The sequence below is a fragment of the Balaenoptera acutorostrata genome, chromosome 3 (assembly GCF_949987535.1).
Source record: "Balaenoptera acutorostrata chromosome 3, mBalAcu1.1, whole genome shotgun sequence".
NCBI lineage: Eukaryota > Metazoa > Chordata > Mammalia > Artiodactyla > Balaenopteridae > Balaenoptera > Balaenoptera acutorostrata.
In genome coordinates, this window is record NC_080066.1 from 106,929,772 (window position 1) to 107,063,743 (window position 133,972).

The following is a 133,972-nucleotide window of genomic DNA, read 5'->3' on the forward strand; positions in this document are numbered from 1 at the left end:
TAACACAGATAAGCTCTTAAGGAGCTTACATTTTTGAGAAAAGAGACAGAATTTAATAAATAAACAAACACGCTGATGTTAAACAATAAGTACTAGGTAGGATACAAAATAAAATAGGGTGATATACTTGAGTCTGGAGGCGGCAAACTAATCGGATTGATGGACAGGGAAGAGCTCTATGGGGAGATGACATGTGAGGTGAGACCTGAATGAGGGGGGCAGCCATGCCACATGGAGGAAGGGTCTTCCTCCAGAAGGAAGGGCAGATGCCAAGTCTTAGGTAGAAGGTTGGTGAGTTTGAGAAGCAGAAGGACGGTGGGGCTGAGGCAGCAGGGCCAGGGGCGTGTGGTGGAGTTGAGGTTGGAGAGGGCTGCAGGGCCAGATAGATGAGGGTAGGACTTTGCATTGATCCAAGGGTGATGGGAAAGCACTGGAAGTGTAGCCATAACATAAGCTGCTCCATTTTGAGCAGCAGAGATTTAAAAATTTACATGCATCTTCCCTTCCTACTGACCCTGGTGTGTCTTAGAGCTATTTGGAGAATGACTAGCTGACTAGGGGACAATTAATCTTGCTTGCTTAAGAATTCCAGGGACTGGCCTTAAAGCTATGGGAGCAGACCAACCCTAGAGTAGAAGATCAAGATGGTGCTGACCAGAACACCACACAACCAGTTTATTATTTATTATTATTATTGGAGCTGACTGTGCTCTTCTGCACATAGCCCCCCCTCCTGTACACCCCTGAAACTCCCCTTTAAAACCTTTGTCCCCTAACCAGCAATTTGGAGGTTGGTTTTGGGACATTAGTCCACCATCTTCCCAGGTTGCTGGCCTCCTGAATAAAGCAGCCGTACCCTTCCCAACGACGCTTGTCTCTTGTATATTGGCTTTCCAAGCAGCAAACAGCTGAACTTGGGTTCCGTACCAGCCTCGTCCGGTTTTAAGCAGGAGAGTACCAGGATTTAATTTACAGCTTAGAAAGCTCACTGGCTGTGTAGAAACTGGATTATTCAGGAACAAGAGTGGAAACACACCGGGAGGCTATGGCAGTTCCATAGGGAGAGAGCACAGTGACAGTGCAAGTGGAGAGAATGACAGATTCAGATATATTTTGGACATAGAACTGATAAGAAATACTGGTGGAGTGAATCTTGGAGGAGAGAAGAGGGAGGAATCAAGGGTGACTTGTAGGTTTTTGGCTGGAACAACTGGGTGGTTATAGTAACAATGAGATGGGAAAAACTAGGGGAAGAAGAGTTTGGGGATGGAATTAAGAGCTCTGTGGGGTCACTTTCAGTCTGAGATAAAATACAGGCTGTGGAGCCAGACTGCCCAGGTTCTACTCCTATTCTAGAGTGCTAAATGATTTTGATGGGTTCTCTAGCCCCTTGCCTCAGATTCTTCATCTGTAGAGGGGAAATTATAATACAGTGACCTTATGAGGTCGTTGTGAAGATGACAGGTGTTATTATATATAAATAGATTAGTGCCAAATTCTTCTTCACTCAGCAAGTATTTAGTGAGCATTTCTATGCACTAAATTCTGAGCATACAACAGAGACCAAATAAGACAAAAACCACTGCTCTTGTGGAGTTTATATTCCACTTGGGGGAGGGGGGACACAATGAATAAATGCACTGTTAAAATATTGAATATGTTGGATGTGGATAAGTGTTATGCAGAAAAATAAAGCAGGGAAAAGTGGTCATGAGGAGAGGAGTGGGTTGCAATTTAAAATAGGGTGGCCAGAAAAGGCCGCATTAAGACAGTGATATTCGAGGATAGACTTCAAAGGAGGGGAGAGTGCCTGCCACATGGATATCAGAAGAAGAGTGTGCCAGGCAGGGGAAACTGTTAGTCCAAAGGCCAGGAGGTCAAGGCTTTGAGAAACACCAAGAAAGTGAAGCAGCCATGGCTGTTATTCTGCGAGAAGTGAGGAGCCACTGGGGAGTGTGAGCAGATTGGTAACATGATCTGACTGACATTTAAAAGCATCCCTCTGGGGCTTCCCTGGTGGTGCAGTGGTTAAGAATCCACCTGCCAGTGCAGGGGACAGGGGTTCGAGCCCTGGTCCGGGAAGATCCCACATGCCGCAGAGCAACTAAGCCCGTGCGCCACAACTACTGAGCCTGTGCTGTAGAGCCTGCGAGCCACGACTACTGAGCCTCCGAGCCACAACTACTGGAGCCCATGCGCCTAGAGCCCGTGCTCCGCAACAAGAGAAGCCACCGCAATGAAAAGCCCGCGCACCGCAACGAAGAGTAGCCCCCGCTCACCGCAACTAGAGAAAGCCCGCGCGCAGCAACGAAGACCCAACACGGCCAAAAAATAAATAAATAAATAAATAAATAAATAAAATCTATTAAAAAAAATTTTTTTAAATAAAAAATAAATAAATAAATAAAAGCATCCCTCTGGCTGCCAAGTTGAGAATAGACAGGGCAGGGCAAAGGCTAGTGAGAGGACTGGGGCTTCAATCCAAGTGAGGGAGGATGGTGGCTTGGACTAGGATGGAGCAGTACTGGGAGAGAGAATTAGATAATAAATGATACAAAAAATTTAATGTATAGAACACCACATGGTAACATGTACTATGGAGAAAAAGAAAGAACAAGGGGAGATAGGAAACATGGAAGGTGCTGCAATTTTAAAATGGGATGGAAGAGAAGACCTTAAGATGGTGGCACTTTAGCAAGTCTTGGAGGAGAAGAGGGAGTGAGCCATGGGGCCATGTGGGGAAGAAGCCCTCAGGCAGAGCGCAGCCCTGCAGAGCCCCTGGAGCGGGAGTGTGCCTGGCGCTGTCCAGGTAGGAAGGGGCCGGCGAGCTGGATGGACTGAGCCGGGGGAGGGGAAGGGGAGGGAGGGCGGAGTCACAGAGCACTGCAAGGACTTTGACTTTGGGGGAAGCCAGTGGAAGGTTTTGAGCAGAGGGTTGACACGATCTTGTTCACCTGCTCGTTCCGGCTGCTGTGTGAAGAACAGGGTACCAAAGGGCAAGAGTGGAAATGGGGAAATGATTAGGAAGGGGGTGCAACAGTCCGGCTGAGAGATGAAGGCAGCTCGGGCAGGATGGTAGTTGTAGAGGAGATAAGGAGTGGTCAGATTCTAGACACCTATGAATGGGAGGTAGAACCAGCAAGATTTGCTGACAGATTGAATGTGGGATGTGAGAGAAAGAAAGGAGTCAAGGGTGACTCCAAGAGTTTGGGCCCAAGAAACTGGAAAGATGGAGGTGCCACTTACTGATGTAGGGGAAGGTGTAGGAGGATATATGCTGGAGGGAGGTCAGGAGTTTGACCTTGGATGTGTTACACTTGGAGTGTCTTTGAGACATCCACATTGGACATCCACATTGTAGAGATATTGAGAAGGCAGTAAATATACATATTTGGGGTTCAAGGAAAATACACAATTTTGGGAGCCAGCGGTCCTTAAAACCTCGAGTCTGGCAGAGCTCACCTTGACAGAGTGGAGCTGGATGAGAGAGAGCCTGGGGCGGAGGCCTGAGTCACCCCCACACTGGAGTCTGAGCCGAGGCGTAGGCACCAGCTGAGGAAACTGAGGACAGCCAGAGATCCAGGAGGACCAGGAGGGCGGCCTGGAAGCCTAGCCTACCATCCAGTCTCTAAACACGATGCTTTCAAAGACTATTTAATGCTGTAGGAAAATGCTCACCACAGGTCATTTGGCCGGGGCGGGGAAGCAGCATATGAAACACAATGTTAACAGTTACTTTCTGTACATGGCGGGGCTTGAGGATTATTGTTATTTTCTGCTTTATAATTTTCTGTATCTTCTTAATGCTCAACCCTGAACACATATTACTTTTGTAAAAATTCTTAGACAAGGATATTTGAAGATCAATATTGGAAAGTGGCTTCTGCTGCTCAGAGAGAACTCCAGCCTATTTCTACCTCAAACATGTGCCTACAGAAGGGACTTTAGGTTCTTCTTTCCCACAGGGGGTGCTGTGGAAGGGGCAGTGCCACTGAGCCCAGGGAGCTTCCGAGGGCTTTGGTCAGCGGGTGAAGACTGGGCAGGTAAGCGCTGGAGGCTGTCCTGACGCCAAGCGGCCCCATCTCAAGAGCTGCTGAGTGGTACCACTGCTGACCTGCCAGCCATGCTTCTCAGACCTAGGGGCGTCAGAAAAGCCAAGGGCATCCCCAGGATAGGCCATGGGGCTCCTTGGCTCGGCATAGACTGACAGATGGACAGAACGGCAGCTTCATTAAAAAACAGTTTATTAGCATCTGTGCAAATGAGATCGGTTCTTCCCCAGATGCCCCGGTCTCCCCACCTGAGGCCCTGGGGAACTGCTCTGCAGCGGGCCTCTATCTTGAGGCAGTGCCCTTGCTCATCTGACTCCACTCCCACTGCTCCTGGCCCAGGGCTAAGCCCCACCTCAAGATGCCATGGGGATGGTCTCCCCTGAGCAACCGTTGCCTCTAGTATCTGAGGAGTCCCTGCCACCAGCGGCCGGGGCCACATCCACCTGGATGACCCCATGCACCTGGGAGAGCTGTGGGCTGTCCAAGCTGGCGATGAGCTGGCGGGATCCTGATCTCACAGGCACGAACGTCTGGCGCAGTGTCACTCTCTTGTCGCCCCCAATGTCCCTGTGGGAAGAGACAGGATCATAGGCCTGGGGTGACCGAGGGTGGAGTGGGGAGGAAGGGCTGATGGGGCAGGCAGGAAGGAAGAGCAGCAGGTGGAGCCCTTCAGGCATTTCTGGGCTCAGCTGGAATCTCCACACCCAAGACCTAACCTACTGACTGGAACAAAGCCTGAACCCCAAGGCCACCTCTGCAAGGCTAGATCAGTGGCCGCCCACCCAGCTGCTGGAGCTGGAAATCTCCTCAGCATCCACGACTCCTCCCTCCCTGCTCTCACAAACATCTGGACAAAGACCGAGGCACTGCCTCCCCTCCTCTCCATGGCCAATGCTCCTGCCCCAACCAGGTCAGCCCCAATCCCCGCAGGGTTTCCAAGAACAAGGAAACTTCAAAGGGAGACTTTGGGGCTCAACACAGTATTGCCAAATACTTTCAGGTTTGCCAAGGAAGAAGGTGGAAGAAAATTAATCATCCTCTGCTACGATCATATTTCAGGATGTTATTAAAAAAAAAAAAAAGAACAGACAATTGGCATCTTTAAATTAAATTGACACACATTCGTGTGTGTGAGTGAGAGAGAGAAACACACATGCTGGTGTGCACACACACACTGCAGTGTCTTTATTTTCTTCCTTCCCATGGACCTCTGGTCCCAGACCACCCCTCTGGGAATCACAATTTCACCAGCCTTCTAACTGGCCTTCTTGCCTCCCATCTCATTTTCCATTCTATTCTCCAAGCACTCAGAGGTGAACTGAGCCCTTCACCGGCTTGGCTTCCTCGGTACTTATGAGATAGATGAAACTGTAGCTCCCTAACCTGACACACAGGCTCACTCTGAGTCACCCTGCCTGCCTGTGCCACCTCATCATCCCCCCATTCCTCCTGCCCACCAGCCCCACTGAGCTCCTCCCCTTCCCTGAACTCACCTCTGTCTCATGCTTTGCCCCCAGGCTGCCTCCAGACCCAGCTCACACCTCCTCCTCAGTGAGGGCTCCCTGGAGCACCTCCTGCCCTCAGGAAAATGAATCTCACCCTTCTCTGAGCTCCCCCAGCAATCTGCACGTGTGCTTACGCACTGACTGTGACTGCATTTATATCGCACCTTCTCACGCCTGTTAGCATCTGTCCTTTCCTGCCTCTGCCTTAAACCTTTACCTCTGGCCCCTGCTCAACCTGAGCCTGCCTTGAGGACCGTCTCTGGAGCCAGACTCTGTGCAAACACCACAGTCCTCCAAGGGAATGAGCCAACACCCCAACATTGAGGATGAGCTCTCCTTGGGGCAAAACAGCTTGGAGCCTGCTTCCAAGGGGCGTTCCTGGACCACTCTGTACTCCTTCTTCTACCATTGTTAACTGTGTGGTTTAGAACAAGGTACCAGTCATCCTCACTTTCTGGTGTAAAATGGAAGCGAATGTAAAATGAGGGGGTGGGATCAGATCGTCTTGAAGGTGCCTCCAAGCTCTATGAAGGTGGGAAGCAGGGGAGACAGGGAGATAGATATCTATAGCCTACCTGTTAGGTTATAGACTTAATTTCTAGACTTCCTATCATAATATACAACTTGAAAATAAGTCTAGAGACTTCCCTGGTGGCGCAGTGGTTAAGAATCCGCCTGCCAATGCAGGGGACATGGGTTCGAGCCCTGGTCTGGAAAGATCCCACAGGCCGCCGAGCAACTAAGCCCGTGCACCACAACTACTGAGCCTGCACTCTAGAGCCTGCGAACCACAACTACTGAGTCTGTGTGCCACAACTACTGAGGCCCGTGAGCCTAGAGCCTGTGCTCTGCAACAAGAGAAGCCACCGCAATGAGAAGCCCACGCACCGCAACGAAGAGTGGCCCCCGCTTGCCGCAACTAGAGAAAGCCCGCATGCAGCAACGAAGACCCAACGCAGCCAAAGATAAATATATAAATAAACAAATTTATTAAAAAGAAAAAGAAAGAAAGAAATTAAGTCTATAACTTAGCAGGTAGGCTATACTCTGCCTGGTTATGAATCTGCGCTTTTAATTTGTGCTCACTTTTCCATCGATGCAGGTTAAAGGTTGTTTAGGTTCAGATCAGCCTTTAAAAGTCTATTTAACCCATATTATAATTGAACTGTACTATTTCAGAGCCTAGCCTTTAATTGTAACATTATTTCCAAGAGAAATTGCTCTCCAGATTCCAGCTAGGGATGTCAAGATCTCTTCCTACCCTGGTCTTAAGAGTCAGGCGAGACCTTGGCTGCACCCCAGTTTGCGAGTTTAAGCTGAGCACGTCAGCTGCTAAAGTTGGAATGTGCCCATAAATGAGTGCAGGTAATAAAACCAACTCCCTGGCAGGACATCAGAACTTAGACATCCAAATTAGCATTGCCCTTCAATTATGTACTGGTTCAACCCTGTTGAACATTTGAAAAAACTCCTCTCAGATTTTCCTTCACAGCCATTTAAAACCACACACACATCACACACACCCACTTGGGCACGCACGCACGCACACCCAGACAAGTCACTGCCCCTCCTTTACAGCCAAGCTTCAGTTCTGATTGAAAAGGGCGTTATGACCCACCTTGTTCACTTACCTTATTAATTAGTCTTAATTCTAAATGACTTGAGGCTGTTTCCCCAAAGTCAAATCCACTCCCTTAGAAGACCACCCTAAGGACATTCTAGAGAATATGATTCAGGCTCTGGGGGAAATTCCTGAGAAGGATTTGGAGCAGACTTCCAGCTTCCCCTGGTGACTGCTTTGGTGGTGACAATAGCCATCTGAAGGAGTAAGTTCTGGAATGTTTATTAAGGGGCCGCTCAGCAGGCCGGGTGGCACAACTTATGCCATAATGGGGCTCCACACCACAGCCTTGGATGCGCAGATGAGAGTGAAGTGATGCCCGTTTTGGAATCCAATATATCCGAGCCAGGAGCTCAGGGCTCTCAGCTGTCCTGGTGGCCCTGGCCTGGGCTCACAGCAGCTGAGGAGCCAAGGGATGTCCAAGGAGGACCTGCCTTGAGAAACTACCATCTAACCCTCTCACGTACTGGTGGGAAGACTGGGACCTTTAAGTGGGGGGGAGACTCACACAAGCCCCACAGCTGAAGAGAGGACCTGGGTCTCCATCACTCAGTGCAGCGGTCCTTCCCTTATTCCCAGGCAGGGGCAAGAATCAAAGATCTGGTGGGGCTGCTGAGGGAAGCCCCGCTCTGGGGGATCCCTCAGAACAGGCGAACCTCCCTCTGTCAGCTGCAGGTGAGAGACACCAGCAGGTGAGCTGTCTGGGAGTTCCAAGCTCCACTCTCTAAGCTGCCAGAGACCCTTTTAGGGCGACAGAAGGAGAGCACTCGTTTGTGATGTGTCCCATCACCCAGGGGGCCGGGCTGGGGCAGAGATCAGAACAGCAACCATTTCAGCTTTGGCCTGTTGGCGAAAGTGGCAGCCACCACCGGGCAGAGCCTGCTGTGTGTGGGGAGAGGGACGGGCAGGGCGGGCAGGGACCCTCTGCTTCCTCACCCAGCACCCCCGAGCGCATGCTGTCCCTTTCCCTTGGGCGCTCTCTGTCGAATGAGGAAAATTCCTGCCCCTGTCCCCAGAAGGCTGAGCTTAAAGGTCAGCCTCTGGCCTTCTCTGCTGTTCCTGCGTGCATGGGTCTGCGTCAGAGATGGCAGCACAGGCCCAGGAACACGACTGTGGGCACCGGCCTGGCCCAGAGCCTCATGTGGCTCGGAATCAGGCCCCGGCAGGCTGGGTGAGGGCCCCGAGGCACAGGGCTCTCGCCTTCGGAACTGCTGCTCGGCCCTCATGCCACCACGCCAGCAACAAGCTTGAGAGCCTGTGCTCTCACCAAAGCGGGAGGGGCCGAGCCTGCCCCTTAGGAGCTGTGAGACCCTGTGAGATGCGGCCACTAGCTGCCCCATCTGTAAAGCGGGGACAGCTACCAACAGAACACTAATGTCGTGCCGAGCACCATGCTGAGTGCTTTACGGGCAGCGTCGCCTCTGATCCTCAGAGCCAGGCTGATCGTTATCCCTACTTTACAGGTGAGAAAACTGAGGCGCAGAGGAGATCAGTCACTTGCCCTGGGGCACACGGCCCAGGTGATGATCTCTAATGTACTTTAAGGGGTTTTTGTGGTCTCCAGATGAACTTATATTCCTGAAAGTGCCTGCTCAACTCCTGAGTGCTGGGCGACAGTAGTGACGAGTTGCTAGTGATTCCTATGTGAGTTTTCAGCTCCCTAAAGAGCCGGTGAGGCAGGGTGGGGACACCACGGAGCACTGCCCACAGCAGGCCTTTTAAGTGCTGGGTGGGCTGAACTGAGTCAGGAGGTGCTGCTGGCTGGCCCCAAGCGGCAGACCTTACCGTCCTGACCGAGAGAGGAAGCAAAGCTGGGACCCACGCCGCCAGGAGGCAGGCAAGGGCAGCGGCAGGGGAAGGAGGAGGGGCCGGACTCACCCAGCATTGAGGGCCTTGGGTCTCTGCAGCCCGGAACCCTCGAGCCGGAAGACAACGTTGGTGAGGGTGACAGGCAGGGGGTTCTGGAAGACAATCTGGACCTCGCACTCCTGGCCAACCACGGCTGCTCGCAGTAACTGAGAGAAAAAGAGGCCCCCGTCAGAGCCCCTGGCCAAACTCACGGGACCAGACGCTCCCCCAGAGAGGGAGAGCTCCTTAGAATCAAGACCTCCCTCAACCCACGTTTCTGCCCCCAAGAGAGGGCTCTCCCAAAGCCAGACAGGAAACTCCAACCCACTCTCCAGCTGCAGCCACCACAGAATCAGGGAAATGAGATCTGATTTTCCAGAGGAGGAAACCGAAGCCCAAGAGCCCAGAGCTGGTCCCTGACCTCCTCCTGCCACAGCTCCTGGCCCAGTGCCCCCTCCCCTCGCCCTCCGATTTCCCCCTGCCCCAGCCAGCTGCTCTACCGTGAGGGAGAGGTCCGGGGTGCGCAGACGGAAGGTGTGCTGCTTGGCCAGCACCTGCGTGTTCTCCTTGACGTGGCCCGAGACGTTGAGCAGCATGGTCCCCTGGTCCACAAGGTGGACCCGGTACTCCTTGTAGGCCACGGGCATGGCCGTGCGCTCCGCTGTGGGGAGGAGGCATGGTGTCACTGAGGCCAGCTTCCCCAGACTCGGCATCCTGGGGTCTCCATGTCCCCAGCCCCGGGGTGCCCAGCCGTGGGGCGGGGGGGAGGGGGGAGGGCTGGGGAAGGAGCACTTACAGGCCCCTGGCGCCAGCACCACTTCCTTCTTGCACTCCTTGAAGACAGACCCAGAGACGCCGGTATAGAAGGTAACAGAGAGGTAGAGGTGCAGCTTCACAGTCCGGGGGCTGCTGCTGCAGTTGGTCAGCACCACACAGACGGTCAGGTCCTGCCCCATCACTGCGTCCTGCGCCTCCACCTGCAGGGCCACATCCTCAGCCGAGTCCCGGGTGGCGTACACGTTGGGTTTGCTGCCGTGGGCGGCTGCGGTCTCCACTGCCTTCCGCTCTTCTTCTGAGCCTGGGGGTTGAGGGTCAACGGTGAGCTTACCACTGCCGCTGGCGTTGGCGAGTGCTTGGTGGGAACCCTTGGCGTGGACGGAGCTGGCCAGGTTGGGGGGCTGGTACCTTCCGGGTGCTTATAGATGTGGGAGACCTCTTCCCGCATGTTGGAGCCAACGGCCTTCGTGACGACGAGCGAGCCGATGGCTTTCTCCTCCACGTACACGACCTTGAAGCTGCCGTCACCTTGCCGCTGCCAGTAGATCTTGTCACTGTTCACCTGTATGGGGCGTGTGTGGGGTGTGAGCCGGGAGTGAGTGAGCCAGAAGGTCTGAGGGTGGGCCTGACCCCCAGCTGCCTTCCCTGGATCCTAGGAGCTGCATGGAGGGCTAGATCCAAAGGTTGGGAGCTTCCTGGAAGAGCCAAACCGGGAGACTTTCCAAGCTGAGCCAGACAAGGCCAGAGATGGGGGAAGAAACTGGTCTGGGAGGCTCCTTACAGTGTATTCAACATTAATAACAGTAATTCCTTACGCTCGTTCGCTGACTCTGTGACTTACAGAGCAGCTTCATACCCATTATTTCTTTTGATCCTGAGCACAGGAAGCATGGCAGCCATTATTATCCCCCTTTTAACAGTTGGGGAAACTAAGACTCATAGAATGAGTAACTTGCTCAAGGTCACACAGCTAGTCGGTCGGTGATGAGGTCAGGACCAGAGAACCCAGGGCCAACGCCAGTGCCCTGGTCTCCCCAGGCTGCCCACAAAGGCACCGGGCACACAGGTCTCACCTCAGCAAAAATGAAGGGCGTGTCATACTTCATGTAGACCAGGCCGTTCTTGATGGACTGCACAGAGCACGGGCCACAGCAGAAGATGCCTAGGGGAGTGAGGGTAGCATGGGGGTGAGAGATCCAAGGAGGCCGAGGGGGAACCCCCCCCCAGACCCTGGGCCCACCCATCCAGGCCCAGCGCCCACTGCCTTGGGTCAGCTCCCACCGGTCCAACTCAGGGAGGTTAAACAAAAGAGCACACATGTTCTATTTGGCCTCAGTAATTGGTGGGGCATAGGGGGACACGGACAGCCGTGGAGACAGGCCTGCCTTGCTAACCAAATTGCTGGCATACTTCCTCTACCGGCTGAAGCTTCATGTCAGCTGTCTGTAACCCCCTGAGGTCAAGAGCCATCCTACATCAGGACAAACCCAGAGCCCACCGTGGCTCTGCTTGCCGGCTGGGAGAGCAATGACATCACAGTCACCATTCCAGAAAGATCCAGAACAACTCTTCAGCTCTGCAGCCTACTGTGTCCTCTCTGTGGGGAGGTGAGAGGGGAGCTGGTGGGAAACAGAGTCTGTCCTCAGTGTGCTCAGGAGGGTTTTCTGGAAGAGATGGGTTGATAGGGAGGAGGCTTGGCAGGAGAGGACACAGAACAGGAAGTGAGGGCCATCCAACAGGAGAGAATCTTAGAAAACATCTCACATGATGGCCTCCTTTTACACATGGGGAGACAGGCTCAGTGAGGCAAAGTAGATGCCAGGATCTCCCAAGACAGTTGGATACAGAGAGAAGGAAGGAGTTAATACTTAACTGAGTAGCTACTAAGCTCCAGCCATGCTGCTAGTCTACTATGACTTCTCATTAGATCCTCCCAACCACCCTGTATGGCATATATCATCCACACATTACAAACAAGAACACCAAAGCCCGAAGGTGAAAGGAACTTGCCCAAGATGACGTATCTAAGAAGTGATCAAGCTAGAATCAAGCCCAGGTCTGGCTGGCCTCAGAGCCCCTGGCTGCCGCCCAGCCCACCATTTCCCAGAGTGGGGACCAGAACTCAGATCTCCCGGTGTCCTGCAGGCTGTTCCAGCGTCGCAGGCATCACTGGGGTTGCACAACTCAGGGGGCACCGTTCACAGAGATGACTGACGGGGAGGGGTCTGGCCAGAGACCAGAGGAGGAATGTAGGCTAGGGGAAGGCTATCTGACCCAGGGTGAGGAAGGGAGAGGTGGCAGGGGTTGGGGGGAGAGGCAACCGGAGGGGCAGGTGGGGCTGCCTGGGGCCAGAGTATTAAGGTGGGAAGGGTGTGCGGGCCCTGTCTGAGAACAGCACGGGAGGTCTAATTTTTGCAGAAACGTGCGTTGTGGAAAAGAGACTAGTAGGTTATGTCGTCAGTGATTACTTCTTAGGCTGGACTGGGTTACAGAAGCTGTTTTCTCCTTTGAACCTATCTGAACCCTGATTTTTTCATACTGTACGTATAACTCAGTGGAGCAGTGGAACAGATACGAGAGGAACTTGGTAAAAGCGAGAATATGTGTCGAAAGAGAGGAAGTCGGGGGCTGGGTCTGCTCTGCTGCTGACCTAACGCTCTGTGCCCTAGAGGAACTCCCAAACCCATCTGATCTGCAACATCACCAGGAGAACTTTCAAAAACACAGATTCCAGGCTTCCCTGGCAGCGCAGTGGTTGAGAGTCTGCCTGCCAATGCAGGGGACACGGGTTCGAGCCCTGGTCTGGGAAGATCCCACATGCCGCGGAGCAACTAGGCCCGTGAGCCACAACTACTGAGCCTGCGCGTCTGGAGCCTGTGCTCCCAACAAGAGAGGCCCGTGCACAGCGATGAAGAGTGGCCCCCACTTGCCGCAACTAGAGAAAGCCCTCACACAGAAACGAAGACCCAACACAGCCATAAGTAAATAAGTAAATAAATAAATAAATAAAAATACAGATTCCTAGAGTCTATTCCCTGAAGGTCCAACGTATCAGGTCTGGAGTAGGATACAGAAATTTCCTTGAAACAAAACGAAACAAACCACCTGAGAGAGGATAGGGAATTGTATACTTTATGCTATACAATTCTATCCTTTTTTTTTTCCTTCCAAGTATGTTTTACTTAAAATAATGACTTTTTAAACTTTAAAAGAATATATATAAATAAAAGGGTCCTTCAATTAATTACCTCCAGAATATGTAAATAAAAAAGCAAGTGGGAATAGTGGATTTGTCAGGGGAGGGAAACCTCTCACGGAATTCTCTTGAATCCTTGGACTTTTGAGCCACCTGAGTGTAATAATCATTACAAATAAATAAAATTTAGGCAAATAGTTACGCAGAAAGGTAAAAACAAATGAAGGGCCACATGGTGATTTGCCCTGATGAGTCTGAAGAACTGCGGGGTTACAGAACCCGGCTCGAAGGCCCCATCCGGGACGCTGTAGTTTGGTACCCTGGCTGGGGAGAGAGGGAGGGGCCCCAAGTGGGGTTCAGGAGCTAGCCAGGGCCCTGCCTCACCACTGCTGGTCTCCTGGGGTGTGGAGTCCACAACCTGCCATCCATCGAAGCCTGAGGGCAGATCCGGCCTCTTCATCCAACAGTCGTTCCACACGTGGAAGTTCCTGGATGGACGCAGCCGGAGGGCTCCGTGAGCTGCCCACCCCCCCAGGGCCTCCCCAGCATACCCCGGCACCCAGGCCTCGGGTCACCAGTCCTCAGCAGGGAAGGGCAGGCCAACCCCAGCCTCACCAGATGGAATCATGGTTCAGGTGCTCGAGTGGCTTCATGTTCTCGTCAAAGTAGATGTCCATGGTGAGGGACGTGTCTGTGTCATGCGCGGAATTGAAGTTGGTGATGGTACGGGTGGCCAGGCCCAGGCAGCGCAGCACTGTGTGGAAACCAGGGTTGGGGTTCAGGGCCCGCGGCCAGGGCAGGGGTGGGGGGGGCAGGTGAGGCACGAGGTCAGGAGTAGCAAGGGGACAAGGGCAACTGGGTCAGGGGTTGCTAGGGTCAGGAGGGCACTGAGCCAGGGAGTGTTGGGGGTTAGGGGAATCCAGGCCACCGGCCTCGCCTTGTCCCTAACTGTCCCTTCTCCCTCCTCTCCTCTAGGCCCCTCTCGGTTGTTAACACTAATTAATGATAATTAAGGCCAGCCTACCAGCCACCCCGCCTGTTCCTACACCACAGCCACAGCTGGGCTGGGATCGTGAAGGCGGAGCCTGGCTTCCCTCCCTCCTTCGTGTAGGGCCCAGGCCACTCCTGTCCCGTCCCTCCACTACCTGTAGTGGTCACACCGGCGAAAACCCAGCACTGGCCGTAAGGGACAGGGCGGCCAGTGCGTAGGTAGCTGAGTAGAATCTCCACGCTGCCCACCCACGCTGATGGATTCGTGCCGCAGGAATAATTTCCAGACCAGTTCCCAATCAGGATGCCACTGTCATCCAAGGAATTCACCTGCCCAGGACAGGATGGAATGAGGCAGAGTTGGGGGAGAGGCTCAGGGCCTGCCGTGTGGCCCCCGGCCCAGCCTCTGACCCTGCAACCATCCCTCACCCCTAAAGGCTTCAGGGTCCAGTAGCAGCCTGAGCCCCTCTCAGCACTCCCAGAGCTCTCTGCCCACTCCACCCCCATCCTGGTCTGACACAGGAATGTGAAGGCTGGGTGTGCCAAGTTTGGGGTTTGGCCCTACATTACACAAGAGCTGGAATGCGAGCCAGGAAGGGGAGGGTTGGGGGGCAGGCGAGGGAGGGAAGAGGAGTGAGACCACTTCCCACAGTACCCTTTGCAAGAGCAGGGACAGAATCAGGAAGGGTAAGAGTGTGGGGTGGAGCAGGGGAGGCAGCAGGCAGACACACAGTAGGGCTCAGAGACGCGAGTGTGCTCACCATGGCAGAGACGACCCGGCAGACATTGATGGGGTCCCTGCGGCCTCCATGTGGCATGCCCCGCCGGTCCAGGATGTACAGGCAGGCGTCCAGCACCCCGTGGTCAAACTGGAGGGAGGAAGGGCAGAGGTGACCCCTAGGCCAGCACCTGCTCCCCTACCCCGCCCCACCTGCCTCTAGTGCCCCTGAGTGCACGAGGCCCCAGCCAGCCGTACCTGGCCGTAGTTCCAGGTCCGCTCGCCAACCTGTGCTTCGGTCCCATAGTAAATTCTCCCAGACTCGTTAAGCACGTACTCCTGCCGCCAGTCCTCACGGTCCACATACACGATGTCCTCTGTGTTCCCAAAGCATATATGCCTGGTCCCCTCCAGCCCTCTCCCTGGGTCCCACCTGCCCCTGGGCTGATTCTGCAGGACTCATGACTGCAGAGGAAGAGCAGGAACGCCTCTAGCCTGACAGCACTGCTCCCAGGACGGATGCAGTGAGCATGACAGAGATAATGAGAGGTGGGTGGCTGTAACCCGGGCCCTTCCCCAGGAGAGGTGACGCTGTGTGACCTTGGGCTGGTCACCTCTCTAGGTCCTGGATCTAGGTCCCCTCACCTGGACAATGGGAGGCTGGCTTCTCCTAGGGCTAGGTACCCAGGCACGTAGCCAGATCCTAGGAAAGGAAGCCCTGACCTGCCCTCCCCTCCAGTCCATGCCTTGCTTCTGACTCCAGCAGGCTCACCTGGGCACCAGGGATTGAAGAGGATGTAGATCTCATTGCAGGGGTCAAAGGGCAACTGGAACTCGCCAGCTCCTGAGTGTGTGCGGACCGTGAACTGAAACTTGCCGATGATGGCATTGGGGCAGGTGTGGACGCGTAGGTTCAGATTATTCCCGCTGGACTTGGTCACCTGGGCGTTCCAGCCTCCACTGCCCCTCTGGCCCACTGGGATGATCACGTGGGTGCCCTTGCCCACCTCAGGGTTGTTTCCTGGAGTGGGGGAAGCATTGATTAGCTGCTTCAGCCTATCTGAAGTGGGGGGGGGGATGGTACATTGGACTTCTCCCAGCCCCACCCAGAAAGTGTATGAGCCAGTGAGTGTGTCCCTGAGTTGGACCATCGCCTGGGTCAATCTGAGAGCAGCTCTGTCCCCACCCAGGGTTTGCCCACATGTCAGGGCAGAGATCCAGTCCAACATCCCAAACCTGTTCCCTCGACACTTAACTCAGAGGTGACTAGAAGAGACCAGGTCACTGTCACACTCTCCCTGCCAGACTGTTCCAGCACCTGGGCTGGAGGAGCAGAGCCACCCTGTCTGGGTCCAGTTGCCCCTGCCCCGTGTGAAAGGGCAGTTCATATCCTGAAGGTCAACCCTGCCTGCTCCCTGGGGCTGCAGCTTCCAGAGCCCAGGGCATCCTTGCTGGAGGTGGTGGGGGTACCTGGGAAATTACAGGCTGGGGTGGGCAAGGCTAGGCCCTAATCAAAGGGTACAAGGGGTCGCCGGCCCCCTGCGGCAGCATAAGCACCAGCCTAGGCAGTCAGTAGCCACCAAGCAATGCAATGCGGGAGGCACCTGCCCTGGGCCATGGGGACAGAGAGACCGAGAGACACAGTGGGACAGAGCGTAGAGCCACACCCTGAGGAAGGAGGGCAGACCCAGAAAGAAAGACACACAGAGGCAGCAACACTGAAGGGGATGCTGTACCAAGCACCTGAAGAAAAAGAATTTTGAGACAGATACCCCTGGAGGCTTGAAGAGGGTGAGCTTAGGAAAACAGGGACACCAAGACCCTCCCTGAGGTACCCCTGGGGACATACTTACATGCTTGCACCTGCCTTATCTGGCAGGGGCGAGGAGTGGGGTGAGTGAGGAGCCTAAAGATGCCCCTTTGACCCTAATACGAGGGCGGGGAGCCCTGCTAGGCAGCCCCCTACCCCCACTCCACCCTGCCCGGGACCTTCACCCCTCCCACTGCGCGCTCCACTGACCGATGGACAGCTCCAGGGTGACATGATCGGACGACTCATAGGGACGAGACAGGAAGAGGACCATGTCGAAAGGCTGCCCACGGCGGATAATCAGCTCATTGTACTCGAACTCGTTCGTGTGGTGCTCTTGGCGATTCCGGTCCGAGGGTGAACTCAGCAGATCCACACCAGTCACCACCAGCATTCCCTCTGCAAGGCCAGAGCTCAGGTTCAGTGAAGCCCCGTGGGGAGTCCGGCCCTGCATCATTAGCCTCCCAGGCCCCCAGAGACGCCAGAATGAGTCTCAGGCCCATTAAAGCATTTTGGCTCTCAGATAACGAGGACAGGTGGGCCTCACCTTGGATGGTGCCGTCTCTAGCTGCGGTCGCAGTGCTGGGCTGGGGGTCGGGTCTTCGAACCCCGGAGCTGGGCCCTCGATCCCTGAAGTTAGACCCTAGGTCTCTGCGGGACTCAGGCCTCCGGTCATCATCTATCGCATTCTGGCACGAGCAACAGCCACAGAAGTGAGTCCAGAAGGAGCTGCCCCCTTGGCCAGCATGTCTGTCTGGCTCTGGCTCCGTCTCTGGAGAAGGTGTCACGGGGGGCTGCCAGGTGTTCGCGCCCCAGCGGCCCACATCCGAACGAGGATTGCCCGTCGTCATGCCTGTGTGGACAACGCAGGGAGGCTCTGATCACTCACACAGACCTCCTTTACCCCTACAGGACGCCCCAGTCAGCTCACCCAGAAACCCTCCATCCAGAGAGCTGATTCAGTCCCAGCCAGATGACTGAGGTGATCTGATCTCGACCCTGAGATTCCCTCAGACCCACCCAGAGACCTTCCCCAAAGACTCCTTTCAGACTCATCTAGAGAAACTTCCCACATTACAGAGACGAGTCTTTCCCCTCTCACCCGCACACGGACATCCACCAAGCCAGGTGCCCGATCCAGAAAGCAGCTCACGGACGCCTCCCAGGAAATGACACTTGTCACACCCTCAAGGTGCAGCAGCACAGACCATCCCGGGCCTGCTCCCTCCACCTGCCAGCTCCTCAGTCTGGAGGTCCAGAGCTGCCTGCCTCAAGGACCCATTTCTTAGGCGGAATCCCCCACCCAAGCCTCCTTGCATTACACAGGCAAGTGACATTCACGACTTGGGCTCCTGACATTCCCCACCGCGGGTCAAACACCCACGCGGAGCTGCCCGGAGGGGCGGGGCGGGGGCAGAGGTGCCCCGAGCCGGGCTTCCCAGGTGCAGAGTCTCGGTGTGTGGGGAGCAGCCTCACTGGGACAGGCTCGGGCCGGCTCGCACCCCACCTGGCCGGGGCCTCACCTGATGAAGGTGCTGCCATCTCTGGGTGGAACAGGTCGGGACTGATGGGACTGGACTGACAGCCGCCGCACGAATGGAAAGCTTGGGGAGGGCGGGTAAGTGGTTTATGAGGGGGGAGGGTGGGGCCAGGCTTCGGGGAAGAAGGGGGAGGGAGGTTGCTCCATCCTCGAGGGAGGAAGCCCAGCCTCTGGGGGCTGTTTCCGAGGTAGGGGTGGGAAATGAGGCTAGGCCGCACCCTCTTTCCCCTTCAAGGAACCAGGAACGACTGGAGGCAGGGTTGGGCCCGGGCTGGGGAGGGGGCGGGGGCGGGGTCTGTCAGGGCTGAAGTTGGAAGGCTTTGATGAGATCACCCCGTCCGAGGGATGCTGACTCCTGCCAGACTGGGTGCATCAGAAGCACCTTCTCCTCGGTGGAGGAGGTTGCGACAAGTGTCATTTCCTGGGAGGGGTCCTCGAGCAGCTTTCTGGATGGGGAACCTGGCTTGGTGGATGTCCATGTGTGGGTGAGGGGGAAAGAATCGTCCCTGTAATGTGGGAAGTTTCTCTAGCGCGATGGGGGCAGGGAGGGTCCACCCACACCTCTATCCAGCAGACTCGCTCTTCCCAAGCTCAGGCTGCCCGCCTCTGACCCTGTGAAACTGCCCACCGGCCTGGCTCTGGGACTCGTCCTGCCCAGGGAGGTCCCAACATCCCAAGCTGGTACACACTGGTGACATCAGCAGCCAGGCCCTCCGACTGGCTCCACCAGCCAGCCCCCACCATCCATCTGTCTGTCCCTCCTTCTTCCTCTAGCTAGGCCACAGCCCCCAGCATGAGTGAGCTGCCCCCTGATTCCTGTGTCCCTCCAGGTTGAGGACTAGGGGGGTCAGAGTAGAAGCAATCTCTGTTTTCTAACCGCCACCCCCCACCCCCCAAACCTAGGGGTCTGGAGGAGGCTGAGGTCTTTGCTCTGAGGCTCAGGTGGGAATGAAGGCCCCCTTCCCCAGGCTGCAGAGTACCCCCTTCTCTCACTGAGATGAAAGTCTGGTGAGCTGGAGGCCAGAGCTCTCCAACCTGGAATTCTTCCTGGGAATCCTGACCAACCGGCTCCAGGCACCTGCCCCAACTTCACCCTGACACTGGGAGAAATGCCAGGGAGGCCACCAAGAGAACCCCAAGGCAAAGAAGAGGTCAGACATCTTCCGGAAGGCTGGGACCCTGTTCCTGGGGTCTCTTCCCTCCATCCCACTGTTGTCCCAGCTCTGTCCATGGGACACTGAACAGAAGACAGTGAAAACAGGGTGGGCAAGGGGACACAAGGAAGCTGACTGGAGGAGATGCTGAGTTCGGTGAGGCATCAGGCAGGGAGGTGGCTTGGGGAGTTGGGACACAGGCTCCAGGACCGGGCACAGAGCCCTCCACATCCCCGTGACCTTTTCCTGTGCAGGTCTAAGTCCCCAAATCCTCCAGCACACTCAGAGGATGCACTGGTGGAAATCAAAATTCCAGGCAGGTGTGAGCCAGGTCAGCCAAAGGGCTTCATGGAGGGGCTGCCTGTGTATCACTATGGATATGGGAGGGGCAGGGCCCTGAGAGTCCGGTTGTGTGTGAGCACATGTGGGTCCAGGTAGATTCTCAGGGAACCAGGAAAATGCCTTGTCACATTCTCTCCCTCTTGTTTCAATCTTTCTCTTTCCCCACCCAGCCAGGTTTGACTCAGTGCCCTCATCCCTGAGTTGCTCCCCTTTCCTCCCTCCAGGGAGGCTCAAGTGCCTCAGGTCTTTCAGTCAGGACAAGGTATGTGTATGTGTGTTGGAGGGGGGACCATGGGAAAAGACACCGTCTCGGTACCTCGGGAGCTGGGGCCAGGCTCTGCCCAATCCAGAAGCAAGAACATGAATCTGGAATCCCAGACCAAGTTGCAGAGACAGCTCTGGCTCCAGCACTTGAGCTCAGCAACCTTGGGTGCATCTTAACAGCAGTTTCCTCATCAGTACTATGGGCCTAATCGTCTCAGCCCTGAGAGCTTGTGAGGACCAAATGGGATCAAGGATTTCCAAGGGCTCTTTATCCAGAGCATGCTACTCGTGGGGACTGACAGTGTTGCTGTAAGAGAGGGAAGCCAGGGTGCCCTGGCCTACTCCTCCTGGGAAGAGCTTTCTCAGCTGTGGTGAAGGAGAGCCAGGGCAGACAGGGCATCTAGAAGGGGCACAGGTCACGGCAGAAAGTTCTACGAGCCCTTTCAGTTAGAGAGACTTCCAGCTGCTTTGTGGTCCAGCCCCAACCAGAACCTGAACTCAAATCTGATTCCAGCCTGGAACTTAGACCCAGCCCAGCCCCAAACCAGAATGTAGATTCAAATCCAGCCGTTGCCCTGATTCTGCCCCAGATACTGAGGCTTTGGTTCTCCATGACAGGGAACAGCAGGACTGAGCATAAAACGAAAGTAGAGGGGGTGAACTGACATACCCTCACTCTCTCCCTTTCCTTTCCAGGATAGGTAGCGGTAGTAATGATGGTGGCGGCGGCGGCGGCTTAGCAGCCTTTGGGGGCCTCTTCATTGTTTATTCAGTTCCAATAAGTTAAAGGGCAGGGGGCGGGGGCAGAGTCTCTTAGGTGAGGCTGCTGCGAACTGAAGGCAGCAGCTCGGCCAGATGCTCCGAGATGCCCACTGCTTGGCACAGGGGGTTGCCCTGCAGGTTGAGGAGGACCAGCCTGGGGCAGGAGGCAAGAGGCTGGAGCACTGCAGGCTGCTGGAGGCCTTGGGCAGGAGTCAAGGAAAGCTCGGCAGGTTCCTCCAGATCCACCTGCTCCTGTGCACCCATCGCTGCTTTCCCTCAAGAACAGGGACTGCTGCCTAGCAGCCTGCTTGGTGGGCACCTTGTCCGCTTCCCCGGAGGGCATAAGGCTCTAGACTGCAAACACCAGCCCCCGGGGGCCAGGCAGGAAGCACAGGAGGCTGACTGGATACAGTCCCAGAAGGAGTGGTGGAGACTATGGCCAAGGTGAAAGCTAGCCCCGGATGCAGAGGCACCCATGATCCACCAATGGCCAAGGGTTGCCAAGTGGAAATGCACGCTAAAGGTTGCTTTAACTTCCATTTTTTAAAGAAGAATCAGGATTCTAGATTTTTTTTAAATATGAAACTTCCTGATTTTAAAAACATGATGCGCTACCCAAGAATATCTGTAGGCTGCTGGTTTGTGAACTCTGGCTTGAGGAAGTCACTTACTTCCATCCTGCAAAACTCTACCAGTACAAGTCAATGATAGCCTCATACAGCGCCAGGCTGCCCTCTCTCCTCAGCTTAGACAGCCAGAGCCCCCTCTCCACGTCCAGGGGCACAGCACTCTGCTTGCTGTCTGTCCCTTCCTGGTGTGGCACCTCGCACTACCTGCTGTCTGAAAGGCACCCAGAAGGAAGGATACGGTTGTTGCACAGAAAGAGCTCCTGCAGCCGGGGCAGGTTAGTGACACCGTCCAGGGACTCGATAGTGTTGTCATTGGCCTGCAGCACCTGGGGAGCAGGGAGGGCAGGGAAGACAAGGCAGGGAAGGCAGCTGTCAGCCTGGGATTGGTACAAGCAACTGGAGAGCCCAGGGTGATCAGCTTACAGTGCATGGAAGGGCTCCTGGGGTCAGGCTGGGTGACAGAGGAGAAGGCAGGGGTCATCTGTGGGGTCTGGGAGGACCTGGGCATCTCTTTGTAGGGTGGGCAGACTCCTGAGGTGGAGGAAGGGGAAAAGGACCAGCCAGGACAGTGACAGAGGAGTGAGTGCTTTACCTCGAGGCAGCGCAGGGCAGCCAGGGCAGGGGGCAGGGCTCGGAGACGATTGTGCGACAGGTCGAGGTGAGTGATCAGGAGCAGCTGCTCCAGGTGGCAGAGCACCGTCAGATCCTGAGAAGGGGGGATGAGATACCCAGCGAGACCTGGGGGAAGGTCCTCAGCCATCGTTTGTCAGGCACTTGCCCTGTGTGCCCCACACAGGCCCTTGGGGACCCCAGCTGAGGAGAAGAGGGAGCAGGTGGGACGCTCACCTCACCACCCCTGGCAGTACATGCTCCATGTCAAGGACATGGGAGAGACCTGAGCCCTGGGGCTGGGGTGGCCAGTGGAGTGGTGGGAGTGGGGCAGGTACGGGGGATGGAGCAGGGCGCTGGGATAAACACAGACACCGGTGGGAGCGGGCCTGGTGAGTCTGGGATCGGCTGGTGGGAGCGAAGGTGGGCAGCGGTGACGTGTTGGGGAGACTGACTGGGAAGGACTACAGAGGAAAAAGAGAGTCTGGAGGGTTTGTCAGAAAGCTCTGGAAACTATTCAGGTTTTAGGTGTCGGGGACTGCTCCAGGGAGAGAAGCATGGGAATGAGCTGAGGAAGAAATGTCCAGAAAGGCACGTGCGACTGAAGGAAAGCTGGGGGCATGGTGAGTGTCTCGGCTGAGGCCCGGGGAGCGGATACAAAAGCCGGCCAGGTCATGAGGAAGAGGGAGGCCAGCTAGCGGGGCGAAGGCCGGGAAGGCACGTGTGCAGTCCCTACCTTGTGACCAAGATGCAGAACGCGCACCTCCGCGTACTCCATCTTGAGCACGCTGTTCTCCAGCAGGAACTTGCTTCGCAGGTCGTCCAGGTACGCGGCCCGCATAGGGTCCACGGCCTGGCAGGGAGAAGGCACAGAGAATGCATGTCAGTGGCCCTCCTCCTGCCCGCTGGGCCTCCCCCTCGCCGGTTCCCGTGGACCCGACTTGCCTTGAGGGTCTGGAAGTATTGCAGCGTCTCCTTCTCATACTGCAGGGGGTCCAGCGCCCGCATCAGCAAGATGATGGTGAGCAGGCACCCTGGGGAGAGGGCGGGGAAGAGGATGGTCTCTCCTGGATCCTCCTCTGCTCCCATCCTCTGGAGACCCTTCCCGCTCTCCCCAAGGGCCCCCCCCCCCCCCACGAAAGGGGTCTCCTCAGGGGAGCGGGAGCTCAGGGAATCGGGCCTCACATTTATTCTCAGGCTCCAGCTCCTGCAGCTCCTTACAGGATTCAAGCTCGGACTGTAGCACCGTGGACTTCTCCACCGACAGCTCACACCTGAGGGTGGGCAGGGTGGGGGAGGGGATGATGCCCCAGCCCTGGGGTACTAGTCAGCCCCAGTATCCAGTCTGAGATCATCTGCTTAAGCCCCCAGCCTCCTGCCCAGCTGCCTGATGCCCAGAGTCCAGAGCCCCGATCCTCGTCTGCGTGCTGCCCTGTCATCATCACCTAAAGAGCTGTTCATCCGTGGCGGAGTCCCGGCACCAGCCCTCTTGGCGGCCTGTGAGAAAGAGCAGGTGGTCGGAGGGGACACCCATGACGGGAAGAGAGGGATGAGGGCTGCTGCCAAGGGGGGAGGTGCGGGCTGTGTCACCTTTCAAGAGCACACACTCCTTCTGGGCATCGCCTGCTGTCCAAATGACACGAAATGTATGTTGGGGCAACTGGTCGTTGAGAGAGGTGGCGGGCAGGTCACAGAGCTGGGAGCATGGGGTTAAGAAAAAGCCCGGCTGCACCACTTTCCTGACAGTCCCAGCCCAGCCCTACCCCAGCCTCCACTCTGCCCACCAATCCTGGGATACCCAGACGTGGCTAGGCCGGTTCCTGCCATCTGGGGTCCTCCACGCCACGGCCAGGGGTGACTCGTCCACCATGAGCAGCAAGGTCTCCGTCCTGGAGCCCACCTGGCACGGGGGACAAAGAGAGACCCGTCACTCCAACAGCACCAGGCCCACGATCCACGATGCTCTCCGGCAAAAGCTGCAGGACTCACTAGGAGGGGCCGGGAGAAGGAGACAGTCAGACAGGCCTCATCCCGGCTCACGTGCAGGCAGCGCAGGGCATCCTGGGGATCCGCTGGGGGAAGACACAGCCTCAGGTCTCCTTAAATATTCTTCCATTTCTTCTAAGCCCTAATCACCCAGCTTCTTCCCCCACTGCTCACCTCGTCCCAGGAGCCAACGATGGTAGAACCAGGCACTCTGATCATTGGGGTCAGTGAAGAAGGCGTTCTGCACCAGCTCCAGCTCTGCAGGAGCCAAGGAGGCATGGGGTTGTGGTTAGGACCCTGCTTGGCTCCTGGCCGTCTCAACATCCCGCCCTCACCTTGGAGTTCCTCCAGCCTGCAGTTTCACCTATAGGCTGGCCTTGCCCAGGGGCTGCACATTTCAGTTTTATCTCCCCCATTGGACACTTGGGCTCCCTGCAGCCAGGGACTGGATCTTATGCACCACCAGAGCCAGGCAAGTTCCCGAGCGGCAGGTTCAGGAACAGGCCTAGGCATCAGGGTTGGAAGGGTGGCACTGCAGAGTCCTCCCCAGCACCCCCTGACTCTGCTTACCTTTGAGCAGCACATCCTCAGGGAGGCGCCCCTGGGGTCCAGAGTCTGGCTGGGGATGCAGCTGGGGCAAGAGGCAGGAGCGGTAATGCCAGGAGGAATAGTTGGAGAAGTTTCGGGTGATGAGGCTGTCAGTGAACGCTAACTCCTCTGCAGGGGGCACAGCTGCCTGTGCAGCCACAAACCGCCGGTAGTCCCAGCAGTGAACTGGGGGGAAGGGCAGACAGCACATCTCAGAAGCAGGGCAAGAAAATCTCCCCGGCTGGTACCCCTGGAGTTCCCTCGGAGATCCTGAGAAACACCTCTCTGCTCTCCATGGAGGATACATTTGGCTCCATCATCCCTTCTGCCATCAGCTCAGTGGGCCCATCCTGGTCATCCCTCCCCACTCTGGGCCTTACTGAGGCCCTAGTACCAGAATGTGGGGCAGGTGAGGGCTGTAGGGACAGAATCTGCAGGCACGTACAGTTCCGCTCATCAACCTCGAGGAAGCGAGCACACAACTCCAGCTCCCGGGCCCAGTTGGGCTCTGGCAGGCGGCCCAGCAGCCAGCAGCGGTGGTGCCAGGTACCGTAAGACTTGGGGTTCACCCTCAGACAGCTCTCCAGGAAGCCCAGTTCTGCCTTCACCAGAGTGGCCAACTCCTCGGGGGACCTGCACCCAGAGGGGAATGGGGGTCAGGGCCCTCCAACACCCAATCTCAGCTCACCCCTGTCTTTCTGCACCCAGCCCTCCACTGCCCTCTGCCTATGCCCCTGGCTGCCCCACTCTTCCTCCAGCCCTGGACCCAGGCAGGGCAGGGGCAGAGCCAGGGCCATCTTCCCGGGGCTCTGAACCCCTACGCACTTCTGGACCTCCAGCCGCTGGAGCACCTCTCGGCGACAATTCCAGAGGGTGGCAAAGTCAGGGTTGGCTCCCAGAATCTGGCTTGTCAGTTCCAGCACTGATTCATCCAGCTCTCCAGCCTGGCGCTGAGAAGGTAGATAGCAGGGTCAGAGAGATCATATCTTTCTCCTGCTACACGGCTAATAACATAAATACAACTACCGACTGTTCTGTGAATGCCATACTATACTATAGGTACTATATAAAGCACTCTATGGGTTTACATGTATTCTCTCATTTAATTTTCACAACAGCCTTATGCAGTAAGTGCAATTGTTAGGCCCATTTTACAGATGGGCAAACTGAGGTCCAAAGAGATTCAGTAACTTGCCCAAGGACACACAGCTAGTACCTGATAGAACGCAGATATGGATCCAAGCAGCCTGACTCTAAGGCGCAGTTCTTGGCCTCAGTGCTATACATACTAAGGGAGCCACTGCGGGAGGGGACTACCTCTGAGGGCCCCACCTTCTGGAAGACAGTCTGGGTGGCTGACTGGTATAGCTTCAGCTTCTGTTCCCGCTCTAGCCTTTTGGCTTCCTCTTGCTCTTCCGATGTCTTCACCTTCAGGCGCCCGTGCTACAGGGATGGGCGGGTTGCAAGAGTGCAGGCTGCCTTGCAGGGGCATACCCACCGGAACCCCCACTGCGGAGCCCCAGGTTTATATCGGGCAACGGAGGCAAGGCCCCACGCGGGGCAGGGGCAAGGGCAAGGGCGTGGGCATGCGGAGGTGAGGGGCTGGGCTCAGGGTTCTCACCATGGTGCTGGCTCAGATTCAGGGCAGGGAGGGGTCAAGTGGTGCCCGTGAAACCTGGGGAAAGACGTGTCAATCATGGGAGCCCCGCCCCTGGTAGCCCCACCCCTAGATGTCCCCAGGAAGCCGCGGGCGAGCCGGGGCGGAGACCCCTGGGGTGTTAAGGGGTTCTGGGACAGGCACTGCACGTCCAGAAGGCACCCACCCGGAATGGGACTTGCACACGTGCAGCCCTGTCCACAGCCCGATCCGCCGGAGCCGGGCCCGAGCTGGGGCACTTAGGTGATGGGGACTACTCCGCGCCCAGAGGCTGTCGCTACCCGCCCGCCCCACGGCTCCCAAGCACTGCTGGCCCCCGCCGGCGGACCCACCTGTGCTGGGAGGAGGCGTGCGGGACGCGGAGCTGCGGCGCCCACCACCGAGCCCGAGCGCTAGCGCTAGCTAGAGCGGCGTCACGCCCCGGCTCTCCGAGACGCAGCGCCCTCTGCAGGCCTGGGGAGGGGCTCGCGGCAGAGCGGGCGGGCTCCGGAGGCGCCTGCGCAGGATCTCTGCGAGCCCTGTCCGGGAACGCCGAGTCCCTGTTAGCCCTCTGGTGTGTAAGAGTGTGCGGGCGTGACTGTGGCGCGCGCGGGAAAGCAGCGCGGGGTGCAATTCCAGCCACCTACTCAAACGGCGTTTCATTTGAAAAGGTTTCCCCAACAGCCGGAAGCCCACCCTCTCAGCGCTCCACTAACCTCTCTCTGGCCGCACTCGCCACCTCTTAGTTGCAAAATCTAACTGATGGAGTTTCCTCTCCTTACCTCCACTGACCTCTGCAGCATTTGACGCTGCTGACTTCCCTAGACTTGACACCCTGTCCTGGCTTCTCCTGCACTTTTGCCCCTCTCTTCTCATCTGTTCACCGTCTCTTCCCCTAAATGTTGGTGATATCCAGGGCCCTTTCCTCACTCCTTTCCACTTCACACACTGCTTCCTTGGGAGAATGTTCACAAATCCAAGCCTTAAACTGCTTGGAGTTGGAGCTCTCCAGAGCTCTGTCCTGGGCCCACAGATCTTCTGGCCCACACTTTGTCTGGGTGACTTCATCCACACTCATGGTTTTAATTGCCATCTGTAAGCTGATGACACTTAAATTTATATCTCCAGCCCAGATGTCTTGCAAGCTTTTATAATGGAAAAAAATGTACACACACACAGGAGACACAAACATTTTTTTATAGAATATTTATTTAGTTAGGCTGCAGAGGGTCTTAGTTGTGGCACGCTGGATCTTTGTTGCAGCATGTGGGATTTTTTGTTGGGGCATGAGGGCTGTTAGTTGTGGCATGTGGGATCTAGCTCCTCCCTCCAGGGATTGAACCCCTGGCCCCCTGCATTGGGGGCACAGAGTCTTACCCACTGGACCACCAGGGAAGTCGCAGACACACACATATTCATAAGCCTATTAGGTATCACCTGGGTATCCCAGAGACACCTCGAACTCCAAAAGTCAAAAGGTATCATTGTCTCCCCTCCTTCCAGCATAAACTTTGGCCTTTATGTTTCCTATTTTAGTGGATGGCCTCCCCACTTTTCCTTGATATCTCTTAAATACCCTCTCCATTCCCACTGCACTAAGAATTTAAGTTCATTTATTCCTGGGATTGTTGGAAGTCTTTTCAATGTCCCCTCATCTCCACCCTGTCCCCTCTTTTATCAGTTCACCTCTGTGCTGCTGAATCAATCTTTCTGAAATGCAGATTTGATCATGTTGTTTCTCTGCCCAAAACCCTTCCATGGCTCCTGACATCTTTTCAGGAAAGACTTTGAATCTCTCAGGTCAGCACATCAGACCTTTTGGCATTTGGACGCTGCTTACCCCTATGGCCTCATGTCCTGCCTGTTCCTGTTAAAAACTTCATCACAGCTGGTAGGATGACTTGCAGTTTCCCAAGCACATTAACCTGTTCCCGCTTCCTTACTCTCCTTCCTCCACACCTCTTCCTTTGCCAGAATAACTCCTGTTCATCTTTAAAACTTAACTCGTGTCACCTCCAGGAAGCTCTCTAAAATGCCCCAGTCTGTCAGTGATAGCACTTACCCTCCTGTGCCTACGGTGAGTCTTGGTTTGTATGCTAACATCGCCTAGGAGATTCAGAGTTCCTGGAGGACAGGAACAATATATTTTTTTAAAATTTTGTTTATTTATGTATATATGTATGTATGTATGTATGCATTGGCTGCGTCGGGTCTTCCTTGCTGCGCGCGGGCTTTCTCTAGTTGTGGCGAGCGGGGGCTACTCTTCGTTGTGGTGCGCAGGCTTCCCATTGCGGTGGCTTCTTTTGTTGCGGAGCACGCGCTCTAGGCGCGCAGGCTTCAGTAGTTGTGGCTCGCGGGCTCAGTAGTTGTGGCTCGCGGGCTCTAGAGCGCAGGCTCAGTAGTTGTGGCGCACGGGCTTAGTTGCTCCACGGCATGTGGGATCTTCCCGGACCAGGGCTCGAACCCGTGTCTCCTGCATTGGCAGGCGGATTCTTAACCACTGCGCCATCAGGGAAGCCCAGGAACAATATATATATTTTTGGTCTTGCTTCTCCAATACTTGGCCCTGGTTCTCAGTAGTTATTGGGTAGTTATTTGAATGAATACAACACCGCATAGTGAGGGCTGGCTTGGCTGGGCCTAACGGTGAGGGCTGTTGGCATTCAGGGATGGGAGAGATTGTGAGGCCTGGACCAGCCTAGGAAGGTTTCCTGATGGAACCTTCATGGGTTCAAAGTGGTCACTGAGTGTGTATGTGTGAGTATGCTGTATTTGTGAGAAGTGTGTGTCCATGTAGCATGTGTATGTTTATAACACACATCTGGGTAAGAAAATATGGCTTTAAATTTTTTACATTTCTTCCACACCTTTTTCAGGCCCTGGAAATGTGTGTAAAGTGCCCACTCTATATTCTGTCCTTTCTGAGGCCCTGTAACAAGTTACAGGGGAAAAGAGACACTTGTCCTGGCCTCCTGTACTTCCTCACTGTCCCAGTGAGGAAAGAGTTACACCATTTGATGGCTGTCTTTGTGCCAGTCACTGTGTCAAGAGCTTTGCACACACACAGGATCACATGTGGGAAGCAGTGTGCAGAGTGGTTAAGAACGTGGACTCTGGGACTTCCCTGGTGGCGCAGTGGTTGAGAATCTGCCTGCCAATGCAGGGGACATGGGTTCGAGCCCTGGTCCGGGAAGATCCCACATGCCGTGGAGCAACTAAGCCCGTGCGCCACAACTACTGAGCCTGCATGCTGCAACTACTGAAGCCCATGTGCCTAGAGCCTGTGCTCCGCAACAAGAGAAGCCACCACAATTAGAAGCCCGCGCACCGCAACGAAGAGTAGCCCTCGCTCGCTGCAACTAGAGAAAGCCCACGCACAGCAACGAAGACCCAACAGGTCCAAAAATAAACAAATTAAATAAATAAATTTTTAAAAAAAGAACGTGGACTCTGGGGTCTGACTGCCTGGGTGCAAATCCTGGCTTTGCCACTTATTAGATATGTGACCTGGGCAAGGCACTTAACCTCTGTGTTGACTTTCTTCTGTGTCTCAACTCCTTCAGCAGTAGCATAGGAAAAATAATGTTACCTACCTGCTAGGGTTGAAGTAAAGATAAAATGTAAAAGTCTATGTAAAGTGTTTAGGACAGTGCCTGCTCTGAGTAAGGGCTCAGTGGATAGTTATAGTAGTAATTTTCTAATTTTCATGACAAATATGCCAGGAAATAGAGGCTCAGAAAGAAAGGCTGAGTAACTTGCTAAGTGCTACCCATGTAGTAAGTGGTCAAGTGGGCATGGGTTTGATCTAGCCCAGACCTCTCTCTACCTCACCAACTGCTTTTTTTGTTTGTTTAGTTGGGTTTTTTTGGTCACCACCTGTTCTTGCTTCCTGCTCTATAACCACTCACATGTACAGCCAGATACCTGGGAACACAGGTGCCCACAGATGCAGATCTGCCAGATACAGTCTTACATCATAGTCACTAAGGGTGGAGGAAGGCTGAAGTAGGCACGAAATACTTTTTAGTGATTAGTAATCCTGAAACTGGGAAGTCTGAGTCAAGCAGGTTTAAGGGATGAAGCGAGTCTCAAAATCTGCCTCCAAGAAGGTGGGGCCTGGGTTTGGAAAGAGGACAGGAAGGGCATTTCAGGCTTTTGTTGTGACAGACTTAGCTGGCAGGCAGTCAGGCAGGCAGAAGCTGAACCAGGCGCATTTGGAGATACGAGCAATGGAAACAAGACAAGCCTCTTGCTTTAAGGCAAAAGGAGGTGTCAGGAGTTATATTTGGCCTCCTGTGTGGGATAAGTGGGAACCATGCTGGTGTCTGAGGGCCACAATCTGAATGACATTTGAGGAAGGGATTTTACTGCCTTCTATGTAGAGAAAAGAACAAGTAATAACTGAGTACCGACTGAGCCTCAGACATCCTATTTGATGTTCTCACTACCTATGTGAAGTAGGTATTATGATTTTACAGTGAGGACCAATGCATACAGTGGGTTCACAGAGGTTAAGTCGCTTGCCCAAGGTCACACAGCTGGGAGGAAACCAAGTCCCCCTAAAACCGAGTTCCCTTACCAAGTTTATGATTAATCTATCGAAAATTTTATTCCCTTTTTGGTCCCCTCTGACCTCGATCCTGTGCTAATTGAACACTAATCAACCAGAGTCAGATGACTAAAGTTGCTGTTGTCGATAACAGAAGATGTCAGCGTGGGCACGGGTAGTAATTCTACCCAGCAGAAAATGGGGATCCCAGGAGGCAGAGATGAGGGACCCACAAACAAGCTCTGGTAGAGGCATGGTGAGGGCAGGACTGGGGATGTGGGGTGAAGAATCCTCAATGGGGGAGTGAAGGAAAAAACAGACTATGAAGAGAGGTTCTGTGACCTTGAAGCCAATATTAATAATGACTAAATTCTTTACAGCCATGATAAGAAGAAACTGAAATTCTGCCCAAGGTCACACAGCTTGCAAGTGGTAAGAGCCTGGTCTCACACTGGGAGGCAGGGTGCCCTTCAGAGGACAACTAAATCACCCTTTATATACACACAATAAAGTTTTCTACTTCTCTAAATTGAACAAACAAACCAACTGACCCTGGCTGTCTGATTCCAGAAGATACTCTTACTCACTTTCCCTCCGCCTGGCTTTCCCACCGTGCTCTGCTGCAACCGGCAAAGGCCCAGAGTGTGTGGGAGAGTGAGGGGGTGTGGAAGTGTCACAAGACTTCTGGAAAGCTGGGGTGGGTGTGCTGGAGGCCCGGGTGGGGAGGGAGTTCCACTCAGAGGAACTCAGACCTGATGGTCTGGATCTTCCTGGGGCCATAGTTCCGCAGGGTATCAAGTGAGCAGTGGTTAGATGTTTGGATGGGGGCACCCTGGGCATTTGAGAGGAAATCAAATGCTGGGAAGGCTGAGGGTCAGCTTAAGTTGAAGTAAAGGAGTTGCAAGGGCAAGAGCAGAGCCTGGCACTTGCCGCCCAGCAGGAAGGGTGGGGTTGAAGCTTCCCCATGCATGAGCCGAAGTGCCCATTTCTTACCTCTTGCAACATGGACCCTCCTCTCCCCCAGCTTCCTGACCTTCTCTCTAACCTTGACCACCACAGAACAGGACATCAGAGCTGGAGAGGGCTCGACAGGTCATCTGGCTCCCGTTCATTTCCCAGTGGCCCAGAGATACTTGGTGACATGAAACCACATACACGTTGGCGGCAGAGCCAGGGCTGGAAACCAGGTTTCCCAGTGATTATCATAGAGCTTTTACACCCATCAGCTCCATCTCAGGATATGTTGAGGGATAAAACGGTTAACTGTGGGTAGGATGATAGGATAGCAGATATAACTGGTAGGATATTCATCTCCAAATAATAGTGGTTAATGTGTGTTTGTCAACTTGGAGAGAAGTCCCTAGTGGTGGCACTTTTCAGTGATATGTTGGATGAGCACACAGTGCCATTCTCATAATTGAAGGTAGCTAACATGTAGTTGGGAGGAATGCTGGATGATGGAATCTGGATCTAAACATAATTTGAGGGCCCATATTTGACCAGATGGCACTGAATAGTGACAGAGGTACAATTGGGTTCTTTGGTCCTCAAATCATCCTCTGCACAAGAGCATGATGTGTGGGCGATGGAATAACACCAATGTGTGCGGACAAGGAGACTCTGGTTGGCCTAGGGCTGGTAAGAGTTGACTCCTTGCCAGAAGCACTGACCTGACTTTGAGCTGCACGAAGAGAGCTTTAGGACCCAGAATGATGGGGTGCAGAGGCCCCAAATCTGTGATGGTCAGACCCTGTTGGGAGTGTCTGGTGCATTTTAAGAGGGACAGGGACAAACGGCAAGGTCCAGAGAGAGCAATCAAGATGGTGAGGAGAGTCCACAACCAGAGAGAGGACAAAGGAATGTCGAACTGGGGGAGAGGACTCAAGGGGCAGATGATAGTGGTCTTCAAACTCTTGAAGGGCTGCTAGTTGGAACAGAAGCCACATTGATTCTGTTAATCTTGAGTGCAAAGAACAAAGACCAGTGAACAGATATAGCCTTGTTATGGGGGAAGACTTTCTTATAATTAAAGCTGTCCAAAGGTGGAATGGGCCTAAATGAGTGGTGGTGAGCTCACCATCATGGAAGGTAATCAAGCATGTGTTGGTCAACAACCTTGTGAGAATGGGGTAGAGAACATTCAAGGACTAGAATGTTCCCCAAAGTTATGAAGGAATCTGACACCTGGGATGGCCCAGGGAACCAGAATGACTCAAAGCCCAAGAAGATCCTCTATATTCACCACCTCCCCAGGGTCCTGGGGTCCTTTGTACTTGGTCCTCGTGCTTGGATTTTTTTTCTCTCCTTCCTGCTCCCCAGTGCCTTGTGCTGGGTTGGGGAAATTCCACGATAGACAACAGTGCCACCAGGTACCCATAACTGGAGAAGAGGAAGGAACAGACTGGCCAGTCAGAGGGAACGGCAGGGCCCCAAGTCAGTCTGGGCCCAAAAGACAGAAGGGCTCCAGAGGGAAAGTCCCCACGCTAGAGCATCCTGTCTCTCCCAGGGTGTGGCAGGTGTTGACTCAGGTTGGCATCTCTAGGGGAAGAGATGTAGGGAAAGCAACCAGGAAGTGGGGCTGAAAATCTGGAAAAACTTCTTGAGCCAGAACTAGAGTCTCTGCACTGCACGGTGGTTGGTGAAGTTGACAGCATTGCCCAGAGCACTGGTGGGACTGGGAATGTGGCCAAGAAGCTCGCTGTGTGGCAGGGCCTGGGTGGCAGCCTCCGCTGTACAGCTCCATGGTATGCCTTGGGCTTGGGGCGTATACACTGTGAGTGGTGCCAGGAAGTAGCAGTCCTGAGGTTCTGGGCCTGCATGAGAAACAGAAGCCTTGCAACAAGGTGAGACTGTGGGGGCCTAGGGAAGGAAGGGATGCTCTGGCTGGGAGATGAGAGCAGCGGACAGAGGACAGTCCCAGGAAGGAGGAGCTGCTTGCTTTGGGGAGGACCCTGCCCTTACCCCTTCCCTGTTCCATTCATTCATTCAACAGTGACTGAGTGCCCCTGTGCTGGACACCACGCTGGGCACGGAGGCCAAACACGGACACATGGAGCTTATGGTCCTGAGAGGGGCTGTCGCACAGAACCCTCTGAGTGTTGGGAACAGTGTAGAGAGGCAGTCAAGTAATCCTATAAGCAAATGTAAAATTACAGCTCTGCCCTTAGGGAGGTGTGTGTGGTGCTGGGTGAGCTCCTATGGGGGTGGGTGAGGTTTCCCAGGGACGTGAGCTTGGAGCTGGGGCTGCAGGTATGGGGGAGGACCCCTGGCTTGGGGCTCAGACACACATCTCCTCTGTGCTTCCCCAGAAGCAGGGCCTGTGTTGCCCTCTTTCAGCCCATCCTGTGGGCGTACAGCACCTCTGCTTCTGCTCCTGCCATGACCTACCGAGAAGGCTGGTTTGATCGCATGTCTCCTCACCTGCCTGCCCCATGGTGGTTGCTCAACAAACATTCACATAATTCAGCCGGTCAATCCTTGAGCAGTAATCACTGAGCACCAATAACAGCTCACCCCACGGCACTGACCAAGACTGCCAAGGTCCCTGCTCTCGTAGAGCTTACACTCAAGCTGGGGAGACTGACCCTGTAGAAGCAAATACACACAAAAGACGATTTCACCAAGTCGTAAGTGCCCCGAGGAAAATTAAAGAGGGTATTGAGATAGAGCTGGTGGTGGTCGTAGGGGGTCCTGGGAAAGAATGAATGAGTGAATGAATGAATGGTAAGCCATGGTGGTCAGAGCAACACATGCTGCACCCTGCTGGATGGGGCTTAGGAGGGCGAGCTGGGACTCTTAGAACCCAGGGCAGGGAGCTTGGGGCGAGGTGGGGAGGAGGCGGACGGGGAGTGGTGTGGAGCCTCAGAACTCAGTGTAAAGAAGGAGAATGCCTGGAACTGATGACAGAAGCAACACTATGTCTCCATGTCCCCTTTGCACCCAGCATGACTCAGGCTTGAGTTCTGAAGGGTGTGGGCAGGGAGGACCTGGAGTTGAGGTTCAGGGAGCTTGCAGGGTTGGCCAGTTTCCCCAGGCCTGCTCCCACAGAGGTCCCTAGTGCTCCCACAGCTGGCAGCCGTGCTACGCAGTCCTCTTCCCAAACCCAGGCCCCTGAGCAGGGGGCAGGGAGCTAAGGTTGAGGCAGGAGGTAGATGGGCTCCAGGTGAGACATTTACAACCAGCCTCCTGTTTACACTGCTGAAACCGTGTAACTCTGGTTGGGACTTGAATGCATGTGCCGGGACTCAAACCCAGCCTAAACCCAGATTGGGACTTGAACCCACAGTCTTTTTTTTTAAAATTTATTTATTTATTTTATTTTTGGCTGCGCTGGGTCTGTTGCTGCACACAGGCTTTCTCTAGCTGAGGTGCGTGGGCTTCTCACTGCGGCGGCTTCTCTTGTTGCGGAGCACGGGCTCTAGGCACACGGGCTTCAGTAGCCGTGGGACATGGGCTCAGTAGTTGTGGCTCACGGGCTTAGGTGCTCCGCGGCATGTGGGATCTTCCCAGACTAGGGCACGAACTCATGTCCCCTGCATTGGCAGGTGGATTCTTAACCACTGTGCCACCAGGGAAGCCCCTGAACCCACAGTCTTTTAATTGAGATCACACGCCTGGTTTCAGGACTTAATGAAGCTCAGGTTCTTGATGTCTCCTTGCAGAAAGAAGTCAGTGAGAGACAAAGTGATAGGTAAGAAGTGGATTTATTTAGAGAGAAGCACACTCCACAGACAGAGTGTGGGCCATCTCAGAAGGCGAGAGGTCCCGAAATATGGGGTGGTTAGTTTTTATGGGCTGGGTAGTTTCATAGGCTAATGAGCAGGAGGATTATTCCAATTATTTTGGGGAAGGCGCAGAGATTCCCAGGAATTGGGCCACCGCCCACTTTTTGATCTTTGATGGTCAGCCTTGGAACTGTCACAGGTGCTGGTGGGTGTGTCATTTAGCATATGCTAATGTAGTACAATGAGCATATAATGAGGCTCAAGGTCTACTGGAAGTCAAATCTTCTGCCATCTTGGACCTAGTTGGTTCTAACCAGTTTTTGTCATGTCCTATGGCTATGTCATTCTTTTAAAGGTTGTGCCCTGTCCCCTTCCCTCCTGTTTCACTTCCAGATAAAAACAACAACAGGAACGGGGTAAAGAGCTGGACTTTGCCTCTGGCAGACACTTTAACAGTAATGGCAGGGGTAGAGAAGAACTGAGCCTTGCCCAGATGGGAGATGAAGAGACCACATATTTCTCATTCTCGAGGTCAAGGAGACCTTTCCAACTACACATGTGCAGAAAGGCTCCTTGGGGGCCAAAAAGGGAGGGGGCATCACCCCACAGTAGGTGATGTCAGTCTACCCATAGGCCTCTTCACTAGAATCCATCTTGGCTGAGATGCGCAGTGCACACATGGGAGGACCCTGAGATAAACCAAATATGGACTCAGAGCCAGACAAAGCAAGATGATTGGCCAAAGGAAACCCGGAAGAAATGCCCCATAGAAGTGATTCAAACTACCACGAGGGTGCGACTCTCTCTCTGAGTCTACCCATGTGAGTCTTATTCACATGCACCCTTTTTTCCTCCTAATAAACACTTTACTTGTTTCACTACTTTCCATATCTTTGTGGGAATTCACTTCTACAAAGCCAGCAGGCTGGGGGCCTTGTCACTGGCCACCAGCCCTGGTGGTCTCGTGGCTAGGATTCAGTGTTCTCACTGCTGCGGCCTGATTCTAGTCTCTGGCCGGGGAACCGAAATCCTGCTCCAAGCCGCTTCAGGCCGAAGCTACCCGAGATCAAGGTGTAGCCTGTGGGGCTGAGCCCAAGGACTGAGGAATACGTGGGGCTGCAGTTCTGGGAGTGTGAGACCTGGGGCACAGACACTGCCGTTAGCTGGCTCAGCCCACCCGCCTCAGGGAGGGAGGGTGGGGTCCTCACCAGTGGGTCCCACTGGGCCTGTGAGCTCAGCTGCACCCTGGGTGGCTTGGACACTCTAAGCACTATTCTGTTCTGAGTGCAGGGTTCAAAGGTTCTGTGAAGCTGTGTGGGGGGAGGAGGAGAAGGGGCCAAAACCCAGCTCCTGTCCTGGGGTTGTGGTGGGGTAGGGGGTTTTCAACCTTATCTAGGGGACCCGATGAGGACATCCACGGCTCTAATACCAGTCAAGAGCCAAGTGAATGTCATAGGTTCCCGAAAAGGGGCAAGAGAAATTGCAGAAGAAACCAGAAGTTTCTAGGAGGTTGAAATGAGTTTTTTTTTTTCTTTTTAAATGTATTTATTTATTTTTGGCTGCATTGGGTCTTCGTTACTGTGTGTGGGCTTCTCGTTGCGGTGGCTTCTCTTGTTGCAGAGCATGGGCTCTAGGGCGCGAAGGCTTCAGTAGTTGTGGCTCGAGGGCTCTAGAGCGCAGGCTCAGTAGTTGTGGCTCACGGGCTTAGGTGCTCCGTGGCATGTGGGATCTTCCCGGACCAGGGCACGAACCCATGTCCCCTGCATTGGCAGGCGGATTCTTAACCGCTGCGTCACCAGGGAAGCCCGAGATGAGTCCTGTGGGAAGAATTCTGGCAGGTGGAAATGGGGCTGGGGCTGTTGAAGGGAGCGGGTGGCAAGCCAGGGACCAGAACAACTCGAGCAAACGTGTAGAGGAAAGGAAATGTCACAATGAGAGAAGGGCAACTCTGTATTTGGCCAGAGGGGTCCTTGGGCTGAGTGAACTTGGGAATGCTTTCACCATTCTGCCCAATCCCCAACCCTCTGTGCAAAAAAGAAAAGCTCCTCCAAAACCAAATAACAATAACAACAACAACAAAATAAACCAAAAAAACAAGCAGCAGAGGCGGCATGGTGCAGGGGAAGGAGCTCGCACTCTGGAGTCATGTATTTAGTTGAATCCAGACTCTCTCACCGTAAAGACCTGCAACTCTGGACAAGTACCTCAACTTTCCTAAGCCTCAGTCTCCTCAGCTGTAAGAGAGTATGTACCTCATATGGCAGATGAAAAAGATGAAGTCTGACCTAGGCAGAGTGTTTAGGTCATTGCTGCACTCATTAAACACGAATTCTCTCGGCCCCTACAGTGCCTCGAGTCTCTGGCTGGCTCAGCTGTGTTAGAGTGACAGCGAAAGCCCGGAGCCCAGTTGCCTTTCCTTCTCTTGCACCAGCCCCTCCAGGGCTGCTGGAGCAGTATCTGTTCGTGGAGTTCCAGCTTTGACTGTTTCTTCTGGAACCACCTCTCCAAGGAAGGGGAAGCCAAGACCTGCCTGTCGAGGATGGGAGCATATATGTTCATACTTGTAACAGAAATGGCACAAAGCTGACCCCACTTCATCCCTCTGCCTCTTTCCCAGCATTCCTCGCAGGCTCCTCCATTTCAAGGGCTTAAGGAAGGGTCCTTTTCTTTCCCAGATTCCCCCATTATCAAGTTAAGCACAGCCGGATTGCAGGTCCTCTCCTCTTCTGGCACACAAGTTGCCAGGCAGGCCCTGTGACCCCTTGACCTTGTTCCCGGCGAGCCTGCACTGGGCCCCGGCGGGAGCTGGCCCACTTCGGAGCTCTGCAGATGCCTCTGTGCAGAGGGCAGTGGCATCCATCCATCCAGAGAAGGTCCCGCCTGTGCCCATCCTTAGCCCCTGCTCAGACCTGCCCCTGCAGCTCAACATGAGCCAGGCCAGCCTGGTTAAACAGGCGGTAATAAAGCTCTGTGGATGATCCCTGGGCGGGGGCACCCAAGAAAGGTGTGTGTGTAGGGGAGCTGGCCAAGGTGACTGTCCCAGAGGGAATCAGGACAGATCGAGATGGGCAAGGATGCCTTTGGTCGCTGGAGGCAGGGACTGAGGCAGAGGTGAGGGTTTGCAGAGAAAGGCAGGGGTAAGGATGCTCTAATACCCCCAGGAAGGTGAGACCTGAAAGGAACAAGAGTTGTCTGCGGCCCAGGGAGCAGCGTGGCCGCCCACCCCTCCTGCTCCTTTGAGTCCCCACCCTGGGTCTCATCATGGCTGTCTAATTGTTTCACGGTGATAACTGAAAGCACTTCGAGAGCCAGACCTTTGTCTTATAAAGCTTGCCTGTGCCCATCTGCCCCTCCCTGCCCAGGGCTGGGCAAGGAGGAGGCTGCAACAAAAGCCAGCTGACTGGGAGATGGAAGGCGAGGGAGAAGATTGTGTGGAGGGCTCAGGGGGAAGGGCGGGTGAGGGGGCCCCGAGGGGCTAGGAGGAGCAGCGGCAGGATGGGAGGCCAGAGAGGACACAGGCCGAAGGTCCGGGGAGGAGGGGTTTTGTGGAGGTGTGGACCAACCTAGGGGGTGAGGACCAGGGACCAGATGGGATGGGGGACAGGCTGCGGCGAAGCAACTTCTGAGGTCATGGCGGGGGCCCTCCCCAGTGACAGGGAGACCAGGAGCTGAAGGGACCTCATGCAACATGCAAGACAGTGGGGGCCGTGGGTGGGTAGGAGCCAGGATGAGGAGGGAAAAAGGGTGGGTCTGGGCCCGACCATCTCACCTTGATTTGTCTATTGGGCTGGGCTCCTCTGGGGCCTTGTGTGTGCTCTTCATTCCCCATGCCTGCATCCTCACGCCATTGTCACTCACATCACCCACAGGGACCTTCAGGAGCCGATGGGAAGTCCTCCTCCATGACTCGTCCCGGAAGCTGGCATCTGAGATGCCATGGTTCAGGCCTGCTTCCATCACCTTATTTTGTGTCAGCCAATTGGTCAGAGCTACATCCCTGGGGACTCCTTGGGAACAGAAGCTCCGTGGTTGGCCTCACTTTGGCACGCCTAACCCTTGGGCAGTTGCCCTAGAAAGAGGAATCCACTTCAGGTGTGACGTGCATCTCACAGGTGCAGTGTGGGTCCACTTCTGAGGAGGCCAGGGCTGGTCAGGCTGATGAGGCTGGGCTCCTCGGCACCGCCACTGCTTCTCTGCAGCCATTTTTCTCCATTCTTTAGGCCCTCAGTTGCTCTTTCTCTTACCCTCCCTGCTAGTGGGGTAGGGAAGTTTTGGGTAATGGGAGCACCTGCATAACAACGTGAGAAGGGGTGGGGCCTCTGGGCCAGGGTTGCTCCTTGCTTAGAAGTGTAGAACACAAGGGCCAGAATAGGCCTCAGAGACTGGAAAATACAACCCCTTAGCTGGAGAAAGAGAGGCCCAGATTTGCACGCAGTCAAATCTCTTCTGTGAAATATGCTTAGCTATTTGCTTGTACAGGCGTGGGCTCTCTCTATGGCTATCAAAGAATATGGTAGTGCTGGCTGCCTCTGGGTTGGGACTGGGCACTAGTGAGCAGGGATAGGAGGGGGGACTTCTCACCGTACACCTTTATATACCTTTTGGATTATGACCCATGTGAATGTCACCTTTTAGAAATGTAAATTTAAAAATGCTAATCAAAAATCTCTTCTCCATCCTTCCCTGGGCTCCCTTAGGGGATTAAGCATCTTCTGGGGACCGGCCAAGTCCCTAGATTTGCTCTGGTAGGGGTAGGGGCTGTATCTCAGCCAGCCCCTGTGTCTCACCACGGCTGATTTCCCTCACAGTTCCGGCACATTCTTTCTTTCTCTGTGCCCGCTGCTGCTTTCATGGCCCCCACGCCAGCGGTAACAGCACGGCGGTCCTGCACCAGCCCCACCTCCCTTCCTACAGGTCCTGTCTGTTCACTCTGCCTCCTACAACCTCTCCTCAGCCCACACGTCCGCTGCCATCACATCCGGGATATCGGCCAGCCTCCGGGCAGCTCTTCTGATGCCTGCCTGTCCTCCCTCTGGCCCATCCTCCCCACACCTCAGCCCCAGTGAGCTTCCTCAAACACAAATCGGTGCACACTCCTCTCTTGCTTAGACCCTCCTGCAGCTTACAGTGTTAGTGCTCTGCCCAGATCCCCTCGGATGCCCTTTTCCATTTTTGTGCATGACAGCCCCTTCAATGTGTTTTCAAGGTCGACACCTGCAGCTCTTCTTGGAAGGCTGCCCTTGACCTCCTGGAGCTGCTTTGCCCTGCCTGGCCCCCACCTGGGCCAAAGTGTGACTGGTGACTGCTCAGTGGTGGCGGTGGGGAATGACAGCCTGGCTCCTTTGTCCCAGGCAGGGCTACCCTGAGGCCTTACACTCCAGCGCTCTCCCCTGGGCTCTGAGGGAAGCCACCCTCCACGGCTGAACTGGAGCTCTTGCTTGGCTTCTCCGCCTCCGCCCAGCTCCCCTAGGAGCACTTCCTTAATAGTCACTCAGCGTCTAAGGTGACTCCCTCGGGTGGAAACCTACTGCCCACAGTTTAAATCTTAATCACTGATCTTTACTCATCTCCTTTCTCCCTGGAAACATCCCATACCACATCTACACTTAGTCATACCAACTTCTAGCTGTCCTGCACTATTTTGTGTCTCAGTACCTGCCTTTCTTTTTAGTTAGAAAAAATCACCCCCCCTCCCACCTTCTCTCTTCCCGTTCTTTAAGTCTCTGGTCAGCATCACTTCCTTCACTCCCCTAACGGAGCCAGTTGCTCCCTCCTGTACTGTCAGGGTACTGTGTAAACTTACTATAGCACCCATCTCACCAAACTGAACTAGTCTTCCCTGGTGCCTAGTATGGTGCTGGGCAGAATGCAGGTGTCAAGTAAATGTTTTCTGAATGAATACTGATCCCCCAAATGTCCTAAGACTCTGCTGTTGGGCTTCTCAGATCTTGAATCTCTTCTGCCTCCCATCAACACTCTCTGTCCATGTTTCACTCTCTCAGAGCTCTACTCCATTGCTTATGCTTCTAAGATTAACTAAGTCTTGCTGGAGGGAGGCAGTGTGGTATCTTTTAAAGAACACTGAAAAAAAAAAAAAAAAAAAGAACACTGCTCCCTCCGGCTTCCTGAGATAACCAGGGCTGAGGCTGAACTCTGCGTCGGTGTAGACTCTTGGGGATCCCGTTCACTCACTTCCTAAGGTAAGTCGAAGGTCTAGCTGACTTCTAAGGTCTTCCAGGGCTGAATGAAAGTCCTCTGTGGGCGGGAGCCTGGTCTGTCTTGTTCTCTGCTCTCCCAAAGCCAAGAAGGGTGCCTGGTGCAGAGCACACTCTTAAATGTTTGTCAAGAGAAAGAACTGACAACTTCAGTGGCTACATATTGCTTGGTGCATATATGTTATTTCACTTGCTTTCCAAAGTGGTGAGGTTAGGATTTGTGCACAGATTTGTATGACTTTGAAGCCCATGTTCTTCCCATGATACCTTGTGGCGTTTAGGGAACAAGGCCCTCACAAAAGGATTTGTTCCAATGATGGTTTTTAAAGATGGTTGTGGAAGGCTGGAGGAGATCCTGAGGTGCTTGTCCTTCTTCTTAAAGCATATAGGCAACTGCTGCTGCCCCTCACCAATCTTAGGCTTAGGCTTAGGGGAACTTAGGGTGGTGAGTGGAAGGCAGTGAGTGGGTGGTGAGGAAATCTGATCACTGTGATCTAAATGGGGTACCTGGGCAAATGGTGGAATTTAAGTGCGCAGTTCCAGTCACACGCTGAGAAGCTGGCTCTCTCTTAAAAAATGCCCTGATTGGCAGCAGTTGTGGACTCCTGTGCCACATATACTCGCACCATAGCTGAATTCAAGCAACCATTGTCAAGTCACTGACTGCAGGGTTGGAAGAGATGCACATAATCAGCTCTTACCAGCCAGTGAGCCACCCCAGCACCCACTGGAATAGTAACCGGGGGCGGTCCCCAAAAAGCCACAGGAAGATCACAGCTTCTGCAGACTCTATGGGGAGCGCTGGGAAGCCTCAGCTCCCACCCTGCCTTTTCTGAAGATTAGAAATTATCTATGCCACTCTGATTTACAGCAGCCATCCAATTACCTTGATGGCCATCGAGGCTGCTGGTGGGAAGGTGCCCTCAGAGTGGCCCTCAGCTCCTCTTTGGAATACACACCCCGCTGCCTTGCCTCGGGCTGGGACAGATCCCCCGCAAGCAGGAAAGGCAGCCCTCAAGGGTTCTTGCAGTCAGTTCTTCAGAAAGTAGTGCAGGCGGTGCCATCCCAAGAGGGAGAACGTGAGTGTGTCGGTGCCGTCGGCTACTCTCCTGCCTCTCACTTGGGTCTGGGTAGTACTTTCCTCCCAAATCCCAGGAAACTTTATAAACACCAAGGAGTTTGCCCTTCCTGGATTGGGCCTCACCCAGGGATCAGGCCCAGCTAGAAGGCAGCAGGCATCCCTGAAGAGATGGCGGAATGAGGGGGTGGGAAAGCAGTGAGGGACTGGGACGTGCCTGCTTCTGGCTGTGGAGGGACCCTGCTCCCCAGCTGGGGCATGGGAGCCAAAGGGCAGGTGCTCCTGAGATGGGCAGCTCTACAGGGAAGAGGAGGAACAGATGTGGAGGAAAGGGGCCTGTCCTGGGGACAGAGATCCTTGAGAACCTACACATTTTGCATACCATTAGGTCTTTCTCTCAAGTACTTAATACCTTCCTGAGCACAGAATCAGCACTTGAAAATAAGTTGAAGGAGAAACGAGACCTTTATTAGCCCCCAGAACATTTTTCAATATTAAGGCAAAAAGTAAAACGCAGGGGCAAGGAAGACCTGAAGAAGGACCTACAAAGGCCCCTAGGGCTCAACCAGGGCACATGGCAGAGGCCTTCTCTTCAGATCAAGGGTATGCAGTAGGTAGGCGGGAAAGGAGGCCTTGTTCCACTGAGATAGGCCAACCACTCAGCCCAAAGGGAAGCAGAACTGTGTCAGGCCAGGAGGGTTAGAACTTGCTAGCATAGAGGGTCATAACCCACTTGGGCACTCGGAGGAAGCCAGGCAAGTAGGAGGCCAGCCAGCTCAGGCTGGAGACATGGGAGAGAGCAGAGCTCAAAGACAAATAGTCCTGGACGGGGCGGCCTGCGGACCACAGGAAAAGAAGGATTAGACCCTTGCTTCCCACTCCTCAGACACCCCCACCCCGGCTGAGGAGACTGAATGGAAGGTGAGGGAGGAAGGAACAGGGAGAGAGAGAGGGAGAAGGGGTGAGCCGGGAACAGAAGGAAGAGAGGTCCAGGCTGGCTGCTGGGCCAGAGCTCTTACCATCAACGTCCTGCAGGCCGTAGCGCCGCGCCAGGTCACAGGATGGCAGCACCTTCCCGCTTAGGCTCAGGATATTGGGGTCTGTGGGCACACAGACAGCTGAGACGGCCCGGGTGCGGCCCAGGGTGACAAGGCTTGGGCCCAATGGCACAGGGCACTACCGAGACAGGCTTAGGGACCCAGACTTGTTTCTGTTGCTAGGAAGGTTCCCGGGCCTCTGGCTCTTGGCCACATCTCCCAGGATCCAGTTCCTGAGGTTCCCATATCTCAAACTGGGCATCGGACCCTTTGGGTCTCCAGAAGCCAGAGAAAAGAAGGGCGTATTCCTGGCTCGGGACCCTGAACTGGCTGCCACCACCCTGCAGATCCTCCATGCCCTTTCCTGTTACCAGCTGCCCCCAACCTCTTCACCTGTTGCCAAGGCCACCACACATTTTCCACTCATTTCTGTGGTCTCCGCAGATGAGAAACGAAATCTGAACTGAAACACAGGGGCAGAGAAGTGAAGGGTTAATTTCCAAGAGCACTGCCCAAGTCCCTTCCCTGCTTTCAGCTTCTGTCCAGGAGACAGAGGCCCTCATCACTGCACCTGCAGGACTCAGCATCTCAGAAGGTACAGGAATCATTCCTCCCCACATCCAGTGAGCCCTGTACCCCAGTACCAGGACCCACTGCCTTTCCTAAGTGGAAGGATGTGGGGTTGCCAATTATGTCTGGGCCTTCTAGATTAGTTCAGAGCAGAGGTCAAGGGCATGGGCTTTGGAGCTGGATAATCTTTCCACTTATGGCACATGTGACCTTGAGCAAGTTTCTTAGCCTCCCTGAGTTTCAGTTTCCCCGTCTGTGAAATGGAGACACCGTCTCCCTTATAGGAGAAAAGGACATAACGTGTGTCAGTGCTCAGCCCTGCGCCTGCTGCGACAAGCACCTGGGTATTCACTCTGTTGTTACTGTCTTGCCGTTGGGGATGGAGCGGCTGATCCCCCCATTTTCTGCCGCCCTCGCCCTCCCCTTGCCAACCTGCTCAACCAGGGGATCAGCAGTGTTCTCCTCCTTCATCATGTGCTCCTTCAGCAGTTCTGTCTGCACCAACCCTGGCCAAAGCGACACGTAGCTGACCCCGTGCCGCCGCAGCTCCCGGGCACAGTCAGCAGCCAGCCTGTCGCACTGCAGAGGGACAGAAGGCCAGGTGGGAGCCAGGGCACCTGGTCACGTCACCTCCCTCCCCTGCCTTCCCCGCTTCCACCGAGGATGCCCCAACCCCCTGGCCTTCCCAGGAGCCCTGTCTCAGCTGTCCACCTTCCCCAGTGCACTGCCTAGCCTGGCCAGCTTAGAGGAGCCCCGGCAAAGGAACCATCCATGCAGGGGCAGAGGAAGAGGTGAGGGCCAGTCAGCCTCACCACTCTGACTACCGGGGACTGCCTCTCCTGAGCTATGGGTACCACGACTGTCCCCAACCCCTGTGCCAGTGGGTCCTCACCGCAGCTTTGCCCACGCCATAGGGGACGTTGAAGAAATACTGCAGCCCACCAGCGGAGGAGATGACCACGATGAGCCCCCGGCCAGCTGGTACCATCAGCCGTGCCCCATACACAGAGCACAAGTAGTGGCCTCTAGAAGGTGGGGCAAAGAAGAAGGAATGAACCACGTTCAGGGCTGTCTCGGGAAGTTTCTTCTGCCCCCTAATGGCTTCTGATCCAGGAGAAGGCTGCAAACCTGGTGAATCAAGGGCTTGAGGCCACATTCTGAGAGGGACACGGGTAAAATTAACCACCGAAGGTTAAGAAACGGCAATCTTTAGAAGACTGTAATGGAAGAAAAGCACTCTGTCATGACAGCAATAACAAAGCTAAAATAGCTCAGGGGATAAAACATAATAAATGTATAGGATCTACAAAGAAAAACTATGAAATTCTGCTTAATACAAAAGAACAAGTACAGACAAAATTTGTTTAGAAGAATCAACATGTAAAACATCAGTTCTACTTAAACTAATCCACAGATTCAGTCAATTTGAGTTATATCTCAATAAGACTTCTGGAGAAATCAACAAAACAATCTAAAGCTCAGTGAGAATAAATGTGTAAGAATAGCCAGGAAAATTCTGAAAAAGGAAGAGTAGTATCATGTGGGTGAGGGGGATATGCTCCCCTCACCCCGCCAACCTGCGTTAAAATGTAGTGACATAATAGTTAAAAAAATGCAGGACTGGCAAAACAATACATAAGTAAGTCAATGAAACAAAATACTCAATAATTAATCCAAGTGTAAAGGAGAATTCAGCGAATTACAAACGGAACATTTCAAACCAACAGGGCGAGATGGACCACACAATAAATGGATTTGGAACAACTGGTCAGTTATTTAGTGGGTGGGATTGGTTCTCTACCTCATTTGTTTTAAAATGCATTCCCAAAATATTTGAATATAAAAAAATGAGTGCACAAAAGCACTAAAAGAAAGCATGACAACGTGTTCATAAACTTGAGGTAGGGAAAACTTGTTTCAGTATCACACCTAGATAGAAGCATGACTTCTTAACAGTAAGACATATATACATATAGAGATGTACAAATACATACATGTGTACACAATTAAGTATATATAGATAGCTGAGGAAAGCATACATGCAAACAATGAGTAATAAGTTGAGAAATATATTTGTAAAACACACATCAAAGGAATCTATTGTACAAAGATCTCTTATAAATTGATGTGAAAAGAATAACTTAGTAACACAACTCACAAAAGAATCAAGAACCAATAAAAAATGAAAAAAAAAGCTCAACTTCACAAATAATAGAGAAGTGTAAATTAAAAAACACCTTCAGATATCTTTGGCCTATTAGAATGGCAAAACTTGCCTGACCTCGTGGTCTGATATTGTCTAGTATTATTGAGGACACGGAGAAACAGATATCCTCCTTCACTGTTGTGAGATTATAAATTGGTGGGGTCTTTTTAGAGGACAGTTTGATAATGCTTATTAAAATCTTTAAGAAGTCATATTTTTTGACCTAATTTTTTTCCACTGTTGCAACAGATAAGGGGTTAGGTAAATAAATTATGGTATCTCTTCCCAGTGGAATATTTAAATGAATGGTAGAATATATACTAGGCTATTAACAGTAGCTATATCTCAGGCAAAAGAGGAAGCGGTGGTGACTAGGGGAATAAGATTATACTGGTCTTCACAGTATATTTTAAAAAAAATAACACACATACCTGGTAACCAGAAAGAAATTTCTTTTGCATGGGAAACAGGACCCTCCAAATGAAAACAAGTAGAGCATGGTATCAAAAGGAAGCCCAGCCTCAGGCAATGCAGAGGAAAGGCACAGTAAGTGTGAATGTGTGTGTGGGAGGTGAAAGGAGGTGTTGGTGCACTTCCAGGAGGCTCACAGAGTGACCTTCACCTTGGAGAATTCATCAGGGCTCCAGGGCTGGGGTCCAGGCCTTTGCTTCACAAGCTCAAAACCCTGACCAGCAGGAGATGAGAGTGTGGAAGGCCCCTCTCTCTGGAGGGCTAAGGATATGGGTGTTGCCAATTTCTAGCCCTTTGGGTTTTCTTTTCTTTTTTTGGCCACGCCATGCAGCATGCAGGATCTCAGTTCCCCAACCAGGGATTGAACCCGCGCCCCCTGCAGTGGAAGTGTGGAGTCTTAACCACTGGACTGCCAGGGAAGTCCGGGTTTTCTTTTCTTGATTCTTGGCTGACCATCCCCCTCTGTCCTCACAACCTTTATTCCACTTTGGAAATGACAAGTGGATTCTAATCCTGCTTCCCTGGGATTGCCACTAGAAGCCGTGAGTGTCCTTAGACGCTTTAGAAGTAGATTTGCATATAATCTCTTGGTGACTCCCACAGGTGGCTCATCACATCCATGCAGTGTAGTTTCTGAGAGGGTACCCTCTTTCCAACAATAAACACAGACCTAACTGATGTATGTCATGCTGGGTGAACTCTGAATGCTGTGTTTCATCTCACTCCTTTGCCAGATGTATGTGTAACCCCATGACACCCCTGCCCTCCCAACTTGGACTTCGGAGTACCCTTGCCTGTGGGTCTGAAGTGAGGAGGGAAAGGCTAAGATAGCTGGCACTCATTCTTCCTTATTGACCTTCTTCTGATCTAAAACAAAACAATTTCTTCCTCTAGCCATCTTCGGAAATACTGACTACAGGTGGCATGCTTTACTGAGGGAAAGAGGCTCCCTTCTGGGTCACGCATTTGGATGGGCAGAAAATGAGGCAGGAGGGAGGGCAAGGGCAAATTCAGATGAAAATTACTGACAGAAACAAGGCAAAAGTTGACATTCTTAGGTACAGATTCACCTGGATTAAACTTCTTTAGAAGTTAGTGGACAAATGGGACAGAAGGGAGCAGAAAGAGACAAGATCAGAGGGAAAAGGAGAGGGCACATGGGGAAACGTCTGGGCCCTCAGCTTGGACGAGTGAGTGAGGGGAGCCCAGGCCCTTAGCGGGGTGGCAGGGGAGGCACCTACTACCTGAGTCCGACGTTGTTGATATCATCCCAGATGGAGGCGGGGCTTTCCCAGAATGCCTTTTTAGTGTTGTTCAGGATCACCTGGAAGACAGGGAGAGTCGTGAATAGGACCCTTTGAAGGCAGGAAGGGGCTGGGTAATGGAAGGGATAATGAGTGGGGATGAGGACTCAGGTCAGAGGGAAAGGTCAGGAGTGTGGAGCTGGGGTCAAAGTTCAAAGAGCACCTGGACCCCAGCATAGGCGTTGTTGACCAGCACATCCAGACGCCCCTGCTGTTCTCGATCCACCTGCTCAAACAGGCTTCGCACTTCACTCTCCTGGCTTGAATCACACACCACCGGCACACACCGGCCCCCTCGGGATTGTGCCTGGAGGGGGTTAGAGAGGATATGAGCTTCCCGTCGAACATAGTATGAGACATAACACAGCTCCCCTCAACTCCCAGCGTGGGAGCTGAGAAGGCAATCATAGGACTCACAGCCAGCAGCTGAAGGAACATGGTGGGCAATACTGCCCTCTGGTGCCTGTTTGAGGAGTTTCAGGAATGCTAGGTCCTATCATTGTAGAGTAAGGTGGATGGGGATCCCAGGTTTAAAATCTACAGACATTTACGGAGGCCTACCATGTGCAAGGCACTGTACTCTGCATGTGGAGGGTGAGGGACAAACAAGGCTTGGAGGCTGCTCTTTTTTTTTTAAAATTTATTTATTTTATTTATTTTATTTTTGGCTGTGTTGGGTCTTCGTTGCTGCGCACAGGCTTTCTCTAGTTGTGGCGAGCGGGGGCTACTCTTCCTTGCGGTGCGCGGGCTTCTCATTGCGGTGGCCTCTCCTGTTGTGGAGCATGGGCTCTAGGTGCGCGGGCTTCAGTAGTTGTGGCTCGTGGGCTCAGTAGTTGTGGCTCGCGGGCTCTAGAGCACAGGCTCAGTAGTTGTGGCACACGGGCTTAGTTGCTCTGCGGCATGTGGGATCTTCCCGGACCAGGGCTCGAACCCATGTCCCCTGCATTGGCAGGCGGATTCTTAACCACTGCGCCACCAGGGAAGCCCTTGGAGGCTGCTCTTGAGAAATGAGTATCTATCTTTTTCCTCATTCTTGGTCATTTCCATTTCACGTGCCCTTAGCTCCCACTCTTCACCACTCATGTGGAATCCTGACTTAAAATCACAGCCCTCTTACCCTCACTCCACCAACACTTCTGCCTAGTAAATGAGAAATCAAAGCTCTCAGACATGAACTATCTCTACTTCCTGTTCTGCCTCACCCTCTACAAATGTGCCCCCATCCTCTAACTTCAGATAAAGAATACCTTATTCAAGAACAATCATCATATTCTCCAGATCCATGCTCTGGGTCCCACCCTCTGACCTCCCTGCCTAACTGCTCACCCATATTCCCAGTGCAGTCTGGGCACACTTATCACTTACCATATTCATATTAATTACTTTTATCACTTACTGTGTTCACATTACATTGAAATGATCCGTTTTTGCCTTAGACTTCCTGCTGGACTCTCTTTTAAAAGCAGAAATTATGTCTTACTAATCTAGGTAACCCCAGTGCTTCACCCAATGCCTAGCATATCAAACACACCCCAGTATTTATTTAACTGAAATTCAGTAGAAAAGTCAAGTGAAAATGTACAAGTCAATAAAGTCTTAACAAAAACAAAGAAAAAGCACAGGTCCACAACTCTTAAGATGCAACTCCAAAATCCCTGAAGCTCTCAAACAGAAAGTTTTTTCATAAAATTCACTCAGTGGCAAAATATGACCTAATCTGAAGTTACTTATGGGGTTTACTTATCCCACTTTGAGTAAAAATGTTCATGTTTACTGAGGAATATTTTGGTTTCAGGTAAGAGGTTAAGAGGAGTGGTTAATGGGAAGGGCTCCCTGAGGTGGTTTCTGCCCCTGGGATCCCAGAAGAAGCACTCACCTCCTGAGCAGTGGCCTGCAGCGTGTCCAGATGGCGGCCAGTGATGTAAACTGTGGCACCTGCTTGGCAGAGCTGCAAAGCGATGCCCCGGCCAATACCCCTGGAAGCACCAGTAACCACGCACACTTGGCCCTTCATGGGAGCTGGCATGACTCACAAGCGAAAGGATTAAATCTGTGGAAGCAAGGACTTGCTCTGAGGGAAGCCTGCAGACTGTATATGCAGAGAGGGGACCTTGACGGTGATAGGAAGGGGAGCCAAGGTTGAGATCCTTTGATGGGAGAGAAATTTCAGAAGCGGATAACCAGTGCAGGGCCCAGGACAAGGCTGGTTGTCCCTTTCGGGAGGCCAAGGAGTGAAGAAGGGGGATAACTAGTGCAGGCCCCAGGACATGGCTGGTTGTCCCTTTTGGGAGGCCAAGGAGTGAAGAAGTGGGGCTGTCCAGGAGGGCCACCTACTGAGACTTTCTGAGTGGGGCTGACTGGGTGGGGGACTGTAGCGGGGCGGTCCCTCTCAGCGCGTCCACGGGGAGTCCTGAGCTCTCTGGAGCTCTGGCTGCTGGTCCGGAGGCGAGACTTCCGGGTCGGGGGTGGGCGCGAGGCCAAGGGACCCCGAGCCCGAAGTGGAGGGAGCTCGCACCCCTTACCTGCCACCTGTGCTGCCGCTGGAGTTCTCGCGCCGCCTCGCTTGCAAAGTTCTCGAAATCGAGGACTTTAATTCTGGCCGCGGGAGCGGGACGAGGTGACAACAACGGGGTCAGAGTACGAGGCGGGGGTGGAAGTCAGCGTTCTGACCCAGTTTCCGCTGGCGACGCGGAGGGGAGGGTCAAAGAGTACCCCGCGGGTCCGTTGCAGTTACCGGTGGGGGCCAGGACTGGCAAGCGAGAGCAGAGCGATCCTGAGACTCAGCCACGCCCGCCCCGGAGCGGTAGTCGCGGGGCTATGACGTGTAACGCGGCGCCCCGAGCGCGCAGGCGTGGCTAAACTCTGCCCGGCCCTGGCCAGCACCCGACTCCGTTGAGGTTCACCCTGCGGCTAAGGAAGCTTTCGCTGGCGGAGAGGCGCTGAAGCACTCATGGGGCTGGGTCCGCGCTCCCCCCACCAGGCGGGGCGCCGGTTCCCAGCTGGCGGCAAAAGAGGGCGCGGAGCCAAGGGCTCGGGGCGCCCCCCACCAGGCTGCCAGCGACAACCCTGCCCGCCTCCGGATGGGCGCTCAGAGCCGCCTCCGGATGCGCACCCTCACCTAAGCCCAGAAGCTCTGGGGTATTTCCGCCGGGCCCTCTCCGCGCTGAAAGAGGTCCCCGAGACGGGAGAAGAACGAGGTAGGGAGCAACTTTGGGGTGGGATCAAGGGAGGCACTTATTTGGGCATAAAATCCAGGACCGGTAAGGGCATTTTCGTGGGTCCCCAGGGTGTGAGGACTTAGTTTCATCTCCTATATCCCCTTCCTCCCTCCCCACCCCTTGGTTAAGTGATGGAACATAACCGTAGCCTCCTCTCATTCTCTTTAATATATTTCTTTTCTTGTTTTTCCAGAGCTGATGGTATACAATGTTTTGAAAGAAGTGGAGGCTCAGGCCCTAGCCTTGGCCACAAACAGGGCTGGTAGTGAGATGCTGCAGGAACTGTTGGGGTTCAGTCCCCTGAAACCGCTGTGTCGAGTATGGGCTGCTCTGCGGCCCAACTTGCGCTTTGTGGCCTGTCATCGATGTGGGGTCCATGTATTGCAAAGTGCTTTGCTGCAGCTGCCTCGATTGCTAGGGAGCCCTGCAGAGGAGGAGGAGGAGGAGGATGGGAAGGATGGTCCTTTGGAGACCCTGGAGGAGCTGGGCCTGGGACTAGCCGCTGAGGTGTGTGATGATTTTCTTTTCTACTGTGGAGACACACATGGCAGCTTCGTGGTCAGAACTTTGCTGCAGGTATTGGGAGGGACTCTTCTGGAGTCTGAGAGAGCCAGGCACCGTGGCTCCCAGTTACCTGGTAAGTATTACAAGAAAGGGATATGGACCCAGAGGGAAGGAGAGTTTAGGAAGTTCAGAAGGAGAGAATAAGCAGAAAATTTCTTCATGACCTTGAAGAATTAGCAGAGAAATTAGGTCAGGGATAGCAGGCCAAAGATTAGTGTGTGTAGAGGCCCAGAGGTGAGGATGCATAGGTGTGTTTAGGGAACAGCTGTTGGAAGAATGGGGGCAAGTGGAAGAGATGATTCACTTGAGCACTGTGTTTCAAACTTTTTTTTAACCAGAACCCACAGTATGGAAAAGTTTTTTAAACATGACTCGACATACATATGTGTATATATACACATACTGGATTCAAGCAAAAGGTCAGGAAACAATACCCTTACTACATGCAACCCACTCTGATATTTTCTTTTCCCCCCTTTTTTTTGCTGTGCCACACGTGGCTTGTGGGATCTTAGTTCCTCGACCAGGCATCAAACCTGTGCCCTGTGCAGTGAGAAGCTTGGAGCCCTAACCACTGGACCGCCAGGGAATTCCCTCCATTTTCATTTTATTTTGTGTGTTACATTAAAAAAATGCTTGGACTTCCCTGGAGGTCCAGTGATTAAGAATCCGCGCTTTCACTGCAGGGGGCGCAGGTTCGATCCCTGGTTGGGGAAATAAGATCCCGCAGGCCATGCAGTGCGGCCAAAAAAAAAAAAAAAAAAAAAGCTTGTTGAGACCCACTAGATTGATTTCGTAATACACTCCTAGGCAGCGGACCTACAGTTTGAAAAACATTGGGAAATAAGATAGTGAGTTTAGGTGAGGCCTGATTTTGGAATACCTTGAATTCCTGACTGAGGAGTTTGGACTATCTCCTATGGACCATGGGGGAGCTGGTTGAAGTTTCTTAGAAAAATTAAAACGGAAATGTAGTCTCAGTTCAGTCATCCAGATGAGACGAGACATTGAGTTGTACCAATTGAGTTGTATGTGTTCTGCATCTCCAAGCCGAATCCTTGTTCAACTATGGAATTATTCTTCCTCCTGGATGGCAGTTTGTGATCTCACCACTGCATACGTTCTTGATCTTCCTTCAGAAGCACAAAGGGCCCCATCTCGGGAATGTAAGGCAACCGATTTCGAGGTCCCTGAAACCTTCTTGAATTGTCTTCAGAACCTGAGCTCCTGCTTTCTGAAGGACATTGCTGGTAAGGAGGGAAATAGGAGGAAATCTAGGATCTTCTTTTTTGGAGGTGATTATCATCAAACAAGGCTCTTTTTTTTTTTTTTTAATAATATCCAGATTTTAATTAATTAATTAATTAATTTTTGGTTGTGTTGGGTCTTCGTTTCTGTGCAAGGGCTTTCTCCAGCTGCGGCAAGCGGGGGCCACTGTTCATCGTGGTGCGCGTGCCTCTCACTGTCGCGGCCTCTCTTGTTGCGGAGCACAGGCTCCAGATGCGCAGGCTCAGTAGTTGCGGCTCATGGGCCTAGTCACTCTGCGGCATGTGGGATCTTCCCAGACCAGGGCTCGAACCCGTGTCCCCTGCATTAGCAGGCAGATTCTCAACCACTGCGCCACCAGGGAAGCCCAAGACTCTTATTTTGATCAGTCTTATCCCTCTTTTTTTCAAATCTTATCTGGTTTGATGTTGTAAAGGCCCTATGTAGACCATTTGTATCCATAGTCCCTTGAACCTTGTTGCCTGAGGTCAGGTTTTACAGGTTGTCTGGATTTTGGGAAAGCCGCTTTTATTATTTCTGCCCTCCCCCACAGTGTTTATCACTGACAAGATCTCCAGCTTCTGCCTTCAAGTGGCCTTACAGATCTTACACCGCAAGCTGCCCCAGTTTTGTGCCCACCTCTGCAATGCTGTGATGGGCTACCTGAGTAGCCGCAATTCCTCAGCAGATGGCAGGTATGGACAGGGCCTCAGGATTGACCAAGGTGGTGGGCTGTGTGAAATGAATGACATGATGTAGGTATTTTGTTTGTTTTAAAAGACAAAGGTTTTCATTCTGTGTATGTGTGTACATATGTATATATATGAAATATATATATCAGATACATACATGAGATATATATATGAGATATATATGTATATAGCCATGTTATTTTTTGTCCAGTTTCACTGAGATATAATTGACATACAGCACTGTGTAAGTTTAAGGTGTGCAGCATGATTTGACTGACTTACCTCACAAAACAATGACCACAATAAGTTTAGTGAACATCCATCATCTCATTTACATACAAAATTAAAGAAGTAGGAAAAAGTTTTTTTTTCCTTGTGATGGGAACTCTTAACAACTTGCATGTAAAACATACAATAGTGTTAGTTATATTTATCTTGTTATACGTTACATCCTTAGTATTTATCTTATAACTGGAAGTTTGTACCTTTGACCGCCTTGTGCCAATTCCCCCTCCCGCCAGGGCCCCTGCCTCTGGTAAACACAAATCTGATCTCTTTTCCTATAAGTTTGTTTGTTTTTGAAGTATAATTGACCTACAACACTGTATTAGTTCCTGTCACACAACGTGATGATTTGCTATTTCAGTACACTTCAAAATGATCACCATGGTAAGTCCAGTGATGTGGTTATTTTGGATGAAGTGAAGTGAAGACTATCTGATCACCCTCTCCTCGTCCCCAGTCCCCTACTGCTATTTCTGCGCGATCAGACGAGCTCCAGACTCCTGGAGCAGGTGCTGCTGGTGTCGGAGCCCCCAAAGCTCCAGAGCCTCTTTGAGGATCACTTCCAAGGACAGCTGCAGACCCTGGCTGCACATCCTATTGCTAACTTCCCTTTGCAGCGTTTCCTGGATGCTGTCACCACTCCTGAGCTGGTGAGTCAGGAACTTGGCTGAGTCTGTGTCTGTTAGTTCTTGTTCATTGGGACTTGCTTTATTGTATGCCTGCTTCTGTATTTTCAACAGTGTGCTGGCCGTTCCCCTTGAGAAGTTATTCCTGGAGGCTTCCCAGAGCTTAGGGTGAAGGTGCCTTCTTCCCAGAAAGGATTTGCTTTGGCTTCTCTCAGGTGCCAGTGCCCGCAGGGGACTGGCGTAATTCAAGTTCTCAGCCTGCGCTTCCGTGGCTCGCTCAGTCTCTGGGTACTTGGCTACAAATCCATATGAGCACTGGAGCTACTGTCGTAGCTTCTCATTTCCTTTGCTGCTTAGTGCCAAGGCATGCTTCCCTGGGATCTCATGGGTTGAGATCTAGGGTAGAAGGGGAGGTTTAATTCTAGTCCTTCCTTATCCTGAGAGTATGGCCATTTGCAATCCCCTCCCCATGGGAGGCCGCACCTCTAAGACTGCCCCTTTGTTCTGGACCTTCCTTATCCGTCCAAACCAAAGTCCTGTTATTGGCAATGCTTTTATGTTTTATCTAGCATGTTCAGTTGTTTTTGGCAGGAAGATTTCTCTGAATAACTCAGCCCACTGTTACCAGAATGCCAGATTCTTTAACCCATGTTTCCCCTCAGCTGTCCCCCGTGTTTGAGGAGCTAAGCCCTGCCCTGGAAGCTGTGCTGGCTCAGGGTCACCCAGGGGTAGTCATTGCCCTGGTCAGGGCCTGCCACAGAGTTGGGATCCACCAAGCCCAGGTCCTACAGCTGTTGTTGGAGGTGAGTGGTGGTTACCTGCAACCCATTTATGCCCTCAGTTCAAATTCCACCTGCTAGGACTTAGCTAATCTTCAGTCGTTGTATCTGTGGACCCAAGAGGTCTAGTGCCCAGGGAGTTAACAGATACAGGGGGAAATGAAGCCAAAACCATCTCATGGCCCTGGAATGAGAATTGTCTCCCAGGACAGAGAGAGAAGTTTTAAGGAATAAATATTTATTCAGTCCCTGTTACATATATGGAGGCTGTGGATACAGGAAGGCAGATGAGATCCTGTCCGCATGCAGCTTATGTTCTTGTGGAGTTAGGCATTCTCATCTGTCCTGAATGCTTTCCCCTGTCTGGGAAGTCGAGGTTAGGGATGAATTAGTTGAGGTTAGTTCTCAGTTTCATGTTTTGTCTTCCCTTCTAGGCGTTCCACTGTGCAGAGCCCTCTTCCCGGCAAGTGGCCTGTGTGCCTCTCTTTGCCACTTTGATGACTTATGAGGTGTACTATGGACTGGCGGAGGAGGAGGGGGCAGTGCCCGCGGAGCACCAGGTGAGGTAGGGGAGAGGCCAAACCTGTGACTAACTGGGGACCAGGCTTCCCAGGGCTTAGGAAGCCCCTCACCACTGAGGTGAGGGTGGTGAGATCTCTGGCTTCATCCAAGTGAAGGTGGCAGTTTGGTGGCTGCCTCCTAATTCCCTGTCTCTGTCCTTCCAGGTAGAAATGGCCACCGCCAGGGACCTGGGGGAAGTGACAGTCCTTGGGTCTCTACTGCTCCAGCATTTGCTGCACTTCTCCAGTCCTGGTCTTATACTTCGAAGTTTGGGCGCCTTGACAGGACCACAGCTTCTGACTCTGGCCCAAAGCCCTGCTGGTTCCCATGTGCTTGATGCTGTCCTGACCAGCCCCTCTGTGACACGCAAGCAGCGCCGCCAGGTGCTGAAGACCCTAAAGGTTAGATTTCTGGCTTCTGCTTTGATTCCTCTGCCATCCTCCATTTAGAGAATGTGAGCTTCCCCCAGGACTGTCCTTTGGAGTCCCAGAGAGGATATGTAGTTCCTAGACTGCTTCACCTCAGCCTCTTAACTTCCGCCCTCACGCCCACCCCCACCCAACACACTTCTGTGCATTGCCCTAGAGGGCCCTACCTTGCTTGTCTCAATGCAGGGACAATATGTGGCTCTGGCCTGTAGTCGCCACGGCAGCCGTGTGCTTGATGCCATCTGGAGTGGGGCAGCCTTGGGGGCCCGGAAGGAAATTGCTGCTGAGCTGGGTGAGTACCAGCACCGATCTTGGACCTTTCCAAATGTTCCCTTCCCTCACTCTAAAGAGCTGGGTGGCTGGGAATGGACCTAAATTAAGCAGAGACTTCAGTTCCAAAGGGTGGTCTTGGCCGTGGGCTCTTGGCAGTCTGCTCTCCCCGGCCACTCTGCGGACGGTGCGGCCCTGTGCTCCCACCCCGCCTCCTGACTTCTCTTCTTTGGACAGTGGGGTGTTAACTCTATCCTGAGGCAGACCCAGGGTTCCAAAAAAATGGAGGGACCTTCACCCCAAGTAGAGTCTCTTCAAGGATGGGTGGGTGACTGCATGGTGATACTGAACATGAATGGTTCCCTTTGCAGGGGCGCGGAACCAGGAGCTGATAAGGGACCCTTTTGGCCACCATGTAGCTCGAAACGTGGCCCTGACTACCTTCCTGAAGCGGCGAGAGGCTTGGGAACAGCAGCAGGGGGCGGTGGCTAAGCGGAGGCGGGCCTTGAACTCAATACTTGAAGACTAAGGCCTTTGGATCTGGGACTGGGTGTTGATGGGGCAGGGGGAAACGGAGTATCTATCCTGTCCTGTTCCTAGTTTAAATTGGAGTCAAAAGTCTTATTGATAAACATTTTTATATTTTTACTGGAAACACCTTTGTTATTTTGGGGGGGAAAGGTACAAAGAAATAGAGATCTCAAGGTGAAGTTACAGAGGGCTCTCTTCAGGGCACTGGGGAGCTTAGGGACAGGAGGGGAGTGGTAAGGACCTCTAGATGTAGCAGCAATCAGGGTGGGATCCAGATGCCTGTGGACAGGCTGTGGCCTTTCAGGGTAAGTGGGAGGCTGGAAAGATGGCTAGGAATGGATAGTATTCTTCAGCAGTGGGTATAGGCTGGGGTGGAAGGCGTTAGGCTGATGGGCCTGTCACTATGGGATCAGAAGACTGGGGAAAACAAGCGAGTTAGTGAGCCTGCACTGTGTGTAGGCCCCAAACTTGACGCTGTCACAGTCCTTACAGTCTGTCTCTTGGAATGAGTCTAGGGGCAGAAGCTCAGAGCCCCTTCTCAGTAGGGTTGGAGGCGACCCTGCCGCTGCCACCGCTCAGTCCCTTCCACTGCATGACGAAGGGTGGAGGAAATTCCCAGCAGCATGTGGCCCAGGCCTTGCAGCAGTGCGGAGGCCCATCGGAGGAGCTCCCTGAAGGGCAGAGACAAGAGGAAGTCACGGGGTGGGGGAACCTGGGAGGAGGCCACAGGCTGGGGTCTGGGGGTTTTCCACAGGGGAGCTAACAGGGTAGGGGAGTGCAGCTGTAGGGATGGGGAACTGTGACATGTTGGTCTCTGACCTGAGTATTTTCTTTGGGCCGAGTCCTTGAATGTCACAGCTCATGGAGTAGAGCCCGTAGAACGTGGCTTTGATGTTCAGGCTGCCAAAGAGGTCTCGAGGGTTTTGCTTGTACACATCGAAGGTGATGCGGGCGATGTCCTTGCTGTGCTTGGGCTTCTCCCGGCCCAGGCCATACGACAGCACCCCACCCTGTAGGGCCCCCCCATCGGTGCAATGGACCCTCACATACTGACACCCACCACGAATCCCCGTCAGCACTGGGACAGACCCACCCTTGCCTGGACTGTTGGTCCGCTATAAGGAGTCCTCGACGACAACTCACCTCTCCCATCGCCTCTGCCCCCAAGATCAGGGTTAGGCAGCAGAAGAGGCTCGGGAGTGACAGAAAGGGTCAGTGGCCTAAGCAGCCCCAGTGGGGGCCTCTCACCCTGCTGGGGCTCCAGCTCTGTCCCAGCTCCAGCACCATCAGGCACGTGTCCTCCTCCAACAGCTGGAAGAAGTCCTCGCTGTCCACTGTGGTCCCATCCTCCTCCAGCACCAGTGTTAGCACTCCACTCAGCATCAGAGTCTCCAGTGCCTGCCCAGTGGCAAGAAGTAGGAGGGAAGGGGCAGAGCTCATCCCATGCCCCTTCCCCGTCCAGCTGCCCGGCACCCAATGGTTGACCCTAGATGCTGACTGATATCCCAACTCTCCTTCCCGGTGCTTTGCCATCCCGTCTAATGGCTCTAGCTCACGGTGTTCTTTAGTTGTTGGGGGACCCTCACTAGGGGCTGTCCTTTTCCTATTTGTTCCTGCTTTGCTCCTACCATGTCACTGTCATCGCTCTCAGCTTCCCTCCAAGCCATGCCTACTGGTTAGGAATTGAAAAGCTAGCCAGTTTCTCTTGAATGGGTATAGGCATTATGCTGACGGGGCCTGTCACGATGGGGTCTTATCTCCAGTGTCCCACCTCACTCTCCCCGACCCTTACAGAGTTCTTCAGAACTATTTTCAGTAATAATAACTTTTAACCTTTTTGAGTCTTCACTAGTGTCAAATATCTATGTAGCACTTTACATACATGATTCGCTTTTACTCCTTTCAGCAGCCCTAGGAGGTAGTTGTATTACTGTTCCCTTTTTACAGATGAAGAAACTGAGGTTTTGATAGGCTGAATAACTTCCCAAGTTTTGACACTAGGAAGCGGCAGAATCAGGATTTGAATTTGATCTGTCATACAAATTGCCGTTCCATACTGAGTTCTGAAATCTATCCCTCCAACCCTGTCTACTCCTTTCCCGCCCCCAAAGAAAAGCCCACTCCTTGGGAAAAAAAAAAAGTGCATTGACTCAAATGCAGCCGAAGCCACTGGGCTCACCCCCTGCTTTCAGCTCTCAGAGGGAAGGGCAGCCATGTAGCCGCGGCCCTTCCTGCTCGTTATTCCAAGCCCACACTCTTCCCTAGCCCCTTGGCTGCCCCTGCTCTTGGAACCCAGGGACTTGGCCCACTCACCTTGTTTAGCAGTTCCCGGCGGGTGGCAGCTGTCAGGCCTTTCCGGGTGGCGCGCTTGTGATCACAGACACGGAAAGGTCGCCGGGGTGGTGGAGCCGAGGTCCAGAGCTTACGGCCCAAATCGGAGCTCATACTGGATACTGACCTGCTAGGTGGGAAGAAAGGTCAAGAAGGAGTGAGGGGTTTGGTGAGTGCAGCGGGGGTGATGGGTGTGGGATAGCTGGAGCGTTAGGGAAGTTGGGAGGGAGGGATCTAGGTGTGCAGATTAAAGTAGCTCGGGGAGAGAGGGAGAGACCACGGACTGGGGGTGGGGGCAGTTCAGGAGCTGGACAAGCCCACTGTGAAAAGGGGCAGGGAGGGGAAGGGGTACAAATTCGAAAGTTTTCTAGGGTCTGAAAGCAGCTTTGTCACCCTGCCTATATCCCCAGAGCTGGAGAGTGGAGAGAAGGGTTAGAAATCACCTGAGCAGGCCGCTGGGGTCCAGGGCAGAGAGGTACTCCATGGTGGAGGGAAGGAGCAGGAGAGTTGCCTCTCCCAGGAGTTCTGGGCTGGCTGGTTCTCCGCGGGGTTGGAGCTGAAGTGGTGGTGTTTTCTGTTATGGAGCTGGGATCTCAGCCCCAGCGAGGTGGGGTATGAGTCAAGCCCGGACTCTGGCCCCCCTGCCTGGCCAGCGAGAAGGGCAAAGTCCAAGGGGAGGGAGGAGGGGAAGGGCCAAGTGGGGTCGTGGAGGAAGGATCGAGGCCCAGATATGTCCAGCAAAAGCCATGGAAGTTTGTGTGTGTGTCTCTGGTGGCAGCGTGTGATGTGAGGGTAAATGGGAACTATGTAATTGGATGGAATGTGATCTCCGGTGTGTTTCTTTATATCGAGGTAATTTCTAGGGCCAATTTCTTCTGGCTCCCAATCTGTGTGAAGCTGGTTATGTGATTTGCTCTCTATGTGCTGCCACCTACTGAAAAAGCCATGAACTGCAGCTTTAGGAACAGGGAGGCCGTGCTGAGGATGGGCAGGGCTTGGAGAAAATAGGACACCTCCAGGCAGTGTGCCTGGGTGGGGTGCGAGGGGAGGATGGGTCCTGATCCATGGATCCAGAATCACCAGGATCCTGTCTGGGACCCTGGCCTTCCTGCTTTCATGCTCTTCCCTCTGTGGGCTAGGGGAGGGGCTGGCTCAATACTTCTCTTCAGAAGAACTGCCTGCTTCAGCTGCACTGGATTAGTCATTCTCTCACCTTTCTCCATTGGCCACTTTACAGGCATGAAGGAGATGTGGATAGCGGCAGAGGGGATGGGTCCTTTGATGGCATCAGGACTTTAGCATTCGGTGCCCCGTGTCCCATCTCTGATTTCAGCTGCAGTTGTGATGAACAGTTGTGAGGAAGCTCAGACTCTCACTGTCAGTGAATCCCTCACATGAGCATAAGTCTCTCTGATTTCCTGCCCAGGAGTCTTATCTGAAGCTGTAGCAGCCCACTCAGCCCCCTGACAAGTACAGGCTGCAAGTGTGTATAAGGGCATTAATGCCTCTAGGACAACCCTTAAACAATGGGGAATGTGAGCTGGCCATAAACGCCCATCTTCTGTCTTTCTGGAAGTTATTTTGTGCACTCAGAGTTTCCTGATGCCCACTGAATATTGGAACTCAATAACACACTCTTACTGGCTTTCCTCTTCCCTCTCCTCTTCCCCTGCTCCCTCACTCCTGCTTCCCGACCTGACCCCCCAAATACAAGATTACCTGTACCCATGCCCTCGACTCAGGCTCTGCTTTGGAGGGAACCCAAACTGAGACAAGACTGGTGTCCTGGCTCCCAAGAAATCCCCTTCTGGCTGTTGACTGGGCAGAAGCCTTTTTTCCCTTTCCCTAAATTTCATCAATCTACCAAATTTCTTCCTTTCCAAGCTTTGCCCAACCTCACGACCTAGAGAAATAAGTCTCTACACTGTGCCCTTTCCTTTTTCCTTGCGTTGTATCCTGGTGCAGCCTGGCAGTGTGGTCTCTTCATGGCTGTGAGTTAGGACTCCTCAACCAGGCTATAAGCCCCTCACCCTTCCATGCATCTCCCATTCCGCCCGGAACTTAGCCCATGCTTTACACTGAAAGCTGTCATTGACAGCCCACTGAGAGCTGTGAGGGCGGAATGACTGGGGCAGGGTCCCAGGCAAGAGGTGAGAGGGGTAGGTAGGAAGCTGAGGAAAAAGGGGGCTCAGCAGGGTCAGGAGTCTGAAAACAGGCAAAGGTAGAGCAGCTGGGGGAATGAGGAGTTGGGACGCCTTCTCTGCTGAGTGCAGGCAAGAGCGGCCAGACAGCATAAGAGCTGCAGGGTGGGAGGATTGGGACCAGAGGGTGGGGGGCAGGGGGTGGGGAGGGATGAGCGCAGAAGCAGGACCCAGGGGCAGGATCCGGCAGTGTCCCTACTCACCCACACGACCAGGGGCCCTTATCTGCACCCCTTCAGCTTATCCTGTTTCCTGGGGAGGCGGGCTCTCACACGCCTGGACATGTTAGTGATGGGAAGCAGCAGGGTGAGGGAGGGGCCCCAGGAAAGGCCCGAGAGGAGCCCCACCTTGTCCCTCCCTGTTTTCGCCTCACCCTCTGCCAACCTGACAGGCACAGGACAGAATTAGGCACCTGGCCCACTGCTCCTTTGCCTTTGGGCTTCCCCAGGCCCCTGGAGGGCCCCCAACCCTGCTCGCTCCCAGCTGGGTAAGTAGATCTGCCCATGAGACCATACTCCCTTCCACTCACTTTTGCCCTGAGGTATAGGCAACAGGGCTGGACGAAGAAGGAGAGGCCAGGTTAGGAGGGTGGAAGGTGGAGGCAGTGACAGCCTGGGAGTCAGGACTGGGGAGGTCGGCTGACCCCGAGCAGAGGATTTGGGTTCCAGGAAGCAGTGTTTGAGCTGAGGCTGGGGTCCTGGAGGAAGAGACAGAAGCTCCCAGACAGAAGAGAGGCAGGCTGCAGAGGAGTGAGGGAGGCACAGTCCCTTCTCACTGGCATCAGGCGTAACGTGGGCCTTTGCCCCACCTGAAAGCGCTCCATGGCTCCTTCCAGCCTCCCGTAGGCGCCTAAGGATGTCGGTCTGCTACGGTCCCCCGGGGAACGAGACGCTGCTGAGCTGGAAGACCTCGCGGGTCACAGGCACGGCCTTCCTGCTGCTGGCGGCGCTGCTGGGGCTGCCTGGCAATGGCTTCGTGGTGTGGAGCTTGGCGGGCTGGCGGCCCGCACGGGGGCGACCGCTGTTGGCCACGCTCGTGCTGCACCTGGCGCTGGCCGACGGCTCGGTGCTGCTGCTCACGCCGCTCTTCGTGACCTTCCTGACCCGGCAGGCCTGGCCGCTGGGCCAGGCGGGCTGCAAGGCCGTGTACTACGTGTGCGCGCTCAGCATGTACGCCAGCGTGCTGCTCACCGGCCTGCTCAGCCTGCAGCGCTGCCTCGCCGTCACCCGCCCCTTCCTGGCGCCCCGGCTGCGCAGCCCGGCCCTGGCCCGCCGCCTGCTGCTGGCCGTCTGGCTGGCCGCCCTGGTGCTCGCCAGCCCGGCCGCCGTCTACCGCCACCTCTGGGCGGACCGCGTGTGCCAGCTGTGCCACCCGTCGCCCGCCCACGCCGCCGCCCACCTGAGCCTGGAGACCCTGACCGCCTTCGTGCTGCCCTTCGGGCTGGTGCTCGGCTGCTACGGCGTGACGCTGGCGCGGCTGCGGGGCACCCGCTGGGGCGGCAGGCGGCAAGGGGCGCGGGTGGGCCGGCTGGTGGGCGCCATCGTGCTGGCCTTCGGCTTGCTCTGGGCCCCCTACCACGCTGTGAACGTGCTCCAGGCGCTCGCCGCGCTGGCTCCGCCCGAAGGAGCCTTGGCGAGGCTGGGCGGGGCGAGCCAGGCGGCGCGAGCCGGAACCACGGCTCTGGCCTTCTTCAGCTCCAGCGTCAACCCGCTGCTCTACCTCTTCACCTCCGGGGATCTACTGACCCGGGCGGGTCCCCGCTTCCTCACGCGGCTCTTTGAGGGCTCCGGAGAGGCCCGAGGGGTCGACCACTCTAGGGAGGGGACCGTGGAGCTCCGAGCTACAACTCGGCTCAAAGTGCTGGGGCAGGGCCGTGGCAATGGAGACCCTGGGGGCGGGGCGGAGAAGGACAGTCAGGGATGAGACCCTTGACGTCAAACCCTACAACCGGGCCTGCTCTTCCCTATCCCTTTCCATCGCCTTCCAGAACTCAGGGAACCACTCTGGACGGTTTGGGGATCCTTCTCTGACCATAGTTTGGATCTGTCTGGGCAGAATTATCATACATCTGGGGCAGGCCCAGGTTCCTCAAACTGAGGGACTATGAGTGGTGGTGGTCCGTGTTAAAGAGTATCATGTACTTGCAGGTTGGCATGTGCCCAGGTGCCAGAGCTGCTTACTTGTTGCCAGAAGCTATTGTGAAGTACACTGGGTGGCCGTTATGTTGCAGCAAAAATAGAAATGAGACTTTTCTGATAAGGAAAATAAGCAAACAATGAACAGGCTGGGGAAACAGCATAAACAGGCCTGAAAGAGTTAAGCAATCTTGGTTACTCTTTAGCTGTTACTACTAACAAACACTTGTAGCTAGACTTGTCCTTCACAAAGCTAAACAAAGCTAATTACTCTGATTCCATAGGAATTATACTCTGCACCTGGCATTCTTCTCCCCCTACACTCTCTCACAGCATTAAAAGAAGGTCACGGGCCGATAACTTCAAGGACACCAGACCCGGTTGCCTGTGCTAGCTGTGGCCGTTTTAAAATATTGCAAGAAGAAGAAGAATGCAAAACCTTCACCACTTTGATCCTTATCACTTACCCTGGACTTCGAGTTCCACCTATAAGACCCTCTGTAATCCCCCAGGAGAGGGGGAGCACAGTTCTTGAGGCGCTAGCCTACTGTGTTTCCCTCTTGCCTGGCCAAAGGAATAAAGCTACTCTTTTCTATTTCCTCCAGACTTTGTCTCCGTATTTCTATTCGGCATTGGTGGACAGGGAGCCAAGCTTTTGGCAACAATTACACGATGGCTTAAGCATGCTCCCTCCAGCGGTTCATCATACCTGAGTGATACCGAAGTCACCTAGTTCCCTGCTGGGTCAGGCCAAGGCTGGGCAATGCCAGCCTTCGGTGGCATCATGACCTGTCCTCCCCAGCCCAGGTGGCCTGGTTCCCCCATGCCAACCCATAGAACCGCTTTGGAAACAAAGAGAGAAAGAGGAAGGGAAGGTATGAGTGCTTGGATGAGGGGTGGTGATGGGATCCATTCTTTGGGGTCTGTTAGAGCTGAGTGGAGAGGAAACTGGCTCTGGAAGGGGAGAGTCAATCTGTGGGGTTTGAAAGGAAAGTTTTCTTGTCTGTCTTGTGGTTGGTACAGTGGGGGAGGGGCCGTGGGAGTCTGAGACTTACCTTCTTTGAATCTAAGTCTCCCTGCAAAGGTCACCTGACTCAAAAAGGAGCCCAGGAACAGGCATTCACTCACCCAGGGGCCCTCTGGGGGCTGGGGATGATGGGTATGGGGAGTGGTGTGGATATCTGGAAGACAGGAGGAATTTTTCAGGGAGGTGCCACCTCTCCTTTCTCTCTTTCTCCTCTTTGCCAAGTCTTGACTCCTCCCAAGACTGCTAGCTGTTCCTCATCTCCCCCAGTACTGCTCAGCCCCCATCTTTTGGAATCTTTCTATCTCTAGGTCTCAAAATTGTTCTGGATTCTGACACTTTTGAGTTTGGGGATGTAGGATGGGGTCCTTTTTAGGGGATGTCTGTGTGCACACACGTGTGGTCACCATGGTGACCAACCCATCCCCGTTTGCCCAGGACTCTCTCAGTTTTAGCACTGAAAGTCTCTTGTCCCAGCCCCCTCAGTCTGTGGCAAACTTAGATGGTTGTTTACCTGAGAGGTCACCCTGACCATCACCCTGGTTCTGCTTTAGTGACTGTTCACACCACCCAGGCAGAGCCCGAGAGAGAGCAAAGGAAATCCAGTTCTCAGGGTCACGTCAGGGCCACCAAAACTGGGGTTGGGATGGAGCTCCGGACCTGGGGGACAGAGAGTATGCCTAGAATGTCTAGTCTAGGGCAGAGGAAGACAGGCCATTGAGAGAAATGGAGGTGGGGAGCAGTTTGGGAGAGGAGGCAAAGACAACCCAGTTCCTCTCAGAAGGGACTTCTGATTGACCCTGGAGCTCTGAGCTGGAAGCTTCTATCCCCAAACACCAACTTCATGGGCTTCTTCCTGTCCTCGCGCACTGGGGCAGAGGCTCCCCAACTTCTGTTACACACTCCCCTTCTCACACACCCTCTGTGGTCAGAAAGCCCTTCCTCAACTCTGTCTTCAGTTCTTGCTGCGGTTTCAGCCCATTTCTTTTCGCCATATCCTCTGCCTGATAACTGCTGGGTCAACTCTGCTCTGGCTTTTCTCAAAGCAGGAAAGGTAGGGGCACTACAGAGGATAAGGGACCTCAATGACCACCATTACACTGTGCATCTTTCCTGAGAAGAGGCAGACTTGGAAGGGAAGCAGGAAGGCTCATGGTCAGATGGAAGATAAGACTTTTTGGTTCTTAGCTTCGCAGGAGAGTTCAAGAGGAGACTGTCCTCATTCCAGGGGGCCGGAAGAGTGACCCTTCTGGGGGCTGTTTCCCTTTCCACATTCCTGGTTTCCCCTCTTGGCAGGGCAGGCATAAGGCATCACTGCCCTCACTCCCTCATGTCTGCTCCCTGTGTTCACCTCTGCTTTCTCTGTGTGTCTAAGGTGGGACAGAACAGTCAGCTGTGGGAAGGTAGGAAAGAGGTGGTGCTGACTTCCTTGCCCAGCGCCCAGATCTTGGGACCAAATTCATGTGGCAGGGTAGCCACATGGGCAAACACAAGTCAGGTGGTTCGGGAAGGGGAAGAAATTGTCATTCTGTGTGATACTAGAGAGACCATTTGGACTTTGGCTTCTACCAAAGAGAATGGAGATTGACCTAGAATGGAACTAGTTCTTTTAAGTGAGGAGAGGGATAGGGGTGCTGGAAGAGGGTCCTCTCCCCCAAATCCCAGTCATGGCTTGAATCCAAGCCAAACACAGAATGCTGTCCTCTTTGACGTCACCTGACCCAAACCCAGAACCTAGCCACAGTGTCAACCTACACTTCCTATTAATCTAAAAATCGACATCGTTCACAGAAAATATAAAGATACCCAACATTCTGACCTCTCAATCTGAGTCCATTTCCCCTCTCTGGCTTCCTTCCCTCCTTCTCCTGTATGACGCAATTTATTATTTTGTTCAATTCTTCAGTCTAGACCTGCATGTGAGGCCACACCCCAGCCTACTCACCCCCTCACCCCTCTTTCTTCTCTCACTGCCCCTTCCGGGGCTCTTCTTTTCTGGCCCCACCCCTGAGGAGTCTTCCTCCCAGCTGGGCTCTTCTGGAACATGAAGAATATTCCACCTCATCTAGTGAAGGGAGGGGGTAGGAGTTTCCACCCCACCCTCAGGAAGATGTGTCTTCTCCCTCCCCTGCTCTGTGGTACTTCCTCTCTGGCTGACTTAGCTGATAGAACCTGGACCCCAGGCCAGGCCCCTGGCACTGGGACAGATCTGGGGATAGGCTACACCACTCTGTTCTCACCCTGGGATTGACACCAGCTTCCAACCAGTGCTCGGCAAAGCCTTAAGTAAGTTTCCTGGGAGTAGGGGAGGCGGGGCGGGGGGCAGTGTGAAGCCATAATAGAAGGTCCAAAGGAATTTCCAAAGAAAGCCTGACCAGTGGTAAAATGACTTGGGAGGACTTAGTCTTGTCTCCTATCTACGAAATCCTCCCCATCCCTGTTATTCTTGGTGGGCCCTGGGCATCTCTTGGGCGAGTGGGTAGGTGGTTGGAAGAAGTCAGTGGGACTGAAGGGCTGAGGGCCTGGTGGGGGGAAAAGGAGCTAGCCTTTTGAGGGGTGCAGCATTGGTAAGGAAAGTCCCCACTTTGGTTCTGGGTTTCAGGGTCTCCTGAGGGAAGGAGGCTGAAGGGTCTGGAAATACTGCTTCTGCTGTTGCTATATATTTTGCAATTGGGTCTGTGGGCAGGAAGGGGCCCTGTGGCCCAGTGAGGAAATTAGTCTTTCTACTCAGCCAGATCCCCTTAAGGCAGGTCAGTTGGCAGTGATGAGGGCAGTATACTGCGGAGGTGCAGCTGATGCTGCTGGTCTTGGAGACAGAGTAGAATACCCAGGCTAGGTGTGTCCAGGGTGTCAGGAAACCCTTGTCCCTTCCCTCATGTGCGTGTCCGCCCTCGCTCTCCAGGTCCTTGCAATGGCCACGAGCACTACATCTCCTGAAGCACCCTCCTCACCAGGTGTCATGTTCATCTCTCTGCTGGTTATCATCGTACTGTCAGTGGCACTGGCTGTGGGGCTGCCTGGCAACAGCTTTGTGGTGAGGAGCATCCTGGTAAAGATGCGGAAGCACTCTGTCACTGCCCTGCTGGCGCTACACTTGGCCCTGGCCGACTTGGCCGTATTGCTCACTGCCCCCTTTTTCCTCTACTACACGGCCCAAGGCACCTGGACTTTTGGACTGGCCGGCTGCCGCCTGTTCCACTATGTCTGTGGGGTCAGCATGTATGCCAGCGTCCTGCTTATCACGGCCATGAGCCTGGACCGCTCGCTGGCGGTTGCCCTCCTCTCTGCGTCCCAGAAACTCGCACCAAGACAGTTGCCTGGCGGTCGCTAGGAGGCATCTGGGTGGTGTCTGTCCTGCTGGCCACGCCCGTCATCTTGTACCGCAAGGTGACGCTGGGACCGGACAACAGGAGCCTGTTCTGCTTCCCGAAGTACCCCAGCGAAGCACATAGGGGTTTCCATCTGTTCTTCGAGGTGGTCACCGGCTTCCTGCTGCCCTTCCTGGCCGTGGTGGCCAGCTACTCCGACATCTGGCGCCGGCTGCGGGTCCGGCGCTTCCGCCGCAGCCGCTGCACCGGCCGCCTGCTGGCCTTTATCATCCTGGCCTTCACTGCCTTCTGGCTGCCCTACCACGTGGTGAACCTGGCCGAGGCGGTCCGCGCGCTGGCGGGCAAGACAATGGGGTCCGGGCCCGAGAGTCAGCGGCTGCACCTGGCCCGCAAGCGCTCATAACGCTGGCCTTCCTGAGCAGCAGCGTAACCCGTGCTGTATGCATGCGCCGCCGGCGGCCTGCTGCGCTCGGCCGGCATCACCCTCGTCGCCAAGCTGTTGGAGGGCACTGGCTTCGAGGCGTCCACCAGCCGCCGCGGGGGCACCCTGGCCCAGACGGTGAGGGGCGCCCCCGCCTCTCCCGAACCTGGCCCCGCCGAGAGCCTCACTGCCTCCACCAACCCTCTGGAGCGAAGCGAAGTCAACTAGGCCTGCGGGGTGGCGGCAGCGGAAGGACGCTCGCTTTCCTCCTGGGGGAATTACGCCCACGCTGGCTGACCCAATTCTTCAACCTCCTCTTACCCAGATGGCGGGTGGAGCGGAAGAGAGGGAGGGGAAGGGCAAGTCAGGGCAGAGTGGGAGCCTGGCCCCCACGGGCAGCTTTGCAATTAAAACTGAAGTCTGAAATTGGGTCAACCCTGTGTGCGGGGCATGTGTATTATGGCGGACTCGGGTGCTCCTGGTTGCCCTTATGGGTGTCCTTCTCAGTAGCTGAGAGGCACATGCTTTAGTTTCCCATGATTTTCAGCTTTGGAAGAGACACAGACATAGAAATCAGACCTCCTTCCCTCCCTGCTTCTGAGGCAGGTGGTCTGCAGATCATACTGAGAACAACACAGGGCTGCAGACCCCTGAAGGAGCTGGCCAAGGAAGACCACGCATGTGGGCTCATCACTCCAGACTCTCCGACTCAGCGGACCTTCACTCCCTGACTTAGCTAACCTTCTGAGAACACTTAGCACTGCTGTGAGGTGTCTGCCCTGAAGGCTGTGATGGGTATCTTTATTAGCAGCACTCCAACTTCCTACCAGTAATCTTTGTCCTCTCAGTGCGAGATGTCCTAGGGGATGGCTTGCCTTCCCTCTGTCTCCCAAGAAGGCCTCGCTTGAGAACCAAGTCATCAGATCTTATCCCCTAGAGTTCTGCACATCAGCATTCTGCCAGCCCCTAAAACGCTCTGGTGCAGGCTGGAGCTGAGGGCCCTCTGTGATGTGGTCACCCTTAGGAAATGAAGATTTGCAGAAGTGAGAAGGTTGAGTCATTCTTTCCTAGGGATGACTGTTGTCTTGGAGAGTCTTGGACTGGCTCTGTTCTGACAGCATTTTAAGAAGATTGTAGGGGCTTCGCTGGTGGTGCAGTGGTTAAGAATCTGCCTGCCAATGCAGGGGACACGGGTTCGAGCCCTGGTCCGGGAAGATCCCACATGCCACAGAGCAACTAAGCCCGTGCGCTACAACTACTGAGCCTGCACTCTAGAGCCCGCGAGCCACAACTACCGAGCCCATGTGCCACAACTACTGAAGTCCGTGTGCCTAGAGCCTGTGCTGCACAACAAGAGAAGCCACCGCAATGAGAAGCCCGCCCACTGCAACAGAGAGTAGCCCCCGCTCACCACAACTAGAGAAAGCCCGCGTGCAGCAGTGAAGACCCAATGCAGCCAAAAATTTAAAATAAATAAATAAAATAAAAATATACGATATTCGTTTAAAAAAAAATAGAAGATGGTAGCAGCAGTGTACTTTTTGAATGTCTTCCATAAAAAAAGAAAGACAACTAGGAGAAAACCCCCAAATCCATGTGCAACATCTGCAACAAACTTAGGGTGTCAATATATCTCCCATGGACCCCCAAATATGAGCAAGTGGGAAGGAGCCCTGGATGCTTCAAGACCCACGTAATATCAGCAACTGTGCAGAAGGATGCAAAAGGAAACAGGGGGGAATCTGAGGGACCTGAGAACAGGAGACCCTCAAACTGTCTACAGGTCCTTGCTAGAAAGCATGGTGGGTCTGTTTGAGAACAGCAGCCAAAACAGGGAGGGACCTAATAGATTATTTCCCAGGCCTCCCGCCCATGCTACACAGTAAGCACATAACAGGTGCTTATTTAGTGTTTGTTGAGTGAATAAAGATCAAATGATATTTTACTGGAGATTCTTTCCCGTATTTGTGGATGGGGAGCAAGAAAGGACAAGTCTTTGTTCTGAGTCATGTGGATAAAATCCTTTCTGCTTTCAAGGGTACAAAACACTGGAATCACGTTGGCAGGCAGGCAGGGAGGCTGAGGCAGTCGTCTTGCTGAGCTTGTGAGAAAGAATCACTCCTTTTTAACACACTCATGCTCACACTTGCACGCACACGAACACTCAGTCTGGCCTGAGAAGAAGCCATACTACTGAGAGGCGAGGAGAAGATGCTCCCCAGATATACTAGTAGCTTCTGACATCAATTCTAACCCAGACATACCAGAGTATCTTTATTGAGGATCTTATAGGTGGGAGGAGGGGGTGGGGTTCTCAGCCTAGGGTGGCCGAGGGAGGTCCAGTTCGTGTCAAATCTGTGTTCAGGAAGTAGGTGCAGAGCTGCCCTTTGCCTTTGACCTTGATGATGCCCCGGCTGTAGCAGGTGTAGCCTAAGGACTGCAGGGCGCAGGCTGTCTCTTCGGTCACCTGCAATTGGAGGGGAGTGAGGGAATGTGGGAGTGGCCCTATCCCTATCTCCCTTCCCCCATGCCTCCAATGTGGCTCCCTCACTTGGATCTTGCCCAGGACGCCTGTACTCTCCATTCGGCTGGCCACGTTCACCGTGTTGCCCCAGATGTCATATTGTGGTTTCTGGGCCCCAATCACTCCGGCCACTACAGGTCCGTGGTTTAACCCTGACAAGAGGTATGGTAAAGAGGGGCCCTGAGGGGGGGATTTCGAGGAAGGGGAGGGGAAGATGAAGCTCAAGGAACTAGGGTGAAGGGCCTAGGGGCCTTGGAGGAAAGGAGGAGGGGCTGGAGGAGTGCAGCTTAGGGAAAGAATTGGATGGATCTCATAGCTTCTGGCCCAGCGGCTTCATGCTCCATCCCAAGGGGTGAGTCTGGAGGGGGCTCCCGGGGTGAGCTGGGGAGCAGCTAACAAAGGACTCGGGAGAGGGAGAGCTTGGGAAAGTGAGGAGGAGGTCCCAGACTGTCCCAGCAAGGGAGGGTCCTCACCCACACGCAAGCGGAAGTTGTTGAATGAGTGCTTGTTGATGACGTCCAGCTTAGACCCAAGGGCCACGGCAAACTCTACCATGGTGCCAAGGTGGCTGCAGCTTTGCTCAGCATCCTGGCAAAGGGCCGGCCCACCAGGATGGATCAATGAGGTCACAGGGATAAGGCCCACTTATGAGCCCACCAATGAGAGCCCAGACGAGGGTTAGTAGGTAATGAAGGGATGCTGTACCTGCTGTGCATCCTGTCCGGAGGTGGCGTTCAAGCCTGTAGCTGCCATGTAGGTGCTGCAGATAGTTTTGATTTTCTCCACCCCACTGAACTTGGGCTTGGAGAGCAGCTGTACGGAAAGGAGGCTGTGTCCCCAGTCTCTCTTGCTCTCTCCCAGAAGCCCAGCCCCAGGATTTTGGAAGCTAAAGGACCAGTTGTGGGGTCAGGGATGGTGGCAGGAGGAGAGTTGGTAGTGGGCAGAGTTGCCTGGGAGGGCAGAGCTGGGGGTTCAGAGGAGGAGCAGGAGGACTGGGGAGGGAGGATTGGCCTCATGGCCAGGAAAGCTAAGTGGAAGGAGGGACTAGTGGGAAATTCTAGAATCCAGGTCATAGGGTCTGGGGGGACCTTTCAAGTTGTCACCTCATCAAAATCAGCAATTATCTCATTGAGCAGCCGCAGACACTCTAGCCCCTCGTGGTTGATGCTGGATTCAGAGTAAAACTCCTTAAAGTCTGGGACTGAGGCGAAGAGGACACAAACACACTCGTAGGACTGGTGGTAGAGGTCCTGGGAGGGCAGGAGGTTGGGGTAAGGGGCTATGCCACATTCTTCCCCCTTCTGGGTCTACATGGGTCCTCCTCCCTGTGTCAACACTCCTCCGCCTTGCTTTAAGAAGGATCGGGAAGGAAGGAGAGGGGTAGGGCCAGGTTACCCCAGGGATGTGACTCAAGAGTTAAAGATTGGGTCTCATTGCAATTCCAGGAGAGACAGAGGTTCAGAGTCAAGATCACCTGACAGCAACGTGAAGGGAGTCTCTTTTGGAACTGGGATCATGTCCATGGGAATTATCCATATATCCTATCTTATTGCTGAGAAGTGTTAAGTCAGTTAAGTCAGCTTACAAAGATAGCTACAGTTTGGAAGATAAAATGAAGCAATAGTAGCCTCCAGAACTTTGAGAAAAGGATTTTGCTGTTCAAACTCAAAAAAAAAAAAAAGAGCAATAATAGGGGAAGGGGGAGTCCTCATTAGTCCTAGATTCTGGCTCTGAGCTTTCTAGTAGCCAATGAGAAGACAGAAACAGGATCAGTTACCAGATTTCCAGTGTCTATAAGAGAAGAAACCAGGAGAAGCAGAGCTACTACTGATCTTGAGAGCAGAGAGCATGTGGTGAGGCACAAGGCTGCGACATAGCCCCTGAGCCATTTCTCTTAACACCCTCTTGATACAGGCCAAGAGCATTTCCACAGCAGACAGTGTGAGGTGGTGGTGGTACAGAGAAGATGGTGCGGATATGTGAGTGACCTTCTGATCCTCTGACTGTAGCAAGATATTTGAGGATCTAGAGCAGCATCATTCAACCGAAGTTACTGTGGTGATGGAAATGCCTATTATATGTGCCGCCCAGTATGGTGGCCACTAGCCACAAGCAGCTGTCGAACACCTGAAACGTGGCCAGTGTGACCGAGGAAGTGAATTTTCTATTTTAATTAATTTAAATTTAAATGGCCACACAAGGCTAACGGCTACCATACTGGATAATGCAGGGCTAGAGAGATGGGTGTACTGTGTCCTTCACACAATTCCCATTGACACGCAATGAGGCTTCTTAAGTGTAGAGAGTGGTCATTAGAGAGGACACTCCTTCCAAGCAAGAACTTGGGATGTGGATATTCTGTGCTCACCAAAGACAGAGCCTAAGATCTTGTGAAAATGGGGGCACCTGACAGGCAGAGGGGCTCGGGCAGCCACCCAACCCGTGGTACAGGAGTCCAGAGAGGATGGCCCAAGCCAAGACTTTCATCGTCTGGGGCTCAGGAGCTGGGGGTGGGGAGTCACCTCGTTGCGCCGATTCTGGCCGATGAACTGGGGGGCTACGTGCGCGGGGAGCACGTTCTCCAAGAGTAGCCGAGTCAGGTTTTCCATCGTCTCTGTCTCCTCCTGCTCCTGCCTCAGTTTCTTCTTCCACAGGAAGTCCAGGCGGCAGTAATACTCATTCTGGGGTGGGTCACCAGGGGGTCATGGGAAGACACACAGTACAGGGGGAGCCCCAGCTCCTGAGTGTTCACCCCTCACTCCATGACGCTTAAAACCATACCACACCCCCAGTTTAGAGAAAAGGCTTAAGGTGCAACTATCCCTGGGGAGACTGCCTTGAATCTAGATTCAAACTAGCGAGGACAGTAGTGGCAGCAGATTTTTTCTTAAGCATGATTGTCCTAGACTGGGGTGGGAGGGAGGAGGGGAGGGGAGAATTTGAGGGCGCTCCCCTCGGGGAGTGAAGGAGAAAGAAAGGGAGCAGGAAGGTTCACTTAGAAGCTTCTAATGGACACACTCTTTGGGCTCAACTCTGGAGAGGTGAGAATAAGGGAAAGGGAATAAGAGAATAAGGGAAAGACTAAGCCACATATATGGGGACTCCGCCTCACCCTTCCTAGGGAGGCCCCAGAGGGCTGAGCTGGGAGACTTACCTGCCGAGCCAGGACCAGGAGGGTGAAGAAGAAGATGAAGAAGGAGATCGCTCCCATCAGTTTAGGCTCCTTCAGCACCCCTGGCCTGAGGAGGCTACAGATCAGGGCTTCCCTTTGCCCTGCCCCTTCTCGATGGCCTCTCCCCCGCACCTCCCGCGCCAGTGCCCACGCAGCCCTCGGCCTCCCTCTCCTTTTGCCCTGTGGGTGGTTCCGACAAAGAGATGAAAACAGTTCTGCTCTGTCCCATCGCAGCCTGTGCCCCCCCTGTGCAGCGGCCGTGCGCACCTGGAGTCCAAGGTGCCCAGATAGAGGCGGGCGATGAGACAGTCGGACAGCCAGGCGTGGGAGTGCAGGAAGAGGGAGCAGGAGGCTGCCAGCCACAGCAGGAGCAGCAGCAGCTTCAGCTCGAAGCTCATGTGCAGGAAGAGGGAGCAGGAGAGGAACCCCAGCACGCAGCAGTGCATGGAGTACTGCGGGCCCGGGCAGGGCGGTCAGGAGGTGGGGCATGTCCCTCGGGCAGGGGCAGGGGCAGGGGCGGGGGACACCCCAGGGCTCCTGTCCTGCCCCTCCCAGGGTCCAGTCCTATCAGGAAGGCAGAGGGTGTCGGCCATACACACACACACACCAAGTGTGACTTATATCTGTCCCGGTCCACAGGATGAAGCGTTCTTCAACGAAGGGGGTGGGGGAGGGGCGGAGGAAGGCTCTGGAGAAGGAGATTCAGGGCTGTGAGGGATACTCACTGGGACGCTGATGAGAGGCAGGGACCCAGGGAGCTCCCAGGAGAGGTTGGAAGCCGTGGAGGACACATTGGGAGCCCGGAAAGGGCAGTTTGATGCTGCCGGTAAGAAGACCTGCAGAAGGAGATGAGGAGCTGAGGCGGGCCGGCAGTTCCTTGGGCACAGTGGTGGCTTGTGCCGGGTTGCAGCTGACCCAGGGATGAGTTGTGGCCAAGACTCCTCCGAAGGGGCGGAGCCTGCTATCTCTGGTTGGTGAGGGAGCCTCAGCGCTGGGGTCCTCGCTGGCGGGGGCGGGGCGGGGGCAGGGACTGGGGGAGTGGGTGTCCTGAGCACTAGTCTGTCATGGATCCACTGTGTGATCTTTTGCCAGCCACTTAACCTCTCTGGGCCCCAGCTTCTACTTCTGTAACTTGGATGGGGGATGATTCCTAAGGTGCTTTTCAGGGATAGAATTCTAGGAACAATTCTAAGTTCTGAAAAATCAGCCAAACTCAGCTTACAAAATCATAGAGAGTAAGGTAAGTAAGGAAGGTCTGCATACATAGAAAAAAGATAGGAAGGATATCCACCAAAGTGTTATTAACAATGATTATGCCCAGGTGGTAGGTTGTGGGCGACTATAATTTTCTTTTATACTTGTCCAACATTTCCAGCATCCCCTGGCCTTAGTCCAGCAGTCCTCCCAAATCCAGGGGTCCTCTTTCAGCCTCTGGCAGGTCCAGCATGCCCTAATGGGGGTGCATAGGGCCCCCTCTCTCTCACCAGGCTGGTAATGGCCATGGAGAAGATGAGCAGGATGGTAGCGGTGCCCAGGGCAACTCGCAGTCCAGGCCGTGTGGCCACCAGGACAGACAGTGTGGGCAGCCAGTGCAGCATCTTGGGGCCTTTCAAGACACACTTCTGTGGAAGGAGCATGGGAGTCTTAGCCGTGGGGCTGGGGCACCCACTGTAGGCCAAGTCGTGTGGTCAGGGCCCCAGCTCGCCACTCTGCCCCCGAGCCCACCTCACCGTCAGGTGCTCTGAGAAGCAGACGAAGAGGAGGAGGAAGAAGAGGAGGAAGGTGATGCTATAGGTGATGGTCAGAGCTGGGGGCCTAAAGAGAGACAAGAGTGAGGCCTTTAAGAGCCAGAAGAGGCTTTCTGTGCGCTAGGAGGGTGCTGTTCATTCTGGTTGGGAGACATGGGGAAAAGTGGTCCTGGGGATCTGAACCGGCTGCCGATGAGGTCTAGGCTGATGAAAGGCATTACATGCTGATGATCTGGGAAAGCTGAGGGGTCTAGGACAGTATTGGGATAAGGTAGGGACAATATTGGAAGGGGACAGGGGGCTCACAAGAGTGGCCGAGGCTGCATCAGACTGGTCTCTGTGCTTTCAGGCCAAAGCTCTTTCATCTGGCTGAGTTTTGAATGAATGAGTCCTCACCCCTCCTAGCAGTGAACTGGGAGTGAGGACCTACTCTCTAAGCTCATTTGCTGTGAGATTTGGACTTCTCAATGGGAACAAAACCTCCTTCATGGGACTGTTGTTAGAATTGAAAGACAGGTATGTGAAAATGCTTGGGGTACATAGAAAGTCCACAGGATGTAAGACAGTAAGATGAGGGCTACGATTACTAGTTCCCCAGACCACAAATTTCCATTTCCTCTGTGGCTCAGTGCCCTGAGCTGAGGGGAAGTGGGCAAGGGAAGAAAGTGTGGGTCAGGGGTCTGGAAGAGCCAGGGGGTCTGTTTTTGAGAATCAGGGCTTCCCTTGCCTAGGGGTCTCTCACCTGTTTGTCACCAGCATCTGGATGATGAAGTTGGAGAAAAAAACCAGGAAGGTGCAGGCTGCATAGTATTTGAAGGCGGGGAGTGCAGAGAGCCGATACTGCAAGGGAGGGGGTCGGTGGAGATGGGGCTCCAGTGCTGCCCATCACCTTGAAGGTGTCAGTCCCAGGCAAGGAGTGGGTCCCCAGCCTCACTGTCCCCCCTCCAGTTCCGCCCCAGGTAGCCTCTACCTGTTCCCCAAGGAGCTGCCCTCCTCCCTCCCATCACCACCCAGTAATTCAATAGATGGGTATGAGCCCTTCACCCGCCAGGGTCACAAACTGGGCAGACCTGGGGAGGGGAGGTGGGACCACAGGGCCTGCTCCCTCCCCAGGGTGGAAGAACTGAGGTTGGGAGATCCTATGGTGACATCCCCCCAGGCTACCTCTTTCTCCATCTCCTTCTCTCTGAAGTACAGTGTCAATGGGTTGAAGTCCTCTGACTGTTTCCACTGTCTGGTGGAGGGTGGGGGCAGTAAGCCCGGAAGAGGAAGGGGCAGGGAGGAGGGTGTGGTCAGGTGAGCCGAAGGGCTAGAGCTGGGAAGGTTCTCCCTTCCTTCCAGGTCCTACCACCCCTCCTCTACCACATGAGCCCAGGCCTCCAGCCCTCCCAGCCCTCTCTTGTTCTCCGTACTTCTGAGAGTTGAGCTGTTCGATGACTTGGAAGAACTTGGCATCCCCGGTGTCTAGTTCATCATCTAGTCCCCGGGGGGTACGGCTCCTGCACAGTGAGAGCCCAGCCTGTCACCAGGGAGATCCTCAAAAGCACCTGGGCAAAGCAGGAACAGCCCCCCAGGGAGGATGGAGGTAGGTCACTGGGACAGCCCCACTGTCAAAGTTGTTCAGGCCTCCTCACCGGTCCAGGCTCCACTGGGGGCTGAAGGAAGACAGGGCCTTCTCCTGCAGGGAGAACACAGGGATGGGGGAAGACGAAAGACGGTGAGCATCCTCCACCGTGGCGGAGCCTCTCTGCAGTGAGGCATTCCATCATCTACACCCGGCCTTGACTTGAGCATTTGACCTGGCTGCTTCCCTTGCCTCTAATGAACTCTCTCTCTCTATCTCTATCTCTCTCTGTATATCTCCATTTCTATCTCCATCTCCATCTCTACCTCTACCAAATCCCACCTGCCCTCAAGGGAAGGTTCGAACCACATTTACTTCTTCAAGCTTCCTCCTGACTCTTCGGACTCCCAGAGTGTCTATACTCTCTGATTTCCTCATAGTTTCTATCACTTAGGAGGCAACCCTGGATCCTCTGTAGGCATGAGTGGCTGTTGATTCCTTGTCTCATCTTCCCTAAAGACTGCAACAGATTCCAAAGGCAGTGACTTGCCTATCACCCCATGCCAAAAAAATCCCTGTTGGTTGAAACTGGAATGGCGATGCAGAACACTCTGAATCTCCTCTGCCCTTTAGTGATGGTCAGGCTGAGCTGGGAGGTGGTGAGGGAGGGAAACGAAAATGGAGAAGAAAGGGAAAGAGGAAGAGAAACAAACCTGGTTACAGTCACTCTCTTCTGCACCGAAAGGAATACGCAATGTGTGCAGAGATGTGAGAAGGAGCACGCAAGCAGGTGAAGACAAGCGCCAAGGAAGGGGGCGAAGATGTATGGTGACCGTCCTTCCCCACTTGCCTGGCTCATGTGAAGGAAGCAGGGTCACAGGGGGCCACATCATCCCCCAAACCAAAACCTTGTGTATGTGAGAGGAGCAGAGAGGGAGAGACAGAGAGCGACTGAGAGGTATGTTCTAGGCATGGGGCCATCTATGCATCTATGCCTGATCCTCACCTTTATCAGACTACCTACCTGCGCCCCCCATCCCGGGCCCCATGCCTATAAGTTATCTGAAGGCAGGGAAAACATCTTATTCATTTCTGTCTTCTCAAGAACTAACCTAGTGCCTGCAACATAGTAGGTGCTCAAAGACGGTGGAAGGAAGGAAGGAATGGAAGGATGGTAGCCACCACACAAACACCATCCCACCACCCCAAAGTTCCGCATTGTTTACTAGTAGGCTAAGTGTGATTCTCAGGATTCCTAACATTTGAATAAGACCCTGGGATATCAGGGGCTGAGAAGGGAGTCTCTGGGCTGGTGAGGTCCTGCCTCAGGAGATACCTTAGAGCAAGGGATTCCCACTCTGCCCTGAACTTCTTAGCCTGCATGCCAGTAGGGGGTTGGGGAGTTCTGGCATGGGTTCGGGGGGGCATCCCCACCACGGGGATTGCACCCAATATTGTCTTACAGCCCCTGGGCTCCCGGCAAACCCCTTTCTACCCCACCCCCACTGGGAGGTCTCATCCTGCAATAGTCAGCTGGGTCTTGGGCTCTTTCTTCCTCTCCATCCTGCCAGCTTAGCCTTCTGACTGCTCCCATTCCCCATGCTGAGGCTTGAAATTAAGCACTCAGCCACTGAGCCACTGCTGCCAAGGTCCCCCCCACCTCCCCGCTCCCCGCTGTTCACTGATCTCTGACCTGCTTTCCTGCTGGATGGGAGAGGAGTGGGGATGGGACACAGAAAGGGTACTCTGTAGTCACCCCATAGATTCAAGCAGGTCTACCTGGTAGAGAAGATTCTGGGAAGATCTGTGGATAGGTGGTTGGGAATGCTGAACAGGTTTTGGGCAGATTGGGTAAAATGGAGGAGAACGGGCTGAGGAATCTAATCCCAGGGCAAGCCTTTAGGGACATGGCCTGGGTCCCTGCATGAGAGGGTTCTGGCCGCTTGTCATCAAGTACCAACCTCAAGAGCTGGCCGGCGGAGGAGATCCAGGCTCCTCCAGCAGCTGGTGAATCACTGGCTACCTTGAAGTGCTAGGCATAGATCAGCCAGTAACTGGCCCTGCCCTAACTTCCCCAGATGAGGGGTAGGCCGGCTCCCCTCTCTCCCTCCCCCATCCCGCCCACTCATGGTGATTTCCTTCTTCAAGGCCATGAGAGATTTTCACTGTCACCTCATTTTATCTGCGTACAAGTGTTGGAGAGTTGGGGCAACAAGTGATTGGCCCCGCCTTCCCGGTCCCAGGGGGGACTGAAGAAGAGAGCGTGCAGTCACAGGACTGAGCTAAACAGAGACACTTCCTGGTGGGAATAGGTGTGCAGCACTGGCCTCAGAGTGAGGAGGAAGTATGGTACCAGGGGAAGGGGCTTTCCTGAGCAGAGGCTGGGGAGCAAGGGACATGGTGTCTGTGGGATCTTGGGTCTTCTCTGAGCTGAGCTCAGAGGGCACTCATTTTTGCCCTTTCTCTGGAAAGAAGGGCAAGGAAGGTCCTGAACCAGTAACTAGGGTGACCAGAAAGTTCGGGACCTTGTGATGTCAAGTGACTCACTGGTGGTGGGGGCGGGAGGGGCTGGAAGTGGGCAATGGGGGTGGGTTTACGTAAGTGCTGGGCTCATGAAGGAGGTGCACGTACCGGGAGAGGGGTGGAGGTGGACACAGGGCTCTCCACATGGCTCAGGTGGGCGAAAGGCTTGGCTGCACCCCAGGACTCCAAGTAGCGGGTCATCAGCAGTGATGGACGCATCTTGGGGCCCTCAAGAGAGGACAGTAACCCGCCTGCAGTGCCCTTCTCGTCCTCCTCCTTAGCCTGGGGCACATGAGGGCTGAGAGTCAAGATCACAGACCCTTCCCCATTCTCCCCACACCCTTTAAAGGCTTGTGTTCCCTCCCCCACGATAAACACTTCAGAACCCAGGAGCTCCATCTCTGGCACGGAAGAGATCAGGCCCATTGGCTGTGGATGGTTAGGGTGGGCAGCCCATGGGGTCCAGGCTGCGCTCTTACCCGGGGATCGATGACAAGGTAGGTCGGCTCCCCTAGCTCCCGAAGGTATGGGTCCCCGTGTTCCATGGCTGCATCCTCCACAGCATAAGCCCCTGCCAGCAGTGCCAGCGTAGCCCCTGTGATATGTACTCGTCTGGAAGGAGGGGGCAGTGGGAAGCAGGAGGGAGGGCTTCCAAATCTCTCATTTCTTTCGAGGATCATTCCTGGAGGTCTGACTTCAAGCAAGGCCCTGTGCTACAGGAGGTGTCTCCCAGCTCCCCTCCCTGTACCCCAGGATCTCCCTGATCTCCCACTTGGGAACGTGCCCATTTTAAAGAACTATGAAAACCAGGCATGTGGGAGACCTGACTGGGCTCTTGCTATAGCCTGCTAGAGCCCCAGCTCTCACCCTGGCATTCCACTCGCCTCCATGTGGTTGGCCAGAGTGACGTCATGGGACCAGACATCATACTGCCATTTCTGCAGCCCGATGACTCCGCAGAGCACGCTGCCCGAGTGCACACCCACACGCATGTTGATATCCACGCCAGTGGCTGCCCGAAGTTTCCTGAGCAGAGTGTGTGGAGAACAGTCTGAGTGCTGCCTTCAGCCCTACCCATGCAGCACCCCTCCCTCTCTCCAGGATGACTTCCACTACCCTATCTGCCTCCACCCCACATCCATCCTGCCCACCCCAGCTGACCTGATGGCCCGGCACATGTCCAGCCCCATGCGCACGCAGTTGATGGCGTGGTCCGGCAGCGAGAGCGGCAGCCCAGAGACACAGTAGTAACAGTCTCCCAGGATCTTGATCCGCATGCATTCATGCTCCTGGGGGAAGGGTGTACAGGGGGAGGGGGGCACCTGGTTAGTGACCAAAGTAGGCAGGAGGGAGTTGGGAAAAGTGGGAGCAAATGTGGTATTCCTGAAGAACTTCTGAGGTTGGGATTGTCTATGTCAGGTCTAGGGACTCTCTTAACTTGATACAGGGCTGGCTGAGGTCTCCTATGTGGGTGTCTTTCTCAGAAGGGCTTCTGAAAGGTTGGGATGTCTGTGGCTCTCTCCAGCTTTGGCATGTGTAGCGTGTATCCAGATTTGAGCGTATGAAAGTCACCTCAGGATTGAGGGTTTTTTTTGGGGGGGGGACACTCAAGATTAAGTTGCTTAGGGGCATCCCTGGGGACTGAGAAGGTAGCTGGGCTGAGGATGCAGAGGGCAGAGATTTCCCTTGGAAGGGCCTCCTAATGTTAGTGCATCAGAAAAATCTATCTAGATTTGGTTGCAGTGTCCAGAGACACCTATGCTGGGGCTCAGAGCCTGTTTGGGGGTGTTGTGGTTGGGGCATCTGTGAGGATGTTGAAAGGTCCCTCCAGGTTTGAGATGTGCAGTGAGCAGTTCCATACCTGGGGATATTTGAGAGGGTCTCCTACCTGCAGTGGAGTATCTGGGAGCCCACAAGGACTTGGAAGTGGGACTGGGATCTTATAAGGCAGGACTTTCCCTCGGAAGGGGCTCTCCAGGGTGGGGAGTTTGAAGGTGGGGAAGGAAGCCCCCTCTGACCTTGGCGATCTGGTCGAACTTGCCAAAGAGCTCGTTGAGCATGAGCACCAACTCCTTAGGGGAGCACTCACTGGCCAGCCGCGTGAAGCCCACGATGTCAGCATACAGCACGCTGGGCAGGGCAGACCGCATCAGTGGGGCTGGCGTCTCAGCCCACGTTCCCTCCCGTCTGCCATCCTTCCTTATACCTCACTCCCTGGTGCCTCTTGACATAGAGGCTGTGGAAGTTGTTGGTGCTCTCTGGCCGTGACCCCTGTCCAGCCTGCAGCCGTGCCATGATCTCCGCCTTCATCTCTCGGGCCAGGTAGGCAGGAAGGATGGACAAGAGAAGGTGTTCCTGGGGGAGGTGACTATGAGCACCGACACTCCTACCCCCCAAAACCAGGAGCCTCAGCCCCCCCAAACCCTTAGGAGCCCACAGACTTCCCCAGCCCCAGAGGTGTTCCCCAGGGCGCTGGCCCAGGTCCTCCCCACCACCTACAGCCGGGCTCCACCCCTGCCCTGCACTGATCACCTTTAGGGACTGAACTTCCAACACCAATACCGGAATTAGAGCCCTTCGTTTAGTATCACAACGTTCTAAAATGCTTTCACAAGCTTCAGTTTGCTTGAGCCTCACAGCGGCCTTCCAAGGTGGGTGATAGCCACATTTTACAAAGGAGGAAACAGAAGGTCAAGCGACCCGCCCAAAGTCATTCAGCTTCCAGAGCCCGGTTGTGTGATCTAAACAACTCCTCTCCCCGAGCCCCGGTCTCTCCCGGCCTCCCGGGCCCGGCGGACCTGGTGCTTCTTCTCGGTGTCGAGTCTCCGGCGGGAGTGCAGGGAACTGAGCGCCTCCCGGAACGTGGCGCGCAGGGCGCGCTCCATCAGCGCCTTGTGGTATGCTCCGGCCACGTTCCCGCACAGGAACAACACCGCGTTTGCCGCCAGCTGTGCGGAAGGGTCAGCCTCAGAGGGCGCTGGACCCTGGGGTCGGGGAGCTATTGTGTGTAGCTGGATTGGTCTCTGAGAGGGCTGAGGAGGACTCTGCAGTTAAGAGACCGAAGTATTTCGAGGCAACGGGTGCCACACTGTGGGTCCCATAGGGGGCACTTCTCCTCCCTCTCCGCCCCCCCCCACCCCGCCCCAAGCAGACTCTTGACTGCTGCACCAACACGGCCTCTTAGGTCTGGAAACCTTTGCACGTATGTTTCCCCTGCTGGGAATACCACTCCACCATCCCCACCCGCGCCGCAGCACAACACTACTCAAGCTCCAATTTTTACATTCTCTGTGATGGTTCCGTCATCCCCATCTGTCCCCACCACCCCGGTCCCCTGGCGAACTCCCTTCCCCGTGGGCCCAGAGCCCTCTTCTGGCGTTTGCAGGCATCGCGCTGCGCTGTGTACCAGCTCCACGAGGGCACGGTCGGGGCCTGTGTTTGTGCCCTGCGCCCAGCGTTGCGCCCTGCCTTGGAGTCACAGATCATCAAACGGTTGGTGAATGCCCAGAGGTAGCAAGTAGCGCCCAGCGGAGCCAGCCGCGGACGCAGCCTGTGCTCCGTGCGTGCTCACCTGCGGCAGCAGCGCGGGCTGTGAGTCCGGCTGAGGCCCAAGATACAGCCCGAGGACCAGCAGGTGTGAGAGTGAAGAGGCGAGACCCGCGGCGGCGGCGTCCCGCATGCCCAAGGGCAACATGGCATACACGGTGAAGATGACAAAAAGGAAAAAGGACACCTGGGGGAGACGGGCGCGGGAAGTTGCACGCTTACACTGCTGCGCTGCTCCTCGGGGCCTGGGTGCGCGTTGGAGGCCCGGGAGTCCCCTCCCCACTGCTCGGCCTGCCTCACCTGGTCCCAGGCGCTCACCACGCCCCCGGTGAAGAGGAAGCCGTGGCCTAGCGCGAGCAGCGCTGCCCACACGAGGCCCGACAGGGGACGCGTCCAGCGCTGCAGTCGCTGCTCGCGGGAAGCCAGGCCCAGCAGCAGCGAGAAGCCGCCCAGCCCACACAGCATAGTGGTCAGGAAGCCCGGGTCTGAGGCCAGCTCCTGCGGGGGAGGGGGTACATGAGGCAAGATTGGGGTGTGGAGTTTCGGGAGCTTGTCCAAGGAGAGGAGGAGTGGGCAGTCCCTCAGACCCGTTCTGAAAACTGTTTCAAACCCAAGTAAGAAAAGCAGGTAGGGCACCTTCACTTGCCATTCATATTAGGTTGAACCACATGAAATTGCTGATAATCTGTTTGTTTGGTTTTTTTTTTTGAGTTTAAGATGCTGCCTTCTCCCGCTCTCTCTTTTTTCTTTTTTTTTTAAATTATTATTTATTTATTTATTTATTTATTTTTGGGCTGTGTTGGGTCTTCGTTTCTGTGTGAGGGCTTCCTGTAGCTGCGGCAAGCGGGGGCCACTCTTCATTGCGGTGCGCGGGCCTCTCATCTTTTTTCTTTTTTAACATCTTTACTGGAGTATAACTGCTTTACAATGTTGTGTTAGTTTCTGCTGTATAACAAAGTGAGTCAGCTATGTGCATACGTATATCCCCATATCCCCTCCCTCTTGCATCTCCCTCCCACCTTCCCTATCCCACCCCTCTAGGTGGTCACAAAGCACCGAGCTGATCTCCCTGTGCTATGAGAGCCAGCAGTCTCCTGTGATTCAACCTACTATCTCACTGGCATGCTGCAGGGGGACTGAACCTTGGGCCATCTACCCAGAAGACCTGGCTCCAACCTCATATTGGCCATTTGTGAATCCAGGAGCTTTCTGAGCCTCAGTTTTCTCACCTGTCAAATCGGAACTAAAGCACCCCTCCCACCCCCACCTGGGATCCCAAAGCAAGTGAGAAATTCCAGCTCACAGAAGGCACTTAGGCATGAGTGTATCCAAATCTGGCCAATTTGCTGGGGAGATTCCCTGCCCGGGGCCAAGGCTTGGAGTTTCAGGCCCCACCCCCCCACCCCCCCAACAGCAGAGCTTGGGCAGGGGGGCGCCCAAACCTCCCTCGGCTGCCTGGGAGCTGGATCTCGCCATCACCTCAAAGCGTAGAAGCCCCCCACTCCCACCCCGGTCTCCACCGTTTGTCCCCACCTCTTCCTGGACTTGGAGTAGGACGGGCAAGGATTGGTCACATCCAGTGGTTTTCCCACCTTGCCTCCGAAATGTGAAAAGAAAACTTGGAGCAGGATACTTCCAGAAGTGGAATTGAAGGTCCCCTTTCCCCCCACAAAAGAAACTGGAAACGGGTTCATTTTGGAACTAAATGAGAGTGGGATGTAAAGTGTCTTCTGGGACTCCGTGGGTACAACTGCCCCACGGCCCCTAAGAGGGAAAGAAAACCAGGAAGCAGATTCCCACGGGGCCCAGTGTAATTCCCCCACCCCGCGCCGGAAAACTGGAAATTCCGGTGTTGGATTTATTCTAGGACCAGTAGATCACAGAAGCTTGTAAGGTCTGAGGTCTGTCAGTACCTGCAGAGAAATTAGAAGCATCGAGGGCTCAGCTATCTCCTTGTGTAGACCCGGAGACTGTGGCCCAGAGAGGCAGAGTGACTTGTGCAGGGTCACTGCAGTTCCTAGCAAGGTCTAGCACTTGTTTCCCGGGTCCCAGCCAAGAAAGCACATTGAAAAGAAGATCCACGTGGGACTACCCTGGTGGTGTCCAGTGGTTAAGACTCCGTGCTTCCAATGCAGGGACCGTGGGTTTGATCCCTGGTCGGGAACTAAGATCCCACATGCTTCAAGGCGCGGCCAGAAAAAAAAGAAAAGAAGACCCACAAGTCCCAACCCTGAAAATGCCCCTGAGGCAGTGACCCTCCCGCTGTCCCCGAGGAGGCACCCTGCACCAGAGCCCCACTCCCTCCCCACCCCACTCACCCTGCCACTGGCCCAGGCAACAGCGAGCAGCGCCAAGAGCCCGAAGAGCACGATCACCAGCAGCAGTAGCAGCAGTGGGTACTGCTGGCTCAGGCTGTAGTAGGTCTCGTAGAAGAGGTCTTCGCTGGGAGGCGGCCGCGGACTGAAGAGGCGGGCCATGGTCTCCCCTGCCCAGAGCTACACCGCCTTGGGGTGACCCCTGGGGCTGAGGAGGGCCAGGGTGGGTTACTGTCTGAGGCCCCAGCCAGCCCCAGCTGTGCCGTTCTCGCCGGGTCCAAGCCACTTGCGCCGGACCTCCCAACCTCCCTATCCCACCTCCTCCCAGGCACTCCCTGTGGCCTCCCTGCCTTCTCCCAGTTGGCAGTGAAGAGACTGCTCAATCCTTTGCTCCTCCTTCCTCAAACCCAGACTGCAGAGGTGCTCTAGCAAAAGCCAGGGGCACAGGATTTAGGGTTGAAGCAAAGGAGCCCCGGCTACCCCCTTTCCCCCAACTCACTGCCGCAGCTGAACGGGCTAACCCCAGGGCAGGTTTTGGAGTCGCACGGGCTGCTAGGCTATTAGCTCTGAGCCCCGGGCAACAGGCACTTCCCTCCCGGCGCCTCGGCGTCCTCCCACTTCCCCGGTGGGACAGCCCGGCCCTTCCTGTGCCCTAGCCGGACTCCGCAGGCCTCCTCCCCCACTCTGATTGTCTCTCCGGACTCCACAGCCTCCCCACATCTGCCCCCTCAAGGAAGAGGAATGCGGACCACGGGGGAGACGTAAGGGGTGGGATGGGCTGAGCCAAGCGTCAAGTGTCAAAATGGGTTCAGAACCTTGGATGTGGGGAGACTGAGGGTGGGCTGGAGCGAAGGCTGGCAAAGATGCAGGCAAGAAGAACAGGGTGTCATTTGGGGGCGAGGTTGTAGGTCAGGAGGGGAGGCGATCATTCCCTGCCCCTCCAGCCTAGATGGCAGCGCTGTGGCCATATCTGAGTGGTCCATACTCCAGTGGTGTCCAGCTCCAGGGGAGAGGCACATCTGCGTGTAGCTTTGTGGAGCCGTCGCTGTCCACTCCCAGACACCAGCTGAGAATCAAAGGGTTCCAGTGCCTCCACGGAAGCAATGTGTGCATGGGTGTATGCAGCGGAGGGAGGTGGTAGTATGGGGGCTGACCTACGAGAGACGAGGGGCATCATGCAGGGCAAAGGTGTGCTGGGGTCTGCGAATTCCCATGGCGAGCCCCCTCCCCAGGACTCCACTGCCAAGTCTCCACAGACCAGAGAAAATGTGGTGGCAGGATCACAGCCTCTGTCCTCAGGGTTTGGTTTAGGGTGGGGTCTGGGCCTGCTCTACAGGAAGTGCTCTGCCCTGAGATTAGAGCTGCCCAGGAGCCAGACCTCCAGGATTCCTTCCTGCCGCGGCCAGCTGGGCCCTGACCTTGTGTGCCACAACTCTGCCCACCTACAGCCCTCAGCATCCCGCTTCCGGCCCTAGCCAGACACCGCAGTGCCTTCTACTCCCTCGATGTCAGCTCCCTCGCCTCTCATCTATGTCTCTTCCCGTCCCTGGCTGAAGCTTTAGCCTCATTCGTGGTGCTTTGGTTAAAATTCCACCCATTTATTGACTCCTGGGGCCACAAAGACAGTTCGGGTGCAGGCCTGATGGCCCTCAGAGAAAGTCTAGGCTAGCTGCCTCAAGTCCAGGAGGCAGTTTAGAAGCTGCTTCAATTCCTGCTATTATGATACCAGCCCTGTGGCCCACCCCAGGGTTCGGGTTCTTGCCGTCCTTCTTTCGAACCTATTCCTTGGGGGGTGCGCTGGGGGCCCCTATCCATGCCCCGAGGTGCCAGGCCCTGCACGGATGAGGCAGTTCTTCCTTGTATAATCATATGGATGTTGTTTCCAATCTGTACCCCTTGGCTATGAAGTATGGTAGGAAACCGTGGCCCTTTAAGAGAAAGAGTGATGACGATGGGAGGGTTAAGCGCTCTCGAGACTCAAAGTGAGGAGGAGCAGCAGGGTGGAGAGGCAGTGGCACCTCGTGTTCACCCTGGGGAAATGCAAGTATGGGGTCTCTGGGCCTGCCAGTGACTGGGTCAAGGTGTGCCTTCAGCCTTCCTCTTCAGGCTGCACCTTCAGAATTGGGTTTGCAGAAGCTCAAGAGGAGTGGCAACTAACATCTGAGACTCTGATATTTGGGGTCTTTTCTGATGGGAAACCCTCTGGGCATACATGGCAACAATGGAATGGAATTCAGGGGTTCACAGAGCTGGTGTTGGGGAAAGTCAGAAGGCTCAGGGGCAAATCCAAGCTTTGCTGTGTGACCTCAGTGGATGTCAGTTTCTTCATTTATAAAATGAGAAAGTTGGGTTAGGTGGCCTCTAGCCCTTTCTCATTCCCCTCCCCAAGTACCCTGGATCTATATTCGGTCTTGAGGAAGAAGCTGGTGGAAGAATTGAGCAGGGGAAAGGAAGGAGGAAGGAGTGGGGAGTGGGTACCTGGTACTGGATTTGGCCCTGGCGCCCTGGGAGGCCAGTTGGTGTCACGTCTCTCAGCCCCCTGCAAACAACACAGGGCTCTCAGGCCCCCTGTCCTGGGCCTTGTTCCCCTACTGCAGACCCCCTCAACCCCAAGTCTCCCCTAGCAAGGGGACAGGATTTACAGGAGTCTTAGTGCATTCTCTAGTCCTACCAATGTCTCACCTGATACCCTTGGGGTCCAGGACCTGGGGTCCAAGCTGAGGTGGGGCTGGGCTTCTGGTTTTTGACAGGTAAGGTCTCTGGATTTTGAGGAGGTCAGGCTGTTGAATCTGAAGAGGTCTCTGCTGTCCAGGCAGGCTGAACCTGCCCTCTCTGGGCCCTGATGCTCTCAGGAAGGTTTGTACATTTTTCAGGAACAGACCTGGGGTACCCCTCCAGATTCAGGTTCATCATTTCAGAGGCCATGGAATCATGGCTTCCTGTGGTTCCCCCAGGGCCATTCATTTCTGTACTTTCCGGGCCTGGCTTGAGGACAGACAACAACCTGTTGCTGCCCCTGTGCTCAGACAGGAACTCCTTTACCTGCAAGGATGGGGAGCTGGCTGGGCATGGAGGTGGGAGAGCCAGAGCAAACCCAAGGGAGGAGTCTCTTGGTCCATATCTGTTGCCTGGGAACTCAGGGATGGGGCGGGGACACTGGGGACGAGAGTCAAGGCTTAGAGAACAGTGGTCAGTGGGGAGTCATTGGGTGGCCAAGGGAGCCACGTTGTGCCATCCTGCCCAGCTCCTAGGTGGGGTGAGGGCGTTGGGCACTCACCGTGGAGACTGCAGCATTCATCTTTTTACCAGATACATCTCCTTTCTTTACCAGGTCGAGGACTTTCTGGGTGTTTGGTCGGTATTCTGTAGAGAAGGCAGAGTGGGTGGCAGGTGAGCAAAACTTCTTTTCCAGCGAAAAGCCTCTGCTGACAGATCCAGGCCTACCTCAACTGCCAGCTAAATGGCCAGCGCACCTTGGAAGGAGGGCCTCTTCTGGGGCTCGTGCTCCAGCAGTGCTGCATTAAATCCTTCAGTACTTCCAAGCCAGGATCTCAGGGCCAGACTGGGGCAGCTCAGTCAATGCAGGCCGGATCTGCCTCTCACACACTGCTTCCCGCAGCAGTGATTTATGGTCCACTACTGGGGTGTGGGTGTGAGGAGAAGGCATTCAGAGTATGAAGGCCACCTGCACCATCACGGAAAGGGGCAGGGAGTGTAGGAGATGTGAGGAGGGAGTAGGGCCGTCTGAGCAGGTAAACAGGAAGAGGAGGGCTTGGGGATTGGGGGTTTGGGGGAGGGGGCACCTGAGGTGAAGGATCCCAGAGTCTGCCTAGAGTTTTACTCTCAGCTTCTCTTCCGGCTAGCACTGCCCACATTAGGATCCCGAAGCTGCAGGAGACATAAAGCTGAGGCCTGACCCAACTGCTGACAAGACTCCTTTCCATATACCATCCCTTAGAAGGACCCAGAGAGGTGTAGAAATTGGGGATGTATGTTTGGAGTGGGTACCTTACCTGTAGACATCACTGGCCATGGAGGCCTTCCAGTTTATATCAGCCAACAGTTCTGGGGCCAAGTAAGCTGGGGTGCTCCCTGACTCCCCAGATCCTGCCCCTGACTGTGAGCCTCCCAGAAACGTGGACAGGTGCAAATCTGCCAGCTGCAAAAGGAGATAAGAAGGAGGAGATAGGGGATGGACAGGGCCTAGCAGCCTCCAGAATCCTTTCCTCTCCCCCACAGAAGGTGCAGGCCCTTCCGTGCCTGCACAGATATTATGGTCCCAGCCTTGTAAAGGGGGTGTGGAGGGTTAGCGGAATGGTAGGACCAGTGGGGCTCCTGGTTGGAGGTCTGGGTCCCTGCTCCATGGGGCTGGGTCAAGGTCTGAGTCTCCTGGACTAGGTCAGCCACGGGTCTTTGGAGGGCCCCGTGGGGTGGACCCATGGAACTGACCATGTTGGCCAAGGCCTCTATCACCTGGTATGGCAGGGGCTAAAGCTCCTGGATGAGCCTTGACAACTTGGGCAGCCCTGTGTCCAGAGGGAGATGCTGAGGGTATTCAGAAGACAGGGCTGCAGCAGGTCCTCTGTCCAGTGGGTGGGGCTGGAGCAGCTCTGGGGCAGGACCTCGTCCAGGGGTTGGGCTGCATAATGGATGCGCTGACCTTGGCATGCAGCTCTGAGTCCAATAGGACGTTGGGGGGCTTGAGGTCCCGGTGTAGAAGCATGGGGTTCTGGCTGTGCAGGTAGCACATCCCGAGCACCAGCTCCTGCAGCAGGTGGCAGAGGAGCGGCCCCGGCCTTGGGCACTGGGGCTGTAGCAGCACCGCCAGGGAACCGTTCTCCATGAATTGAGTCACCAGAGCCGGCCCAGACACGTACTCCCACTCCAGTTTCTTTGTGACCCCCAGCAGGGGCAGCACATGATTGTTACACAGGCTTGCCATGGCCTTCACCTCCCTGTATCGCCGGCTGGCACTCAGGAGAGGCTTGGAGTCGAGCTCCCTCCTGGGAAGATCCTTCCCTTCCGCACTCAGGCCCTGCCACACAGCGGCCCCTCCTCCTCCGCCCAGCCTCCCAGACCAGACACCCGCCTGCAAGTGGCTCTGGGCACTCACACGAGTTCACGATCTTCATCGCCACTTCCAAACCCCAAGTCCTGTGCTGTGCCCGGAAGACAGCGCCAAATCCGCCTTTGCCCATGAACTCCGGGTTCTCCACTTCCTCGATGGGCACCAGCGGGGCTGAGGTACCGCTGTGCCTGAGAGAGGGGGCCTCATCACCCGCTGGCCAGGGCCCCAAGGCCGCGCGGCTCTCCGCACCGCCCCACCCCCCAGGCCCCGTGACTCAGCTCGTCTCAGTCAGTTCAATCCCCAGCCTCCCCTGTGAGCCCCACTGTGCCCTGGCCTTGGCACGTTCTGTGAGCGAGTCCGTGGGTGCCGTGTGTGTGTGTGTGTGTGTGTGCGTGTGGCTGCGGAACCATATCTCACTCTCCACTCACCATAACTTAACACAAGACATCAGGCTGGAAGGTGCGAGAAGCTTCTGGAAGTTGCGAGCCCACACGGATGGAAGAGGGGTTGGGGGCCGGGAAAGGGGTCAATCTCCAGGCCACTGCACGGATTCCGCTTCCCGGGTTGCTTTCTCTACACTGCCTGAACCACTTCCTTCTTTGACGGAAGCCTCTGCAGTCCCGCCCTCGGGGGCGGGGGGAAGGGGGTGCCGGTGGGGTGCAGAACGGAAGCTAGTGCTGTTCCTCGGGTGCCAAGGCCGGGTTCATTGTCACTGGGTATGTAGGGCGCCACGGAAGGAGTCCTCACCTTCTAGGAACCCACAATCAACCGCCTTCTAAGGTGGCGTCTCTCCCTTCTCCCTCAGGATTCCCAGCTCCACCGCCAAGCCTGGGATGGTGAGGACTGGGGGGAGATGGTGCTGAGGAGGACATTATGGTCCTAAACTTCTGCTCTCCCACAGCTGCCTTAAGATCATAGCTAACACGTGTCTAAAGCTCACCATGTAGGAGGTACATATTATAGATTAGTTTATGTAATTCTCACATCAACCCTAAGGAGATAGGTACTGCTTTTGTTACTTCTTTATAGATGAGGAAACGGAAGCACGGATAGTGTAAGTACCTGGCCCAAGCGTGTGTGGAACTGACCTCCAAGCCTGGCTCTGAACCATCAAGCTTTGCTATTTTCACATAGGCTTCAGCTGCTGGGGGAGGTGCCTGGGGTAGGTGTGAAGCAGCCAACAGTCTGCATTCCTGCCCTTGGTAGTGATTTGTCTGCTGGCAAGACCAAGACCTACCCTCAGGGTGTTGTGGTCAGCTAGGTGAATTGGGCCAGCCAGAGGGTTGCTGATATTGTGGTGTATACTGCAGTGGAAACACCTCAGAGCCTCTCTGCCCTCTCCCCCCACGGCAAATCCTCCATGCAACTTCTCTGGTTAACAAATGTTCCTGACAAGCATATACTCTGGACAAGGGCCTTGGAGAACTCAGGAGCATGGGGAGCCTTAAGTATTCAAGGTAGACAGAAGGCATCCATATTTTACCTGCCCAAGGCCTGACCATGGCTGGAGGTTGTGGAATTAGATACAGCCAGCCTTAGGCACTCAGTTCTTTATGGGGAGACCCAACCCTGTGGGTCATGGGTCATGGGCCAGGACTCACTGGAGGGTGCTCACCTTGGTGTGAACTTTCCATCCTGTCCAGTGGTCCATGGGCCCTGCTAGTTGGAGCAAAAGTGGCCAGCAGTTATCTGTGGTTTCTCGAGCACCTGGAACTCCAGGATCCACATCATGAATTCTGGTGGAGTCAGTCCATGCTATTTTCAATCTATTTAGGGAATTCTTAGACTGTAGTCTCTTTAAAAGCTGGTACATGGTAGGTACCCAATAAATATTTGTTGAATTGAACTAATAAATGAACAACCAAAACTTTTGAGTCTTCCTTAAGATGCTGATCACCCCAGCTGGCACTCCATACCCATTGGGAGGAGAAAGGAGGCTGGGCTGCTTCTTTACGGTTTGGGGTCTCTTGCCTGCACCTGCACAGCTGACAGAATCCATCTGAAGACTTTATTATGGCGATATGGTGGTATCTCACAGAATATAAAGGCAAGTTTGGCAGGTCCTCAAAAAAGTCTAGTTCAGGAGCTAAGAGCCATCAGAAAGGATAGCCATTCCTTTCATGATTCGTTTTGAGCTTGTGGGCTCAACACCTGGGCTCCACTTGAGGAGAGTAGTTAGAAAGGAGTTAGAAGTGTGTTTAAAAACCTTTTACAGCTGGATTTCCTTAGAATGACATAAGACCCTGAGAATCAGGGGAAGCTACTGTAAAGCATAGGTTTGGGGATGGTGTCAGAGCCTATAATACATTTTAATTTTTATTTATTTATTTATTTATGTATTTATGGCTGTGTTGGGTCTTCGTTTCTGTGCGAGGGCTTTCTCTAGTTGCGGCAAGTGGGGGCCACTCTTCATTGCGGTGCGCGGACCTCTCACTGTCGCGGCCTCTCGTTGCGGAGCACAGGCTCCAGACGCGCAGGCTCAGCACTTGTGGCTCACGGGCCTAGTCGCTCCGCGGCATGTGGGATCTTCCCAGACCAGTGCTCGAACCCGTGTCCCCTGCATTGGCAGGCAGATTCTCAACCACTTTGCCACCAGGGAAGCCCTATAATACTTTTTGACTCAAAATAAACCAAGCCCCTTTAAGAGAAGAAGGGGTAGGGAGAGGAGCCTAGAGTGAGTACCTGAGAGGACTGTCTGCTTCCTTCTTCTGGCCGGAGGGGACTGGCAACGGAGAGTTGAGTCCTGGATTTTGGAGCTCTGGCCTTTCTTGAGGCCTGGTACCCCTGACCACAGTTGTCCCAGGCTTTTGGAGTCTATTTGGGTGTCCCTCATCCCTTCAGTTCTCTACTGCTGATTGTCTTTGGTTACCTTCAGCCCAGCCCTTGTACCTGCTCTGATTCCCTATTCCTAGTTGCTGGGGTGCAAGTGGGGGTCAGAGGGTGTGGTCTCTCTTCTTGCATATTCTAGCCCTAACTAATTCTCATCTGTTGTTTGATTAAGAGATTAATCAATTATAGACCAAATGGTATTAACTGAGGTGACAGTAAAAAAGATTATGGAGAATTTTTATTTTTCTTAGTATTTGAATATTTTATATTAACATGTATTACTTTTATAAACAGTTAAAGAAGGAAAAAAGATCATGATGTATACAAAGGTTTAGCTGTAAGGATATTCACTGAAGTGTTGTTTATAATAGAGAAAAAATAGAAGCCTAAATATCCAATAATAGGAAAAAGATTGAATATTTTATGTAATAGAAGACTGTGTAGCCATTAAAATGATGCTCTAGACCTATATTTATTAGTACAACAGGTGTTTATCATATATCAAAAGAAAAAAGCAGGTTATAAAACAATATATATGATATAATAACATTTTTGTTTGTTTTAAAAATTCTCTTCCAGTAGTATCGCAGAGTTCACAGAAGCCTCCCATGGCATAAATACCTAAATGCTATAAAAAGCACAACATATTTTAGAAGTAACTTAGAGACTTCCCTGGTGGCACAGTGGTTAAGAATCTACCTGCCAATGCAAGGGGGCACGGGTTTGAACCCTGGTCCGGGAAGATCCCACATGCTGCAGAGCAACTAGCCCACGCGCCACAACTACTGAGCCTGCGTTCTAGAGCCCACGAGCTACAACTACTGAAGCCCACGTGCCTAGAGCCCGTGCTCTGCAACAAGAGAAGCCACCGCAGTGAGAAGCCTGTGCACCGCAGCAAAGAGTAGCCCCCACTCTCCGCAACTAGAGAAAGCCTGCACGCAGCAAAGAAGACCCAACACAGCCAAAAATAAATAAATAAATTTATATTAAAAAAATTAAATGGCCCCATATTATTAATGCCCCCTGAAATCCAACAGAAGCAAATGGAATTCTCCCTAGAGGAAAGCATTCTCAATCCAGGCTTCTGGATTAAATTTAGCCAAATATAAATCACCAAAATGTTACTAAATATGTAAGGATTCAAGTCACCACAAAAGAGAATCAGCAGGAACAATAATCAACAGGTTTAAATCTTTAAGGGCTCCAGAGTTTGGAACAATCAGATGATGTATCTAAAGAAGCTATTGTGAAATGTTTAAAGAAATAAAAGATGGAATAGAAAACATAAGCAAGGAATAAGAGATTATAAAAAATGCCCAGGTAGATTTTGGAAAAAAATAGAATATCAAGAAATAAAAAATTGTATGTAAGCATTAAAATTAAAACTGCAATGCAGAAGATATAGCTGAAGAAAGTGTACTAAAAGATGGATCTGAAAAAATTCATCAGAATGCAGCAAAAGAGACACGCTGATAAAAACATTAAGAGTCAAAGAATGAGACAGCCTTACAGTCACCAAACTGGCTTCTGCATGAGGAGAAGAGAAAGAAAATGGGGGCAAGGCAATATATGAGGAGCAAATGGCTGAAAAATTTCAAGAATTGATGAAAGACAAGAATTCACAAATATAGGAAGCACAATTTATGCCAAGAAGGATAAATATAAAGAAATCCACATCTAGATACAACTCAGTGAAACTGTAGAACAATTAAGACCAACAATCTAAAGACTAGAAAGAAAACATAGATCATCTACAAAGGAATACAACTAAACCTATAGCACACTTCTCGACAGCCACAGTGGAAACCAGAAGACATTGGAATGATTCAAAGTGCTAAAATAAAGGGGGGAAATCTATAAACATTGAATTGTATACCCAGTAAAATTATTTTTTGAGACAAAGTTTAAAAAAAAAGACATTTTCAAATAAATGAAAACTGAGTTTAACACCTACAGACTCTTCCCTAAAGAAATTTCTAATGGATGTGTACCAAGAAGATGAAGAAAACTTACCCCAGATGGAACATGTGAAGTGCAAGAAGGAATACCAGTTTTCCCATAAGTTCAACCACAAAACCATTTAGCATCATATCAGACCCATAGAAATGAGAAGGTGTGGCTCACTGATTAAAAAAATGATCTGCTGCTATTTACAATAGCCAGGTCATGGAAGCAAACTAAATGCCCATCGACAGATGAATGGATAAAGAAGATGTGGTACATATATACAATGGAATATTACTCAGCCATAAAAAGGAACGAAATAGAGACGTAGATGGACCTAGAGACTGTCATATGAGTGAAGTAAGTCAGAAAGAGAAAAACAAATATTGTATATTAACGCATATATGTGGAATCTAGAAAAATGGTACAGATGAACCAGTTTGCAAGGCAGGAATAGAGACACAGATGTAGAGAACACACATATGGACACCCGGGGGGAAAGCAGGGTGGTGGTGGTGGTGGTGGTGGGATGAATTGGGAGATTGGGATTGACATATATACACTAATATGTATAAAACAGATAACTAATAAGAACCTGCTGTATAAAAAAATAAAATAAAATAAAATTCAAAAAAAAAAAAAAAAAGGATCTGCTGGGACTTCCCTGGTGGTCCAGTGGTTAAAGACAACGTTTCCACTGCAGGGAGCAAAAGGGTTCGATCCCTGGTTGGGGAACTAAGGTCCTGAATGCCACATGGCACGGCCAAAAAGAAAAGAAAGAAAGAAAAAAAAAAAGGATCTGCTACCAGCAATTCCACTTCTGGATATATACTCAAAGGAATTGAAAGCAGCGACTCAAACTGATATTTATACACCATTGTTTATGGTTGCATTATTTACAATAGCCAAAAGGTGGAAACAACCCAAATGTCCTTCAATGAATGAATGGATATACAAAATGTGGTATATACCATACAACGGAATACTATTCAGCCTTAGGAAGGAATAAAATTCTGACACATGCTACAATGTGGATGAACCTGGAAGCTATTATGCTAAGTGAAATAAGCCAGTCACAAAAAGACAAATATTGTATGATTCTACTTACATGAGCTACCTAGAATAATCAATTCATAGAGACAGAAAGAAGAATGGTGGTTTCCAGGGGCTAAGAGGAGGAGGGCATGAGAAGTTACTGTTTAAGGGATACAGAGTTTTAGTTTGGGAAGATGAAAAGTTCTGGAGATGAATGGTTTTGGTGATGGTTACACAACACTGTGAATGTACTTAATGCCACTGAACTACACACTTAAAAATGATTAAAATGGTAGATTTTATGTTAGGTATGTTTTACCACAAAAAGATCTGCTAAAAATATGATTCCATATATTAGATAGGGAGATATGAAGATTTATATTAATAGACATTTAGTTATTTGATTTGAACATTAAATTTTCCTGGGAAAAAACATTAAATTTTAGATACATATAAATAAGTGGGCAAATAGAAAAATGTTTAAAGTAATGGATGGTGGGTTTACAGGTGATTTTATTTTCTTATATTTTACATTCATATTTTCATCTGAAATTTCTAACTTTCTTAAAATGAATTTATGAAAGTTATACAGTAGTTCTACATCTCAGCCTCCTCTTTTCCCCCAGGACATCGACTAGAGATGCAACAGCTTCCCCCTCCCACCTGTCACTACCCTAACCTGGAAGTCTACTCTGCTGCTCCCTCTTGATTTCTTGCAGCTGTAAGTCTGCTGGCATCACATTTAATACCTGATTGAAGTTGGCCCTTGGTGTCCCAATGAGGAATAGGGTTTTGACAGACATAAACCTGGGAGAAGTGACTCCAGTCAGAGAGGATGTCATAAGCAAAATTGCAAACTTTACAGTGTGAACTTTGGAAAAAGCAAGGAGTCCAGACTGGCTAAGTCACCTTTTCCCATCATAAGTCATTATTATCATCATTATCATCAACAAGGATAAAAAGCTAGTCTTTTTTTAGACTTGATGTTTCACAAAGTGCTTTCATAGAAGGTCATCATGACAAGCCTCTTAGATAGCCTCATCCACCAGAGGGCAGACAGCAGAAGCAAGAAGAACTACAATCCTGCAGCCTGTGGAACAAAAACCACATTCACAGAAAGACAGACAAGATGAAAAGGCAGAGGGCTATGTACCAGATGAAGGAACAAGATAAAACCTCAGAAAAACAATTAAATGAAGTGGAGATAGGCAACCTTTCAGAAAAAGAATTCAGAATAATGATAGTGAAGATGATCTAGGACCTCGGAAAAACAATGGAGGCAAAGATCGAGAAGATGCAACAAATATTTCACAAAGACCTAGAAAAATTAAAGAACAAACAAACAGAGATGAACAATACAATAACTGAAATGAAAAATACACTAGAAGGAATCAATAGCAGAATAACTGAGGCAGAAGAACGGATAAGTGACCTGGAAGACAGAATGATGGAATTCACTGCTGTGGAACAGAATCAAGAAAAAGAATGAAAAGAAATGAAAACAGCCTAAGAGACCTCTGGGACAACATTAAACACAACAACATTTGCATTATAGGGGTCCCAGAAGGAGAAGAGAGAGAGAAAGGACCCAAGAAAATGTTTGAAGAGATTATAGTTGAAAGCTTCCCTAACATAGGAAAGGAAATAGCCACCCAAGTCCAGGAAGCACAGCAAGTCCCATACAGGATAAACCCAAGGAGAAACACACCGAGACACATAGTAATCAAATTGGCAAAAATTAAAGACAAAGAAAAATTATTGAAAGAAGCAAGGGAAAAATGACAAATAACATACAAGGGAACTCCCATAAAGGTTAACAGCTGATTTCTCAACAGAAACTCTACAAGCCAGAAGGGAGTGGCATGACATATTGAAAGTGATGAAAGGGAAGAACCTACAACCAAGATTACTCTACCTTGCAAGGATCTCATTCAGATTCGACGGAGAAATTAAAAACTTTACAGACAAGCAAAAGCTAAGAGAATTCAGCACCACCAAACCAGCTCTACAACAAATGCTAAAGGAACTTCTCTAAGTGGGAAACACAAGAGAAGAAAAGGACCTACAAAAAAAAACCCAAAACAATTAAGAAAATGGTCATAGGAACATACATATCGATAATTACCTTAAACGTGAATGGATTAAGTGCTCCAACCGAAAGACACAGGCTTGCTGAATGGATACAAAAACAAGACCCATATATATGCTGTCTACAAGAGACCCACTTTAGACCTAGGGACACATACAGACTGAAAGTGAGGGGATGGAAAAAGATATTCCATGCAAATGGAAATCAAAAGAAAGCTGGAGTAGCTATACTCATATCAGATAAAATAGACTTTAAAATAAAGAATGTTACAAGAAACAAGGAAGGACACTACATAATGATCAAGGGATCAATCCAAGAAGAAGATATAACAATTACAAATATATATGCACCCAACATAGGAGCACCTCAATACATAAGGCAACTGCTAACAGCTATAAAAGAGGAAATTGACAGTAACACAATAATAGTGGGGGACTTTAACACCTCACTGACACCAATGGACAGATCATCCAAACAGAAAATTCATAAAGAAACACAAGCTTTAAATGACACAATAGACCAGATAAATTTAATTGATATTTATAGGACATTCCATCCAAAAACAGCAGATTACACATTCTTCTCAAGTGCACACAGAACATTCTCCAGGATAGATCACATCTTGGGTCACAAATCAAGCCTCAGTAAATTTAAGAAAATTGAAATCATATCAAGCATCTTTTCTGACCACAACGCTATGAGATTAGAAATGAATTACAGGGAAAAATACGTAAAAAACACAAACACATGGAGACTAAACAATATGCTACTAAATAACCAAGAGATCACTGAAGAAATCAAAGAGGAAATCAAAAAATACCTAGAGACAAATGACAATGAAAACACGAAGACCCAAAACCTATGGGATGCAGCAAAAGCACTTCTAAGAGGGAAGTTTATAGCTATACAAGCCTACCTAAGGAAACAAGAAAAATCTCAAGTAAACAATCTAACCTTACACCTAAAGAAACTAGAGAAAGAAGAACAAACAAAACCCAAAGTTAGCAGAAGGAAAGAAATCATAAAGATCAGAGTGGAAATAAATGAAATAGAAACAAAGAAAACAATAGCAAAGATCAATAAAACTAAAAGCTGGTTCTTTGAGAAGATAAACAAAATTGATAAGCCATTAGCCAGACTCATCAAGAAAAAGAGGGAGAGGACTCAAATCAATAAAATCAGAAATGAAAAAGGAGAAGTTACAACAGACACCACAGAAATACAAAGCATCCTAAGAGACTACTACAAGCAACTTGATGCCAATAAAATGGACAACCTGGAAGAAATGGACAAATTCTTAGAAAGGTATAACCTTCCAAGACTGAACCGGGAAGAAACAAAAAATATGAACAGACCAATCACAAGTAATGAAATTGAAACTGTGATTAAAAATCTTCCAACAAACAAAAGTCCAGGACCAGATGGCTTCACAGGTGAATTCTATCAAACATTTAGAGAAGAGCTAACACCCATCCTTCTCAAACTCTTCCGAAAAATTGCAGAGGAAGGAACACTCCCAAACTCATTCTATGAGGCCACCATCACCCTGATACCAAAACCAGACAAAGACACTACCAAAAAAGAAAATTACAGACCAATATCACTGATGAATATAGATGCAAAAATCCTCAACAAAATACTAGCAAACAGAATCCAACAACACATTAAAAGGATCATACACCACGATCAAGTGGGATTTATCCCAGGGATGCAAGGATTCTTCAATCTACGCAAATCAATCAATGTGATACACCACGTTAACAAATTGAAGGATAAAAACCATATGATCATCTCAATAGATGCAGAAAAAGCTTTTGACAAAATTCAACACCAATTTATGATAAAAACTCTCCAGAAAGTGGGCATAGAGGGAACCTACCTCAACATAATAAAGGCCATATATGACAAACCCACAGCAAACATCATTCTCAATGGTGAAAAACTGAAAGCATTTCCTCTAAGATCAGGAATGAGACAAGGATGTCCACTCTCACCACTATTATTCAACATAGTTCTGGAAGTCCTAGCCACGGCAATCAGAGAAGAAAAAGAAATAAAAAGAATACAAATTGGAAAAGAAGAAGTAAAACTGTCACTGTTTGCAGATGACATGATACTATACATAGAGAATCCTAAAACTGCCACCAGAAAACTGCTAAAGCTAATAAATGAATATGGTAAAGTTGCAGGATACAAAATTAATGCACAGAAATCTCTTGCATTCCTATACACTAATGATGAAAAATCTGAAAGAGAAATTATGGAAACACTCCCATTTACCATTGCAACAAAAAGAATAAAATACCTAGCAATAAACCTAACTAAGGAGACAAAAGACCTGTATGCAGAAAACTATAAGATACTGATGAAAGAAATTAAAGATGATACCAACAGATGGAGAGATATACCATGTTCTTGGATTGGAAGAATCAACATTGTGAAAATGACTATACTACCCAAAGCAATCGACAGATTCAATGCAATCCCTATCAAATTACCAATGGCATTTTTTACGCAGCTAGAACAAATCATCTTAAAATTTGTATGGAGACACAAAAGACCCCGAATAGCCAAAGCAGTCTTGAGGGAAAAAAACGGAGCTGGAGGAATCAGACTCCCTGACTTCAGACTATACTCCAAAGCTACAGTAATCAAGACAATATGGTACTGGCACAAAAACAGAAACATAGATCAATGGAACAAGATAGAAAGCCCAGAGATAAACCCACGCACCTATGGTCAACTAATCTATGACAAAGGAGGCAATGATATACAGTGGAGTAAGGAGAATCTCTTCAGTAAGTGGTGCTGGTAAAACTGGACAGCTACATGTAAAAGAATGAAATTAGAACACTCCCTAACACCATACACAAAAATAAACTCAAAATGGATTAGAGACCTAAATGTAAGACTGGACACTATAAAACTCTTAGAGGAAAACATAGGAAGAACACTCTTTGACATAAATCACAGCAAGATCTTTTTTGATCCACCTCCTAGAGTAATGGAAATAAAAACAAAAATAAACAAATGGGACCTAATGAAACTTCAAAGCTTTTGCACAGCAAAGGAAACCATAAACAAGACGAAAAGACAACCCTCAGAATGGGAGAAAATATTTGCAAATGAATCAACGGACAAAGGATTAATCTCCAAAATATATAAACAGCTCATTCAGCTCAATATTAAAGAAACAAACACCCCAATCCAAAAATGGGCAGAAGACCTAAATAGACATTTCTCCAAAGAAGACATACAGACGGCCACAAAGCACATGAAAAGATGCTCAACATCAGTAATCATTAGAGAAATGCAAATCAAAACAACAATGAGGTATCACCTCACACCAGTTAGAATGGGCATCATCAGAAAATCTATAAACAACAAATGCTGGAGAGGGTGTGGAGAAAAGGGAACCCTCTTGCACTCTTGGTGGGAATGTAAATTGATACAGCCACTATGGAGAACAATATGGAGGTTCCTTAAAAAACTAAAAATAGAATTACCATATGACCCAGCAATCCCACTACTGGGCATATACCCAGAGAAAACTGTAATTCAAAAAGACACATGCACCCGAATGTTCATTGCAGCACTATTTACAATAGCCAGGTCATGGAAGCAACCTAAATGCCCATCAACAGACGAAAGGATAAAGAAGGTGTGGTACATATATACAATGGAATATTACTCAGCCATAAAAAGGAATGAAATTGAGTCATTTGTTGAGACATGGATGGATCTAGAGACTGTCATACAGAGTGAAGTAAGTCAGAAAGAGAAAAACAAATATCGTATATTAACGCATGTATGTGGAACCTAGAAAAATGGTACAGATGAGCCGGTTTGCAGGGCAGAAGTTGAGACACAGATGTAGAGAACAGACATATGGACACCAAGGGGGGAAAACTGCAGTGGGGTGGGGATGGTGGTGTGCTGAATTGGGTGATTGGGATTGACATATATACACTAATATATATAAAATGGATAACTAATAAGAACTTGCTGTATAAAAATATAAATAAAATAAAATTCAAAAAAAAAGAAGGTCATCACAAGTCTGTGAGGTCAGACCTATTGTCAAATTTTGTAGATGAAGAAATAAAAAGCCCTCACTTTTTTTTTTTTTTTTTTTGGTCTGAATGTGAAAAACAAACATAAATTAAGAACCTTTATTCCTGTGGCGGTGCAAGTCCTTCCCACTGGCACAAGGTTGCTCCTGCTTATCAGGGGAACCATTATCTCTTCTCCCAGCTGCTGAAAACCAAACCGTCCTCAGAGAGAGAAAGGGTACAACTTTGGGCAAATTAACTGTCACTTTTGGGGAGTGGGCTGCACTCAACTTAGAAAAGTCACAAAACAAACCCCAGGGTTTGAGCAGAGAAGAGTTATGGAGAAAATGTTCCACTTGGAAAGCAATCTGTGATACTGTGATTTATAACTAGAAATAGATAGGTGGTCTTTGACCCTGTTCTTGGCACAGAGCTCCTAAAACACTTGGAATTTCCAGTGTTGAGAGAGGAAAAGAGGTCTTTTGTTACATTAATGAAGTGTCTTTTGGAAAGCCCTTAGGTAACGTAGGGATGGGGGCTGGTGGCCAGAGGAACCAACTTTGTGATTAGAGGGTTGGAAGTTTCGGTACCCCCTCCAACCCCAAACTCTGAGGAGGAGAGAGGGGCTGGTGGTTGAATCAATCACCAATGGCAATGAGTTAATCAATCATGCCTATGTAATGAAGCCTCCATAAATCCCCCAAAGGATGAGTTTGGAGAGCTTCCAGGTTGGTGAACACATGGTGTGGAGATTGGCACCTGGAGAGGGCGTAGAAGCTCTGTGCCCCTTCCCATACACCTTGCCCTGTGTACCTCTTCCATCTGGCTGTTCCTGAGTCATACAAATGCCTTTTCTAATAACTAGTAATCCAGTAAGCAAAATGTTTCTTTGAGGTCTGTGAGTTGCTCTAGCAAATTAATTGAATCCAAGGCAAGGTTTGTTGGAAACTCCAATCTATTGCCTGTTGGCTAGAAACCCAGGTAAAAACCTGGAGTTGAGACTACCGTCTGAAGTTGGTGGGGGGGCAGTCTTGTAGGACTGAGCCCTTAACCACCTGTGGGATCTGATGCGATCTCCAAGTAGATAGTGTCAGGACTGAGCTGAACTGTAGAACACCCTGCTGGTGTCCAAGAATTGCTTGGTGGTGTGGGACAACCCCCGTAAAACACACATTGAAATTGGGTCCAGTACCTTTAGGAGCCCACCTGAAGTGGTCCCTGCTTCTCTCTGCTCTTGGATTCTTTTTGGGGGAGCCCTCTCCAGTGCCCAGGGCATGTTCTTCTCCTTTAGTGTTCCAAGCAGGTCAAAAGTCTCTTTTCACTTGTTTTTCCTTAGCAAAGTGGAGAGACTGATGCTTTCCCAAAGAACCATACTGTCTAGGGCCACCTGCCCCAGCAAATGGAATCCCTGTTTATCATCTGTTTCTTCACACAGCGGGTTTCCCAGTGGTGTCCCACTGGCAGAACCTAAGTTGCCTGTCTGCACACTCAAGGCAAGGGAGACTGGAAAGGGTAACTTCTTCTTATTCTACCTTAGCATGAAGGGACTAAAAAGATTTCGAGCAGCCATCAATGACAAGTGTCCACACACATACAACAACCATAATGCACCTTCTACTATCAGTGTGGAGTCCTTCTCTCTTCACTTACTGTATCTAGTTAATGTTGATGATCTAATTTCTGTGCTCTCCTAGCCCCTCTCATCCCGGTAAGGCAGTTTTCCCAACTGGATGTTCTCCTCCCTCTCTTCCCCTTGTCTGTCTCTCTCTCTCATAGGGAGTTGACTATAGCCTAATGGTCAAAGGTCCAGGCTCTCAGATCAGGCTACCTGGGATTCAATTGTGCCTCTGCAAGTTACTAGCTCTTTGACATTTACCAAGTTACTCAACTTCTCTGAGTTTCAGTTAATTATAGTACCTACTGGGCTGGGCTGCTGTGAGGATGAAATAAAATAATACAGCGCATTTCCAGGCACATGTTATGTGCTTAATAAGTGATAGACATTAATACAATCAACATTATTGCATTTCCAATCTGAAGAACATTTCTAATTCACTATTGGTAGAGCAGAGAAAAATGATTTCACTGCTGCTCAGTGACATAGCTAGCTTTTCCTTCTGGTAAATTCTCAGCCCCACCCTTTCCTCCCAGGGATCCTTTTATGACTCACCCATCAGGTATTCTCACTCCTCTCTCCCAGACAAGTGTCCTGAGGGAGCGATTGAGGAAGTCAGTTGTGTCCCTGCCTGTGGTCTAGAGGAGTGCGGGCTTTAATCCTGAGTCTCTAGCTTCTTGGCTGTAAGGTTGTCTAAGGTTGAGAAGGTCACATGGTTGACCCAAAGATGGGCTTTGGGCCTGAGGCAGTTGTTTTGGTGCTCCCTGCCACACATTCTCAGGCCGCCTTTGATTTGAGCTGCAGCTGCGGTGGATGGCCCTCGACCCTGCCAGTGCCCCATCCAAGAGGCCTGTCTCTGTTTTTCTCCCTCAGCTGACAGAATTGTGGTGAGAGGAGAGGAGAGTTAATGCCTTGGGGGTGACCCTCACAGTGGAGGACATGGGTCAGTGCCCCAGCCTCCTTTCTTTCGAAGGGTCAATTCTGGGGTGTGTTCTACAGTTCTTCAGAGGGCCTCTGGCTAGACTGAGCTCCACAACAGTAGCTAGCTCAATAGGTACCTTTTGGGGGCATTTTCTCCTTCCCTGACTCACATTTTATGCTCTGTCCCTCCTGACCCTTGGGACCACCCTCCAGGAAGTCTCAAGTTCTGGTCTCAGGCGCTATTTTCAGGGGAACACAATCCAAGCCCTCTGCCCTATTTCCTCCTCATTGTTTATCCTCTGAATGTCTTTGTGACTAGGATCCCTCCCTGTCTGGAAAGAAAGAGGAAAGGAGGGGAAAAGAAGGGAACAGAAATGAATCTAATTCTCTCAGAGATGGGGAATCATGTATTTGGGCACCTATGGCTCTCTCATCTCTTATCTCTTTCAAATTTTAGCAACAAACCTGTGAGGCAGATAATTATTAGTCCCATTTTATGGATGAAGAAACCGAGAGGCTGTGAGAGGTTAAGTAACTAGCCTGAGGTTATACAAAAACTTTGTGGCACAGTGGGGTTTTAAACCCAGATCTATGCTCCTTCAGCTGCTTTCTTTTATGGGTGAGGGCCTTTGAAAGAATCTGGAAGCTGGACTTTGAATCAATCAAGTAAGACTGTCAGCTTTTTTAAGCTAAATATTTGAACAGTGTTATTGAAGTAGAGCTGACATTCAGTAAACTGCACATATTTAAGGTGTACAATGTGATGAGTTTTGACATATGTATATGTCAGTGAAACTATCACTACAATTAAGGTAATGAATATATTTATCATACCAGAAACTTCCTTGTGCCCCTTTTCAATCTTTCACTCTGCCTTTCTGTGCTATTTCCCCTTCCCTGGTAACCACTAATCTGCTTTCTGTCACTTTGTGATTGGTTGGCATTTTCTATTTTATATAAATGGAATCACATAGTATATATTCTTTTTTGTCTGACCTCTTTCACTTAATGTGATTATTTTGAAATTCACCTATATTGTTGTGTGCATAAGTAGTTTATTCCTTTTTATTGCCAAGCAGTACTCCATTGTACCACAATTTCTTCATCAGTTCGCCTGTTCATGGACAATAATTTTTGGCTATTACAAATGTACATGTCATGTACACGTCTTTGTATGGACCTATGTTTTCAATTCTCTTGAATAAATATCTAGGAGTGGAATGCTCAATCATATGATAGGTATATATTTAACTTTTGAAGAAACTGCCAAACATTTTGCCAGCATGGTTGTACCATTTTACATTCCCACCAGCAATGGGTGAGTCTGAGCTCACACGGAACTATCCACCACAGAGGGTCCTAAACAAGATGAACCCAAACAGACCTACACCAAGACATACTATAATAAAAATGGCAAAAATTAAAGATAAAGAGTGCATTCTAAAGGCAGCAAGAAAAAAACAAAGAGTTAATTACAAGGGAACCCCCATAAGGCTTTCAGCTGATTTCTCTACAGAAACACTGCAGGCCAGAAGGGAGTGGCAACATATATTCAAAGTCTTGAAAAGGAAAAATCTGCAACCTAGAATACTCTGCAAGCCCACGATTATCATTTAGAATATGAGGAGAAATAAAGAATTTCTCAGACAAGCAAAAACTAAAAGAATACAGCAATACTAAACCTATCCTAAAAGAAATATTGAAAGGTCTTCTTTATATAGAAAATAAGCAAGAAGATATAGGAAGGAGAAAATCATAATTGGAAAGTAAACCACTTAAATTAGCCAGTGTACAGATCAAAAAGAAAAAAAAACTATTTGTGCAACGAGGATCCCATGTGCTGCAACTAAGACCCGGCACAGCCAAATAAATAAATAAATATTTTTAAAAAAAGTAGAAGAAAAGAGAGAGAACCCAAATAAACAAAATAAGAAATGAAAAAGGAGAAATCTCAACTGATACCACAGAAATACAAAAAAAAAAAAAAGGAGAATACTATGAACAATTATATGCCAACAAATTTGACAACCTAGAAGAAATGGAAGACTTTCTAGAAACATACGGCCCACCAAAACTGAATCAAGAAGAAACAGATAATTTGAATGGACCAGCCACTAGAAGTGAAATAGAATCTGTAATTTAAAAATTCCCTATAAACAAAAGTCCAGGACCAGAATGCTTCACAGGTGAATTCTACCAAACATACAAAGAAGAACTTATACTGATTCTTCTCAAACTCTTCCAAAAGATTGAAGAGGGAACACTCCCAAAGACATTCTATGAAGCCACCATCACACTGATACCAAAACCAGACAAAGATACTACCAAAAAAGAAAATTACAGGTCACTATCTTTGATGAATATAGATGCAAAAATTGTCAACAAAATATTAGCAAATCGAACCCAACAACACATAAGAAAGATCATACACCACGACCAAGTGGGATTCATCCCAAATTCACAAGGATGGTTCAACATATGCAAATCAATCAATGTAATCCACCACATAAACAAAAGAAAAGTCAAAAACCACATGATCATCTCAATAGATGCAGAAAAAGCATTTGACAAAATTCAACATCCATTCATGATAAAAACTCTTACCAAAGTGGGTATAGAGGTAACATATCTCAACATAGTATAAGCCGTTTTCGACAAACCCACAGCCAGTATAATAGTCAACAGTGAAAAGCTGAAAGTCTTCCCACTAAAATCTAGAACAAGACAAGGATGTCCACTCTCACCACTTCTATTCAACATAGTATTGGGGACTTCCCTGGTGGCACAGTGGTTAAGAATCTGCCTGCCAATTCAGGGGACACGGGTTCAATCTCTGGTCTGGGAAGATCCCACATGCCACAGAGCAACTAAGCCCGCGAGCCACAACAACTGAGCCCATGTGCCACAACTACTGGAGTCCACACGCCTAGAGCCCGTGACCCACAACAAGAGAAGCCACCGCAATGAGAAGCCCGTGGACCACAATGAGGAGAAGCCCCCTCTTGCTGCAACTGGAGAAAGCCTGCATGCGTTGGGTCAAGTAAGCAACGAAGACCTAACGCAACCAAAAATAAAACAAAAAACCCCCCAAACTCCCCCCCCAAAACCCCATAGTATTGGAAGTCCTAGCCACAGCAATCAGACACACACACACACACACACACACACACAGAAATAAAAGGCATCCAAATAGGAAGGGAAGAAGTAAAATTGTCATTATACACAGATGACATGATACTATATTTAGAAAACCCTAAGGACTCCACACAAAAACTACTAGATCTAATAAAGGAATTCAGCAAAGTAGCAGGATGCAAGACTAACATTCAGAAATCGGTTGCATTTCTTTACACTAACAATGAAATATCAGAAAGGGAATATATTTCCCACCTCTCATAGGACCTGATCCATGACCAAGTCTCATTTAATTTTTCCAACTCAGAAAATTGCTTTACTTAATATCTTTTGAGTGTCTATTATGTGCCAGGCACTGTAATTATGCATCATACACTTCTATCCACCCATTAACCTTAAGTAGATACTAGTTCCCCCATTTTATACATGAGTAAATTGACACAAAGATTAAGGAGTTTTCCCAAAGACAACTCTGAAATGGTGAAGCCTAAATTAGCCCAGGTCTATCAATCTGACTCCAAATCTGTGTTCTTCCCACTATACTATACTACCTCTCTCCTTCCTACTTGTCTGAGCAGACAGAAATTACTTTCCTTCCTATCTCTTCAACATTACTCCATATCTTCACCTATTTTTTTTTAAAATTAAAGTATTATTTACCATGTTGTGGCAATCTCTGCTTACGGCAAAGTGACTCAGTTATACACACAGAGACGTTCTTTTTTTAAATTTTCTTTTCCATTACGGTTTATCCCAGGAGATTGGATATAATTCCCTGTGCTATATAGTAGGACCTTGTTGTTTATCCATTCTAAATATAATAGTTTGCATCTACCAACCCCAAACTCCCAGTCTATCCCTCTCCCTCTCCTCCTCCCCCTTGGCAACCACAATTCTGATCTCTATGTCTGTGAGTCTATTTCTGTTTTGTAGATAGGTTTGTTTGTGCCATATTTTGGATTCCACATAGAAGTGATATCATATGGTATTTGTCTTTCTCTTTCTGACTTACTTCACTTAGTATGATAATCTCTAGTTGCATCCATGTTGCTGCAAATGGCATTATTTCATTCTTTTTTTATAGCTGAGTAGTATTCTATTGTATATATGTACCACATCTTCTTATCCATTCCTCTGTCAATGGACATTTAGGTTGTTTCCATGTCTTGGCTATTGTGAATAGTGCTGCTATGAACATAGGGGTGCATGTATCTTTTCAAATTAGAGTTTTGTCTGGATATATGTCCAGGAGTGGGATTGCTGGATCATATGGTAATTATACTTTTGCCTGATGATTCAGGAGAAGCATAGTTGTTGCTGAGACCTGAGAAAAAAGTATCCCTCGGTACAGAGTGAGGACTCCGAATAGTTGCTGTAGATGTCGTGGACAGCATCCCTAAAATAGGATAACCATGACTGTCATAAAGCTGCTTCTTTTTTTTTTTTTAATAAATTTATTTATTTTATTTATTTATTTTTGGCTATGCTGGGTCTTCATTGCTGCGCGCGGGCTTTCTCTAGTTGCAGTGAGCGTGGGCTACTCTTCGTTGTGGTGCTTGGGCTTCTCATTGAGGTGGCTTCTCTTGTTGTGGAGCACGGGCTCTAGGTGCGCGGGCTTCAGTAGTTGTGGCACGCGGGCTCAGTAGTTGTGACTTGCAGGCTCTAGAGCACAGGATCAGTCGTTGTGGTGCATGGGCTTAGTTGCTTCCCGGACCAGGGCTCGAACCTGTGTCCCCTGCATTGGCAGGCGGATTCTTAACCACTGTGCCATCAGGGAAGTCCCACTGCTTCTTTTTAAAAAATATTTTTTTAATTTATTTTTAAAAATCTTTGGCCGCACTGTGCAGCATGCGGGATCTTAGTTCCCTGAACTGGGATCGAACCAGTGCTCCCTGCACTGGGAGCACGATATCTTAACCACTGGACCGCCAGGGAAGTCCCAAGCTGCTTCTGCTTAACTATGAAAAGAACTTGATTCATTCTGTGTAATATATCATGAGAATAATTACATGCTAAGTCAAGAATATCTTATATTAGAGGAAATATGAGTGACTGAATTTTATGGATAATCCCTACATCCCATTTCTCTAGTTTGCAGAGGCTGCTAATTGACCCCAATAGTCTTTCTTCCCATATTCTTTAGTAACAGAACCTGTTATTTTCAGGTAAATATATATCCACTTGGAATAAATAGATTTCCCAGCCTCTCTTATACCTATATGTGGCCATGTGACTAAATTCTGGCCAATTGGAAGTAAATATAAATGGCGTGGGGAGGGAGTGGTGTGCATTCTTCTGCTCTTCGTTTTCCTGTTGGTTTAAAAGTGAATGTGATGGCTGGACCTTGAGCAGCCATATTCCATGAAGTGGTATGCTAAGGATGGTGGAACAGCAAGATGGAAGGAGTTGGGAGTCTCATAGTTGTGGCGTTGACATACTACACCTTGAATTTTTACCTGTAGAGCCTTTATATGGGAGAGAAATAAACTTCTATCTTATTTAAGCCACTGATATTTCAGGTTTTTATGTCATACCCAGCCAAACCTAATTCTAACAGATGCACCTAGTCATTAAAACACTATCTCTTACCAACTCTTTAATTGGTCAACAAATATCTTCTATCAATCTCTGTATCCCAGAGCTTAGCATGGTGACGGCACATAATAGATGTTCAATAAATGTGAGAGATTAAATATACAAGTGGACAGTGGCCAGACCACATATAACAATAGAACTCTGACTTGTAATCTGCAGCAACTCCCCAGTCCATTATCTACAGTAAGCAGCCTAGGAAGCCAGCCTACTCTATATGTCAGGCTTTCAGGAAGTCAGACCACTATTTCTAGTGACCAGCCTAGGAAGCCAAAAAATAAGTCCTGTAACAATCTTCTCCAAACAGCTAGATCTTGATTAATAAGTGACAGCTTACCTAAGTTTTGTTCCTGCTTCCAAATTAGGACCAACCAGAGAAAGCCAAACAATGCATCTTTAACCAATCACATAGGAGGCCCTGCCTTCAGTTAGCCCACCTACAGCTTCCCCATACCAATAGCTTCCAATTAGGTCATACCCGAATCCTTTCTTTTTTTTCCACAATAAAGCTTCCCTACTCCTTTACCTGACTTTGAGTCTCTGCCAAAATGCAAGTGAGGGTGGCTGACTCCCTTGCTGGAGGAAGCTCTGAACAATTAGCTTTTGCCTGTTCTCATTTGATTGGTTTTCATTTATTTCCACTAGTGTTTATTAAATATATGAAATGTAAAAAAAAAAAAAAAAAAAAAAAGGTTGGGTAGATAAATAGACAGCCAAGGTTCCTTTCAGAGAATTTATACTCTAGTGGGGTACACAGACATTAAACAAGTGTTTACACAGTTATCTTATTACAGTTGGGAGATGTGTTATGACTGCTATGAGAATGCTATGAGATTATAGCTGAGATCCAGAGATTAGTAGAAGTTAGGCAAAGAAGGTTGTATGTCAAGAGAGATCCAGGCAGGAGAAACAGTATCTGCAAAATCCTGGAAGTGGGAAGGACTTGGTACACACCAGGAACTGAAGATGTCCAGGACCATGAAGAGACTGTGCCTCAGGTCCTCGTGGCTAGCTCCCCAGAACTACTACTGTCTAGCTCCTACATGCCCATCCTCCCTGAAGCCTGATTCTCCTTTTCTTTTAGTTCTGTGATCTCTCCTGTCAAAACATTCCTCTTTTGCTTAAGTTATATGGAGCCAGTTTCTGTTGCTACCAACCAATCATCTCTTATTGATGGAATTGCTTTGTTGCATCTCCTGAATTACCAGTTATTGTTAAACTCTTTTACTAGTATGTAACTTTTCACGTTTACATCTTATCCCCCAATTAGATAATATGTAGCTGGAAGGAACCACTAAGTTTTGGGGTGGTTGGTTACACAGCGTTTCCTCAGGCTTGAGGTCCAGGATCTAGGTGATGGGATCTGGGCCCTTGTGCCTGAGCTTGGTGCCAAGATGGGATGAGACTTGAAGGTCTTATGGGGAGGGGATGAGTGTGGGAAGGATGTGGATTATTATGACCAGACTGTGACAGATTTTATTTTCTAAAGATGACCATGTGTATGTGTTTATCACATTCTACATGCTCTTCTTGCAATGTAACTGATATTTCTTCCACCCAGAGGTGTAGTCTATGTTCTCAGCCCTTGACTCTGGCCAGGGGCTTGTGACTTTCAAGACTAGGTCATGAAAATGATGTAGCTTCTACCTGGAGCTCTCTCTCAAAGTTGCCATTTTGTAAGGAATCCCAAGCCACAAGGAACAGTCATATGTATGTGGTACAGGCAATTGCTCTAGCTAGTCTCAGCTAACAGTCAATGTCAACAGCTAGACATGTGACAATTCTAGCTCCTAGCCTTCAAGTCCCTCACCAGACATTGTGGAGCAGATAGGAGCCTTCCTCACTGCTGAATTTCTTACTCACAGAAACCATGAGAGATAATAAATGATCATTGTGGTCTGAAGCCACAAAGTTTTGGAAGTGATTTGTTATGCAGTAATAGAAACTATTACATTATGTAAAAACTTGAAGTTTTTGTGTTTAAAATTTTTCAGTGAAGCAGACATCTGAAAGCTGTTAGCTTCAACCCTGGAGAAACAAAGACATATTGCAATTTTTGGAATTTATTGTGAAATGGGATGTTTAATGAATTGTGCCAATCTTTTCCTTAGATTTTTTTCTAAATATATATATTGCTTTCTGTGGAGAAAATTTTTAAATTAAAATCAATATTTAGTCATAAAAATGAATGACGTACTGATGTGTATTACCAATGGATGAACTTTGAAAACATTATGCTAAGTGGAAGAAGCCAGACACAAAAGGCAACATTATGTGATTCTGTTTACATGAAATGTCCAGAATAGGCAAATCTAGAGACAGAAAGTGAATTAGTGGTTTCTAGGGAGAAAGGGAAGGGGAGAATGGGGAGTGACTACTAATAGGTATGGCATTTCTTTTTGGGGTGATGAAAAAATCCTGGAATTAGATATGGTGATAGTTGCATAACCTTGTGAATATACTAAAAAGATAGGAGCTGTACACTGAGTTGTACACTTCAAAAGAGTGAATTTTATAGTATGCAGATTATATCTCAATAACAAATTAAGATTATTAAAAAGTTTCCTTTGATCAACCATAAGTGAGATAGATCAACAAATCTGGCTATACTGTCTATATGTGAAGATCAATTTTGACAAAGTCACTGACAAATTTGCAAAAATTAAGACCTGGAACAGAAATTGTAATGTTATAATTCATTTCTATGACAGACCAATATGTAAGTATATGTTTTTCCTTTGTATTTAAAATAAAAGTATATAAATATAATTGCAATTATTAATCTGTTGCCTTTTCCTGTCTTTTACTGTTTTATCTGTCTATCTATCTATCTATCTATCTATCTATCTATGTATTTACTGGCCTTGTTAGACATATGAGCATAGGAAGTCAATAAAAGAAAATTATTACTCTTTCCATTTTTTCTGGCTATTATTTTTCATATCATGATTAATACTGAAATTATTTTTTTGTTATAGAGAAGGGTTTAAAAATGATATGCTTCAGTTGTCAAATGTGTAAAGTATGCCATTGGTGTTAGATACTGTTATTGAGAGTCTAAGAAAAAATCAAGGTCTAAACTGGTATGGCAATGAAGGGAATGCAAAGGAAGGAGATAGATAGGTAGATAGATATAGATATAGATATAGATAGATAGATAGATACATAGGTAAATAGATACTCTATGAATAAAACAGTTCTGTACAGTTAGGGGGCAAGGAAGAGGGAGATGTCAAGTACAAAATGTATTTCCAGCCTGATAATAACTGGCAATTCTTCGGAGTGTGGTTTATAAATATAGGTACCCAATGCCTAGAAATGCCTCTGAACATAGAGGTTCCTCAATACATATTTTTTGTTTGACTGAGTGATCTTGTATAGCAGCGGTCCCCAACCTTTTTGGCACCAGGGACCGGTTTCATGGAAGACAATTTTTCCACGGACGCGATGGGTGGGTGGGTGGGTGGGGTGGGTGATGGTTTCGGATGATTCAAGCGCATTACATTTATTGTGCCCTTTATTTCTATGATTATTACATTGTAATATATAATGAAATAATTATACAACTCACTGTAATGCTGACAGGAGGCGGAGCTCAGGCGGCAATGTGGAAGCCGCTGTAAATACAGATGAAGCGAGGCACGCTCACCTGCCGCTCACCTCCTGTTGTGCGGCCCGGTTCCTAACAGGCCAAGGACTGGTACTGGGGGGTTGGGGATCCCTGTTGTATAGGACACATCTTAATTGCCTCACTTACTGTCCATCCATCTTTTTACTCCAGCTATTACTGTGGCAACCAACTGCTTGTCCATGTCACCTGACAGTACCTACTCACAGGCACAGCTCCTATCTTTTTTGCCTCTTGCCCAGGGGCTTCTTTGCTGCAGCCTTGTGGGACACCTACCGTTTTCTGACCCTTGTGTAAAACTGGAAGAGTGAGGGAATTAACACTCAAGGGGCAACTTTTGACAATTGGGGGTGAGGGCAAGTGGATAAATATCCCATCTCTTGAATCACATTCTGATGGCTCCACAGAAGGTGCCCAGGGGGACAATGTTCCAGTTGCTCAGGGTGGTAACCAGCTCCACATCACACCCTTGGATGGCTTTCCTTCTTTCCCATTTCACTCTTCCCAGTCCCCCACTTCTGTCCCTTGTGATTGCTCTCCGCAATAAACTACCTGCATCTCATTCTTTTTTCAGGCTCTGATTTTTTGGGGAAAGCCCACCCTAAAACAGATTCCTACGTATAATGTGGTATAGTGGAATTAGCACTGGACAAGGACCCAGGACACCTGGGTTCCAGACCTAGCTCTGTCACTAACCTCAAACAAAGAAATGGACGCTTTTATTACTATTTTCAGATGCACATGTATTGACAGGAAAAGCTCTCCAAGCCATTTGTTAACTGGGAAAAAACCAAAAAGCAAGTCAAGAAGTATGCTTGCAGCATGGTCTGAAGTACACAGAAAGAGCAGGCATGTGTACATATATAGGTTAACAAATTTGTACAAAATGGCGGAGTAGCAATCGAAGCTTACTATATATTTTTGTATGGCTTGAATCGTTTACAAGGAGACTGTATTTTGTGTAACTGAAAAGAAAAAAAAAGAAATAAAAAGAAAGTCCACCTCCAAGGCGTTGAATCATGAAAGTGGAGAGCATAAGTCAAGGCGCTCCACGAACACAAGGTGAGAGAGCGGAGCTGTGTTCAGGTGTGTGCGCTAGGGGGCAGTCGAGCGAGGACAAAGGCCTGACGGGGGAGAAATCGGACCTGAGGGAGGGAGGGCGGCTGAGTCTTTGCGGTCGCCAGGGGGCAGATGTGTAGGGCAACCTAAACCTAGAACTATCCACTCTTCCTCTGGCAGGACGTGCAGAAGTCATAAATTCCATCCCTCTGCTGCAGCCGAGACAGATCCGAGGGTTTTCAGAGTCGAGGGGATCCCCCTTCCACTCCCCACCGAGGGAAGCTTGGCGCTCTGAGCAGCCTGCAAGCTCGCTCATACCACATTTACGCTCAACAACTCTTTTCTCCGCCCGCACCCCCTGGCCCCCACCGGCAGAGGGGAAATTGAGTCACTGGAAGGCGAGGCCAGAGTCGCCAGGGGAATGTGCGCCAACCCCAGCCTTCAGGGCCTTCCAGATGCTGGGAGGACGGGGAGGGACCTCCAGGAAAATACACAAAGTGGGGTGAGAGGGGGGAGCGGCAGGCTGGGCAGGAGCTGAGCCAGACACATGGAGAAACGCTGCCCAGGATCAAAGGAAATATGACATTTGAAAAGAATGTGCACGTCTGCTTGTGCTGCGGAGGCGGGCAGGGCGGGGGCGGCGTGTGTGGGATCAGGGGCTGGAGCGGGGTCGAGGTCTCTACCCCTGCCCTTCTCGCCTCCGCTTCCCACGTTCCTCTGCCCGCCTCTTAGGTGGAGGCTGGCCGGACGTTTCAGGATGTTCCTCGCTCTCCCTCCCCGTGGGTCTCTCCTTCCTTTATTTCCGAGATGAAGCTGGAAGGGAAATGTAACCTGAGGAGACCAACCGAAGGGGAAAAAAAAGAAAAGAAAAGAAAAAAAATCAAACCAGGCTGCCTCCCCGCTTGGCCTCGGAACATTCTTCCCTCCCCGCCCGCCTGGCTTCTTCTCCCCGCCCCTCCGGCGTCTGGGCCCTGGGCTCGCCGCCGGCGCAGCTCCGCACGTCACTGGTGTCCCCCGGGGCTGGGGGGGGGGTCCCCAGGGCGGGCCAGAGGAAGGACGGGAGGGAAGGGAGGGAAGGGAGGGGAGCTGCATCGGCCACAGCGGAGCTCGGGCCGGCCGGGCCGGGCCAGCCCTCCCCTCTTTCCCGGCCCCGCCGAGCCTGTTTCTCATTAGAGTAACGGGCGCGGTCCCACCCCGGCTGCGGAGTGTTTGTAAACGTCTGACCCGAGGGCCGTCGCTTAACCCTTTAGATGCGGGGCTGGGGCGCCGCTGGGGGCGCGGCCCTGAGCCGGAGGGATTTAGATTAAAGATAGCTGCGGCTTGTTAGACAGGTTTGTAGCCTACGGTCTGCTAGGGGGAATGGTACCCGCCTCCCACCTCCCACCTCCCGCCCCCCACCCCAGTCCGGCGTCCAAGTAACTAATCTCGATCTAAATCCCTCTCACACGACAGGGCCCCACCATGCCTGCCCTTCCTAGAAACTCCAGTCCGAGTCTTCCTTCCTCCTCCCGCCCAGGTGACAGGTGTCCAACCCTGGGGCCCACAAGGTCGCTGGGCTGCGGGGCTCTGGTAAACCTGGTCAGGATTATCAGGAGAGCTGGAGCGGGTTGCCTTCGGATCCGAGATTCATTCCAGCCTATGGTTCTAGGGAGGAGGGAGCCGACTTCCCTAAGGGGCTAATTAATGGTCCCTCTGGGCGGCTGAGACTAGGGCAGCGGTAAAGTCCGGCCTGGATCCTCGCCCATCAGGAGCCGTGGACCTTTGAACAGTGACCCAAGACCACTAAATGTTCTTCATTTTGGGGGGAGGGGGAGAGATGACCGGTGGAGGGCCTGATTCGGCAGGTCAAAGGCTTCCAGAAGGCCTAGGCAGAGCGGCCTTAGGCTAGGGTCTTCAAAGGAATGGCCTTCTCCTCTTCAGAGCAGCCTGGAGCCATTCTGCACCCCGGAGCCTGGCTGGCCTTAGGCTTGGAGGAAAAGGGGAGGAGAGGTGGTCCTTCCTTGCTAGTTGCTGGCTGCATAGTTCTTCAGAAAGTGTCTTCCATGGGCCCTCTACACTGTGGGCCCAGGATGTGTCCCCTTTAAGGCACTCGGACCCGGAGCCCCTGAACTTAGACTAAGTTGGGGATTGTGGTGGCAGTGCTCCGTGCGGGGAAATGATTGTCACAACTGCGGGCCAATAGGCATCATTATGGTCCTACCACGCTTGAGAGACCGTTTTCCAATTCAGTTTTGTTCTTTTTTTTTTTTTTTTTGAGGGGGAGGGACTGGAGAGAGGAGAGAGAGAGGGAGGGAGGGAGGGAGTAAGGGGGGGGGACGAGGGGCGCGTGGTTTTCCCATCTCATCCCTGGAGGAGGGGCTGGAGCATCCCGGGCAGCCAATCAGAGACAGGCTGGGGGGGCACTTTGAAGAAGTTTGGGGAAAAAAGTTTGGAAAAGTTTCTATAATAACGAGGGGGCGTCCGGAGGGAGGCGGCAGCGGCGGAGGAGGGGGCGTCTCAGAGAAGGGAGGGAGGGAGCCACGGGTCAAGATACTGCAGCCTCCTGAGATCCCCCCTCCCACCCAGACCGGGACCTGGGGGCTCCGGCCGGATCCATGGGGGCAGCAAGCTGCGAGGATGAGGAGCTGGAATTTAAGCTGGTGTTCGGGGAGGAAAAGGAGGCCCCCCCGCTGGGCGCGGGGGGGTCGGGGGAAGGTCAGTGCGGGGCTGGGAAGGGGTCTTGGGGTCCGTGAGGGAAGGGCGCAGGGATCTTGAGTCTGGGGACTTTCGGGCAGAGAGCCTGGGGTGTGAAATGAGGGGCTCAGAGGTTGAGGGGAGGTGCGGGGCTCGGGGGTCTGCGGAGGTGAGGCTGGGGACCCGGCACCACTTTCTCCTTTTTAGGTCGTGACTGGGGTGGGGGTGGGGGGGTGCCGTTGGCTGCGCGCCGCCTCTCGGCTGGGCTGTCACTGGGATGCGGGGCGGGAGGGAACAGCGGTCCCGAGAGCCCCGGGCTCTGCCAGGGAAAGGGGAGATTGGGCTCCGGAGCTTGCCCCTCGGGGACAGAGCCCTGGGCCCACAGACCGGACGCCAGGGGCTGGGGGCGCTCTCAGGCCCAGCCGGGGCGCCCCTCCCCCTCCCCCGTCTGGCCGCAATGAGAGGCAGATGGCGGGGATTGAGCCGGGGGCGGCGGCCGCCGCTCGCACGGAATACGCGCAGCCCGCGCCACCCCCTCCCTCGCCCGGCCGGCGCGCGGCACCCCTCCGCTGCACCCCCGCCCCCAGATTGGGGGGAGTGAGGGAGGAGCCACCTTCCCTTGTCATCACAGCCCTGGAGCCCCCCTTCCCCTGGCCACCGTTGCGATGGCAACTGGGGCTCCTGCCAGCGCCGTTTGGGGGTTTGGGAACCGCTGCTAATTGGGTTCATGTGTGAGTCGCCCCCAGCTCAGCCCAATGCTTCCTTAAACACGCCTCCGGGCCCAGCTCCAGCCCCTCTCGACCCGCCTCCCTTACCTTGAGACCCGCCCCGTCTGGTACCCCAGGTCCCAGGGCCAGGAGCTCAGAGTGTGAGGTTCTCTGAGTAGGAAAAGACCTGACACGTCTGGCTCCATCTCCTCCACCTTCCCAAGGCCAACTTTGCTTTTGTCTTTGTGGCTCTGAAGGGCATCTCCGAGACCTCTCTTTGCTGAGGAGGGGGCAGCATACCAGCCTCTGGAGGCTGCCCGCTCAAGGAACCTAGACATCTCACCTGCTTCTCTCTCTCCCCATCTCCTGTGACATCCCTCTCTCTGTCTCCTTCCCTTCCCATTTTGACAGAACTGGACTCAGAGGACACCCCACCATGCTGCCGTCTGGGCCTGGGGGAGCCCCCTCCCTATGGCGCTGCCCCTATTGGCATTCCCCGGCCTCCACCCCCTCGGCCTGGCATGCACTCCCCACCACCCCGCCCGGCCCCCTCACCTGGCACTTGGGAGAGCCAGCCAGCCCGGTCAGTGAGGCTGGGGGGGCCGGGAGGGGGCTCCGGGGGGGCTGGGGGAGGCCGTGTTCTTGAGTGTCCCAGCATCCGCATCACCTCTATCTCTCCCACTCCTGACCCGCCAGCTGCGCTGGAGGACAACCCAGATGCCTGGGGGGAAGGCTCCCCCAGGGATTACCCCCCACCGGAAGGCTTTGGAGGCTACCGAGAGGCAGGGGGCCAGGGCGGGGGCCTCTTCTTCAGCCCGAGCCCTGGCAGCAGCAGCCTGTCTTCCTGGAGCTTCTTCTCCGATGCCTCCGACGAGGCAGCCTTGTATGCAGCCTGTGACGAGGTCGAGTCGGAGCTAAATGAGGCGGCCTCCCGCTTTGGCCTGGGCTCCCCACTGCCCTCACCCCGGGCCTCCCCTAGGCCGTGGACCCCCGATGACCCCTGGAGCCTGTATGGTCCGAGCCCTGGAGGCCGGGGTCCAGAGGATAGCTGGCTACTCCTCAGCGCTCCTGGGCCCACCCCAGCTTCCCCACGACCTGCCTCTCCATGTGGCAAGCGGCGCTATTCCAGCTCAGGAACCCCATCTTCGGCCTCCCCAGCTCTGTCCCGCCGAGGCAGCCTAGGGGAGGAGGGGCCTGAGCCACCTCCACCGCCCCCATTGCCTCTGGTCCGGGACCCTGGCTCCCCTGGCCCCTTTGACTATGCGGGGGCCCCACCAGCCGAGAGCATCCCCCAGAAGACCCGGAGGACTTCCAGCGAGCAGGCGGTGGCCCTGCCTCGGTCTGAGGAGCCTGCCCCGTGCAATGGGAAGCTGCCTTCAGGAGTAGAGGAGGCCGGGGCTCCCCCCGGGGGTCCTCGGAAGGAGGTGGCCGGCATGGACTACCTGGCGGTGCCTTCCCCACTGGCTTGGTCCAAGGCCCGGATTGGGGGGCACAGCCCCATCTTCAGGTGAGGGTCGTGTCTGACACCACTGCTGTCTCCAGTCATCTCACCCAGGGAGCAGGAGGGTCAAGGGATGGGTTTGAAAAAAGGTCCTAGTTCTGTGTCCTTGGCATTTCAAAAGAGAATCTGCTACCAGCTTGGCTGCTGGCAAACTACTCAGTTTTAGGGAGAATTTTAAAAACGCACCCCCTTTGGACAGATGATTTGCAAAAGGACAGTCACTCCCTGTGGATCAATTAGAAAAAGCCCCTCCAGCCCCAGAAGGACCATGTGGGTAAAGGAGGAATTCCTCTAGGGTGTCCTCCACCCCCAGCTCTGTGCTGGAACATGGGCTGAATTTCAGCCCTACAATGGGCAGCAGGAAGTCTCCCTTCTCTAACTGAATTTCTAGGGCCTGACTTGTGGCTTAAAAGTATACCTGCTAAATTTGAATAAAGTAGCATGTATTTGCAAGTCAAAGAATTCATATTAAACCAAGCAGTTCTTGCTGTTTTTCTACACCTTTCACCCTCAAAGAACCTTGTCCATTTCAATAATCCTAAACCTTGGATGTCAGATCAAGCTGGCTCCATCCAGAAAAGTTTCCCTTAGTTGTTTCCAGACATTGCCAAGCATCACCTGGGGGCAATTACCGGTTGAGACTCCCTGGCCTAGGGTATCTGGGTGCTCACTACAGGAAAGTTGCAGATCTGTAACCCCCAGCTCTCTGGAACCCACCTGTCCAGCCCCAGCTAGTGGAAAGGGCGCTGGCCTGGGAACGGATGTGCTCAGTCCCGGCTCTGTCAGTTGCTGGCTTGCTTAGCCCTCTACTTTCTACCCTCAGTTTCTTTATTTGGGCTTAACAAATTAGCAAAGGGGTTAATTTCTGAGACCTTTTCTGGCCTGAAGTTGTGCTTCTTCTTTCTTTTTTTTTTTTTAAATGTGGGATCTTAGTTCCCCGACCAGGGATCAAACCCATGACCCCTGCAGTGGAACGGCAGAGTCCTAACCACTGGACCACCAGGGAAGTCCCTGAAGTTGTGCTTCTTTACTTGACTCTTCCTATCCAGGCCTGGGGGTTAAACTGGGCTTGGGGTTCCTCTGTATCCAGACCCTGTGTTCAGAGCTGGGAAGAAGGGAGTCTCAGTCCTGCTGCCCATTTACATACCCTCATCTCAAGGGGCTCTGAGGGGTCTGTCCCCCATCTCCCCTGCTTCTGGACTTGTGGACTGTTTTACTTCGGCTATAATTTTCTTTCTCCCATACCCACCGCCGCTTCCTCCCTCACATCCTGGGGAGCTGGGACCCAGGGCTGCCCTGACTTGGGTGTGAGGCTGCGGGTGATCAGTGCTCTTCTCTCTGTCTCTGTCCAGGACCTCTGCCCTCCCCCCGCTGGACTGGCCTCTGCCCAGCCAGTATGAGCAGCTGGAGCTGAGGATCGAGGTGCAGCCCAGAGCCCACCACCGGGCCCACTATGAGACAGAGGGCAGCCGGGGAGCTGTCAAAGCTGCCCCTGGTGGTCACCCCATCGTCAAGGTAAGGGGCAGAAGCCAGGCCTGGTAGCCTCTCTCCTCTCCAGTCCCAGATCCCTGCACATGGGCTCCAGCTGTGCAGACCCATGGCACTGCCCTTTCCCACACTCCCTCTCAGCAATGACCCTGCAGGCGGCCTGGGGGAGGGACTGGTGTTGGGGGAGGAAGGGTGCACTTCAAGGACCCGGATGTACTTTCTACTCGTCTGTCCCTCCACCCGCGCTCCACTCATCCCATGGGACACTAGTCTTATGTCTGCTCTGGAAAGTGGTGGCCTGCCAGATGTGGGGGAGGGGTCAGGCTGAGGCCAAAGTTCACTGGGAGTTAGGTTGTCTCTGTTGAGTTGGGCCAGTCTCCCTTGGAAGATTTTCCCCTTTGCCCAGCCCAGTTTGGGCCTCATTCCAAGAATAACACTGTGAACTCCAGGCCACGTTTTCGACACAACTGGTGGAGAAACTAGTGCCCAATCCCCCCTGGAAATCCCTTCCAGGATATCCTTTATCTTTCACTCCTCTCCAGGGGTGGACTGAAAACTTAGGGATGGATGAAGGATGGGACAGTGGGGATTTCAATTGGGTGGCCTTTGCCTCCCTCTGCCAGCTCCTAGGCTACAGTGAGAAGCCACTGACCCTACAGATGTTCATCGGCACCGCAGATGAGAGGAACCTGCGACCTCACGCCTTCTATCAGGTGCACCGTATCACGGGCAAGATGGTGGCCACGGCCAGCTACGAAGCTGTAGTCAGTGGTACCAAGGTGTTGGAGATGACCCTGCTTCCTGAGAACAACATGGCCGCCAAGTAGGTTCCCACTCCACTTCCCTTTATTCTTTGGGCTTGAGGACTAGCCTTTTCCATGGGGTCTAAGCTAGGTCCACTCTTCCTCTCCCCAGAAGAGTTAGACATCATCCCTAGGAGGTGTCAGGTGTTCTCACCATCTAGAAGAGGACTTTGGGGCTGGGGAGCACTCTGGAGAGGCCACCTCTGGGTTCAGATAGCCCCCCGTAGTCTCCCAGAGAAGGTCATTTAGGACTTTGGATGGAGGGTGATTCTGGCATCAGCTGGGAGGGCTTGCCTTCCATTCTTTGGCTTCAGCATTGACTGTGCCGGAATCCTGAAGCTTCGGAATTCAGACATTGAGCTGCGGAAGGGTGAGACGGACATCGGGCGCAAGAACACACGCGTGCGGCTGGTATTCAGGGTACACGTGCCCCAAGGCAGCGGGAAGGTCATCTCGGTGCAGACAGCATCGGTGCCCATCGAGTGCTGTGAGCAAAGAAGCCCTGTAGCATCTCTCTGTCTCTGGCTAACTTCTTGTCTGTGTGTCTGTCTGCCCATCTCCTCTGCAGAATGTGCGGTGCCCTGCTGGTCCTGGGGACACCTGTAAAGGACCCAACCCTTATTTCTATCATGGATGGGCTGGGGGAAGTGTTCTACTTTGCCCCTGCTGCAGATTGTGCCTCTGGGTTGGACCAGAGCAACCCTGTCCTCCATCTGCCCCTGGGTATCCCCCATGTATTTGTTTGCATAGCTCTAAGGCCTACCCTGTTCATCTCTCTCTTTCTGCCCAGGAGTGGTTCCTTACATGGTCTGTGTGACCCCAGGGAGACCATTGTTTTTCTTGCGTGTCTGCTTCTGAGGAGGGCTCCTCCAGGGCCCTGTGACAGTTATTCTAGGGAGGGTTGGGGCACAGGAGGCTGTCCTCTCCATACCAGCCAGCCAGGCCTTTCCTGCACTGCTCTGCAGCCCAGCGCTCAGCTCAGGAGCTGCCCCAGGTGGAGGCCTACAGCCCCAGTGCCTGCTCCGTGACAGGAGGGGAGGAACTAGTGCTGACCGGCTCCAACTTCCTGCCAGACTCCAAGGTGGTGTTCATCGAGAGGGGCCCTGGTGAGTATCTGTGGGGAGTGGGGGAGGGCAGGCAGGAAGAGCTTGGAACGAGAGGGTGAACGATCTCTGGCACTGTCTCTAAACTAGCAAGTTGAGCCTCAATTTCCTTATCTGTAAAATGGGGCAGATAGACTGCCCGTCCTGTTATACTGTCTCCTTCCCATGCGTACTCTAGGCATCTGAAACGCTCAGGATGGCAAATAAATGTAAGAAATACACATTCTTTTATTGAGGAGTCAGCTTTGAGCTAATTTACCCCCATGTGGCTGGGGAAGATGAGAAGGGAAGAGGTGACCTATACCCTCACAGCTGGACCCTGAGCCCCTCCTGAGTTATGGGGCTGGCAGCACAGCTCTGATTACAGGAGGCTGTGAGGTGCCCCAGAATAGAGCTGCCGGGGTGGAGAAGGGAAGACTGAGGGGCCCAGGTATACTCACCAACCTGAGACCTCTGCTCTCCCCAACCCTGCCCACCCAAAGCCCCAGCCCCATCCTCGAGTTTAGTGCCCTAGGACCATATCAGAGCAGAGTCAGAGGTTCTAGGTCATGAGACTTGGGGTCTCATAGCCTCCCTTCAAGCTGAGACCCTTTCCGACCCTTGAACTTCTTTCCAGCTCTGTCATGGGAAGGGATGTTTACAGTTGGGTGAGAGGGCTCAAGAGTTGTTTCTGGTCCCTGGACTGGCCCTGCCATTTCCCTTGGCCTCAGCTTGTGGCTCTAGATCTTGGAGACAGTTTTAAACCCTGCCTGTTCTGTTCGGTTGAGTAAACATGCAGTGGGCTCCTCTGTGAGCTAGGCCTTGTCAGGACCTTCTGAGTCTGGCCTTGGCTCCAGCAGGAGGGGAAATGGCAGAGGCCTGGGCACGGGGCAAGGGGTAGGGGCCGTGCGGCTGGGCTGGAGCTCCCTGTTCTTCCTGCACAGATGGAAAGCTGCAATGGGAGGAGGAGGCCACAGTGAACCGGTCACAGAGCAATGAGGTACCCGTGTTACTAGGGTCCCCCCTGGGGGTGGGGGCGGGGTGGGAGAAGTCAGGAAATTCTCAGCCGGCTCCCTTGCACTTGAGAGTGGACTCCAGAAGCTACCTGTTCTTTTCTAGAGGAGGCAACCTGGCCACTCTGGAAGCAGGGACACCTCTAGGGAATGAACTTTGCTCCTTTGTAAATGGAAAAAGCCAGGAGGTGGAGTTAGGGTACTGGGAAGGGCTGGGCTGAGCTTAGATCCCTGAGGGCTCCCTGCCTCATCCTCTGCTCTCCCCCAGGTGACGCTGACCCTGACCATCCCTGAGTACAGCAACAAGCGGGTGTCCCGGCCAGTCCAGGTCTACTTTTACGTCTCCAACGGGCGGAGGAAGCGCAGTCCTACCCAGAGTTTCAAGTTCCTGCCTGGTGCGCTCTGGAACAGCCCATGGTGGGGGGATGCGGATGTGGGGACCGATGCAGGGGCACAGGGATGCGATGCCCCATGGTGAGGGGTCAAGGGAGGGATGAGACCTAGGGATGAAGAGATGGTTGGAGAGTGTGCGGCGGGGAGACTGCCAGCCCTCTCACCAGCGTGTCCTCCTCCTTCCCATCCACCCAGTGATCTTCAAGGAAGAGCCTCTACCAGACGCATCTCTCCGGGGCTTCCCTTCAGCATCGGGCCCCCATTTTGGCTCTGACATGGACTTCTCACCACCCAGGCCCCCCTACCCCTCCTATCCCCATGAAGACCCTGCTTATGAAACTCCTTACCTGTCAGAAGGCTTCAGCTATGGCACGCCCCCTCTGTACCCCCAGACGGGGCCCCCACCATCCTACAGACCTGGCCCGCGGATGTTCCCTGAGACTGGGGGTACCACAGGTTGTGCCCGCCCACCTCCAGTCTCATTCCTTCCCCGGCCCTTCCCTAGTGACCCCTATGGAGGACGGGGCTCCCCCTTTCCCCTGGGGCTGCCGTTCCCTCCTCCAGCCCCCTTCCGGCCTCCACTGCCTTCATCCCCACCACTTGAAGGCCCCTTCGCTCCCCAGAGCAGTGTTCACCCCCCACCTGCTGAGGGATACAATGAGGTAGGGCCAAGCTATGGCCCTGGGGAGGGGGCTCCGGAGCAGGAGAAATCCAGGGGTGGCTACGGCAGCGGCTTCCGAGACAGTGTCCCTATCCAGGGTATCACGCTGGAGGAAGGTGGGTGTGGGACCAGGCGCTGCGAGTGTGAGTGTGTGCAAGAGATTGCTCTGCATGTTTGCTGAGGGCTGGAGCTTGGCTTCCCAGAGGTTGGGCCTCCGTGGTCCCTCAGGGCCAGTGGAGGGCCTAAGGAGGCCAGGGCTTGGTGCGTGTGGCCAGTTGAATCCAGTTGAATTCTGAAGGGGGCACGGAGTACCTGCCTAACCTTTCTCCTGCCTCGGCCCTTGGCCCCAGATCACAAAACCTCAGGGCTAGAAGTACTTGCAAGATCATTCAATCTAGCTCCCTCAATTTGCAGATTCAGGCAGTGAATTTCAGAGAGGGGCAGTGGCTTGCTGGTGTCCCAGTCAAGCACGTTTTCCCTTGCCTCAGCTTCCCCCTAAACCTGGTGACAGTGGTCTGGATTGGTGATGAGGAGCCTTCCTATTTCGCCTCTCTTTCCTCCCACTGGCTACACCCACCTCTGGCCCTGCTGACAGCGATTGCCCTGACACTGCAGGCCAAGCCAGCAGGAAGGGGCTGCACGGGGGCCTGAGAACCCACGTGGATGGAGTTCAGCAAGATTTGATTGAGAGCAGGTGTCAGGACACAGTGGGGAAACTGAGGCCCAGTGGTAGAGAAGCCAGTGCAGTTGGAGCCTGGAGGCATCCTAGACGGAGGCCTGCCTGGAATGGATTGGGGGTCTCTGGAAAAGGAGGCGACCTGCCCCTTGCCCAGTCTCTCAACTGCCCCTCCTTTACAGTGAGTGAGATCATTGGCCGAGACCTGAGTGGCTTCCCTGCACCTCCTGGAGAAGAGCCTCCCGCCTGAACCATCGCCTGGCCCCCGCTCCCCCCTGCCCTGCCCACTTTCCCTTCATCCTGGGATGGCGGTTCCAGAGGCTTGGGGGCCAATCTGGTTCCTCTTTCCCCAGTTTCTTGCCTTCCCTCCCCTGCCCTCCCTTCCCTCCCCTGGCTGAGGTGTGGCCCCCGGGGCCTGGTGCTGCCTTGGAGGGCTGGGGGCGGGAGAGTGTGGAGGACTGGGATGGGGGTGGACCCTGGGTGGGGACTGGGAGTGAGGACTGGAGGACTGCCGGAGTGAAGGCCGTGTCTAGACTGTGTACAGACCACGGTGCTGGGAGGCTGGGACAGGGTGATGGATAATAAACTGCTCGCTGACTAGTGTTTCAGGCTCCAAAACTCTTTGGAGAGAGAGATGGGGCAGCTTACTCTAGCCCTGGCCAGAGGAGGCTTAGAACCTGGAAAGGGATGGGATATGGCTGGGAAGATTGCATCCCAAAGAGTATCAGTGCAAGGGGGTGGGGAGGGTTTGGAGGGTCCCAGAGGCTCCCTAACTGGGGTGAGGTCGGGAGCCAGGGTTTGTAGACCTCTCCTCCCTGGGGATTCAGATTCCTTTAGGAGCTTTGGGAAAATCTGTGTATTTTCAAGTTACTTTCTCTTGCCACCACCGAGACGATTCTGATTCATGGCCAAGGTCAGGAAACACCAGTCTAGTCCCTCTCCCTCATTTACAAAGGAGGACTCTATGGCTCAGAGAGGGAAAGGGGCTTGCCCTATGTCACACAGCTAATCAATAGCAGGTTGAACGCTGCACTCCTGGGCTCCTGCCCCCAGCCCACCTTCAGATATCCTAACCCATGGAGGTCAGGCCCCTGAAGCTTATCTCCCTGGAGCAGGGTAGGAGATGAGGGAGGGCTGGCATGGATCCATCCACACTCTGGATTCTCCAACCTTTGGGGTCTGTGAAGACATTCTGGAAAGATCTGTGTTTCAGAGGTAGATTGCAGGAAGCCAAGCAGCTCCCCAGAAGCCCTGACATTGCCTGGGCTCCGGCCTTTCCCGCAGGTATACCTGCGGGTGGTATACCGCAGGTATATCACCACTGACAGGCCCGGCCTGGAAACCTGGTTTGCCCCATGTCTTGACAGCCTAGGGGGCCAAGTCCCCAGTGGGTTGGGGAGAGCCAGGCATACAGCAGGCACTGAGTACCACTGGCCCAGCTGCAGGGGGCCATACCCCAAAGATATTCCGGGTGTTAGTACTTGGGAGACTTGCCTCACCTGAAGGCTGGTATGTCCAGTGCATCTAGGCAGGCCTGGCAAGTGCCCATGTGTTCCGCTGTGGGTGTGACAGAAGCTGGCTCTGGAATGGAGGACAGGAGAACCAGGATGACCCCTGGTCTTGTCACTGCTGCTTTGCAATGAATTTCCTTTATCTTCCTGAACACAAACTACTGCGAACCAGACTGATATCAGGTGATTGGCTCACTGGGCCATGGCTGCTTCTCAAAGGTACCCTCCATCAGGACTAGAGTCATCACCCACGGCAGGAGGGACCCAGGGCACACGTGTCCTGGCCAGCACCCTTCAGCTCCCCCTCCAAGATCTCTGACAGGCGGCGAGTCAGCCTCTGTGAATGAAAAGCTATAGTGATGGGGACTCGCTGCCTCCCAGGGCAGACCGTTTCACTCTCTGCCATAGCACTGCCACTCATTCATTGCCAGGCATTTATTGAGCAGCTACTAAGTGCCAGCCAGTGCGTCCTGGAGGACCTCATAGCCTCATGGGGTGACAGTAAGTAAACACACATTATAACTCAACAATTCAACTCAGTAAATGTTTCTTGTACAGATAGTATGTCAGGTCTTGGGCGGGGGGAGTAAACAAGTTTAATATGGGGTACAGAAGGAGCAGAGCACAGGGGCACTCCATCCAGCTGTGGGGGGTCAGAGGGAACTTCAGGGGGTGACTTCTAGACTGGGATCTGAAGCATGACTGGGAACTGACTGGGCTGAGAGTAGGGGAAGGGCAGGCCAGGCAGAGCCACCAGATGGGCCATGTCTTGGAGGAGAGAGGCAAACAGGGAGGGCCAGCAGATCGAGGGCTTGGCATGCTCGTGGGACTGGTGAAGTTCTGGAAGTGGGGGGGCTGTGAGTGGGGACCAGAGAGGGAAGCAGGGGCTGAGTTCTGAGGGGCCTTGTAGCCATGCTAGGAAGCTTAGTTATCCAAGGATAATGGGCGCTTTCCCACTAGATGGTAGGGCTTAAGCTGGGATTGATACAATAGATTTGCCTCACAGTTCTTCCTTGGGCAGAGCTTCCATCTGCTTCCCTGTGACTGCTCTGCCAGCATTGTTCTGCCCTCTGGGCCCATACTTCACATGCCTAACCCCTCTTCCCATTAGAATCCTGAGGTGGGTGGGTCAACTCCCATGGTCATTGTCTTTTCCCAGGTTCCTACAGACATCCAGCTCCCTGAGGCTGGAGTTGGGAGAGGGAAGAGAAGGAGGCTGGATCTTCGTTTGGTGCCAGAAAAGACTTTCTTGGCCACGGTTTCTCAAAGTGTGGTCTGAGGATTACTTGCATTTGAGTCATTAGGGAGGTTTTTTGGTTTTATTTTATTTTGTTTTATTTTATTGTTTGTTTTTGTTTTTTAATACAGATTTCTAGGCAACCCCTGACCTGCTCAGTTGTATTCTCTGGGGGCGGGCCTAGGTTTCTGCATTTTAAACAGCGCCCTAGGTCAGGGGTCCCCAACCCCCCGGCCGTGGACCGCTACCAGTTCGTGTCCTATTAGGAACTGGGCCATACAGCAGGAGGTGAGCAGCGGGCGGGAGGGAGAGCGAGCGAAGCTTCATCTGCCGCTCCCCATCGCTCCCCATCACTTGCTCACTGCCTGAACCACCTGCCTCTGCACCCATCCATAGAAAAATTGTCTTCCATGAAACTGGTCCCTGGTGCCAAAAAGGTTGGGAACCGCTGCCTTAGGTGATTCTCCGGCACAGGAAATTTTGAGAACCAGAGTCATCTGTCAATTAAGGGTCATTCCTTCCCACTCCAGACTCTAAAACAGCTCCCTGCCCCCTTCTCATAGATGTAGTCTGGGCTGCTCTGGGTGGAAGGTCACCTGGAAAAGTATACTTAAGGGAGGGGAAAGGCACACACATTCCTGACATTGCAGCTCACCTCTCCCCTCACCTCGGCTCTGTCTTGCTCCATGGACAATCTGAGATGGTCTCGGGGCAGCCTGGAGCTCCGGTGCAGGAGCAGCTGCCCTAGAACTTTTGAGTCTCCTTCTCTGGCTGGATCTCTGGACCTCTAAGACACCTGGGGAGGGCACACTGGGTAGCCTTCCAGGTGGGTTTGGGCTCTGCCTGGAGCAGTTCTGGGATGCCTTGGTGCACCCCCTGCCAGACTTTCTAAGTGTCAGGAAGAAGGCTGCAGAGAAGTGGCGTCTCATGTACCTCCTGGAAACTCCAGATGTGGGAAGTGCGCAGGAGTTTGGTGCTTTTTTGGGAGCTGGTTTTAGTGGCCTCAGCATCTGGTTGCTTCCACAAAACATCCCAAGAAAAGAAAAGGGAAAAAAAAGGAGATGGGGAAGGAACCTCTAAACTATAAGAGACTTAAGGACATATCAACAGTTTGGCTATTCCTTATAACATTAAGCATAGACTTGCCATGTGATACCACCAGCGATCTCTCCCCTACATATTGACCCTGGTGAATAAAAAATTATGTCCACACAAAAACCTGTTCCCAAATGTTTATAGCAGTTTTATTCATAATCAACCCAAACTGGAAACAACCAAGATGTTCTTCAGTAGGTGAACAGATTAACTTTAGTACATCCAAGCAGTGGAATACTACGTAGCAATAAAAATTAATGGAATATTGATTCATGCAACAATATAAATAAATATTAAATGCACTTTGTTAAGTGAAAGAAGCCAGACTCAAGTGGCTACATTTTGTATGATTCTATTTACATGACATTCTGGAAGAGGCACAGTGGTAGAGACAGAAAACAGATCAGTGGTTGCAGGGGGGAATGCTTAGAGAACGAGGAGTAGTTGACTGCAAAGGGATAGCACATGGGAATTTTCACGGTGATGGAACTGTTTTGTGTGATCTCACGGTGGTGAATACATGACTCTGTGCCGCTGTCAAAATCTATAGAACTCTACACAGATGGAAATTAATTATATACAAATTTTTAAAGAGTCATTCAATCCTAGGATAGAATGCAAAGTGTAATATATGAATCTAAATGTATTATGAATATATATGGAAAAGGTGGTGGTGGGTGGGAAGGAGTTAAAATCAGTAATTTGGGGAAACAATGTTTTGACTGGGTACTGTAAGGCTAAAGACAAAAGGAATCATGCGTACAGATTATAGTTGGTAAATTTGTTACGGGTTAATGATTCTGAAGCTACTTAACCTATATACTAGTGTTGAACAGTAAGTAGGTAAATTGTAGTGAGGTATTCTCACTGTCAGAGAAAGAAGGGGTTGTTTATCACGGTGTGGGCTGGAAGGCTAGGAGAAACCCTGTGGTGCTGGATTCAAGTTGAAGATATCAGTGTGAACTCATGCTCGTTTTACATATATCTATATCTATGTCTATATCTACATAATATTATATATATATAATATTATAGAATATATAATAGAGCGATATAAATATCTATATAGATAGATCTATAATCCATAGATATCTGTTTTATATAAATATATATAAAATACACGCACATACACAAATAGATACAGAGATAAATATAGATATGGTGTGTATAGGGGTTAATATACATTACATATATTTGTTAGCTTTCTCTGCTAAGAGAGCCTAAAAGGAGTGGCACCCCATTATCAATGAAGACACCTAGCATCCAGATGTTGGCTTCTAAAAACCATTCTCCAATAAAAGGAACCAGGGTTCCTTGGAAAAATGGCTAATTCTAGAGCTGGGGCAGGGGAAATACAAGGTAATCCTGGAGCAACTTGCATTACCAGAAAGTAAGTGCAAAAAAAGGGGGGGCGTGCATATCAAAAAGACACAAGAGGCAACTCAAAAGATGTTCCAATGGCCAAAGCTGAAACAATATGAGCAATGTAATACATAATGATAATATTAGATTATAATTCAAAGAATAAAATAAATCTCTGTAAGTCCACACTGCTACAATAAATGATTGAATAAATAACTAACTGGGGGAGAGGGACAAATCTTTACAGAAGAATTCCTGTTAATAAATGTAGAAGGAATGAGGGAACTAGAAAATCTACTATGGTAGATGGTCTCCTATGAGACCATCATAGTAATAATTGCTACCGGCAAGATCCATTGATGAATGCTAAAATCAGTACGTAAAACTTTTAAGGAAGAACAGGATATTTGCAAAGCCTCAAAGTATCTGCTCCAAAATTAGCCCTACTAATTACTGTGAGGGTTTTAATGAACTGTCCCAAATTCTTTGATACCCCTTGCTCTAGAAGATGGAACTTAATTCCTTTTGTCTTGAATGTGGTCTGGAATTAGTGACTTGCTTCTAACAAATAGAATATGGAAACGGGAGAATTAGCAACTTTACAGTAGAGAAACAGGCAAACACCACCTTAACCAAGCGATCAAGGTTAACATCACCAGCAATAAGTCATTTGATATCAGGTGTCCCCTGATATGATGCATTAAGAATCTCACATAAGCTCTGTGATATCCTTCCCCCAAACCCATAACCTCAGTTTATTCATAAGAAAGCAACAAACAAACAACACTTGGCAAACATTCTACAAAATATATAACCACGAATCTTGAAAAGGGTTGAGATGTTTATTTTTGTTATAAGGAAAAACACAAGCATATTTATGTACTGATGCCAGTGAGGAAGTGAAGCTGAAGCTCTAGTAGGGGGAGGGGCAATCCGGTCTAAAGCTCCGTGATTTGTAACTTTTGGAGACACAGCCTCTTCATCTACTGCTCTCAGGCCCTGCATCCATTTGGATGTGTCACAGGCACTTTGGATGCACTTTCCACCGTACAATAAATTCCTGGTTTCTTCCCTTCCCTCCATCTAGGCAGTTGCTGTTTGTGTCCTTGTCCAGGCTGGAGAATCTGAAGAAAAGAGACCCCTTCCTTCCCAGCAGGACCTAGCTGAGTTTCAATCACGCTTGGCTGTGTCCTGGGGTAGGTGGTAGCCCCTCCCTCCAGAGTGCCCCAGGAGTGAACAGCGCCTGGGTTATCACCCAGGAGTGCTAGGAAGGTGACAGACACCAGGGGGCAGCAGTAACAAGGTGAAGGGTGGGGTGGGCAGGTGGGAGGAGGAGGAAGGTTAAGAAAAGCAAGACCCTGTTCCTGCTCCTGTGAACTTCACATCCCATATCCTCTTCTGCAATTTCACACACCACCCCTTGAAGATCGGTTCCCCCTTCTCAGGATTATCAGTCATGTGGCCCTTAGTAATCATAGATTTATTTTTAGGGAGCTTTCCCTGTCTCCTCTACTAGATTGTAAGATCCTAAAGACAAGGGTCAGTGTTTATATTTATAACTCTTTGTCT

General features: G+C 51.9%; 9 protein-coding genes across 26 annotated transcripts; 3 read left to right on the forward strand and 6 right to left on the reverse strand.

The window, feature by feature from the left end:
- Positions 1–4,227: 4,227 nt before the first annotated feature.
- Positions 4,228–18,100, reverse strand: TGM1 (transglutaminase 1). Its single transcript, XM_007180633.3, has 15 exons — positions 18,041–18,100; positions 17,065–17,370; positions 16,728–16,916; positions 15,480–15,728; positions 14,966–15,084; positions 14,751–14,858; positions 14,145–14,319; positions 13,615–13,753; positions 13,384–13,487; positions 10,877–10,965; positions 10,212–10,365; positions 9,823–10,104; positions 9,527–9,687; positions 9,057–9,193; positions 4,228–4,619 (listed from the first exon to the last, which is right to left on the reverse strand). The coding sequence occupies exons 1-15, from the start codon at positions 18,057–18,059 to the stop codon at positions 4,406–4,408; spliced, it is 2,445 nt and encodes an 814-aa protein (XP_007180695.2). The 5' UTR covers positions 18,060–18,100; the 3' UTR covers positions 4,228–4,405.
- Positions 18,101–20,531: 2,431 nt separating this feature from the next.
- Positions 20,532–26,461, reverse strand: RABGGTA (Rab geranylgeranyltransferase subunit alpha). Of its 3 annotated transcripts, none has more exons than XM_057544634.1 (17): positions 26,381–26,461; positions 26,013–26,066; positions 25,724–25,834; positions 25,217–25,341; positions 24,837–25,024; positions 24,374–24,577; positions 23,978–24,061; positions 23,807–23,889; positions 23,616–23,717; positions 23,408–23,513; positions 23,263–23,314; positions 23,003–23,091; positions 22,763–22,851; positions 22,554–22,670; positions 21,801–21,914; positions 21,447–21,534; positions 20,533–20,779 (listed from the first exon to the last, which is right to left on the reverse strand). In XM_057544634.1, the coding sequence occupies exons 2-17, from the start codon at positions 26,013–26,015 to the stop codon at positions 20,631–20,633; spliced, it is 1,704 nt and encodes a 567-aa protein (XP_057400617.1). In that variant the 5' UTR covers positions 26,016–26,066; positions 26,381–26,461; the 3' UTR covers positions 20,533–20,630. The 3 variants fall into 3 exon arrangements, with proteins under 3 accessions (XP_057400619.1, XP_057400617.1, XP_057400618.1); XM_057544635.1 differs by lacking the exon at positions 26,381–26,461 and adding an exon at positions 26,215–26,352; XM_057544636.1 differs by lacking the exon at positions 21,801–21,914 and having other exon boundaries at positions 20,532–20,779.
- A 16,578-nt stretch (positions 26,462–43,039) lies between these two features.
- Positions 43,040–50,966, reverse strand: DHRS1 (dehydrogenase/reductase 1). Of its 2 annotated transcripts, none has more exons than XM_007180634.3 (9): positions 50,704–50,961; positions 50,058–50,231; positions 48,345–48,488; positions 48,122–48,201; positions 45,093–45,225; positions 44,633–44,779; positions 44,024–44,093; positions 43,613–43,693; positions 43,040–43,429 (listed from the first exon to the last, which is right to left on the reverse strand). In XM_007180634.3, exons 2-9 carry the CDS (start codon positions 50,205–50,207, stop codon positions 43,293–43,295), a joined length of 942 nt encoding a protein of 313 aa, XP_007180696.2. In that variant the 5' UTR covers positions 50,208–50,231; positions 50,704–50,961; the 3' UTR covers positions 43,040–43,292. The 2 variants fall into 2 exon arrangements, with proteins under 2 accessions (XP_007180696.2, XP_057398933.1); XM_057542950.1 differs by having other exon boundaries at positions 43,290–43,429; positions 44,024–44,088; positions 50,704–50,966.
- A 60-nt stretch (positions 50,967–51,026) lies between these two features.
- On the forward strand, positions 51,027–68,132 carry LOC103004983 (leukotriene B4 receptor 2). 5 transcript variants are annotated; one of them, XM_057542948.1, is made up of 10 exons: positions 51,027–51,378; positions 51,593–52,036; positions 53,103–53,213; positions 53,783–53,924; positions 54,664–54,856; positions 55,495–55,635; positions 56,046–56,171; positions 56,337–56,573; positions 56,787–56,892; positions 67,995–68,132. In XM_057542948.1, the coding sequence occupies exons 1-10, from the start codon at positions 51,132–51,134 to the stop codon at positions 68,027–68,029; spliced, it is 1,782 nt and encodes a 593-aa protein (XP_057398931.1). In that variant the 5' UTR covers positions 51,027–51,131; the 3' UTR covers positions 68,030–68,132. The 5 variants fall into 5 exon arrangements, with proteins under 5 accessions (XP_057398931.1, XP_057398930.1, XP_057398929.1 ...); XM_057542947.1 differs by lacking the exon at positions 67,995–68,132 and adding an exon at positions 64,353–64,595; XM_057542946.1 differs by lacking the exon at positions 67,995–68,132 and adding an exon at positions 62,769–64,346.
- Positions 57,490–62,757, reverse strand: CIDEB (cell death inducing DFFA like effector b). 6 transcript variants are annotated; one of them, XM_057542953.1, is made up of 7 exons: positions 62,742–62,757; positions 60,946–61,065; positions 60,176–60,288; positions 59,715–59,862; positions 58,650–58,799; positions 58,221–58,411; positions 57,490–58,072 (listed from the first exon to the last, which is right to left on the reverse strand). In XM_057542953.1, the coding sequence occupies exons 3-7, from the start codon at positions 60,214–60,216 to the stop codon at positions 57,940–57,942; spliced, it is 663 nt and encodes a 220-aa protein (XP_057398936.1). In that variant the 5' UTR covers positions 60,217–60,288; positions 60,946–61,065; positions 62,742–62,757; the 3' UTR covers positions 57,490–57,939. The 6 variants fall into 6 exon arrangements, with proteins under 6 accessions (XP_057398936.1, XP_057398935.1, XP_057398938.1 ...); XM_057542952.1 differs by lacking the exon at positions 62,742–62,757 and adding an exon at positions 62,137–62,179; XM_057542955.1 differs by lacking the exons at positions 60,176–60,288; positions 62,742–62,757 and adding an exon at positions 62,137–62,167 and having other exon boundaries at positions 59,715–59,859.
- LTB4R (leukotriene B4 receptor) lies at positions 68,004–70,719 on the forward strand. Its single transcript, XM_028166056.2, is given in 4 exon segments — positions 68,004–68,388; positions 68,391–68,810; positions 68,813–68,849; positions 68,851–70,719. Coding segments are annotated over 4 exon segments (1,062 nt in total). The 3' UTR covers positions 69,071–70,719.
- Positions 70,720–71,117: 398 nt separating this feature from the next.
- Positions 71,118–86,805, reverse strand: ADCY4 (adenylate cyclase 4). 5 transcript variants are annotated; one of them, XM_007180640.2, is made up of 26 exons: positions 86,734–86,805; positions 86,238–86,442; positions 84,220–84,417; positions 83,945–84,106; positions 83,172–83,321; positions 82,580–82,728; positions 82,392–82,503; positions 81,535–81,662; positions 81,241–81,399; positions 80,853–80,985; positions 80,482–80,655; positions 77,921–77,964; positions 77,699–77,785; positions 77,451–77,520; positions 77,029–77,126; positions 76,269–76,353; positions 76,023–76,160; positions 75,264–75,374; positions 74,806–74,990; positions 74,521–74,605; positions 73,889–74,047; positions 72,470–72,616; positions 72,072–72,179; positions 71,840–71,954; positions 71,394–71,518; positions 71,118–71,309 (listed from the first exon to the last, which is right to left on the reverse strand). In XM_007180640.2, exons 2-26 carry the CDS (start codon positions 86,394–86,396, stop codon positions 71,157–71,159), a joined length of 3,234 nt encoding a protein of 1,077 aa, XP_007180702.2. In that variant the 5' UTR covers positions 86,397–86,442; positions 86,734–86,805; the 3' UTR covers positions 71,118–71,156. The 5 variants fall into 5 exon arrangements, with proteins under 5 accessions (XP_007180702.2, XP_007180701.2, XP_007180703.2 ...); XM_007180639.2 differs by having other exon boundaries at positions 83,172–83,417; XM_007180641.3 differs by lacking the exons at positions 71,118–71,309; positions 71,394–71,518 and having other exon boundaries at positions 71,863–71,954; positions 72,072–72,252; positions 83,172–83,417.
- Positions 86,806–87,179: 374 nt separating this feature from the next.
- On the reverse strand, positions 87,180–91,798 carry RIPK3 (receptor interacting serine/threonine kinase 3). The gene is given in 13 exon segments (XM_007180844.3): positions 87,180–87,388; positions 88,013–88,162; positions 88,713–88,773; positions 88,917–89,276; positions 89,512–89,597; positions 89,708–89,740; positions 89,743–89,784; positions 89,787–89,873; positions 90,076–90,122; positions 90,248–90,393; positions 90,895–91,201; positions 91,350–91,490; positions 91,731–91,798. Coding segments are annotated over 13 exon segments (1,689 nt in total). The 5' UTR covers positions 91,751–91,798.
- Positions 91,799–118,753: 26,955 nt separating this feature from the next.
- NFATC4 (nuclear factor of activated T cells 4) lies at positions 118,754–127,770 on the forward strand. 2 transcript variants are annotated; one of them, XM_007180645.2, is made up of 10 exons: positions 118,754–118,895; positions 119,993–121,088; positions 122,435–122,597; positions 123,194–123,393; positions 123,688–123,860; positions 124,339–124,479; positions 125,400–125,455; positions 125,737–125,863; positions 126,057–126,638; positions 127,381–127,769. In XM_007180645.2, the coding sequence occupies exons 1-10, from the start codon at positions 118,796–118,798 to the stop codon at positions 127,446–127,448; spliced, it is 2,706 nt and encodes a 901-aa protein (XP_007180707.2). In that variant the 5' UTR covers positions 118,754–118,795; the 3' UTR covers positions 127,449–127,769. The 2 variants fall into 2 exon arrangements, with proteins under 2 accessions (XP_007180707.2, XP_057400475.1); XM_057544492.1 differs by lacking the exon at positions 118,754–118,895 and having other exon boundaries at positions 119,996–121,088; positions 126,057–126,317; positions 127,381–127,770.
- Positions 127,771–133,972: the final 6,202 nt, after the last annotated feature.

Coding starts and splice junctions, on each gene's coding strand:
- TGM1 (XM_007180633.3), bottom strand. Junction 16,917..17,064: donor TAGAGACGGCACCATCCAAG/GTGAGGCCCACC, acceptor CTGGCCTTGCAG/AGGGAATGCTGGTGGTGACT. Junction 15,085..15,479: donor CTTCAATCCCTGGTGCCCAG/GTGAGCCTGCTG, acceptor TTGGGAACACAG/AGGACATCGTGTATGTGGAC.
- RABGGTA (XM_057544634.1), bottom strand. Junction 25,025..25,216: donor CAGCGGCTGGAGGTCCAGAA/GTGCGTAGGGGT, acceptor CTCTGGGTGCAG/GTCCCCCGAGGAGTTGGCCA. Junction 24,578..24,836: donor CGAGGTTGATGAGCGGAACT/GTACGTGCCTGC, acceptor CCTTCCCCCCAG/TTCACTGCTGGGACTACCGG.
- DHRS1 (XM_007180634.3), bottom strand. CDS start 50,207: ATGCCAGCTCCCATGAAGGGCCAAGTGTGCGTGGTTACTGGTGCTTCC. Junction 48,489..50,057: donor TGCAGGCCACTGCTCAGGAG/GTGAGTGCTTCT, acceptor AACCCCCTCCAG/GCACAATCCCGAGGGGGCCG. Junction 43,694..44,023: donor TGTGGTGGCCTTGGCAACAG/GTGAAGAGGTTG, acceptor GTGTGCCCACAG/ACCCCAATATCCTGAGCCTA.
- LOC103004983 (XM_057542946.1), top strand. CDS start 51,132: ATGGGGCTGGGTCCGCGCTCCCCCCACCAGGCGGGGCGCCGGTTCCCA. Junction 51,379..51,592: donor CGAGACGGGAGAAGAACGAG/GTAGGGAGCAAC, acceptor TTGTTTTTCCAG/AGCTGATGGTATACAATGTT. Junction 53,925..54,663: donor AATTCCTCAGCAGATGGCAG/GTATGGACAGGG, acceptor CCTCGTCCCCAG/TCCCCTACTGCTATTTCTGC.
- CIDEB (XM_057542953.1), bottom strand. CDS start 60,216: ATGGAGTACCTCTCTGCCCTGGACCCCAGCGGCCTGCTCAG. Junction 58,412..58,649: donor AGAGCTGGAGCCCCAGCAGG/GTGAGAGGCCCC, acceptor GGGGCCCTACAG/GGTGGGGTGCTGTCGTATGG. Junction 58,073..58,220: donor GGCCCAAAGAAAATACTCAG/GTCAGAGACCAA, acceptor TCTGCCCTTCAG/GGAGCTCCTCCGATGGGCCT.
- ADCY4 (XM_007180639.2), bottom strand. CDS start 86,396: ATGGCCCGCCTCTTCAGTCCGCGGCCGCCTCCCAGCGAAGACCTCTTC. Junction 83,418..83,944: donor AGCCCGCGCTGCTGCCGCAG/GTGAGCACGCAC, acceptor TCTTAACTGCAG/AGTCCTCCTCAGCCCTCTCA. Junction 71,310..71,393: donor GCGTCCTGGGCAAGATCCAA/GTGAGGGAGCCA, acceptor CTCCAATTGCAG/GTGACCGAAGAGACAGCCTG.
- NFATC4 (XM_007180645.2), top strand. CDS start 118,796: ATGGGGGCAGCAAGCTGCGAGGATGAGGAGCTGGAATTTAAGCTGGTG. Junction 121,089..122,434: donor GGGCACAGCCCCATCTTCAG/GTGAGGGTCGTG, acceptor GTCTCTGTCCAG/GACCTCTGCCCTCCCCCCGC. Junction 125,864..126,056: donor GAGTTTCAAGTTCCTGCCTG/GTGCGCTCTGGA, acceptor CCATCCACCCAG/TGATCTTCAAGGAAGAGCCT.